Genomic DNA, 144,179 nt, shown 5'->3' with positions numbered 1-144,179 from the left:
TGCAATTTGAGTACAAGTCTGAACACAGTTAGATTTGAAAGTCCTGTATGGTTGGAGGTTGGAGCATCCGCTCTCTCGTGAGTATAGTTTTTTTTCAGGGGCGCATTTGGTGTATTCTAGGCTGGACATGTTTTTAACCGCAGGCAGGATGACTGAGTCTTATAAAACATGTGAAATTGGCAGTATATTGCTGTCGTATCATGCACATGTGACTCTGCAACTACAGCTGAGGTATGCCCTAAAGAGGAGTCCTTTCTGGAGGATGAATGTCGCCTTGCTGCATAAGGATGACGTGGTGGATGCATTGCGGAGGGAAATAGATTGTTTTGTGGACTGTAATCACACGGGTGAAGTTCGTCCTGGTATAGTTTGGGAGGCTCTGAAGTGTACTATGAGAGGGCACTTGATTGCTGTTTCTAGTGGTCTTAAAAGGCAGGTTGATGATAAGGAGGCTTTATTAGGGGAGAAGTTGAAAGTGTTGTCCAAAAGGGTTATGGCTGCTTCAGTTGGTGCTGATGTAGTGGCGGAAATGAGGAGGTCGAGAAGAGAGCTAAAGTCATTGATGGATGAACGGGCTGAACGTTGCAACTTTTTTCTTAAATGTGCTTACTATGAGAAGGGTAAGAAGTGTGATAGATGGTTGGCTTATAGGCGGAGGAATGCTGATAGAGCCATACCAGCAATTCGAGATGAGAGTGGCCATATTACTTATCATCCTGGTGAGATAAATAAGGTTTTTCAAAACTTTTATGCAAATCTATACAAAAATGAACCTGAAGTGACTGGAGGTGGCGAGGCTTTGTTGGATAGATTGGATCTATCTAAGATTGGTGTACAGGATTCGGAGTTGCTTGAGGAGGATGTTACGGTTGAGGAGATTGAGAGAGCTATTGGGAAATTGAATGTGGGGAAAGCCCCTGGTCCTGATGGGTTTCCGGTTGAATTTTTTTGGCTGCTACCGGCATCTGCGATTAGGCTCTTGAGGGACAGGTATATGGAGTCATGGGTTAATGGTGTTTTGCCAGACTCTACTAGGCATGCCATGATATCTGTCTTTCGGAAGGATGGGAAGGATGATACTCTACCGGCGAGTTATAGACCTATAAGTCTTATAAATGTTGACAACAAAATTCTGGCAAAAATACTTGCGCTTCGGATTGAAAATGTGCTCCCGACTTTGATCCATGTTGACCAGTCAGGCTTTGTGAAGGGTAGGAAGACCTCTAGTAACATTAGGAGAATCTTGAATATAATTTCCAAGAAGGAAGATGGTCAGGGAGACTGTGCCATATTGTCGTTGGATGCTGAGAAAGCTTTCGACAGAATAAATTGGGATTTTCTCTTTGCTGTTTTGTCAAAGATGGTTTTCGGCGGAAAGTTTGTTTCTTGGATCAGGCTGTTGTATGCGGTTCCGACGGCTGAGGTTAAGCATATGGTCTGCGATCTGGGAAGTTTGTCATGGAGAGAGGGACTAGACAAGGGTGTCCTTTGTCACCGATATTGTTTGTGATTGCCGTGGAGCCATTGGCTGCGGCTATAAGGGAGGCGGATGAGGTGGTGGGACTTACAAGCTGGGATTTGAAACAGAAGATCTGGATGTTCGCGGATGACATGTTGTTAGCTCTTAATGAACTAGAGAGGTCCGTGCCAGCACTTATGAAATAATGGGTGATTTTCAACGGTGCTCGGGGTTCAAAATCAATTGGACTGAATCAGAGGTTATGCCTTTAATGTATTCTGTGGACAGGAAATTTATGGTGGACCTGGGATTTCGGTGGTGTCCTGATAAAATGCAATACTTGGGGGTATGGTTGGCTCCCGAGATTAGAGATTTGATTTTGGAAAATGTGAAATCAGTATGTAGTGGGTTGAGGGTTGAGTTGGACAGGTGGAGTTTGTTGAATCTCTCACTTTGGGGCAAGGTGAACGCCCTGAAGATGATTTCTGCCCCAAGAATTAATTATGTTTTAGGTATGCTTCCTTTGGTGCTGCCGACGTCTTTTTGGAAGGATTTGGACAGGATGCTTCAAGAATTCTTGTGGGACAGAAAGCCTCCGAAGCTGAAGTTGTGGAAATTACAACTACCGCTTACTCGGGGCGGTTTGGGGGTTCCTAATTTTAGGGCCTATCATTTGGCTTTTATGTCTGCTTTTCTGGTTCCGTTTGTGGAAGAATTGCCTGATGTGTGGGTGGAGGCGGAGACTAGTTCTGCTGGGTCGTTGACTCCAAGAGCAGTCTTGACTTCCATCTGTTGATTGAGAACTTGAGGAACTCTTGGAAGAGTTTGTGTGGATTCATGGGTGTGGACGCATTTAGAGAACCGGGAGCGTCATTATGGTTTAATCCTGCGATTAGGATTGGTGGTCATGTGGTTTTTTGGGCAGATTGGTTCTTGGGTGGAGTGCGGTGGGTGGGTGATCTGTTTGAGAATGGTGTTTGGTTGACAGTGAGGGAATAGCTACTACGGTTTGACATAGACAATTTTAAGAGTTCTGACTATGTGAAGCTGAAGCAGGCAGTTGGGATTGTGGACTTTGACCGGAGGATGGACTTGAGTTTGTTTACTAGAGAGCCGGTTGGGAGGGAAGGAGGCCTGGACAGTTGAGTGTATAAGGAGATTGTAGCGCATTACAATGGTAATGATTTGCTGAGAGAGGAGTGGGGTAGGAGAATTGGTTCAGATATCTCTGATGACTCATGGCGACGGATGTGTGAAAATGTTAAGCTATGCTCGGTGGGACTTGCAGAGAGGTCGAAGGCAAATCAAGATTCTTAATCGGGTTTTTTGGACTCCGGAGAGAATGGTGAGTAGGGGGATGTCGGAAAGCTCGAATTGTTGGAGGTGTATTCATTTGGAAGGTACATTGGAGCACATGTTGTGGGACTGTTGGTTGGTGAGGTCGTTCTGGGTTGAGGTTGGTCGGGTGTGTGGTGAGGTGATTGAGGGTTTGCCTGCTTTGGATTTTAGATTGATGTTATTGGGGGATGATGAGTCTTTGGAGTATCTTACCCAGAATCAGAAGAAGTGGTTGTTCCGAGGGGCAATGATCGGTAAGAAAATTGTTTTGCGGAATTGGAAATCGGTACTGACTCTGAATATTGAGACGTGGTTGACTGAAATGCAAGACTTAGCGTCTGTGGAGAAGACACTTTACAGAAGGGAAGGGAAATTGGGTTTGTTTGAGAAAATCTGGGGTACATTTCTACGGCTATACTAGATTTATTATTGTACATGGGTGATTAGGGTTATGGTTGATAATGTAATACATTGTATATAGTTATGTTATGAAATGTTTTGATAATTTCGGATATATAACACGTCTGATGGAGTGTATTATACTGTATGAGATTTTGGAATTCTGTAAATAAAGTTTAAAAAAAATAAATAAGAAAGTCCTGTATGGTGGGAGAGAGGTCTAGGCCTGGCTATGCAATTTGAGAACAAGACTAAACACAGCTAGATCAGAGAGTCCTGTATAGCGGGAGAAAGGGAGGCAGAGGAAAGTAATCACAGTATCGTACAGGTGTAGTTAAGTTTGCTAAGTGTCCAGGCTTCCAGGGGGGAGTGATTGCTCTATTCCCCACCTGGACCTATCTTACCATCCTAGTCGCTGCTGATTGGTGGCTGGCCACTGGTTTCCCCTGTTGATGCTTAGAGCTCGGAGAGTCACAGATCAGTTAGTTAGGGCTGAGCCTGAGCCGAGCCATGGGATCTGGCCTGGCTCTTAGGGCCAGATGCGTGCCGAACCAGGAAAACGGGCATGCAAAATGGGGTGGTCTGTGTTAGGGGCTGGGGGCAGAGAAAAGGGGTGAAAAGGGGCTTGAACACAGAAAAGGGTCTAATGCAGAGGAAATAGGTCAGGGCCAAGAAATGGGATGAAAAGGACCTGGGGATGAGAACATTCGTGAAAAGGAGGTGAGGGCCGAGAAAAAAGGTGAAAATAGGCTGAGAATCGTGAAAAGGGGTTTGTAGGGGCTGAGTACCAAGAAAAGTGGTGTGAAGGGGCTGATGGCTGAGCAAAGGGGCGTGAAGGGGTTGAGGACCAAGAAAATGGGTGTGAAGGGACTGAGAGCCGAGCAGAGGGGTGTGAAGGGGTTTAGAACCAAGAAAAAAGATGATGGGGCTGAGGACCGATAAAAGGGGTGTGAAGGTGTTAGGGCAAGACAATGGGTCAAAAGGACCTGGGGAGACAAAAAAGCGTGAGAAAGTGCTAGGGGTGAGAAAAGGATCTGAATCACTGGGGTGGGGGGCGTTGCAGTAGTATTTTGTGGATGGCGGCTTAGGGAAGGGGGAGAAATTAGTTGGGAGGATCTCCTGGCGAAGTGGGGGGAATTCTGGATTGGGGTTCAGGTAAGGGGGAATAGAAAGGGCACTGGCGGCTCTGGCAAAGGGGGTCGGGATTCTGGATGGTGGATCGAGGAACATGGGAACAATACAGGATGGCAACACTGATGGAACCAGAGCAGGGGAGTGGGAAATGACAAAAAATGTACCTGCTTCAGAGTCGCCGCTCCCACGATAGCAAATGGATTGACTTGCGGTCCTGCCCCAACCAATCAATGGTTGGAGGAGGGGCGGGCCAGAAAGTCAGGCAACAGCGCACCTGTACACACAGGGACGTAAGGGAATTGTTTTACTTAACTTTATGGGTGGCTCACGGGTGCTGCTCGCAGCAGCTAGGGCTCTTGGCTGGACCCTAGTTTCGGCAGGCACTGACCTAAAAGGAGGGTCCTATTTTTGTACCTGGGCCAACCCTCGTCTCAGCGGCTCTCCCAGATCTATTGATGCCCCCAACACTTTTGGCTTGTGTACAGGCTATGACGGTTTATTGAGAGGCCACCTTCAAAACAGGGAGTTCCTTCCCTCCCCAAGTGTTACCTAACAAACAGTTAATGTCGGTTCTTTTATTCAGCCCTATCTGAACCTCATATCATGCACTTTGTACCACTCCCCCTGAGCTACCAATGAGCCAAGAACCAGGCCGGGGTACAGGAAAGATATGTGTATTTATTTCAATTATAGGTAATAGAAATCACACTAAACTACACACACCACCTTCTTTGTGGCTCACAATTAACTTCTTGTTACACAAATCAATCACACCAATGTGTTGGGAAAAACACAAATTACAATATTTTTCTTTCTACATATTTCACTTCAAGAAATAATTTGCGCTGGTCAGTGAACACAATCACTTCACAGATGTAGGGGTGTGCAATTCTGATTTTACTGCGCGCTTAAAAGGCTAGCAGTTTGGCTTACAGATTTAGACACGTACATATGGTAATTACTATTTCACCCACAGCTTTGCTCAAAATAAACACAGAGTGATTTAGCAGTGGTTTTTTCAGACCCCCGCCTCCTTACTTCGTTCTGTGTTGGGGAAGTCTGACAGAAAAATTGGGATGATTGAAGAATTTTGGATTTCAGACCCCTATCCACTGAAAGTCCTATGACAAAAATCACCCGTAGTGTTCTGCTAAAGGGAATTAATTTAATTTATCTTTTTAGTTCTGCAGGCTAAGGATCTAACACAGTTTTGCCCCCCTGCCCACTATAAAGGGAAAGGAGTCCCCCTCCTTTTGGTTTCAAATGGTGCAATCCTACTTACATTTAAAACCTCTGTTTAAAGCTTGGAAAAGCCAGCTGCATGCAGGACCCTATTGGAGGACAGGGCAAGGGTCTGGTCACTCCACTCTCAAGGTTGGCCCCCAGTTCTTCACCATAGGACCCAGTCAGCTTTTAGGCCTTCCCAGTGTAGAGGAGCAGATGGACGCATCATCCTTAGCTCCAACCCCCTCACCTCCATCCTATTGGAACAGCAGGAGAGCACTACGTGGGACACCAGGTATTGTCCCAATACCACACCGAGTGTATGAGAGACAATATGCACTTAGACAACCGTATCGAATGTGCCCTCGCACTGAGAGGGTAGAAGGATGTCTCCACACACCATTGGACATCAAAGAGCTATAGGTGAAATCGGACGAGGACAGAGTGACGTCATGGAGGAAAGACACGTAGATGAACTGAAAAGATATGCAAATACTTAAAGAATGAAGATGAAACTGAAGTAACAGGAGAAACATGGAATTGAATATGAAGAAATCATGTGCACCAAAGAAATTAGTGAGGAGAGATGAAGTGAATGTATATACACAGACATGCAAGGTAGAGACATAGAGAGGCTTGTTGCAGAAGAAAATATAACGTGATTGAAGCAGTCATGAGAAAAAGATGGACGCCAGACTCGTGTTGAAACCAATCAAGCTTCCTCAGAGACAGACCAGGGCTGCAGAGACAGGAGACGCTGAAAACCTAGCTTCGAGTGAGGAATAAAGAGGAGTCTATTGGTCTGGGATCAAGGATACCACATCGACGAATAATTGCAAGGCACAAAGGGAGTCAAGAGGATAAGCCATGTACATAAGACGTATTTCTCTTAGATTAAGCCAAGAAGAAAGCATCTGCAAGTGTCAAAAACTGGACAGTCAAGGATGCAAAAAAGCTTCTGTGAGGTAGAGCAACCGAGTCTTCAGAGGTCAAGAGGAGTAATGACACCAAGCTTAATTGAATTAAATAGCATTCAATAAAAGGCTGACATGGAAAAAATCGTGCTCCCTCATACGTGATTCACAAGTAAAAAACAAGGGCAATTCATTAAACTCTAGACAAAGATAATGGTGTACATACACTCCCTTGAAAGTCTCAGAACAGAGAACAGGCTGCAAGGTCAACTACAAAGGAGAAGCCTTGGCTTAGGGCCAGACCGATGAGAGATCATGGACTAATTGGGCAAGTGAGTAGTAGCCTAACGTTGCTCTCTGCACCTGAGTTTCATTTTGTTTAAGTGCAGCTAATGAGCCGAAAGTCCAAGGTTGCCAGAGAATTCCAACCAATCACAGGGTCTATGTAGCAACATGCTATCCAATGTTGCACAGGCCAACCCACTTCCAGTTATTCTGCTATAATCTGTTTGATACGTATTAAGAGGTGGCTGAAGGTGTGCCTACTAGATAAGGGGCATCCAGTGATATTACTAATACATATATGATATGTAGATATATATGTTCCCTTGCCAATCCCTCCCTTCAATAGGTTTTACAGTTTGCCACGTAGGATAACGTCATAGATGATGCATATCGAGGTATAAAGCCATTGTATAATCAAAACCTAAGTGTGACTGCGTCAACTACATTTTGTTGTTCGCCAGATTACCCTACTTTAATTGAGCTGATAATAAAGTAGTACTTTGCCATATTCTTTGAGTCTGTCTGGTTATTTGGGTCTGAGATCATTATTGGTAATTCCATCTGGCACATGAGAAGCTTCAAGGTGCCAGAGCACATTTTTGTAGCAGTGCGGATGGTTCTGGTCCAGTCGACCTGAGCCCAGATCTAGACGCTTGGACTATCCAATACTTTTGTCATTAGCCAGAAGATCGGCACACAATACACACATGTGAAAGGAATCGGTCACCATGGGGGATACTCTCCTTTTACATTTATGCAGGACACTGCCAAGATATACACCAAAAATACGGCAGTATCATGCGGCGTGGTTGAAGGGCACGACTAATAAAAACACTTATGCTGTGACCTCAAAAAGGCTTGTTGTCAAAAACAGCATTGCGACACATAACAACATACTTGCATGCTGTATATATTGGGAAGAAGTTACGGAAAAGGTTGGCCGTTATCTTAGCATTATGGAAAATGTATCAGAGTGAGAAAGTAGTGGATGCTTGGCATAAAGGGGAGCATAGTAAAAAGAAAGAGGATTCAACGTGGGAAACCTCCCGTCCCCTGCACACATTCAAATGTTTGGATTAATTTGAACTTGACACTGATCAGGCGCTGTTATTTACAGATTTCTAGTACCCTTCTGGGAATTGGCCGTGTCTCTAGGAACTAACTGTTATACGAAGACAGTCTGTCTACTTATTTTTCCTGCACCGTCGGATTCTTTGTTTCCGGCACTTTCCACTCACAAAGGTAACGACTTTCGCCTTACTTCCCCACTAGATCGATTGAGCTTAGGAACTACTAACTTTTTTTCCCTATATATTCACTTTAGCTCATGTTTCACCATCCACTTGACAAGTCCCATTAGAGGGATCATTCCACAGAACTGTAATATGATGTACGTTTTACTGTCTATTTTACAGGAAGGGGTGTATCAATTGACCTTCAGTTTCTCTCTCAAGCATGGACCACATAATTCACCTTATAATGTTGCATGCATTACAACGCATATTATGACATGTTACAACAAATGTTGCTAAATGTTCTAAATTGTAAAATTGGATATGTTATGAATTGTGTCTACAATATTTTCTTTACTGAATTTGTCTTTTTCCTTTTACATTAAGAGTCCAGGTTTGGCCTCATGAAGAAGAGGAGAACTTCCTCGAAACGCGTCGCTATTTAATTTGGACTCTATTTTTCCTCAATTTGAGCTTCATCTATTGATTCCATTTTGTTTCTATGCACTGTAAATAAATTGTCTCTGAACTATAATTCTTGTTGAAAATAATATAGCTTGGCTATAAATATATATTTTTTATCTCACACTTCTGTGTCTGACCATATTTGTTAGAAACATAAATATGTACAATGCCTATAACTAAATTTGAACAACTGTATTGGATTAATCCAAACATTTGAAAGTGTGCAGGGGACGGGAGGGTTCCCAAGTTGAATCCTCTTTCTTTTTACTGTTTATTGTCGGGGTCTTGTGCCATGACCCCAGTTCCTCCCCTGCACCTAAAAATTATTTAAAATAATCCTCAAATTTCTTTACTAAACTTACTTACCATAGGTGTGCACTTCTATCTAAACCCTTGGCTATAAAGGGGAGCATAACACGCTTCAGCTCCTCTTTCCCCTAAGGAAAACAAGACCGCATATACTGAGAAGCAGGGATTTTATCCTTTAAAGATATTGAAAGCAGCGGCCGGGTATGTTAATCCGACATACGAGCCCACGCCCCGCTTATAATAGTGAACACAATGTGGAATAGAGTAAAAGCCGAGAACGCAAATATATGTCAACACGCAATGAAAATAAACAGTGTGATGAGAGAAAGGACAGACAGATAGAGATAGATAAAGATGCAAAGAGAAGTGAAGGACAAGGCTAAGGAAGTGACCATAGTAGAGAATGATTGAACGGGAGGACAGATAGTCCTCAAACTGGATGACCAGGGCATTGATGGGGTTAGAGAAAGAGAAGAGAGAGAAGAGCACCACAAGAAGGAAAGAGAATGAGAAAAATCATACAAGCAAGACAAGGAAAGAGAGGAAGCACAAGGCATAACAAAGAAGACATGGGGCAACTAAAGAAAAGGAGAGCTTAAAAGAGAAGAAACGGGAGACGATAGAAGCACAGAGATCGAAAGTACGTAGGTTACAAAGAAGGCAAGAGGATGAAGAGATAAGAGAGATGAGAAGGGAGGACAGGATCGACAGGAGTAGAGGACAAAGGGATGACGAAATAGATCATCTATTCAATAAAAGCATGGTGATCTATGAAAGCCTCGTCAAAACAGGTTCACCCCTGTTCCTCCAAAACCATGAAGGACCACATTGATACCCTCGCTTATTCCCTGGCTGACTTCTGCAACCACTCCTTCGCCACTGGAGTCTTTCCTCCATCTCTGAAGCACTCTCTTGTGCACCCTCTTCTCAAGAAACCCTCAGCTGACCCCTCCTTCCTGGCTAACTATCGCCCGATCTCCATCACTCCTTTCCTGGGCAAACTCCTGGAAAAGCTACCCATCTCCCAGCTTTATCTTCACACTGAATCTATTGCTTGTCTCCATGACCATCAGTCTGGCTTCAGAGCTGCCAGAAGCACAGAAACTGCTTTTGAACATCCATGAAGACCTGCTCTCTAACTTTGATTCTAATCTCACCTCTGTCCTCATCTTACTCGATCTCTCTTCTGCCTTTGATAGGGTCAACCATACCATCCTACTCAACCGTCTACATGATAACCTGGTTATCACCGATCAGGCCCTGGCCTGGCTGACCTCTTTCCTCTCTGATCGACCCTCTCAGGTCCAACTTGGGTCCTTCCTCTCCTCTGTCTCACTCTCTACCTGTGGTGTTCCCCAGGAGTCTAACCTCTCTCCCTGTTTGTTCAACCAATACCTGGCACTTCTTGCTCACTGCATTGCTGCTCTCTGGTCCAACTTTCAATGCTATGCGGATGACAGCTCATTTTCAGGCTCCCCTCTGCCATCTCATCTCTGTATGTCTGCTATACAGGAGTGGTGTGTGCCAATGACCTCTGCCTTAATGCCAGTAAAACTGAGATTCTCCTCATCGGCACACCTGCTCCCTCCTTTCCTGTCCCTCTCTGACCAGCCTCCCTTGGCCTTCTTCCTGCTCTCACCTTTGAGGCTACGACCCTCAGGGTCATCTTCAACTCCACACTTTCCTTTTCACTGCGCATCTCTGACGTCTCAAAGAAGTCACACTACCAGCTGCACCTCCTCATAGGTATTCTTCCTTTCCTCTCCTTCCCCCAGAAGCTCATTGTCTTTAGAGCTCTGGTTCTCTCTAGGCTGGACAACTGCAACAGCCCCTTTCTAAATTCGCTTCTACTCTCTGTGCTCTGCAACTCATCCAGAACAGGACTGCAAGACTTGTCCTTGGCCTCAAGCCCAGGGATCGTTCTCTCCAGCACTAAAATCTCTGCATTGGCTCCCAGTGGCTGCGAGGATTTAGTTCAAGACCCTCTGCATTGTCCACAAGACCTTATGGGGCGTGGGGCCTCAATGCCTCCAACTCTCGCTTCCTAAATACCTTCCTATTCAAGCTCTTCGCCACCTCTAACTCCCTCAGGGTCAGTCGCTTCTCCAAGCAACGAGTTGGTGGTAGATCTCTTTCTTCGGCTGGGGTCTCCCTCTCGAACAACCTCACCGCCTCTCTGAAACTTGAGGAGACCCATCTCTGGTTCCAGAAGCACCTCAAGGCCTTCCTTTTTGCATCTGCCTTCTCTCTTCCTCTCCCCTGCTGATTTCCTGGCTGATACTGCACTGGTCACCTGGCTACCTCTGATTTCGGGTTCAGGTCCCTGCCCGCCCAGTTGCACACCTGCCTTGCCTCCCGGCAACCCTTGCACTTGGGTCTGTATCTGTAACCCTACAGTCCCACTACCTGCACTTTTGGACAGCTGCTGTCTGCATTTACCCTTGCACTTGCCACCAGCATTGTCACCTGGCCTAGTAAGATCGTTGTCTCTGTCTTCCCTATGTCCCCCCTCCCTTGCTTTGTCGCGCCTTGAAACACTTGTGTATTGGCGCGTTACAAATGCCATAGCATTTCATATCATGGTGCTGATTGAAGCACGAGAACGATGGGAAGAAGAAGGAGGCTCACAATAGCCCTGCAGGGAGCTGCAAGGGATACCTAGAATTCAGACATGGGCTGATGAGAATGAGGCAGAAGGCATAGGGTGAAGGATTGGGGATTTATATAGAGAAATAAGGGATAACGACGGATATAAAACCAAAGAGAACATCGAAGGATGTCTATCAAGGGAAACAGGAGGAGGGTCAGATAACGTAATGACAGATGAACATAGAACGCTGCCTTTAAGTAGATTAGATCTTAGTGATGTGGAAAGGGATGAAAGCCAAACAAGTTGGGGCATAATGATGTCTGACGAAGAAAGGGAAGGAAATGAGAAAGCTCGAAGAGTGGGCACATGCGGCTTTTCAAAAGACTCAAGTGTAGATAAAAGGGTAAAATGGCCAGACTTAGAGCACCCTATAGGAAAAAGACCAGAACCGACAGCATACACAACCACAAATATGATCGTGAAGTGCAGGGGATATATCCAACAGCAACTCAGACTTTCATCCTTCTGAGGCCAATAAATGAGTACCAACTTCCGTTGGGTGATGATTGAATGCATATGTGTTCTCTGTACAGCGCTTTGGCGAAAGCGCTGTATAAATAGCACATGCTTATCACAAGCCTCTGAAGACCTACCCATCTGCAAATGGACTCTTTGGGACATTTGAGTGAATCTGCAGCCCCTGGAATTAGGTGATATCAGGAGTGCTTTCTAAAAATGATGTTGCAATGCTGCAGAGTAGCATCACAGGTGCGGCCGTGGCAAGCCAAGCGCAGCCTCAAATACCCCAATAAAAGCCCGGGCTAGTCGCCATATGTAAGATAGATTTTATAATGATGCTTTTTATTGGTTAAGTGGGTTCCATTCATTAATAAAATGCATACTAATAAAATCCTTCCAACAACAACAGGCAGTGCACGTGCAGACAATAAAACCCTGCACTAGTCGCCATATGTAAGATGGGCTTTATTATTAAGCTTTTTATTGGTTAATAAAACACATACAGATAAAATCCTTCGAACGACAACAGGCAGTACACGCTGTGCAGATTTAGGCAATGACACTGGCGCACCTTGCCACACTTCTCTTTCAGAGCGACAACACAAAGGCAGCAATAAAGTGTACACCATTACATGTGATATCAATCATTAAGTACCGATACAAGGCAAATACACATGAAAAACCAACAAGGGAAAGCCAAAGAAAGCCTGGCCGCTAAAGCCTCTGACATCTGGGACTCTTTCAATGGTATGGCCAGCTGGGGCAACCAAGGGGCACACAGAATGTTCACCTTTCAGCAAATCACAATGCAAGACACATGCCAAGGAGGGAAGACAGACACTCTACTGAAGGATATATTATCTGCCACCATCCACCGCAACCACTCCAGGTGTCGCTAACGCACCAGGTGGGACCCAACGCCTAATCCCTATAGAGAGTATTCTGAGGTGACGACCGGCACTCACCCTGAAGATGGTTCATTTTATTAGCAGAAGCTTATTTTAGAGAAGCTCCCTCCTCCTGGGAATGCTGCAAGTCATTTATAGAGTTGGATTCTTTACAGGAACTGACGGGAAACCGGTGCCTTCTGGAGCAGAATGGGTCCCTCCAAGAGACTGATGAACGACTTGTAATTTCAACCAAACTGTGCAATCAGGCGACCACACCAGGTGTTTTATTGCGGCGGCATGTCATAGAGTAGATAACATGAGCCTGCATGAACCCGGCAGTGCTGCTGTCCAGGTGTATTTACATATTTCATGCCCAGTGGTTTTAGTTTAATTTTTGCCCTAACCATTAAGGTGGAGATAATGAAGTTGTTTGCTCTGCATTTCATCCTGTGCAGGCCACCAGGGGCTATAAAGTAAGACCTGCCTCCAAGTTACCCTCTTAACCTACCTCTCATCTTCCTGCTAGCTAACGTGTTTCCCTCTCCTCCAACCTTCCTCTGTCCCTCACTTCCTCTCTAGCACTTCACCCATCATGGTCACATCCCGAGCACAGCTGGCTGTACCGCCTACCTGCACTTCAAAATGTCCAATGTTGTTTCTCCTTAATCTGTGTATGTCCACTTATGTATTGTCCCCGGTGACTGTTCCATTTACTGCCCCCCACAACCTGCTCAGAATGTCCCTCAAACTCCCCCCATGGTAAGAAGCTCACTGCTTCCCGTCAACTCTGATTTCGTATCTATTGTAGTTCTTTTGATATGTGACGCAGGCACTCGACCCTCTGAGCTACCTTACAAGTCCCTGCATCCTTAGATGGTGACATGTGCGGCTGACGTACAAAGCTATTGATTAGGAGACTGTAGCATTTACCGGAAATGAGTCACTCGAACGGAGAACAATGCAGTACCCAAGGGCAGAGCACAGCGCATGACCACGCGAAACACGCGCGTCACGTGGCCCGACCTCATCACCCTGCCACCTAATTCCAATGTTCCCACGCAGGGTGCATGACAGCACTTGGCAAAGGCAGGGTACTCAGAAGCAAACATCACGGTTTACTCACGATAGTCGGGGTTTTCAAATAGCGCGTACAAGCTTCTAAGCGCTGCAATAATATCTATTATTACCCAATCGACTGGTACTCAGTTTATCAACCTAGGAGGGAGGAAGGGCTGGTTCAACCCTGCTAGGATTCAAAGCTACAACCGCAGAGCACACAAACCTACCCAAGCTAAGGATAAGTCTCGGGAGGATAGCTCAGTGGCAACGCGCTCGTCTTGCAGAGCAACACAGGTTCGATGCCTGGATCCGCAAATGAAGCGTGTTATAAATAACCAATTATATATATTATATAAGCTTTAACTCACTATCTCATATTGAGGATGCAAAACAGATGCCAAATAGCACTGTGTAACATTGCCTGGCGGGAAGACACACGCCCTCATCACAGTGGACTAACATAGCGCAGTCTTAGCGCTCTCACAGGGCCCGGCTTCAGCGCTCGTGATTGGGACCCCTCTTGCCTACAGTTAGGGGGGGGTCTTAGGGTGGATATAGTCTGTGGCACCATTGGGTTGCTTAGATAAGAATGCATACGAAGGAATGGTCTTTAATCTCATGGGGCTGGCAGCCAGAGGGGAGCTGAAACAATAAACGGCCACTGCAAAAGTAATTGCTCTGTCAGCAAGGTGCCAACTGCCATGAAACCAGAGTAAAAGGCAGAGCGTCTTTAACCTGCGGCAAAGCGCACATTTAAAGTCTTCATTTAAGGCGGCAGCGCCCCGCAAATGGTAGCCTGTAACATGCACACAAGGCAAAGTGCACATTTAATGTCATGAAAGTAAGAAATATGTTGCTGGGTAGTAGCCAACATGGGACAGCTGCTTGCTCTTGAACACGTACACAGAACAACAACATCCGTGGGACTGTTAGGCATGAAAGGCACTAATATGGCCTCCAGACCAGTCCAGCAAAAGACATGCAGAGCCCTAATGTGCAAGATATGGAGTGACATGACCGGTAGGTATATTACAGTAAATAGCATTACAAGCCGTGACATCCGTCTTCAGTGCTCTAGGAAACCAGTGGTAAAGCCATTAAAAGAGGTTCTCACGGGTAAGCCAAGAGAATAATGTGCTGTGCAATATATAAATATTCACTATTATTAATATGCAACAGCTCAATAGTTGAGTAAAGCATGAGGGTTTTTCTTCACGGCATAAATTGCACACTAAACCCCTTCTAGTGACACCCAATGTCAGCAGACCAGGCACAGTCAGATTAAATGATGTGCCCAGGGTCACACCTTTCGTGAAGGTGACGGAATCAGTATTTGGACACAGGCTGTGATTTAAACACTTGACTTAAGGTTGGGTTTCCAAAAACGAAATAATTCATTTACTATCAATGGGCCTCATTACGAGCTTGCTGGTCTGGATACAACGGTACTGGTAAGCTTGCCGGTACCGATGTATCCGGACCGGCAAACTCTGAGCTGTGCTTGCGGGTGCCTTTCATTCCGCCAGGTCTGCCCTGGCGCAATGAAAGGCACCCGCGAGCACAGCTTGCCTGTAGTACAGGCACTGTTATGAACAGTGCCGGTGCTACTGGCATCCCCATTCCCATTGAGCCCTAGGGGGCTCAAATGGGAATGGGGATCACCCGATTCAGGCACCCGCGAAAGGGCAATTACCGGGCCGCGGAACCGGGATACCCCGGTAATTGCCCATTCGCGGGTGCCAGACTTTCTTGCAAGTGTGGAGGTACCCTCCAACCTTGTAATGAGGCCCAATGCCTTGAAAAGTACACAAATCACATAAGAAACCGGCCTGACATTATATACATTGCCATATAAATAGGTCATGCAAAAAGACATATATAGCTTTATTTTCACCACCCTGAATACATGATTGCAGTAGCAGCCTGCAAAGGAATGTGGACCTAAAACCTATATCATTTGGTTTTATAAAAGGTATTCAGTGAAAGCGAATTCAATATAAGGTAATCTGCTTGAGATATTATTTTACACAGCACACATACGCTACACTCCGCTCCCATTTATTATCACCCACCAATTGCACCTTTTAAGGGACAACAGTCCTTACCCCGGCACCCCTGTGGCTGGGTCATCAACTTCTAAATGGTTTATTGAAATGAGGTTGACATAAAGCTGAACTTCGGGTACGGGGGAGCCGTGGGAACGGCGCTGTGCTTCATTGCGCTTTTAACTATCACACTAAAAGTGTGAGCTGGGTAGACTTTGGATGGCTGATCCTGCTTCAGAGGAGAAAAGTCAGGCCATATTCCTGTCCTGAGCTGGCTGTGTGTGACATGGGACATGACCCATGAAATTGGGACAGTCCCGCAAAATGCAGGAGGGTTGACCACCCTGCAAAACCCAGCCCTGTCCCTCAACCTTGGGTTTAATCTGGGCTTGTTTACCTGCCAACTTGATGTAAGGTGAACACGGAGAACTCGCACAAGGGGGATTTCCATCAGCCATGTGGATCTTTTTGTCCCATTTCAATACAACCTTATTTAAGTGACTGCATGTTAATGGTTCCCTGTTCATTCATCTATTGCAGCTGTGGCTGCCTATAGGTGGGCAGCTAAGGGCAAGCCCCTGCCCTCCTCGCATCACAAATATGTTCCCCCTTTACTCCTTTCCCCCTGCTTCCCTTTGCTCCATACAGCATTCTTTTTGCCCCCTATTTATTCCTTAACAGCAATTTCCTCTCTACTGTCCTACTCTTTCCTGCTCTTGGTGAATACTATGCCGCCCCGTACTTGCCTCATTCCCTTAATCCTCCTGCCTTTTTATTTCTCCATTTCTGCCAAAGGTTCTTTGTGATGAAGATCCCGCCCTCTTCCTCATTTTGCTGCTATGCACATACTCACCTGCCTTCCTTCACTCAATGTGTCCCTCCCTCCTTTGCCCACATCACACACCATTTGCCTTTGCACCCCCACTCGCCATTCCTCAATCACTTGCCTCCCTTCTCTCTCTTTCTCCTCCCCTCCCCCACTCTTCATTTCTCCCTGACTCTTTAGACCTCCATTATCCTCACTCACTTGCCTCCCTTCTCTCTCTTTCTCCTCCCCTCCCCCACTCTTCATTTCTCCCTGACTCTTTAGACCTCCATTATTCCCCATTCTCCTTGCACTCCTGAACCCCTGCCCTCTCCCCTCCCCCCTTTAATCTTCTTTACCCTGCATTTCCCCTCACTCTTGTGCCTCATTAACTGTTGCCCCATCCATTCTCCTGCCCTCGTTCATTCTCTGTGACCAGTCACCCTTTTACCCTCGCCTGGCTCTTCCAATCACCTTATCTCTTGCCTTCCCTCTCTCTTAGTCTCCCCCTCACGCTTCTGCCCTCCTTCCTTCTCCTCTCTCCTACCCCCTCAGTGTACATGTTCCTGCCCCTTTTCTACGTTTCTCCCTTACTATCCTGCCCTATTCCCGCTCCGTTTCCATTCACTGCCCTGCGGCAGCGCCCTGTGCAGCTGGAGGAGATATGGAGGGGGTGGGTTGGAGGTAAGGGGTCTTTCAAATGCCACAAGCAGCACCCACAAAAAAGGTAATTCCTGGTATGTTTTGAGAATAAAAGGTGAACTCTTTTAAGTCTCTGATGTTCAATGACATTTCAAGTGTGTGGGGTAAGAGGACCAGGGACACGCACAAAATGGATCTGCATGCTACTGTGATATTGCCCCCTGTAATGCCCCTTCCCATTGCCCATTGCCTTGAACCCTATCATTTCCAACATTAGCTTCAGGCTGGATCCTCCAATATTACCACCACTGGCAGCAAAACCTGGTGAGGAGGCCCAGCTGTCTCTAGCTAGAGTCAGACCCCCAACACAGAAAACTTCAAAAAAACACAACTTAAAAAATGAAGCATCCATCCCTAAAGTTCAGCAGTGTGCAACTCTGCCCACTCTAGGGTCCGCCTCCATGACCCGTGTCATTTCTGCCCACAGGACCCTCTGCCTTACATCTGCCACTGCAAGGGTCCTTAGCTTTGAGCCCAAAGCAATCAAACTCCACACATTGTTGCTTAGGAAGCCAATACTCGGGGCCGCTGTCGTGCTTCGCTGGTACCGGCTCACGCTACGCAATCACATGAACACCGACTCTCGAAAATAACCCGCGCCAAATGATAGTTGCCTTACGCAACTTAACTAGTGAACTTGTGGGGCGCGGCTGTTTGCGCTGGAACTTTTAAGTCCCTTTAGCAACATTTTTGTAATAGTCTTGTCAATGTTTCTCTGTAGGGCACAGCTATTCTTCATCTTCGTCTTATTAGTACTATTATTATTATTATGATGGTATTTATTGAGCGCAGACCTGGCTTTGAGAAGCAGCGGAGCGCTCTACAGAGGTGTACAACAGTACGGATGCATAACGGAGCGCTTTACAGAGGTGTACAACAGTACAGATGCATAACGGAGCGCTCTACAGAGGTGTAAAACAGTACAGATGCATAACGGAGCGCTTTACAGAGGTGTACAACAGTAATGATGCATAACGGAGCTCTTTACAGAGGTGTACAACAGTACAGATGCATAACGGAGCGCTTTACAGAGCTGTACAACAGTACAGATGCATAACTGAGTGCGTTACAGAGGTATACAACAGTACAGATGTATAACGGAGCGCTTTACAGAGCTATACAACAGTACAGATGCATAACGGAGCTCTTTACAGAGGTGTACAACAGTACAGATGCATAACGGAGCGCTTTACAGAGGTGTACAACAGTACAGATGCATAACGGAGCTCTTTACAGAGGTGTACAACAGTACAGATGCATAACGGAGCGCTTTACAGAGCTGTACAACAGTACAGATGCATAACTGAGTGCGTTACAGAGGTATACAACAGTACAGATGTATAACGGAGCGCTTTACAGAGCTATACAACAGTACAGATGCATAATGGAGCTCTTTACAGAGGTGTACAACAGTGCAGATGCATAACGGAGCGCTTTACAGAGCTGTACAACAGTACAGATGCATAACTGAGTGCGTTACAGAGGTATACAACAGTAAAGATGCATAACGGAGCGCTTTACAGAGCTATACAACAGTACAGATGAGATGCATAACAGAGCGTTTTACAGAGGTGTACAACAGTACAGATGCATAACGGAGCGCTTTACAGAGGTGTACAACAGTACAGATGCATAACGGAGCGCTCTACAGAGGTGTACAACAGTACAGATGCATAACGGAGCGCTTTACAGAGGTGTACAACAGTACAGATGCATAACGGAGCACTTTACAGAGCTATACAACAGTACAGATGCATAACGGAGCACTTTACAGAGCTATACAACAGTACAGATGCATAACGGAGCGCTCTACAGAGGTATCCAACAGTACAGATGCATAACGGAGCGCTATACAGAGGTGTACAACAGTACAGATGCATAACGGAGCACTTTACAGAGGTGTACAACAGTACAGATGCATAACGGAGCACTTTACAGAGCTATACAACAGTACAGATGCATAACGGAGCGCTTTACAGAGGTGTACAACAGTACAGATGCATAACGGAGCACTTTACAGAGCTATACAACAGTACAGATGCATAACGGAGCGCTTTACAGAGGTGTACAACAGTACGGATGCATAACGGAGCACTTTACAGAGCTATACAACTCTACAGATGCATAACGGAGCGCTTTACAGAGGTGTACAACAGTACAGATGCATAACGGAGCACTTTACAGAGCTATACAACAGTACAGATGCATAACGGAGCGCTTTACAGAGCTATACAACAGTACAGATGCATAACTGAGCACTTTACAGAGCTATACAACAGTACAGATGCATAACGGAGCGCTTTACAGAGCTATACAACAGTACAGATGCATAACGGAGCGCTTTACAGAGCTATACAACAGTACAGATGCATAACGGAGCGCTCTACAGAGGTATCCAACAGTACAGATGCATAACGGAGCGCTTTACAGAGGTGTACAACAGTACAGATGCATAACGGAGCGCATTACAGAGGTGTACAACAGTACAGATGCATAACGAAGCGCTTTACAAAGCTATACAACAGTGCAGAAGCATAACGGAGCGCTTTACAGAGCTATACAACAGTACAGATGCATAACGGAGCGCTTTACAGAGGTGTACAACAGTACAGATGCATAACGGAGCGCTCTACAGAGGTATACAACAGTACAAATGCATAACGGAGCGCTTTACAGAGCTGTACAACAGTACAGATGCATAACGGAACGCTTTACAGAGGTGTACAACAGTACAGATGCATAACGGAGCACTTTACAGAGCTGTACAACAGTACAGATGCATAACTGAGTGCGTTACAGAGGTATACAACAGTACAGATGCATAACGGAGCACTTTACAGAGCTATACAACAGTACAGATGCATAACGGAGCACTTTACAGAGGTGTACAACAGTACAGATGCATAACAGAGCGCTTTACAGAGCTATACAACAGTACAGATGAGATGCATAACAGAGCTTTTTACAGAGGTGTACAACAGAACAGATGAGATGCATAACAGCGTTTTACAGAGGTGTACAACAGTACAGATGAGATGCATAACAGAGTGCTTTACAGAGGTGTACAACAGTACAGATGCATAACGGAGCACTTTACAGAGGTGTACAACAGTACAGATGCATAACAGAGTGCTTTACAGAGCTATACAACAGTACAGATGAGATGCATAACAGAGCGTTTTACAGAGGTGTACAACAGAACAGATGAGATGCATAACAGCGTTTTACAGAGGTGTACAACAGTACAGATGAGATGCATAACGGAGAGCTTTACAGAGGTAACAAGAGACCAGATGTACAGCAGGGGCTAGGATATAGAGGGGCACAGAAGAGGGTACAGCTTTCCCGGGTGGTAGGGAGGAGTGGGGCGGGCAGCGCCCAGCGAGTTAGGTGGCGTGATGGCCTAGGTGTTGAAGAGGAGAGACTCCTTGAAGCTCAGCATAAAGTCATAAGAACCACAGAGGTTTCATTGTACTTTTGTTTTTTAATGCTAGATGCTGTCACATCATCAGCACACACTGGGCATGGCCTGAGGTCAAAGTCTTTGGGCACTTTCCCTGGGCATGGCAAACGACCATTCCCCAAGCCTCTCTTACCATCCATTGTGCCCACTTTCCATGGCCTGAGCACGTGACCAGCGGACACTCTGGCCATGCCCCTTCCACTTCCCAGAGGCCCAAGGTGGAAACTGGTCATGCCAGGCTCCCATGCCCAGCGGTTACAGTCTGCCGGGGCATGTCAACGTCCCAGCTCCATGGCCCCTGGGCCTGAAGGCTGACCCCTGGAAAAAGTCTGAGACCCGCAGACCAGGGCCATGGGGCTACTAGCAAAAACCATCCTCGATCCCCAATCTGGCCACTGGGCACCAGGCAGCTAAGCAGCCATGCCCGGTGGTGTGTGTGGTTACATCCGTTGCATAAAGCAAGAATACACCGTGGGCAACGTAGGGTCCAGCAGGAAACTTTATTGGAAAGAGGCAAGTCAGCTGCTTATAAATACGGTGGGGATGAGATGGGGAGTGTACATTCATGAATTAAATGAGTCCAGCAAACGTATGATAGGCAAAGGTAATATCGGCACAGCTTAATGATACACGCATGACATGCAGTTAAACATGTCGAGCAGGAGGTATCCAGGAAAAGGAGCTCCCATTGATTGCGAGATATAGAGCTGCTTGCACAGGTGGGTGGAAGGAGCAGCCAGGGCGTGAGAATGACACACCATCTGCACGTGCTGAGTCCACGTGCAAGTAGCATGTGAGTGGCCGGCTTCTTCGGATCATTCGACCGCCATCTAATGGGTGGAAGTGGGTGAAACGCCAGGATTTTTATTTTTTTTATTTTTATTTGTTTTAGTTGCATAACAACTTTTCAAATATTGTATCACCATTTATACAACAATTACACAATTCATACAACACAAACGTTTTCCTAAAACAACAAATATACAAATAACAAATGAATCCAAATTGCATAACAAATATTTAAAAAATAATAATAATAATTAAATTGGGGGTAGTGCTGGTGTGTTCACTACACATGGCCTGCATCCATGCACAGTGGCGAGTGCACATGGAGCATGGCCCAGGCACCTCCTAGATCCCCAGTGTGGCCACTAGGCATGGCCTGCATCCATGCACAGTGGCGAGTGCACATGGAGCATGGCCCAGGCACCTCCTAGATCCCCAGTGTGGCCACTAGGCATGGCCTGCATCCATGCACAGTGGCGAGTGCACATGAGGCATGGCCGGGCACCTCCTAGATCCCCAGTGTGGCCACTAGGCATGGCCTGCATCCATGCACAGTGGTGAGTGCACATGGAGCATGGCCCAGGCACCTCCTACATCCCCAGTGTGGCCGCTAGACATGGCCTGCATCCATGCACAGTGGTGAGTGCACATGAGGCATGGCCGGGCACCTCCTAGATCCCTAGTGTGGCCGCTAGACATGGCCTGCATCCATGCACAGTGGCAAGTGCACATGGAGCATGGCCCAGGCACCTCCTAGATCCCCAGTGTGGCCGCTAGGCATGGCCTGCATCCATGCACAGTGGCGAGTGCACATGAGGCATGGCCGGGCACCTCTTAGATCCCTAGTGTGGCCGCTAGACATGGCCTGCATCCATGCACAGTGGCAAGTGCACATGGAGCATGGCCCAGGCACCTCCTAGATCCCCAGTGTGGCCGCTAGGCATGGCCTGCATCCATGCACAGTGGCGAGTGCACATGAGGCATGGCCGGGCACCTCCTAGATCCCTAGTGTGGCCGCTAGACATGGCCTGCATCCATGCACAGTGGTGAGTGCACATGGAGCATGGCCAGCCACCTCCTAGATCCCCAGTGTGGCCACTAGGCATGGCCTGCATCCATGCACAGTGGTGAGTGCACATGGAGCATGGCCCAGGCACCTCCTACATCCCCAGTGTGGCCGCTAGACATGGCCTGCATCCATGTACAGTGGTGAGTGCACATGAGGCATGGCCGGGCACCTCCTAGATCCCCAGTGTGGCCACTAGGCATGGCCTGCATCCATGCACAGTGGTGAGTGCACATGGAGCATGGCCAGCCACCTCCTAGATCCCTAGTGTGGCCACTAGGCATGGCCTGCATCCGTGCACAGTGGTGAGTGCACACGAGGCATGGCCGGGCACCTCCTAGATCCCCAGTGTGGCCACTCGGCATGACCTGCATCAATGCACAGTGGCAAGTACACATGGAGCATGGCCCAGGCACCTCCTTGATCCCCAGTGTGGCCGCTAGACATGGCCTGCATCCATGCACAGTGGCGAGTGCACATGAGGCATGGCGGGGCACCTCCTAGATCCCCAGTGTGGCCGCTAGACATGGCCTGCATCCATGCACAGTGGCGAGTGCACATGGAGCATGGCCGGGCACCTCCTAGACAACCAATGTACCCACTGGGGACAGCATGCAGCCATGCACAGTAGTCAGTGTGCATGGAGCATGGCGCAGTAACCTCATAGACACACAATGTACCGACTGGGCACATCCTGCAGCCATGCACAGTGGTGATTGCACATGGAGCATGGCCGGGCACCTCCTAGACAACCAACGTACCCACTGGGGACAGCATACAGCCGTGCACAGCAGTCAGTGTGCATGGAGCATGGCACAGTAACCTCATAGACACACAATGTACCGACTGGGCACATCCTGCAGCCATGCACAGTGGTTAGTGTGTAAGGAGCATGGCACAGTCACCTCCTAAAAACTCGATGTACACACTGGGCATGTCCTGCATCCATGCATAGTGGTGAGTGCACATGGAGCATGGCCAGGCACCTCCCAGATCCCCAGTGTGGCCACTAGGCATGGCCTGTATCCATGCACAGTAATGTGTGTGCTTGGAGCATGGCCCAGGCACCTCCTAGACACCCAATGTACCCACTGTGCATGTCATGCAGCCATGCACAGTGTTTAGTGTGCATGGAGCATAGCACAGTCACCAACTAGAAACCCAATGTACCCACTGGGCATATCCTGCAGCCATGCACAGTGGTTAGTGTGCATGTAGCATGGCACAGTCACCTCCTAGTCACCCAATGTACCCACTGGGCACATCCTGCAGCCATGCACAGTGGTTAGTGTGCATGGCACATGGCACAGCCCCCTCCTAGACACCCAATGTACCCACTGTTCACATCCTGCAGCCATGCACAGTGGTTAGTGTGCATGTAGTATGGCACAGCCACCTCCTATACACACAATGTACCCACTGTTCACATCCTGCAGCCATGCACAGTGGTTAGTGTGCATGGAGCATGGCACAGCCACCTCCTAGACACCCAATGTACCGACTGGGCACATCCTGCAGCCATGCACAGTGGTGATTGCACATGGAGCATGGCCGGGCACCTCCTAGACAACCAATGTACCCACTGGGGACAGCATACAGCCATGCACAGCAGTCAGTGTGCATGGAGCATGGCACAGTAACCTCATAGACACACAATGTACCGACTGGGCACATCCTGCAGCCATGCACAGTGGTTAGTGTGTAAGGAGCATGGCACAGTCACCTCCTAAAAACTTGATGTACACACTGGGCATGTCCTGCATCCATGCATAGTGGTGAGTGCACATGGAGCATGGCCAGGCACCTCCCAGATCCCCAGTGTGGCCACTAGGCATGGCCTGTATCCATGCACAGTAATGTGTGTGCTTGGAGCATGGCCCAGGCACCTCCTAGACACCCAATGTACCCACTGTGCATGTCATGCAGCCATGCACAGTGTTTAGTGTGCATGGAGCATAGCACAGTCACCAACTAGAAACCCAGTGTACCCATTGGGCATATCCTGCAGCCATGCACAGTGGTTAGTGTGCATGTAGCATGGCACAGTCACCTCCTAGACACCCAATGTACCCACTGGGCACATCCTGCAGCCATGCACAGTGGTTAGTGTGCATGGCGCATGGCACAGCCCCCTCCTAGACACCCAATGTACCCACTGTTCACATCCTGCAGCCATGCACAGTGGTTAGTGTGCATGTAGCATGGCACAGCCACCTCCTATACACACAATGTACCCACTGTTCACATCTTGCAGCCATGCACAGTGGTTAGTGTGCATGGAGCATGGCACAGCCACCTCCTAGACACCCAATGTACCGACTGGGCACATCCTGCAGCCATGCAAAGTGGTGATTGCACATGGAGCATGGCCGGGCACCTCCTAGACAACCAACGTACCCACTGGGGACAGCATACAGCCATGCACAGCAGTCAGTGTGCATGGAGCATGGCACAGTAACCTCATAGACACACAATGTACCGACTGGGCACATCCTGCAGCCATGCACAGTGGTTAGTGTGTAAGGAGCATGGCACAGTCACCTCCTAAAAACTCGATGTACACACTGGGCATGTCCTGCATCCATGCATAGTGGTGAGTGCACCTGGAGCATGGCCAGGCACCTCCCAGATCCCCAGTGTGGCCACTAGGCAGGGCTTGTATCCATGCACAGTAATGTGTGTGCTTGGAGCATGGCCCAGGCACCTCCTAGACACCCAATGTACCCACTGTGCATGTCATGCAGCCATGCACAGTGTTTAGTGTGCATGGAGCATAGCACAGTCACCAACTAGAAACCCAGTGTACCCACTGGGCATATCCTGCAGCCATGCACAGTGGTTAGTGTGCATGTAGCATGGCACAGTCACCTCCTAGACACCCAATGTACCCACTGGGCACATCCTGCAGCCATGCACAGTGGTTAGTGTGCATGGCGCATGGCACAGCCCCCTCCTAGACACCCAATGTACCCACTGTTCACATCCTGCAGCCGTGCACAGTGGTTAGTGTGCATGTAGCATGGCACAGCCACCTCCTATACACACAATGTACCCACTGTTCACAACCTGCAGCCGTGCACAGTGGTTAGTGTGCATGGAGCATGGCACAGCCACCTCCTAGACACCCAATGTACCCACTGGGCATATCCTGCAGCCATGCACAGTGGTTAGTGTGCATGGAGCATGGCACAGTCACCTCCTAGACACCCAATGTACCCACTGGACACATCCTGCAGCCATGCACAGTGGTTAGTGTGCATGTAGCATGGCACAGCCACCTCCTATACACACAATGTACCCACTGGACACATCCTGCAGCCGTGCACAGTGGTTAGTGTGCATGTAGCATGGCACAGCCACCTCCTATACACACAATGTACCCACTGTTCACAACCTGCAGCCGTGCACAGTGGTTAGTGTGCATGGAGCATGGCACAGCCACCTCCTAGACACCCAATGTACCCACTGGGCATATCCTGCAGCCATGCACAGTGGTTAGTGTGCATGGAGCATGGCACAGTCACCTCCTAGACACCCAATGTACCCACTGGACACATCCTGCAGCCATGCACAGTGGTTAGTGTGCATGTAGCATGGCACAGCCACCTCCTATACACACAATGTACCCACTGGACACATCCTGCAGCCATGCACAGTGGTTAGTGTGCATGGAGCATGGCACAGCCACCTCCTATACACATAATGTACCCACTGTTCACATCCTGCAGCCATGCTCAGGGGTTAGTGTGCCTGGAGTACGGCACAGCCACCTCCCAGACACACAATGTACCCACTGGGCATGACCTGCATTCGTGCACAGTTGTGAGTGTGCATGGAGCATGGCTCAGGCACCTCCTTGATCCCCCGTGTGGCCACTAGGCATGACCTGCATCCATGCACAGTTGTGAGTGTGCATGGAGCATGGCACAGTCATCTCCTAGATCCCTAGTGTGGCCTCTATGCATGGCCTGCATCTATGCACAGTGCTTTGTGTGTAAGGAACATGGCACGGCCACCTCCTAGAAACTCAATGTACCCACTGGGCATGTCCTGCATCCATGCACAGTGGTGAACGCACATGGAGCATGGCCAGCCACCTCCTAGATCCCCAGTGTGGCCACTATGCATGGTCTGCATCCATGCACAGTGATATGTCTGCTTGGGGCAAGGCCCAGGCACCTACTAGACACTCAATGTACCCACTGAGCATGTCCAGCAGCCATGCACAGTGGTTAGGGTGCATGGAGCATGGCACAGTCACCTCCTGGACACCCAATGTACCCACTGGGCACATCCTGCAGCCATGCACTGTGGTTAGTGTGCATGGAGCATGGCACAGTCACCTCCTAGACACCCAATGTACCCACTGGGCACATCCTGCAGCCATGCACAGTGGTTAGTGTGCATGGAGCATGGCACAGCCACATCCTAGATACCCAATGTACCCACTGGGCACGTCCTGCAGCCATGCACAGTGGTTAGTGGGCAAGGAGAATGGCACAGTCACCTCCTACCTAAACACTAAAGGAGTTTGGGTCCCCTTTTGGGAAGCAGCTGGGCACTTGGAATACTAAATAACACAAAAAACAACAATCGCTGCAAAAGAAATGGTACTCGTCACCTTAAACATTTGTTAAATTAGTGAGATACCTTTTTGGTCGGGGCTAATGTGCCTAATCCTGCCCCAAGCAACATCATATTCATGCATGATTCCAGTAAATAAATGCCACAACAGCCATAACATTTTTAGTAAATATTACAGTAACCTCCTAGACACCGAATGTACCCACTGGGCACAGCCTCTAACCATGCACAGTGGTTAGAGTGCATGGAGAATGGCACAGCCACCTCCTAGACACCCAATGTACCCTTTGGGCATGTCCTGCAACCATGCACAGTGGTTAGAGTGCATGGAGCATGGCACAGCCACCTCCTAGACACTCAATGTACCCACTAGACATGGCTTGCATCTATGCACAGTGATTTGTGTGCATGGAGCAATGTACCCACTGGACACATCCTGCAGCCATGCACAGTGGTTAGTGAATAAGGAGCATGGCACAGTCACCTCCTAGAAACTCAATGTACCCACTGGGCATGTCCTGTATCCATGCACAGTGTTGAGTGCACATGGAACATGGCCAGGCACCTCCGAGATCCCTAGTGTAGCCACTAGGCATGGCCTGCAGCCATGCACAGTGATTTGTGTGCATGGAGCATGGCACAGTCACCTTCTAGATACCCAATGAACCCACTGGGCACATCCTGCATCCATGCACAGTGATTTGTGGGCATGGAGTATGGCCCAGGCACCTACCTCCTAGACACACAATGTGCCCACTGGGCACATCCTGCAGCCATGCACAGTGGTTAATGTGAATGGAGCATGGCACAGTCACCTCCTTGACACCCAATGTACCCACTAGGCATATCCTGCAGGCATGCACAGTGGTTAGTGAATAAGGAGCATGGCACAGTCACCTCCTAGAAACTCAATGTACCCACTGGGCATGTCCTGTATCCATGCACAGTGTTGAGTGCACATGGAACATGGCCAGGCACCTCCGAGATCCCTAGTGTAGCCACTAGGCATGGCCTGCAGCCATGCACAGTGATTTGTGTGCATGGAGCATGGCACAGTCACCTTCTAGATACCCAATGAACCCACTGGGCACATCCTGCATCCATGCACAGTGATTTGTGGGCATGGAGTATGGCCCAGGCACCTACCTCCTAGACACACAATGTGCCCACTGGGCACATCCTGCAGCCATGCACAGTGGTTAATGTGAATGGAGCATGGCACAGGCACCTCCTAGACACCCAATGTACCCACTGGGCACATCCTGCAGCCATGCACAGTGGTCAGTGTGCATGGAGCATGGCCCAGGCACCTACCTCCTAGACACCCAATGTACCCACTGGGCACATCCTGCAGCCATGCACAGTGGTGAATGTGAATGGAGCATGGCACAGCCACCTCCTAGCCACCCAATGTACCCACTAGACATGGCTTGCACAAATGCACAGTGATTTGTGTGCATGGAGGATGGCACAGTCACCTTCTAGACACCCAATGTACCCACTGGGCAGATCCTGCAGCCATGCACAGTGGTTAGTGTTCATGGAGCATGGCACTGTCACCTCCTGGACACCCAATGTACCCACTGGGCACATCCTGCAGCCATGCACAGTGGTTAGTGTGCATGGAGAATAGCACAGTCATCCTCTAGACACCCAAAATACCCACTGGGCACATCATGCAGCCATGCACAGTGGTTAGTGTGCATGGAGCATGGCACAGTCACCTCCTAAACACCCAATGTACCCACTGGGCACATCCTGCAGCCATGCATAGTGGTTAGTGTGCATGGAGCATGGTACAGTCAAATTCTAGACACTCAATGTACCCACCGGGCACACCCTGCAGCCATGCACAGTGGTTAGTGTGCATGGAGCATGGCACAATCACCTCCTAGACACCCAATGTACCCACTGGGCACATCCTGCAGCCATGGACAGTGGTTAGTGTGCATGGAGCATGGTACAGTCAAATTCTAGACACTCAATGTACCCACTGGGCACATCCTGCAGCCATGCACAGTGGTTAGTGTGCATGGAACTTGGCACAGTCACCTCCTAGACACCCATTGTACCCACTGGGCACATCATGCAGCCATGCACAGTGGTTAGTGTGAATGAAGCATGGCACAGCCACCTCCTAGCCACCCAATGTACCCACTAGACATGGCTTGCACAAATGCACAGTGATTTGTGTGCATGGAGGAATGCACAGTCACCTTCTAGACACCCAATGTACCCACTGGGCACATCCTGCAGCCATGCACAGTGGTTACTATTCATGGAGCATGGCATAGTCACCTCCTAGACACCCAATATACCCACTGGGCACATTCTGCAGCCATGCACAGTGGTTAGTGTGCATGGAGAATAGCACAGTCACCCCCTAGACACCCAATGTACCCACTGGGCACATCATGCAGCCATGTACAGTGGTTAGTGTGCATGGAGCATGGCACAGTCACCTCCTAGACACCCAATGTACCCACTGGACACATCCTGCAGCCATGCATAGTGGTTAGTGTGCATGGAGCATGGTACAGTCAAATTCTAGACACTCAATGTACCCACTGGGCAGATCCTGCAGCCATGCACAGTGGTTAGTGTGCATGGAGCTTGGCACAGTCACCTCCTAGACATCCATTGTACCCACTGGGCACATCATGCAGCCATGCACAGTGGTTAGCGTGAATGGAGCATGGCACAGCCACCTCATAGACACCGAATGTACCCACTAGACATGGCCTGCATCAATGCACAGTGATTTGTGTGCATGGAGGATGGCACAGTCACCTTCTAGACACCCAATGCACATCCTGCAGCCATGCACAGTGGTTAGTGTTCATGGAGCATGGCACAGTCAACTCCTAGACACCCAATGTACCCACTGAGCACATTCTGCAGCCATGCACAGTGGTTAGTGTGCATGGAGAATAGCACAGTCACCCCCTAGACACCCAATGTACCCACTGGGCACATCATGCAGCCATGCACAGTGGTTAGTGTGCATGGAGCATGGTACAGTCAAATTCTAGACACTCAATGTACCCACTGGGCACATCCTGCAGCCATGCACAGTGGTTAGTGTGCATGGAGCTTTGCACAGTCACCCCCTAGACACCCATTGTACCCACTGGGCACATCATGCAGCCATGCACAGTGGTTAGTGTGAATGGAGCATAGCACAGCCACCTCATAGACACCGAATGCACCCACTAGACATGGCCTGCATCAATGCACATGTGATTTGTGTGCATGGAGCATGGCACAGTAACCTCCTAGACACCCAATGTACCCATTGGGCATGTCCTGCAGCCATGCACTGTGGTTATTGTGCATGGCACAGTCACCTCCTAGACACTCAGTGTACACACTGGGCATGTCCTCCATCCATGAACAGTGGTGAGTGCACATGGAGCATGGCCCGGCACCTCCTAGATCTCTAGTGTACGCACTGGGCATGTCCTGCAGCCATGCACAGTGGTTACTGTGCATGGCTGCACCTCCTAGATCCCTAGTGTGGCCACTAGACATGGCCTGCATACATGCACGGTGGTGAGTGAGCATTGAGCATGGCTGGGCTCCTCCTAGATCCTCAGTGTGGCCACTAGACATGGCTTGCATCCATGCACAGTGATTTGTGTGGCATGGAGCATGGCTCAAGCACCTCCTAAAACCCCAGTATACCCACTGGGCACAGCCGGCAGCCATTCACAGTGGTTAGTGTGCATGGAGCATGGCACAACCACCTCCTAGACTCCCAATGTACCCACTGGGCAGGTCCTGCAGCCATGCAAAGTGGTTAATGTACAAGGAGCATGGCACAGCCCCCCCTTCCCCCTAGACACCCAATGTACCCACTGGGCACAGCCTGTAACCATGCACAGTGGTTAGTGTGCATGGAGTAATGTACCCACTGGCCACATCCTACAGCCATGCACAGTGGTTAGTGTGCATGGAGCATGGCACAGTCACATCCTTGACACCCAATGTACCCACTGGGCATATCCTGCAGCCATGCACAGTGGTTAGTGTGTAAGGAGCATGGCACAGTCACCTCCTAGAAACTCAATGTACCCACTGGGCATGTCCTGTATCCATGCACAGTGGTCAGTGTGCATGGAGCATGGCCCAGGCACCTCCTAGATCTCCAGTTTGGCCGCTAGACATGGCTTGCATCCATGCACAGTGGTGAGTGCACATGAGGCATGACCGGGCACCTCTTAGATCCCCAGTGTGGCCACTAGACATGACCTGCATCCATGCAGAGTGGTGAGTGCACATGAGGCCTGACCGGGCACCTCCTAGATCCCCAGTGTGGCCGCTAGACATGGCCTGCATCCATGCACAGTGGTGAGTGCACATGAGGCATGGCCGGGCACCTCCTAGATCCCAAGTGTGGCCGCTTGGCATGACCTGCATCCATGCACAGTGGTGAGTGCACATGGAGCATGGCCAGCCACCTCCTAGATCCCTAGTGTGGCCGCTAGACATGGCCTGCATCCATGCACAGTGGCGAGTATACATGGAGCATGGCCCAGGCACCTCCGAGATCCCCAGTGTGGCCGCTAGACATGGCCTGCAGCCTTGCACAGTGGTGAGTGCACATGGAGCATGGCCACGCACCTCCCAGATCCCCAGTGTGGCCACTAGGCATGGCCTGCATCCATGCACAGTGGCGAGTGCACATGAGGCATGGCCGGGCACCTCCCAGATCCCCAGTGTGGCCACTAGGCATGGCCTGCATCCATGCACAGTGGCGAGTGCACATGAGGCATGGCCGGGCACCTCCCAGATCCCCAGTGTGGCCACTAGGCATGGCCTGCATCCATGCACAGTGGCGAGTGCACATGAGGCATGGCCGGGCATCTCCCAGATCCCCAGAGTGGCCAGTAGGCATGGCCTACATCCATACACAGTGGTGAGTGCACATGAGGCATGGCCGGGCACCTCCTAGATCCCAAGTGTGGCCGCTTTGCAGGTCCTGCAGCCATGCAAAGTGGTTAATGTACAAGGAGCATGGCACAGCCCCCCCCCTTCCCTCTAGACACCCAATGTACCCACTGGGCACAGCCTGTAACCATGCACAGTGGTTAGTGTGCATGGAGTAATGTACCCACTGGGCACATCCTACAGCCATGCACAGTGGTTAGTGTGCATGGATCATGGCACGGTCACATCCTTGACACCCAATGTACCCACTGGGCATATCCTGCAGCCATGCACAGTGGTTAGTGTGTAAGGAGCATGGCACAGTCACCTCCTAGAAACTCAATGTACCCACTGGGCATGTCCTGTATCCATGCACAGTGGTCAGTGTGCATGGAGCATGGCCCAGGCACCTCCTAGATCTCCAGTTTGGCCGCTAGACATGGCTTGCATCCATGCACAGTGGTGAGTGCACATGAGGCATGACCGGGCATCTCTTAGATCCCCAGTGTGGCCACTAGGCATGACCTGCATCCATGCACAGTGGTGAGTGCACATGAGGCATGACCAGGCACCTCCTAGATCCCCAGTGTGGCCGCTAGACATGGCCTGCATCCATGCACAGTGGTGAGTGCACATGAGGCATGGCCGGGCACCTCCTAGATCCCAAGTGTGGCCGCTTGGCATGACCTGCATCCATGCACAGTGGTGAGTGCACATGGAGCATGGCCAGCCACCTCCTAGATCCCTAGTGTGGCCACTAGACATGGCCTGCATCCATGCACAGTGGCGAGTATACATGGAGCATGGCCCAGGCACCTCCGAGATCCCCAGTGTGGCCGCTAGACATGGCCTGCAGCCTTGCACAGTGGTGAGTGCACATGGAGCATGGCCACGCACCTCCCAGATTCCCAGTGTGGCCACTAGGCATGGCCTGCATCCATGCACAGTGGCGAGTGCACATGAGGCATGGCCGGGCACCTCCCAGATCCCCAGTGTGGCCACTAGGCATGGCCTACATCCAAGCACAGTGGTGAGTGCACATGGAGCATGGCCACGCACCTCCCAGATCCCCAGTGTGGCCACTAGGCATAGCCTGCATCCATGCACAGTGGCGAGTGCACATGAGGCATGGCCTGGCACCTCCTAGATCCCAGTGTGGCCACTAGGTATGGCCTACATCCATACAGAGTGGTGAGTGCACATGAGGCATGGCCGGGCACCTCCTAGATCCCAAGTGTGGCCGCTGGGCATGACCTGCATCCATGCACAGTGGTGAGTGCACATGGAGCATGGCCACGCACATCCCAGATCCTCAGTGTGGCCACTAGGCATGGCCTGCATCCGTGCACAGTGGTGAGTGCACACGAGGCATGGATGGGCACCTCCTAGATCCCCAGTGTGGCCACTCGGCATGACCTGCATCAATGCACAGTGGCGAGTGCATATGGAGCATGGCCCAGGCACCTCCTTGATCCCCAGTGTGGCCACTAGGCATGGCCTGCATCCATGCACAGTGGTCAGTGCACATGGAGCAAGGCCCAGGCACCTCCTAGATCCCCAGTGTGGCCGCTAGACATAGCCTGCATCCATGCACAGTGGTGAGTGCACATGGAGCATGGCTGGGCACCTCCTAGACAACCAATGTACCCACTGGGGACAGCATGCAGCCATGCACAGTAGTCAGTGTGCATGGAGCATGGCACAGTAACCTCATAGACACACAATGTACCGACTTGGCACATCCTGCAGCCATGCACAGTGGTGATTGCACATGGAGCATGGCGGGGCACCTCCTAGACAACCAACGTACCCACTGGGGACAGCATACAGCCATGCACAGCAGTCAGTGTGCATGGAGCATGGGGCAGTAACCTCATAGACACACAATGTACCGACTGGGCACATCCTGCAGCCATGCACAGTGGTTAGTGTGTAAGGAGCATGGCACAGTCACCTCCTGAAAACTCGATGTACACACTGGGCATGTCCTGCATCCATGCATAGTGGTGAGTGCACATGGCATGGAGCATGGCTAGGCACCTCCCAGATCCCCAGTGTGGCCACTAGGCATGGCCTGTAACCATGCACAGTAATGTGTGTGCTTGGAGCATGGCCCAGGCACCCCCTAGACACCCAATGTACCCACTGTGCATGTCATGGAGCCATGCACAGTGGTTAGTGTGCATGGCGCATGGCACAGTCACCTCCTAGACACCCAATGTACCTACTGGACACATCCTGCAGCCATGCACAGTGGTTAGTGTGCATGGCGCATGGCACAGCCACCTCCTAGACACCCAATGTACCCACTGTTCACATCCTGCAGCCATGCACAGTGGTTAGTGTGCATGTAGCATGGCACAGCCACCTCCTATACACACAATGTACCCACTGGACACATCCTGCAGCCATGCACAGTGGTCATTCTGCATGGAGCATGGCACAGCCACCTCCTAGACACCCAATGTACTCACTGTTCACATCCTGCAGCCATGCACAGTGGTTAGTGTGCATGGATCATGGCACAGCCACCTCCTAGACACCCATTGTACTCACTGTTCACATGCTGCAGCCATGCGCAGTGGTTAGTGTGCATGGAGCATGGCACAGCCACCTCCTAGACACCCAATGTACTCACTGTTCATATCCTGCAGCCATGCTCAGTGGTTAGTGTGCATGGAGCATGGCACAGCCACCTCCTAGACACCCAGTGTACCCACTGTTCACATCCTGCAGCCATGCACAGTGGTTAGTGTGCATGTAGCATGGCACAGCCACCTCCTATACACACAATGTACCCACTGGACACATCCTGCAGCCATGCACAGTGGTTAGTGTGCATGGAGCATGGCACAGCCACCTCCTAGACACCCAATGTACCCACTGTTCACATTCTGCAGCCATGCACAGTGGTTAGTGTGCATGGAGCTTGGCACAGCCACCTCCTAGAGACACAATGTACCCAATGGGCATGACTTGCATTCGTGCACAGTTGTGAGTGTGCATGTAGCATGGCACAGCCACCTCCTATACACACAATGTACCCACTGGACACATCCTGCAGCCATGCACAGTGGTTAGTGTGCATGGAGCATAGCACAGCCACCTCCTAGACACCCAATGTACTCAATGTTCACTTTCTGCAGCCATGCTCAGAGGTTAGTGTGCATGGAGCATGGCACAGCCACCTCCTAGACACCCAGTGTACCCACTGTTCACATCCTGCAGCCATGCTCAGGGGTTAGTGTGCATGGAGTACGGCACAGCTACCTCCTAGACACACAATGTACCCACTGGGCATGACCTGCATTCGTGCACAGTTGTGAGTGTGCATGGAGCATGGCTCAGGCACCTCCTTGATCCCCAGTGTGGCCACTAGGCATGACCTGCATCCATGCACAGTTGTGAGTGTGCATGGAGCATGGCACAGTCATCTCCTAGATCCCTAGTGTGGCCACTATGCATGGCCTGCATCTATGCACAGTGCTTTGTGTGTAAGGAACATGGCACAGCCACCTCCTACAAACTCAATGTACCCACTGGGCATGTCCTGCATCCATGCACAGTGGTAAGTGCACATGGAGCATGGCCAGCCACCTCCTAGATCCCCAGTGTGGCCACTATGCATGGTCTGCATCCATGCACAGTGATATGTCTGCTTGGGGCAAGGCCCAGGCACCTCCTAGACACTCAATGTACCCACTGAGCATGTCCTGCAGCCATGCACAGTGGTTAGGGTGCATGGCACAGTCACCTCCTGGACACCCAATGTACCCCCTGGGCACATCCTGCAGCCATGCACAGTGGTTAGTGTGCATGGAGCATGGCACAGTCACCTCCTAGACACCCAATGTACCCACTGGGCACATCCTGCAGCCATGCAAAGTGGTTAGTGTGCATGGAGCATGGCACAGCCACATCCTAGATACCCAATGTACCCACTGGGCACGTCCTGCAGCCATGCACAGTGGTTAGTGTGCATGGCACAGTCACCTCCTAGACACCCAATGTACCGACTGAGCACATTCTGCTGCCATGCACACTGGTTAGCGTGCATGGAACATGGCACAACCACCTCCTAGACACACAATGTGCCCACTGGGCACATCCTGCAGCCATGCACAGTGGTTAATGTGAATGGAGCATGGCACAGGCACCTCCTAGACACCCAATGTACCCACTGGGCACATCCTGCAGCCATGCACAGTGGTTAGTGTCATGGAGCAGGGCACGGTCACCTCCTTGACACCCAATGTACCCACTGGGCATATCCTGCAGCCATGCACAGTGGTTAGTGTGTAAGGAGCATGGCACAGCCACCTCCTAGACACTCAATGTACCCACTAGACATGGCTTGCATCAATGCACAGTGATTTGTGTGCATGGAGCAATGTACCCACTGGGCACATCCTGCAGCCATGCACAGTGGTTAGTATGCATGGAGCATGGCACGGTCACCTCCTTGACACCCAAGGTACCCACTGGGCATATCCTGCAGCCATGCACAGTGGTTAGTGTGTAAGGAGCATGGCACTGCCACCTCATAGACACTCAATGTACCCACTAGACATGGCGTGCATCAATGCACAGTGATTTGTGTGCATGGAGCAATGTACCCACTGGGCACATCCTGCAGCCATGCACAGTGGTTAGTGTGCATGGAGCATGGCACGGTCACCTCCTGGACACCCAATGTACCCACTGGGCACATTTATTTATTTATTTTTATTTATTTGGATTTGTAGAGCGCACATCTGCCCGGGGGCATCGTGGCGCTAAGAATTCTTACTTGTTACAGGCATACATGGTGAGTATACAGATATACAGATTAGCATAGACGCGTTTTTTCATACATTTGCTGTTATTTCCATAATTACAGTGGTGAGAATACAGGTGAGGCGGGGTTAGTGGAACAGCGTGGTTTTGAGTAGTCTACGGAAGGCATGGTATGATTTTTCGCTTCTTAAGGCGGTGGGGAGTGCGTTCCAATTTTTGGGTGCTAGGTGTTGGAAGCTGGACCCTCCGGCTTTGCTTCTTTTGAAAGTGGGTACATATGTTTGGTTGGTCAGGTGTGACCTGGTAGGTCTAGAGGAGGTATGGAGGGTGATCCTTTCAGAAAGATAGGGTGGGGCATTAGCAGAGAGGCATCTGTGTGTGATGGCCATGGATTTAAATAGTATGCGTTCTTTTATAGGTAGCCAATGTGCTTCTTTTCTGGCTTGGGAGATGTGCTCCCTTTTTGGAATGCTTAGGGCTGCTCTTAGAGCATTGTTTTGTGTGACTTGCATTTTTTTAATGTTTTGTGCAGATGTGCCCAGGAAGAGGGCGTTGCAGTAGTCCAATGTGGTACCTACTGTGGCTCTGGCTACATTCAGGCAGTTTTTAGGGGATAGGAAGGGTTTAATGGCGTTGATTATCTTAGTGGTTAATGCAGCAGAGGAGGCTACGGCATTGACTTGCCGTGTCATGGAGAGAGTGGAGTCGAGGTATACTCCTAGCGTTTTTACCGCAGTGGAGACTGTGATGGTGCAGTTATCGACGTTAAAGGATTTGTATAGAGGCGGGAGTTTATTTAGTGTTTCTTTGGTGCCAACTAGTAGGATCTCTGTGTTGTCCCCGTTAAGGCAGAGTCCGTTGGCTGCCATCCAGGTTTGAATGGCTGTGTATATTTTAGTTAGTGCTGCGGCGTCTTGTTCATATAAGCCAGTAAGGGGGAGCAGGACTTGGGTGTCGTCAGCATAGTTGGTGTAAGCTATGTGGTGATGGTCGAGGTCATTGAACAGAGGGAGGGTGAAAATGTTGTATAGGGTGGGTGCAGTGCAGGATCCTTGTGGGACGCCACAGTGGATGGTGGTTGGGGTAGCGTTTGCAGATTCGGAAAAGACTTTCATAAGTCGACCCTCTAGGAAGGATTTGACCCAGGAGACGGCTTCCGGCGAGAAGTGAGCTTCATTTTTAAGTTGTGTGCCTAGAATGTCATGATTGACCAAGTCGAAGGCAGCAGATAGGTCTAATAGTAGGAGGAGAGCCGGTTTGCCTTTGTCCATGATGTCATTAAGTTGAATTTTAAGGTCTAGAAGGGCAGATTCGGTCCCATGCCCCGGGCGGAAGCCCGATTGCCTTTTGCCTAAGATGTGGTTTTCTTCAAGGTAGTGCTGTATTTGTGAGTAGGCGACTTTGTCGAGGATCTTGAGCAGGAAGGGAACTGTTGTAATGGGTCTATAGTTGTTGGCGTTTTCTGGATCTAGAGTGGGTTTCTTGAGAAGGGGGCGCACCCAGGCTTCTTTTAGGCTGGTTGGGACTGAGTTAGAGTTGAAGGATGCATTAATGAAGGATTTGAGGAATGGTGCTAGTGTCTCAACACAGTCTTTGACTAGTTTGGCGGGGCAAGCGTCGCCTTTGCAGTTGGAGGGTTTGATTCTGTTAACGATATCGATTACCTCTTTTTCTGAGACTTCTCTAAATTTAAAGGGTGTGATGTGACTTATCTTTTTGTTCTCAATCACTGTTTCCTTAGGGGATGCAGCTAAGATTTGCTGAGTGAGATTTTTGTGATGGTTTAGGATTTTGGCTTGGAGGAGTTCGATTTTTTTTAGAAGGGCGGTTTGTATGGTGTTACACCAGGCTTGGTCCTTGACAATCTCTTGTGACTTAGTGGCCGGTGTGGAGAGTTCCTTGAAGATGGCGAAGAGCTCTTTGGATTCTGAGGTGGCGTTGGAGATTCTTTCATTATATGATGCAGATTTGGCTGCTATGATGCTTTTTTTGTATTGGGTGGCCAGTGATTTGTAGGACGATAGTGAGGAGGCATTGGGTGCTTTTTGCCATACGTTGAGGGCTTTGCGTTTTTTAGTTCGTAGTTCTTTTAGTTCTGTTGAGAACCACGTATTGGAGTGTTTGGAGTTTTTGGATTTTTTCTTTTGTAGGGGGGCGATGATGTCAATGGCAGTGCTAATGGTGGTTTTGTAGATATCTGCCAGTGCAGCTGGGTCAGATGAGGCAGGGAGGTTGTTCGTGAGAGGAGCTAGGTAGGGTGTGATGCTTTCTTTGGTGAGGTTCTTGGCGCTCCTGGCCATGGCTGGGGGTGCAGGTGAGAGTTTTGTTACCAAGTTGATAGGTAGGGGGATGAAGAAGTGAATGAGAAAGTGGTCTGACCATGGCATGGGCGTGGTGGAGCTGATGTCGATGCCGCAGTTGTGGTCAACTACCCAGTCAAGAGTGCGCCCTTTACTGTGGGTAGGTTGGAGAACTCTTTGTACAAAGCCCATTTCTTGGAGAGCTTGTGCTAGCTTAGTGGATGGTTTATCTTTCTGGTCGTGGAGCCCCAAGTTGAGGTCTCCTAGGAGAATGGTTTTTGTAGTGGTTTTAAGGTTTTCACCTAGCAGGTGTGTGAGGTTGTCTTGGAAATCCAGTAGAGGGCCTGGTGGGCGATATACTAGATTGAGAGTGATGGTGGTGTTGTGAGATAGTGCGATCTTGGCAGATAGAGAGTCAATGTTATCCCCTAGTTTGGAGGGAGTTTGTCTTAATTCAAGGTGGTCTTTGACTATGAGTGCCACTCCTCCACCTGTAGATAATGTTCTGTCCTGTCTGAGGATGGAGTATCCTGGTGGAATGGCTAGTGAGATGGCTGGGCCGGCGGCGTTGTGTAGCCAGGTTTCGGTGATGGCAAGAATGTCGAGGTCAAGGTTGGTGAGAAGGTCATAGATTTCGGTGGCGTGGGCGGGGAGGGATCTGGCATTATTTAATGCACACTGTAGGTCTGGGCGAGGTGTGGGAGTGGTATTAGGCTTTTTGGCTACCTTCTTGGGAGTGGACAGTTTCTTGTGTTCAGGGGATATTTTGTTTTTAGTTTTGCTTAGAGAGGTTTGCTGTGAGTGTCTGGAGCGGAGGCCTAACTTTTGATTTCTAGAGTTTGTGGTTCTGGGGTGCGTTGAGGGTTGGTTGGGTTTGTGTACTGTAGGTTTGGTGAAAAAAGATGGGAGGAAGGGCGTAGGGGCGATGAGTGCGGATGGTGGGGGTGTGGTATTGGCCATGATGGGTGAGCATAGGGTAGTAGTCATCTGTAGGTGCAGTTAGTTAAGGCACAGTGTGGAGGTCAGGTAGCAGAGGTTTGGGCCCTGTTTACTAACAGTGTGGGGCACAGGCACAATGCAGCAATTCCCTAACAGTGTGGGGCACAGGCACAATGCAGCAAATCACTAGCAGTGTGGGGCACAGGAGTTAGGCACATAGCAGCAATTCACTAGCAGTGTGGGGCACAGGCACAATGCGACAATTCACTAGCAGTGTGGGGCACAGGCACAATGCGACAATTCACTAGCAGTGTGGGGCACAGGAGTTAGGCACATAGCAGCAATTCACTAGCAGTGTGGGGCACAGGAGTTAGGCATAATGCAGCAATTCACTAATATTCCTGGGCAGCGGCTAGGAGTGGGGCCTGAACGAGACTCACGCTAAGGAGCTGCGTACATTTTAATGCGCATATGTAAGCTCTATAGAGCAGCTTAGAATGGCATAGTGTTACTTACAGCTGCTTTTGTCCATGATGAGGCAGAGTTCGGGTAGGATGTCCTGGACAACTCGCCACGCGCCGAGCACGGCGAACAGGGGCAAACAGGGCCTTAGAATGGCCTTTGGAGGTGGCCGGCTCTTCCGCCTGCCGGCGGATGTTGGGTGCTATTAAGCACGGTTGCTTAGCAACCAGGACGCTGAGCCTCGCTCTGGCGCCGCATCGCGCCCGACATTTTGTTTTCTTTTTTTTCTTTCTGTTGTCGGCGCGGCTGCAGGAGCGCGACCCGGGCCGCTTCTGGGTGAGGGATGGGCGGCAGGGCGGTGGAGAGGCGCTCTTGGAAGGGTGGGCAGCACAGGGGTGCTGGTGGGGGCTCGTGGGGGCCTGTCTGGGCGGCGATCCTCTTCGTGCCTCGTGGCACGGTGCAGCAGCTCAGATGAGCTGATCCTGGGCTGGGGAGGGTGGGGGCTCCTGCCCTCGCCACCTGGCCGATGAATACTGAGTGCAGAGGGGCAAACAGGGCCTTAGAATGGCCTTTGGAGGTGGCCGGCTCTTCCGCCTGCCGGCGGATGTTGGGTGCTATTAAGCACGGTTGCTTAGCAACCAGGACGCTGAGCCTCGCTCTGGCGCCGCATCGCGCCCGACATTTTGTTTTCTTTTTTTTCTTTCTGTTGTCGGCGCGGCTGCAGGAGCGCGACCCGGGCCGCTTCTGGGTGAGGGATGGGCGGCAGGGCGGTGGAGAGGCGCTCTTGGAAGGGTGGGCAGCACAGGGGTGCTGGTGGGGGCTCGTGGGGGCCTGTCTGGGCGGCGATCCTCTTCGTGCCTCGTGGCACGGTGCAGCAGCTCAGATGAGCTGATCCTGGGCTGGGGAGGGTGGGGGCTCCTGCCCTCGCCACCTGGCCAATGAATACTGAGTGCAGAGGGGCAAACAGGGCCTTAGAATGGCCTTTGGAGGTGGCCGGCTCTTCCGCCTGCCGGCGGATGTTGGGTGCTATTAAGCACGGTTGCTTAGCAACCAGGACGCTGAGCCTCGCTCTGGCGCCGCATCGCGCCCGACATTTTGTTTTCTTTTTTTTCTTTCTGTTGTCGGCGCGGCTGCAGGAGCGCGACCCGGGCCGCTTCTGGGTGAGGGATAGGCGGCAGGGCGGTGGAGAGGCGCTCTTGGAAGGGTGGGCAGCACAGGGGTGCTGGTGGGGGCTCGTGGGGGCCTGTCTGGGCGGCGATCCTCTTCGTGCCTCGTGGCACGGTGCAGCAGCTCAGATGAGCTGATCCTGGGCTGGGGAGGGTGGGGGCTCCTGCCCTCGCCACCTGGCCGATGAATACTGAGTGCAGAGGGGCAAACAGGGCCTTAGAATGGCCTTTGGAGGTGGCCGGCTCTTCCGCCTGCCGGCGGATGTTGGGTGCTATTAAGCACGGTTGCTTAGCAACCAGGACGCTGAGCCTCGCTCTGGCGCCGCATCGCGCCCGACATTTTGTTTTCTTTTTTTTCTTTCTGTTGTCGGCGCGGCTGCAGGAGCGCGACCCGGGCCGCTTCTGGGTGAGGGATGGGCGGCAGGGCGGTGGAGAGGCGCTCTTGGAAGGGTGGGCAGCACAGGGGTGCTGGTGGGGGCTCGTGGGGGCCTGTCTGGGCGGCGATCCTCTTCGTGCCTCGTGGCACGGTGCAGCAGCTCAGATGAGCTGATCCTGGGCTGGGGCGGGTGGGGGCTCCACATCATGCAGCCATGCACAGTGGTTAGCGTGAATGGAGCATGGCACAGCCACCTCATAGACACCGAATGTACCCACTCGACATGGCCTGCACCAATGCACAGTGATTTGTGTGCATGGAGCATGGCACAGTAACCTCCTAGACACCCAATGTACGCATTGGGCATGTCCTGCAGCCATGCACTGTGGTTATTGTGCATGGTGCATGGCACAGTCACCTCCTAGACACTCAATGTACACACTGGGCATGTCCTCCATCCATGAACAGTGGTGAGTGCACATGGAGCATGGCCCGGCACATCCTAGATCTCTAGTGTACGCACTGGGCATGTCCTGCAGCCATGCACAGTGGTTAATGTGCATGGAGTGTGGCTATGCACCTCCTAGATCCCTAGTGTGGCCACTAGACATGGCCTGCATACATGCACGGTGGTGAGTGAGCATGGCACATGGCTGGGCACCTCCTAGATCCTCAGTGTGGCCACTAGACATGACTTGCATCCATGCACAGTGATTTGGTGCATGGAGCATGGCTCAAGCACCTCCTACAACCCCAGTGTACCCACTGGGCACAGCCTGCAGCCATTCACAGTGGTTAGTGTGCATGGCACAGTCACCTCCTAGACACCCAATGTACCGACTGAGCACATCCTGCTGCCATGCACAGTGGTTAGTGTGCATGGAGCATGGCACAACCACCTCCTAGACTCCCAATAGACCTACTGGGCAGGTCTTGCAGCCATGCAAAGTGGTTAGTGTACAAGGAGCATGGCACAGCCCCCCCCCAATGTACCCAATGGACACAGCCTGTAACCATGCACAGTGGTTAGTGTGCATGGAGTAATGTACCCACTGGGCACATCCTGCAGCCATGCACAGTGGCTAGTGTGCATGGAGCATAGCACGGTCACCTCCTTGACACCCAATGTACCCACTGGGCATATCCTGCAGCCATGCACAGTGGTTAGTGTGCATGGAGAATAGCACAGTCACCCCCTAGACACCCAATGTACCCACTGGGCACATCATGCAGCCATGCACAGTGGTAAGTGTGCATGGAGCATGGCACAGTCACCTCCTAGACACCCAATGTACCCACTGGGCACATCCTGCAGCCATGGACAGTGGTTAGTGTGCATGGAGCATGGTACAGTCAAATTCTAGACACTCAATGTACCCACTGGGCACATCCTGCAGCCATGCACAGTGGTTAGTGTGCATGGAGCTTGGCACAGTCACCTCCTAGACACCCATTGTACCCACTGGGCACATCATGCAGCCATGCACAGTGGTTAGTGTGAATGGAGCATGGCACAGCCACCTCCTAGCCACCCAATGTACCCACTAGACATGGCTTGCACAAATGCACAGTGATTTGTGTGCATGGAGGAATGCACAGTCACCTTCTAGACACCCAATGTACCCACTGGGCACATCCTGCAGCCATGCACAGTGGTTAGTGTTCATGGAGCATGGCATAGTCACCTCCTAGACACCCAATATACCCACTGGGCACATTCTGCAGCCATGCACAGTGGTTAGTGTGCATGGAGAATAGCACAGTCACCCCCTAGACACCCAATGTACCCACTGGGCACATCATGCAGCCATGTACAGTGGTTAGTGTGCATGGAGCATGGCGCAGTCACCTCCTAGACACCCAATGTACCCACTGGACACATCCTGCAGCCATGCATAGTGGTTAGTGTGCATGGAGCATGGTACAGTCAAATTCTAGACACTCAATGTACCCACTGGGCAGATCCTGCAGCCATGCACAGTGGTTAGTGTGCATGGAGCTTGGCACAGTCACCTCCTAGACACCCATTGTACCCACTGGGCACATCATGCAGCCATGCACAGTGGTTAGCGTGAATGGAGCATGGCACAGCCACCTCATAGACACCGAATGTACCCACTCGACATGGCCTGCACCAATCCACAGTGGTTAGTGTGCATGGAGAATAGCACAGTCACCCCCTAGACACCCAATGTACCCACTGGGCACATCATGCAGCCATGTACAGTGGTTAGTGTGCATGGAGCATGGCACAGTCACCTCCTAGACACCCAATGTACCCACTGGACACATCCTGCAGCCATGCATAGTGGTTAGTGTGCATGGAGCATGGTACAGTCAAATTCTAGACACTCAATGTACCCACTGGGCAGATCCTGCAGCCATGCACAGTGGTTAGTGTGCCTGGAGCTTGGCACAGTCACCTCCTAGACACCCATTGTACCCACTGGGCACATCATGCAGCCATGCACAGTGGTTAGCGTGAATGGAGCATGGCACAGCCACCTCATAGACACCGAATGTACCCAATCGACATGGCCTGCACCAATGCACAGTGATTTGTGTGCATGGAGCATGGCACAGTAACCTCCTAGACACCCAATGTACCCATTGGGCATGTCCTGCAGCCATGCACTGTGGTTATTGTGCATGGTGCATGGCACAGTCACCTCCTAGACACTCAATGTACACACTGGGCATGCCCTCCATCCATGAACAGTGGTGAGTGCACATGGAGCATGGCCCGGCACATCCTAGATCTCTAGTGTACGCACTGGGCATGTCCTGCAGCCATGCACAGTGGTTAATGTGCATGGAGCGTGGCTATGCACCTCCTAGATCCCTAGTGTGGCCACTAGACATGGCCTGCATGCATGCACGGTGGTGAGTGAGCATGGCACATGGCTGGGCACCTCCTAGATCCTCAGTGTGGCCACTAGACATGGCTTGCATCCATGCACAGTGATTTGGTGCATGGAGCATGGCTCAAGCACCTCCTACAACCCCAGTGTACCCACTGGGCACAGCCTGCAGCCATTCACAGTGGTTAGTGTGCATGGCACAGTCACCTCCTAGACACCCAATGAACCGACTGAGCACATCCTGCTGCCATGCACAGTGGTTAGTGTGCATGGAGCATGGCACAATCACCTCCTAGACTCCCAATAGACCTACTGGGCAGGTCTTGCAGCCATGCAAAGTGGTTAGTGTACAAGGAGCATGGCACAGCCCCCCCCCCAATGTACCCAATGGACACAGCCAGTAACCATGCACAGTGGTTAGTGTGCATGGAGTAATGTACCCACTGGGCACATCCTGCAGCCATGCACAGTGGCTAGTGTGCATGGAGCATAGCACGGTCACCTCCTTGACACCCAATGTACCCACTGGGCATATCCTGCAGCCATGCACAGTGGTTAGTGTGCATGGAGAATAGCACAGTCACCCCCTAGACACCCAATGTACCCACTGGGCACATCATGCAGCCATGCACAGTGGTTAGTGTGCATGGAGCATGGCACAGTCACCTCCTAGACACCCAATGTACCCACTGGGCACATCCTGCAGCCATGGACAGTGGTTAGTGTGCATGGAGCATGGTACAGTCAAATTCTAGAAACTCAATGTACCCACTGGGCACATCCTGCAGCCATGCACAGTGGTTAGTGTGCATGGAGCTTGGCACAGTCACCTCCTAGACACCCATTGTACCCACTGGGCACATCATGCAGCCATGCACAGTGGTTAGTGTGAATGGAGCATGGCACAGCCACCTCCTAGCCACCCAATGTACCCACTAGACATGGCTTGCACAAATGCACAGTGATTTGTGGTTTGTGTGCATGGAGGAATGCACAGTCACCTTCTAGACACCCAATGTACCCACTGGGCACATCATGCAGCCATGCACAGTGGTTAGTGTGCATGGAGCATGGCATAGTCACCTCCTAGACACCCAATATACCCACTGGGCACATTCTGCAGCCATGCACAGTGGTTAGTGTGCATGGAGAATAGCACAGTCACCCCCTAGACACCCAATGTACCCACTGGGCACATCATGCAGCCATGTACAGTGGTTAGTGTGCATGGAGCATGGCACAGTCACCTCCTAGACACCCAATGTACCCACTGGACACATCCTGCAGCCATGCATAGTGGTTAGTGTGCATGGAGCATGGTACAGTCAAATTCTAGACACTCAATGTACCCACTGGGCAGATCCTGCAGCCATGCACAGTGGTTAGTGTGCATGGAGCTTGGCACAGTCACCTCCTAGACACCCATTGTACCCACTGGGCACATCATGCAGCCATGCACAGTGGTTAGCGTGAATGGAGCATGGCACAGCCACCTCATAGACACCGAATGTACCCACTAGACATGGCCTGCATCAATGCACAGTGATTTGTGTGCATGGAGGATGGCACAGTCACCTTCTAGACACCCAATGCACATCCTGCAGCCATGCACAGTGGTTAGTGTTCATGGAGCATGGCACAGTCACCTCCTAGACACCCAATGTACCCACTGAGCACATTCTGCAGCCATGCACAGTGGTTAGTGTGCATGGAGAATAGCACAGTCACCCCCTAGACACCCAATGTACCCACTGGGCACATCATGCAGCCATGCACAGTGGTTAGTGTGCATGGAGCATGGTACAGTCAAATTCTAGACACTCAATGTACCCACTGGGCACATCCTGCAGCCATGCACAGTGGTTAGTGTGCATGGAGCTTTGCACAGTCACCCCCTAGACACCCATTGTACCCACTGGGCACATCATGCAGCCATGCACAGTGGTTAGTTTGAATGGAGCATAGCACAGCCACCTCATAGACACCGAATGCACCCACTAGACATGGCCTGCATCAATGCACATGTGATTTGTGTGCATGGAGCATGGCACAGTAACCTCCTAGACACCCAATGTACCCATTGGGCATGTCCTGCAGCCATGCACTGTGGTTATTGTGCATGGCACAGTCACCTCCTAGACACTCAGTGTACACACTGGGCATGTCCTCCATCCATGAACAGTGGTGAGTGCACATGGAGCATGGCCCGGCACCTCCTAGATCTCTAGTGTACGCACTGGGCATGTCCTGCAGCCATGCACAGTGGTTACTGTGCATGGCTGCACCTCCTAGATCCCTAGTGTGGCCACTAGACATGGCCTGCATACATGCACGGTGGTGAGTGAGCATTGAGCATGGCTGGGCTCCTCCTAGATCCTCAGTGTGGCCACTAGACATGGCTTGCATCCATGCACAGTGATTTGTGTGGCATGGAGCATGGCTCAAGCACCTCCTAAAACCCCAGTATACCCACTGGGCACAGCCGGCAGCCATTCACAGTGGTTAGTGTGCATGGAGCATGGCACAACCACCTCCTAGACTCCCAATGTACCCACTGGGCAGGTCCTGCAGCCATGCAAAGTGGTTAATGTACAAGGAGCATGGCACAGCCCCCCTTCCCCCTAGACACCCAATGTACCCACTGGGCACAGCCTGTAACCATGCACAGTGGTTAGTGTGCATGGAGTAATGTACCCACTGGGCACATCCTACAGCCATGCACAGTGGTTAGTGTGCATGGAGCATGGCACGGTCACATCCTTGACACCCAATGTACCCACTGGGCATATCCTGCAGCCATGCACAGTGGTTAGTGTGTAAGGAGCATGGCACAGTCACCTCCTAGAAACTCAATGTACCCACTGGGCATGTCCTGTATCCATGCACAGTGGTCAGTGTGCATGGAGCATGGCCCAGGCACCTCCTAGATCTCCAGTTTGGCCGCTAGACATGGCTTGCATCCATGCACAGTGGTGAGTGCACATGAGGCATGACCGGGCACCTCTTAGATCCCCAGTGTGGCCACTAGACATGACCTGAATCCATGCAGAGTGGTGAGTGCACATGAGGCATGACCGGGCACCTCCTAGATCCCCAGTGTGGCCGCTAGACATGGCCTGCATCCATGCACAGTGGTGAGTGCACATGAGGCATGGCCGGGCACCTCCTAGATCCCAAGTGTGGCCGCTTGGCATAACCTGCATCCATGCACAGTGGTGAGTGCACATGGAGCATGGCCAGCCACCTCCTAGATCCCTAGTGTGGCCGCTAGACATGGCCTGCATCCATGCACAGTGGCGAGTATACATGGAGCATGGCCCAGGCACCTCCGAGATCCCCAGTGTGGCCGCTAGACATGGCCTGCAGCCTTGCACAGTGGTGAGTGCACATGGAGCATGGCCACGCACCTCCCAGATCCCCAGTGTGGCCACTAGGCATGGCCTGCATCCATGCACAGTGGCGAGTGCACATGAGGCATGGCCGGGCACCTCCCAGATCCCCAGTGTGGCCACTAGGCATGGCCTGCATCCATGCACAGTGGCGAGTGCACATGAGGCATGGCCGGGCACCTCCCAGATCCCCAGTGTGGCCACTAGGCATGGCCTGCATCCATGCACAGTGGCGAGTGCACATGAGGCATGGCCGGGCATCTCCCAGATCCCCAGTGTGGCCAGTAGGCATGGCCTACATCCATACACAGTGGTGAGTGCACATGAGGCATGGCCGGGCACCTCCTAGATCCCAAGTGTGGCCGCTTTGCAGGTCCTGCAGCCATGCAAAGTGGTTAATGTACAAGGAGCATGGCACAGCCCCCCCCCTTCCCCCTAGACACCCAATGTACCCACTGGGCACAGCCTGTAACCATGCACAGTGGTTAGTGTGCATGGAGTAATGTACCCACTGGGCACATCCTACAGCCATGCACAGTGGTTAGTGTGCATGGATCATGGCACGGTCACATCCTTGACACCCAATGTACCCACTGGGCATATCCTGCAGCCATGCACAGTGGTTAGTGTGTAAGGAGCATGGCACAGTCACCTCCTAGAAACTCAATGTACCCACTGGGCATGTCCTGTATCCATGCACAGTGGTCAGTGTGCATGGAGCATGGCCCAGGCACCTCCTAGATCTCCAGTTTGGCCGCTAGACATGGCTTGCATCCATGCACAGTGGTGAGTGCACATGAGGCATGACCGGGCACCTCTTAGATCCCCAGTGTGGCCACTAGGCATGACCTGCATCCATGCACAGTGGTGAGTGCACATGAGGCATGACCGGGCACCTCCTAGATCCCCAGTGTGGCCGCTAGACATGGCCTGCATCCATGCACAGTGGTGAGTGCACATGAGGCATGGCCGGGCACCTCCTAGATCCCAAGTGTGGCCGCTTGGTATGACCTGCATCCATGCACAGTGGTGAGTGCACATGGAGCATGGCCAGCCACCTCCTAGATCCCTAGTGTGGCCACTAGACATGGCCTGCATCCATGCACAGTGGCGAGTATACATGGAGCATGGCCCAGGCACCTCCGAGATCCCCAGTGTGGCCGCTAGACATGGCCTGCAGCCTTGCACAGTGGTGAGTGCACATGGAGCATGGCCACGCACCTCCCAGATTCCCAGTGTGGCCACTAGGCATGGCCTGCATCCATGCACAGTGGCGAGTGCACATGAGGCATGGCCGGGCACCTCCCAGATCCCCAGTGTGGCCACTAGGCATGGCCTACATCCAAGCACAGTGGTGAGTGCACATGGAGCATGGCCACGCACCTCCCAGATCCCCAGTGTGGCCACTAGGCATAGCCTGCATCCATGCACAGTGGCGAGTGCACATGAGGCATGGCCGGGCACCTCCTAGATCCCAGTGTGGCCACTAGGTATGGCCTACATCCATACAGAGTGGTGAGTGCACATGAGGCATGGCCGGGCACCTCCTAGATCCCAAGTGTGGCCGCTGGGCATGACCTGCATCCATGCACAGTGGTGAGTGCACATGGAGCATGGCCACGCACATCCCAGATCCTCAGTGTGGCCACTAGGCATGGCCTGCATCCGTGCACAGTGGTGAGTGCACACGAGACATGGACGGGCACCTCCTAGATCCCCAGTGTGGCCACTCGGCATGACCTGCATCAATGCACAGTGGCGAGTGCACATGGAGCATGGCCCAGGCACCTCCTTGATCCCCAGTGTGGCCACTAGGCATGGCCTGCATCCATGCACAGTGGTCAGTGCACATGGAGCAAGGCCCAGGCACCTCCTAGATCCCCAGTGTGGCCGCTAGACATAGCCTGCATCCATGCACAGTGGTGAGTGCACATGGAGCATGGCTGGGCACCTCCTAGACAACCAATGTACCCACTGGGGACAGCATGCAGCAATGCACAGTAGTCAGTGTGCATGGAGCATGGCGCAGTAACCTCATAGACACACAATGTACCGACTGGGCACATCCTGCAGCCATGCACAGTGGTGATTGCACATGGAGCATGGCGGGGCACCTCCTAGACAACCAACGTACCCACTGGGGACAGCATACAGCCATGCACAGCAGTCAGTGTGCATGGAGCATGGGGCAGTAACCTCATAGACACACAATGTACCGACTGGGCACATCCTGCAGCCATGCACAGTGGTTAGTGTGTAAGGAGCATGGCACAGTCACCTCCTGAAAACTCGATGTACACACTGGGCATGTCCTGCATCCATGCATAGTGGTGAGTGCACATGGCATGGAGCATGGCTAGGCACCTCCCAGATCCCCAGTGTGGCCACTAGGCATGGCCTGTAACCATGCACAGTAATGTGTGTGCTTGGAGCATGGCCAAGGCACCCCCTAGACACCCAATGTACCCACTGTGCATGTCATGGAGCCATGCACAGTGGTTAGTGTGCATGGCGCATGGCACAGTCACCTCCTAGACACCCAATGTACCCACTGGACACATCCTGCAGCCATGCACAGTGGTTAGTGTGCATGGCGCATGGCACAGCCACCTCCTAGACACCCAATGTACCCACTGTTCACATCCTGCAGCCATGCACAGTGGTTAGTGTGCATGTAGCATGGCACAGCCACCTCCTATACACACAATGTACCCACTGGACACATCCTGCAGCCATGCACAGTGGTCATTCTGCATGGAGCATGGCACAGCCACCTCCTAGACACCCAATGTACTCACTGTTCACATCCTGCAGCCATGCACAGTGGTTAGTGTGCATGGATCATGGCACAGCCACCTCCTAGACACCCATTGTACTCACTGTTCACATGCTGCAGCCATGCACAGTGGTTAGTGTGCATGGAGCATGGCACAGCCACCTCCTAGACACCCAATGTACTCACTGTTCATATCCTGCAGCCATGCACAGTGGTTAGTGTGCATGGAGCATGGCACAGCCACCTCCTAGACACCCAGTGTACCCACTGTTCACATCCTGCAGCCATGCGCAGTGGTTAGTGTGCATGTAGCATGGCACAGCCACCTCCTATACACACAATGTACCCACTGGACACATCCTGCAGCCATGAACAGTGGTTAGTGTGCATGGAGCATGGCACAGCCACCTCCTAGACACCCAATGTACCCACTGTTCACATTCTGCAGCCATGCACAGTGGTTAGTGTGCATGGAGCTTGGCACAGCCACCTCCTAGACACACAATGTACCCAATGGGCATGACTTGCATTCGTGCACAGTTGTGAGTGTGCATGTAGCATGGCACAGCCACCTCCTATACACACAATGTACCCACTGGACACATCCTGCAGCCATGCACAGTGGTTAGTGTGCATGGAGCATAGCACAGCCACCTCCTAGACACCCAATGTACTCAATGTTCACATTCTGCAGCCATGCTCAGAGGTTAGTGTGCATGGAGCATGGCACAGCCACCTCCTAGACACCCAGTGTACCCACTGTTCACATCCTGCAGCCATGCTCAGGGGTTAGTGTGCATGGAGTACGGCACAGCTACCTCCTAGACACACAATGTACCCACTGGGCATGACCTGCATTCGTGCACAGTTGTGAGTGTGCATGGAGCATGGCTCAGGCACCTCCTTGATCCCCAGTGTGGCCACTAGGCATGACCTGCATCCATGCACAGTTGTGAGTGTGCATGGAGCATGGCACAGTCATCTCCTAGATCCCTAGTGTGGCCACTATGCATGGCCTGCATCTATGCACAGTGCTTTGTGTGTAAGGAACATGGCACAGCCACCTCCTACAAACTCAATGTACCCACTGGGCATGTCCTGCATCCATGCACAGTGGTAAGTGCACATGGAGCATGGCCAGCCACCTCCTAGATCCCCAGTGTGGCCACTATGCATGGTCTGCATCCATGAACAGTGATATGTCTGCTTGGGGCAAGGCCCAGGCACCTCCTAGACACTCAATGTACCCACTGAGCATGTCCTGCAGCCATGCACAGTGGTTAGGGTGCATGGCACAGTCACCTCCTGGACACCCAATGTACCCCCTGGGCACATCCTGCAGCCATGCACAGTGGTTAGTGTGCATGGAGCATGGCACAGTCACCTCCTAGACACCCAATGTACCCACTGGGCACATCCTGCAGCCATGCAAAGTGGTTAGTGTGCATGGAGCATGGCACAGCCACATCCTAGATACCCAATGTACCCACTGGGCACGTCCTGCAGCCATGCACAGTGGTTAGTGTGCATGGCACAGTCACCTCCTAGACACCCAATGTACCGACTGAGCACATTCTGCTGCCATGCACACTGGTTAGCGTGCATGGAGCATGGCACAACCACCTCCTAGACACACAATGTGCCCACTGGGCACATCCTGCAGCCATGCACAGTGGTTAATGTGAATGGAGCATGGCACGGGCACCTCCTAGACACCCAATGTACCCACTGGGCACATCCTGCAGCCATGCACAGTGGTTAGTGTCATGGAGCAGGGCACGGTCACCTCCTTGACACCCAATGTACCCACTGGGCATATCCTGCAGCCATGCACAGTGGTTAGTGTGTAAGGAGCATGGCACAGCCACCTCCTAGACACTCAATGTACCCACTAGACATGGCTTGCATCAATGCACAGTGATTTGTGTGCATGGAGCAATGTACCCACTGGGCACATCCTGCAGCCATGCACAGTGGTTAGTATGCATGGAGCATGGCACGGTCACCTCCTTGACACCCAAGGTACCCACTGGGCATATCCTGCAGCCATGCACAGTGGTTAGTGTGTAAGGAGCATGGCACTGCCACCTCATAGACACTCAATGTACCCACTAGACATGGCGTGCATCAATGCACAGTGATTTGTGTGCATGGAGCAATGTACCCACTGGGCACATCCTGCAGCCATGCACAGTGGTTAGTGTGCATGGAGCATGGCACGGTCACCTCCTGGACACCCAATGTACCCACTGGGCATATCCTGCAGCCATGCACAGTGGTTAGTGTGTAAGGAGCATGGCACTGCCACCTCATAGACACTCAATGTACCCACTAGACATGGCGTGCATCAATGCACAGTGATTTGTGTGCATGGAGCAATGTACCCACTGGGCACATCCTGCAACCATGCACAGTGGTTAGTGTGCATGGAGCATGGCACGGTCACCTTTTGAAACTCAATGTACCCACTGGGCATGTCCTGTATCCATGCACAGTGTTGAGTGCACATGGAACATGGCCAGGCACCTCCGAGATCCCTAGTGTAGCCACTAGACATGGCCTGCAGCCATGCACAGTGATGTGTGTGCATGGAGCATGGCACAGTCACCTTCTAGACACCCAATGAACGAACCCACTGGGCACATCCTGCATCCATGCACAGTGATTTGTGGACATGGAATATGGCCCAGGCACCTACCTCCTAGACACCCAATGTGCCCACTGGGCATATCCTGCAGCCATGCACAGTGGTTAATGTGAATGGAGCATGGCACAGCCACCTCCTAGACACCCAATGTACCCACTGGGCACATCCTGCAGCCATGCACAGTGGTCAGTGTGCATGGAGCATGGCCCAGGCACCTACCTCCTAGACACCCAATGTGCCCACTGGGCACATCCTGCAGCCATGCACAGTGGTTAATGTGAATGGAGCATGGCACAGCCACCTCCTAGCCACCCAATGTACCCACTAGACATGGCTTGCATCAATGCACAGTGATTTGTGTGCATGGAGCAATGTACCCACTGGGCACATCCTGCAGCCATGCACAGTGGTTAGTGTGTAAGGAGCATGGCACTGCCACCTCATAGACACTCAATGTACCCACTAGACATGGCGTGCATCAATGCACAGTGATTTGTGTGCATGGAGCAATGTACCCACTGGGCACATCCTGCAGCCATGCACAGTGGTTAGTGTGCATGGAGCATGGCACGGTCACCTCCTGGACACCCAATGTACCCATTGGGCATATCCTGCAGCCATGCACAGTGGGTAGTGTGTAAGGAGCATTGCACTGCCACCTCATTGACACTCAATGTACCCACTAGACATGGCGTGCATCAATGCACAGTGATTTGTGTGCATGGAGCAATGTACCCACTGGGCACATCCCGCAACTATGTACAGTGGTTAGTGTGCATGGAGCATGGCACGGTCACCTCCTTGACACCCAATGTACCCACTGGGCATATCCTGCAGCTATGCACAGTGGTTAGTGTGTAAGGAGCATGGCACAGTCACCTCCTAGAAACTCAATGTACCCACTGGGCATGTCCTGTATCCATGCACAGTGTTGAGTGCACATGGAACATGGCCAGGCACCTCCGAGATCCCTAGTGTAGCCACTAGACATGGCCTGCAGCCATGCACAGTGATGTGTGTGTATGGAGCATGGCACAGTCACCTTCTAGACACCCAATGAACCCACTGGGCACATCCTGCATCCATGCACAGTGATTTGTGGGCATGGAGTATGGCCCAGGCACCTACCTCCTAGACACACAATGTGCCCACTGGGCACATCCTGCAGCCATGCACAGTGGTTAGTGTGCATGGCACAGTCACCTCCTAGACACCCAATGTACCGACTGAGCACATCCTGCTGCCATGCACAGTGGTTAGCGTGCATGGAGCATGGCACAACCACCTCCTAGACACACAATGTGCCCACTGGGCACATCCTGCAGCCATGCACAGTGGTTAATGTGAATGGAGCATGGCACAGGCACCTCCTAGACACCCAATGTACCCACTGGGCACATCCTGCAGCCATGCACAGTGGTCAGTGTGCATGGAGCATGGCCCAGGCACCTACCTCCTAGACACCCAATGTGCCCACTGGGCACATCCTGCAGCCATGAACAGTGGTTAATGTGAATGGAGCATGGCACAGCCACCTCCTAGCCACCCAATGTACCCACTAGACATGGCTTGCACAAATGCACAGTGATTTGTGTGCATGGAGGATGGCACAGTCACCTTCTAGACACCCAATGTACCCACTGGGCACATCCTGCAGCCATGCACAGTGGTTAGTGTTAATGGAGCATGGCACTGTCACCTCCTAGACACCCAATGTACCCACTGGGCACATCCTGCAGCCATGCACAGTGGTTAGGGTGCATGGAGAATAGCACAGTCACCCCCTAGACACCCAAAATACCCACTGGGCACATCATACAGCCATGCACAGTGGTTAGTGTGCATGGAGCATGGCACAGTCACCTCCTAGAAACTCAATGTACCCACTGGGCATGTCCTGTATCCATGCACAGTGTTGAGTGCACATGGAACATGGCCAGGCACCTCCGAGATCCCTAGTGTAGCCACTAGACATGGCCTGCAGCCATGCACAGTGATGTGTGTGTATGGAGCATGGCACAGTCACCTTCTAGACACCCAATGAACCCACTGGGCACATCCTGCATCCATGCACAGTGATTTGTGGGCATGGAGTATGGCCCAGGCACCTACCTCCTAGACACACAATGTGCCCACTGGGCACATCCTGCAGCCATGCACAGTGGTTAGTGTGCATGGCACAGTCACCTCCTAGACACCCAATGTACCGACTGAGCACATCCTGCTGCCATGCACAGTGGTTAGCGTGCATGGAGCATGGCACAACCACCTCCTAGACACACAATGTGCCCACTGGGCACATCCTGCAGCCATGCACAGTGGTTAATGTGAATGGAGCATGGCACAGGCACCTCCTAGACACCCAATGTACCCACTGGGCACATCCTGCAGCCATGCACAGTGGTCAGTGTGCATGGAGCATGGCCCAGGCACCTACCTCCTAGACACCCAATGTGCCCACTGGGCACATCCTGCAGCCATGAACAGTGGTTAATGTGAATGGGGCATGGCACAGCCACCTCCTAGCCACCCAATGTACCCACTAGACATGGCTTGCACAAATGCACAGTGATTTGTGTGCATGGAGGATGGCACAGTCACCTTCTAGACACCCAATGTACCCACTGGGCACATCCTGCAGCCATGCACAGTGGTTAGTGTTAATGGAGCATGGCACTGTCACCTCCTAGACACCCAATGTACCCACTGGGCACATCCTGCAGCCATGCACAGTGGTTAGGGTGCATGGAGAATAGCACAGTCACCCCCTAGACACCCAAAATACCCACTGGGCACATCATGCAGCCATGCACAGTGGTTAGTGTGCATGGAGCATGGCAGAGTCACCTCCTAGACACCCAATGTACCCACTGGGCACATCCTGCAGCCATGCATAGTGGTTAGTGTGCATGGAGCATGGTACAGTCAAATTCTAGACACTCAATGTACCCACTGGGCACATCCTGCAGCCAGGCACAGTGGTTAGTGTGCATGGAGCTTGGCACAGTCACCTCCTAGACACCTATTGTACCCACTGGGCACATCATGCAGCCATGCACAGTGGTTAGCGTGAATGGAGCATGGCACAGCCACCTCATAGACACCGAATGTACCTACTAGACATGGTCTGCATCAATGTACAGTGATTTGTGTGCATGGAGCATGGCACAGTAACCTCCTAGACACCCAATGTACCCATTGGGCATGTCCTGCAGCCATGCACTGTGGTTATTGTGCATGGTGCATGGCACAGTCACCTCCTAGACACTCAATATACACACTGGGCATGTCCTCCATCCATGAACAGTGGTGAGTGCACATGGAGCATGGCCCGGCATCTCCTAGATCTCTAGTGTACGCACTGGGCATGTCCTGCAGCCATGCACAGTGGTTACTGTGCATGGAGCGTGGCTATGCACCTCCTAGATCCCTAGTGTGGCCACTAGACATGGCCTGCATACATGCACAGTGGTGAGTGAGCATGGAGCATGGCTGGGCACCTCCTAGATCCTCAGTGTGGCCACTAGACATGGCTTGCATCCATGCACAGTGATTTGTGTGCATGGAGCATGGCTCAAGCACCTCCTACAACCCCAGTGTACCCACTGGGCACAGCCTGCAGCCATTCACAGTGGTTAGTGTCCATGGCACAGTCACCTCCTAGACACCCAATGTACCGACTGAGCACATCCTGCTGCCATGCACAGTGGTTAGTGTGCATGGAGCATGACACAGCCACCTCCTAGACTCCCAATAGACCTACTGGGCACATCCTGCAGCCATGCACAGTGGTTAGTGTGCATGGAGCATGGTACAGTCAAATTCTAGACACTCAATGTACCCACTGGGCACATCCTGCAGCCATGCACAGTGGTTAGTGAGCATGGAGAATAGCACAGTCACCCCTAGACACCCAATGTACCCACTGGGCACATCATGCAGCCATGCACAGTGGTTAGTATGCATGGAGCATGGCACAGTCACCTCCTAGACACCCAATGTACCCACTGGGCACATCCTGCAGCCATGCACAGTGGTTAGTGTGCATGGAGCATGGTACAGTCAAATTCTAGACACTCAATGTACCCACTGGGCACATCCTGCAGCCATGCACAGTGGTTAGTGTGCATGGAGCTTGGCACAGTCACCTCCTAGACACCCATTGTACCCACTGGGCACATCATGCAACCATGCACAGTGGTTAGTGTGAATGGAGCATGGCACAGCCACCTCCTAGCCACCCAATGTACCCACTAGACATGGCTTGCACAAATGCACAGTGATTTGTGTGCATGGAGGATGGCACAGTCACCTTCTAGACACCCAATGTACCCACTGGGCACATCCTGCAGCCATGCACAGTGGTTAGTGTTCATGGAGCATGGCACAGTCACCTCCTAGACACCCAATGTACCCACTGGGCACATTCTGCAGCCATGCACAGTGGTTAGTGTGCATGGAGCATGGTACAAGCAAATTCTAGACACTCAATGTACCCGCTGGGCACATCCTGCAGCCATGCACAGTGGTTAGTGTGCATGGAGCTTGGCACAGTCAACTCCTAGACACCCACTGTACCCACTGGGCACATCATGCAGCCATGCACAGTGGTTAGTTTGAATGGAGCATGGCACAGCCACCTCATAGACACCGAATGCACCCACTAGACATGGCCTGCATCAATGCACATGTGATTTGTGTGCATGGAGCATGGCACAGTAACCTCCTAGACACCCAATGTACACACTGGGCATGTCCTCCATCCATGAACAGTGGTGAGTGCACATGGAGCATGGCCCGGCACCTCCTAGTTCTCTAGTGTACGCACTGGGCATGTCCTGCAGCCATGCACAGTGGTTACTGTGCATGGCTGCACCTCCTAGATCCCTAGTGTGGCCACTAGACATGGCCTGCATACATGCACGGTGGTGAGTGAGCATGGAGCATGGCTGGGCACCTCCTAGATCCTCAGTGTGGCCACTAGACATGGCTTGCATCCATGCACAGTGATTTGTGTGCATGGAGCATGGCTCAAGCACCTCCTAAAACCCCAGTATACCCACTGGGCACAGCCTGCAGCCATTCACAGTGGTTAGTGTGCATGGAGCATGGCGCAACCACCTCCTAGACTCCCAATGTACCCACTGGGCAGGTCCTTCAGCCATGCAAAGTGGTTAGTGTACAAGGAGCATGGCACAGCCCCCCCTCCCCCTAGACACCCAATGTACCCACTGGGCACAGCCTGTAACCATGCACAGTGGTTAGTGTGCATGGAGTAATGTACCCACTGGGCACATCCTGCAGCCATGCACAGTGGTTAGTGTGCATGGAGCATGGCACGGTCGCCTCCTTGACACCCAATGTACCCACTGGGCATATCCGGCAGCCATGCACAGTGGTTAGTGTGCATGGAGCATGGCACGGTCACCTCCTTGACACCCAATGTACCCACTGGGCATATCCTGCAGCCATGCACAGTGGTTAGTGTGCATGGAGCATGGCACAGTCACCTCCTAGACACCCAATGTACCCACTGGGCAAATCCTGCAGCCATGCACAGTGGTTAGTGTGCATGGAGCATGGTACAGTCAAATTCTAGACACTCAATGTACCCACTGGGCACATCCTGCAGCCATGCACAGTGGTTAGTGTGCATGGAGCTTGGCACAGTCACCTCCTAGACACCCATTGTACCCACTGGGCACATCATGCAGCCATGCACAGTGGTTAGTGTGAATGGAGCATAGCACAGCCACCTCATAGACACCGAATGCACCCACTAGACATGGCCTGCATCAATGCACATGTGATTTGTGTGCATGGAGCATGGCACAGTAACCTCCTAGACACCCAATGTACCCATTGGGCATGTCCTGCAGCCATGCACTGTGGTTATTGTGCATGGCACAGTCACCTCCTAGACACTCAGGGTACACACTGGGCATGTCCTCCATCCATGAACAGTGGTGAGTGCACATGGAGCATGGCCCGGCACCTCCTAGATCTCTAGTGTACGCACTGGGCATGTCCTGCAGCCATGCACAGTGGTTACAGTGCATGGCTGCACCTCCTAGATCCCTAGTGTGGCCACTAGACATGGCCTGCATACATGCACGGTGGTGAGTGAGCATGGAGCATGGCTGGGCACCTCCTAGATCCTCAGTGTGGCCACTAGACATGGCTTGCATCCATGCACAGTGATTTGTGTGCATGGAGCATGGCTCAAGCACCTCCTAAAACCCCAGTATACCCACTGGGCACAGCCTGCAGCCATTCACAGTGGTTAGTGTGCATGGAGCATGGCACAACCACCTCCTAGACTCCCAATGTACCCACTGGGCAGGTCCTTCAGCCATGCAAAGTGGTTAGTGTACAAGGAGCATGGCACAGCCCCCCCTCCCCCTAGACACCCAATGTACCCACTGGGCACAGCCTGTAACCATGCACAGTGGTTAGTGTGCATGGAGTAATGTACCCACTGGGCACATCCTGCAGCCATGCACAGTGGTTAGTGTGCATGGAGCATGGCACGGTCGCCTCCTTGACACCCAATGTACCCACTGGGCATATCCGGCAGCCATGCACAGTGGTTAGCGTGCATGGAGCATGGCACGGTCACCTCCTTGACACCCAATGTACCCACTGGGCATATCCTGCAGCCATGCACAGTGTTTAGTGTGCATGGAGCATGGCACAGTCACCTCCTAGACACCCAATGTACCCACTGGGCAAATCCTGCAGCCATGCACAGTGGTTAGTGTGCATGGAGCATGGTACAGTCAAATTCTAGACACTCAATGTACCCACTGGGCACATCCTGCAGCCATGCACAGTGGTTAGTGTGCATGGAGCTTGGCACAGTCACCTCCTAGACACCCATTGTACCCACTGGGCACATCATGCAGCCATGCACAGTGGTTAGTGTGAATGGAGCATAGCACAGCCACCTCATAGACACCGAATGCACCCACTAGACATGGCCTGCATCAATGCACATGTGATTTGTGTGCATGGAGCATGGCACAGTAACCTCCTAGACACCCAATGTACCCATTGGGCATGTCCTGCAGCCATGCACTGTGGTTATTGTGCATGGCACAGTCACCTCCTAGACACTCAGGGTACACACTGGGCATGTCCTCCATCCATGAACAGTGGTGAGTGCACATGGAGCATGGCCCGGCACCTCCTAGATCTCTAGTGTACGCACTGGGCATGTCCTGCAGCCATGCACAGTGGTTACTGTGCATGGCTGCACCTCCTAGATCCCTAGTGTGGCCACTAGACATGGCCTGCATACATGCACGGTGGTGAGTGAGCATGGAGCATGGCTGGGCACCTCCTAGATCCTCAGTGTGGCCACTAGACAGGGCTTGCATCCATGCACAGTGATTTGTGTGCATGGAGCATGGCTCAAGCACCTCCTATACCCCCAGTATACCCACTGGGCACAGCTTGCAGCCATTCACAGTGGTTAGTGTGCAAGGAGCATGGCACAGCCCCCCCTCCCCCTAGACACCCAATGTACCCACTGGGCACAGTCTGTAACCATGCACATTGGTTAGTGTGCATGGAGTAATGTACCCACTGGGCACATCCTGCAGCCATGCACAGTGGTTAGTGTGCATGGAGCATGGCACAGTCACCTCCTAGACACCCAATGTACCCACTGGGCAAATCCTGCAGCCATGCACAGTGGTTAGTGTGCATGGAGCTTGGCACAGTCACCTCCTAGACACACATTGTACCCACTGGGCACATCATGCAGCCATGCACAGTGGTTAGTGTGAATGGAGCATAGCACAGCCACCTCATAGACACCGAATGCACCCACTAGACATGGCCTGCATCAATGCACATGTGATTTGTGTGCATGGAGCATGGCACAGTAACCTCCTAGACACCCAATGTACACACTGGGCACAGCCTGTAACCATGCACAGTGGTTAGTGTGCATGGAGTAATGTACCCACTGGGCACATCCTGCAGCCATGCACAGTGGTTAGTGTACATGGAGCATGGCACGGTCACCTCCTTGACACCCAATGTACCCACTGGGCATATCCTGCAGCCATGCACAGTGGTTAGTCTGTAAGGAGCATGGCACAGTCACCTCCTAGAAACTCAATGTACCCACTGGGCATGTCCTGTATCCATGCACAGTGGTCAGTGTGCATGGAGCATGGCCCAGGCACCTCCTAGATCCCCAGTGTGGCCGCTAGACATGGCTTGCATCCATGCACAGTGGTGAGTGCACATGAGGCATGACCGGGCACCTCCTAGATCCCCAGTGTGGCCACTAGGCATGACCTGCATCCATGCACAGTGGTGAGTGCACATGAGGCATGGCCAGCCACCTCCGAGATCCCTAGTGTGGCCACTAGACATGGCCTGCATCCATGCACAGTGGCGAGTGCACATAGAGCATTGCCCAGGCACCTCCGAGATCCCCAGTGTGGCCGCTAGACATGGTCTGCAGCCTTGCACAGTGGTGAGTGCACATGAGGCATGGCCGGGCACCTCCTAGATCCCCAGTGTGGCCACTAGGCATGGCCTGCATCCATGCACAGTGGTGAGTGCACATGGAGCATGGCCAGCCACCTCCTAGATCCCTAGTGTGGCCACAAGACATGGCCTGCATCCATGCACAGTGGTGAGTGCACATGAGGCATGGCCAGCCACCTCCTAGATCCCTAGTGTGGCCACTAGACATGGCCTGCATCCATGCACAGTGGTGAGTGCACATGAGGCATGGCCCGCCACCTCCGAGATCCCTAGTGTGGCCACTAGACATGGCCTGCATCCATGCACAGTGGTGAGTGCACATGAGGCATGGCCAGCCACCTCCGAGATCCCTAGTGTGGCCACTAGACATGGCCTGCATCCATGCACAGTGGCGAGTGAACATGGAGCATGGCCCAGGCACATCCTAGATTCCCAGTGTGGCCGCTAGACATGGCCTGCATCCATGCACAGTGGCGAGTGCACATGAGGCATGGCCAGGCACCTCCTAGATCCCTAGTGTGGCCACTAGACATGGCCTGCATCCATGCACAGTGGTGAGTGCACATGAGGCATGGCCAACCACCTCCGAGATCACTAGACATGGCCTGCATCCATGCACAGTGGCGAGTATACATGGAGCATGGCCCAGGCACCTCCGAGATCCCCAGTGTGGCCGCTAGACATGGCCTGCAGCCTTGCACAGTGGTGAGTGCACATGAGGCATGGTCAGGCACCTCCCAGATCCCCAGTGTGGCCACTAGGCATGGCCTGCATCCATGCACAGTGGCGAGTGCACATGAGGCATGGCCAGGCACCTCCCAGATCCACAGTGTGGCCACTAGGCATGGCCTACATCCAAGCACAGTGGTGAGTGCACATGGAGCAAGGCCCAGGCACCTCCTAGATCCCCAGTGTGGCCGCATGACATGGCCTGCATCCATGCACAGTGGTGAGTGCACATGGAGCATGGCCGGGCACCTCCCAGATCCCCAGTGTGGCCACTAGACATGGCCTGCATCCATGCACAGTGGCGAGTGCACATGAGGCATGGCCGGGCACCTCCTAGATCCCAAGTGTGGCCGCTGGGCATGACCTGCATCCATGCACAGTGGCGGGTGCACATGGAGCATAGACCAGGCACCTACTTGATCTCCAGTGTGGCCACTAGGCATGGCCTGCATCCATGCACAGTGGTGAGTGCACATGGAGCATGGCCACGCACCTCCCAGATCCTCAGTGTGGCCACTAGGCATGGCCTGCATCCGTGCACAGTGGTGAGTGCACACGAGGCATGGCCGGGCACCTCCTAGATCCCCAGTGTGGCCACTCCGCATGACCTGCATCAATGCACAGTGGCGAGTGCACATGGAGCATGGCCCAGGCACCTCCTTGATCCCCAGTGTGGCCACTAGGCTTGGCCTGCATCCATGCACAGTGGTGAGTGCACATGGAGCAAGGCCCAGGCACCTCCTAGATCCCCAGTGTGGCCGCTAGACATGGCCTGCATCCATGCACAGTGGTGAGTGCACATGGAGCATGGCTGGGCACCTCCTAGACAACCAATGTACCCACTGGGGACAGCATGCAGCCATGCACAGTAGTCAGTGTGCATGGAGCATGGCGCAGTAACCTCATAGACACACAATGTACCGACTGGGCACATCCTGCAGCCATGCACAGTGGTGATTGCACGTGGAGCATGGCCGGGCACCTCCTAGACAACCAACGTACCCACTGGGGACAGCATACAGCCATGCACAGCAGTCAGTGTGCATGGAGCATGGCACAGTAACCTCATAGACACACAATGTACCGACTGGGCACATCCTGCAGCCATGCACAGTGGTTAGTGTGTAAGGAGCATGGCACAGTCACCTCCTAAAAACTCGATGTACACACTGGGCATGTCCTGCATCCATGCATAGTGGTGAGTGCACATGGCATGGAGCATGGCCAGGCACCTCCCAGATCCCCAGTGTGGCCACTAGGCATGGCCTGTATCCATGCACAGTAATGTGTGTGCTTGGAGCATGGCCCAGGCACCCCCTAGACACCCATTGTACCCACTGGGCAGATCATGCAGCCATGCACAGTGGTTAGTGTGAATGGAGCATGGCACAGCCACCTCCTAGACACCCAATGTACCCACTGGGCACATCCTGCAGCCATGCACAGTGGTTAGTGTGCATGGAGCATGGCACAGCCACCTCCTAGACACCCAATGTACCCACTGGGCACATCCTGCAGCCATGCACAGTGGTTAGTGTGCATGGAGCATGGCACAGCCACCTCCTAGACACCCAGTGTACCCACTGGGAACATCCTGCAGCCATGCACAGTGGTTAGTGTGCATGTAGCATGGCACAGTCACCTCCTAGACACCCAATGTACCCACTGGACACATCCTGCAGCCATGCACAGTGGTTAGTGTGCATGGCGCATGGCACAGCCACCTCCTAGACACCCATTGTACCCACTGGGCAGATCATGCAGCCATGCACAGTGGTTAGTGTGAATGGAGCATGGCACAGCCACCTCCTAGCCACCCAATGTACCCACTAGACATGGCTTGCACAAATGCACAGTGATTTGTGTGCATGGAGGATGGCACAGTCACCTTCTAGACACCCAATGTACCCACTGGGCACATCCTGCAGACATGCACAGTGGTTAGGGTTCATGTAGCATGGCACAGCCACCTCCTATAGACACAATGTACCCACTGGACACATCCTGCAGCCATGCACAGTGGTTAGTGTGCATGGAGCATGGCACAACCACCTCCTAGACACCCAATGTACTCACTGTTCACATTCTGCAGCCATGCTCAGGGGTTAGTGTGCATGGAGCATGGCACAGCCACCTCCTAGACACCAAGTGTACCCACTGTTCACATCCTGCAGCCATGCTCAGGGGTTAGTGTGCATGGAGTACGGCACAGCTACCTCATAGACACACAATGTACCCACTGGGCATGACCTGCATTCGTGCACAGTTGTGAGTGTGCATGGAGCTTGGCTCAGGCACCTCCTTGATCCCCAGTGTGGCCAGTAGGCATGACCTGCATCCATGCACAGTTGTGAGTGTGCATGGAGCATGGCACAGTCATCTCCTAGATCCCTAGTGTGGCCACTATGCATGGCCTGCATCTATGCACAGTGCTTTGTGTGTAAGGAACATAGCACAGCCACCTCCTACAAACTCAATGTACCCACTGGGCATGTCCTGCATCCATGCACAGTGGTGACTGCACATGTAGCATGGCCAGCCACCTCCTAGATCCCCAGTGTGGCCACCATGCATGGTCTGCATCCATGCACAGTGATATGTCTGCTTGGGGCAAGGCCCAGGCACCTCCTAGACACTCAATGTACCCACTGAGCATGTCCTGCAGCCATGCACAGTGGTTAGGGTGCATGGAGCATGGCACAGTCACCTCCTGGACACCCAATGTACCCACTGGGCACATCCTGCAGCCATGCAAAGTGGTTAGTGTGCATGGCGCATGGCACAGCCACATCCTAGATACCCAATGTACCCACTGGGCACGTCCTGCAGCCATGCACAGTGGTTAGTGGGCAAGGAGAATGGCACAGTCACCTCCTACCCAAACACTAAAGGAGTTGGAGTGCCCTTTCTGGAAGCAGCTGGGCACTTGGAATACTAAATAACACAAAAAAACAACAATCGCTGCAAAAGAAATGGTACTCGTCACCTTAAACGTTTGTTAAATTAGTGAGATACCTTTTTGGTCGGGGCTAATGTGCCTAATCCTGCCCCAAGAAACATCATATTCATGCATGATTCCAGTAAATAAATGCCACAACAGCCATAACATTTTTAGTAAATACTACAGTCACCTCCTAGACACCGAATGTACCCACTGGGCACAGCCTCTAACCATGCACAGTGGTTAGAGTGCATGGAGAATGGCACAGCCACCTCCTAGACACCCAATGTACCCTTTGAGCATGTCCTGCAACCATGCACAGTGGTTAGTGTTCATGGAGAATGGCACAGCCACCTCCTAGACACTCAATGTACCCACTAGACATGGCTTGCATCAATGCACAGTGATTTGTGTGCATGGAGCAATGTACCCACTGGGCACATCCTACAGCCATGCACAGTGGTTAGTGTGCATGGAGCATGGCACGGTCACCTCCTTGACACCCAATGTACCCACTGGGCATATCCTGCAGCCATGCACAGTGGTTAGTGTGTAAGGAGCATGGCCCAGCCACCTCCTAGACACTCAATGTACCCACTAGACATGGCTTGCATCAATGCACAGTGATTTGTGTGCATGGAGCAATGTACCCACTGGGCACATCCTGCAGCCATGCACAGTGGTTAGTGTGCATGGAGCATGGCACGGTCACCTCCTTGACACCCAATGTACCCACTGGGCATATCCTGCAGCCATGCACAGTGGTTAGCGTGTAAGGAGCATGGCACAGCCACCTCCTAGACACTCAATGTACCCACTAGACATGGCTTGCATCAATGCACAGTGATTTGTGTGCATGGAGCAATGTACCCACTGGGCACATCCTGCAGCCATGCACAGTGGTTAGTGTGCATGGAGCATGGCACGGTCACCTCCTTGACACCCAATGTACACACTGGGCATATCCAGCAGCCATGCACAGTAGTTAGTGTGTAAGGAGCATGGCACTGCCACCTCATAGACACTCAATGTACCCACTAGACATGGTGTGCATCAATGCACAGTGATTTGTGTGCATGGAGCAATGTACCCACTGGGCACATCCTGCAACCATACACCGTGGTTAGTGTGCATGGAGCATGGCACGGTCACCTCCTTGACACCCAATGTACCCACTGGGCATATCCTGCAGCCATGCACAGTGGTTAGTGTGTACGGAGCATGGCACTGCCACCTCATAGACACTCAATGTACCCACTAGACATGGCGTGCATCAATGCACGGTGATTTGTGTGCATGGAGCATGGCACTGCCACCTCATAGACACTCAATGTACCCACTAGACATGGCGTGCATCAATGCACAGTGATTTGTGTGCATGGAGCAATGTACCCACTGGGCACATCCTGCAACCATGCACCGTGATTAGTGTGCATGGAGCATGGCACGGTCACCTCCTTGACACCCAAGGTACCCACTGGGCATATCCTGCAGCCATGCACAGTGGTTAGTGTGTAAGGAGCATGGCACTGCCACCTCATAGACACTCAATGTACCCACTAGACATGGCGTGCATCAATGCACAGTGATTTGTGTGCATGGAGCAATGTACCCACTGGGCACATCCTGCAGCCATGCACAGTGGTTAGTGTGCATGGAGCATGGCACGGTCACCTCCTGGACACCCAATGTACCCACTGGGCATATCCTGCAGCCATGCACAGTGGTTAGTGTGTAAGGAGCATGGCACTGCCACCTCATAGACACTCAATGTACCCACTAGACATGGCGTGCATCAATGCACAGTGATTTGTGTGCATGGAGCAATGTACCCACTGGGCACATCCTGCAACCATGCACAGTGGTTAGTGTGCATGGAGCATGGCACAGTCACCTCCTTGAAACCCAATGTACCCACTGGGCATATCCTGCAGCCATGCACAGTGGTTAGTGTGTAAGGAGCATGGCACAGTCACCTCCTAGAAACTCAATGTACCCACTGGGCATGTCCTGTATCCATGCACAGTGTTGAGTGCACATGGAACATGGCCAGGCACCTCCGAGATCCCTAGTGTAGCCACTAGACATGGCCTGCAGCCATGCACAGTGATGTGTGTGCATGGAGCATGGCACAGTCACCTTCTAGACACCCAATGAACGAACCCACTGGGCACATCCTGCATCCATGCACAGTGATTTGTGGGCATGGAGTATGGCCCAGGCACCTACCTCCTAGACACACAATGTGCCCACTGGGCATATCCTGCAGCCATGCACAGTGGTTAATGTGAATGGAGCATGGCACAGCCACCTCCTAGACACCCAATGTACCCACTGGGCACATCCTGCAGCCATGCACAGTGGTCAGTGTGCATGCAGCATGGCCCAGGCACCTACCTCCTAGACACCCAATGTGCCCACTGGGCACATCCTGCAGCCATGCACAGTGGTTAATGTGAATGGAGCATGGCACAGCCACCTCCTAGCCACCCAATGTACCCACTAGACATGGCTTGCATCAATGCACAGTGATTTTTGTGCATGGAGCAATGTACCCACTGGGCACATCCTAGAGCCATGCACAGTGGTTAGTGTGCATGGAGCATGGCACGGTCACCTCCTTGACACCCAATGTACCCACTGGGTATATCCTGCAGCCATGCACAGTGGTTAGTGTGTAAGGAGCACGGCACTGCCACCTCATAGACACTCAATGTACCCACTAGACATGGTGTGCATCAATGCACAGTGATTTGGGTGCATGGAGCAATGTACCCACTGGGCACATCCTGCAACCATGTACAGTTGTTAGTGTGCATGGAGCATGGCACAGTCACCTCCTTGACACCCAATGTACCCACTGGGCATATCCTGCAGCTATGCACAGTGGTTAGTGTGTAAGGAGCATGGCACAGTCACCTCCTAGAAACTCAATGTACCCACTGGGCATGTCCTGTATCCATGCACAGTGTTGAGTGCACATGGAACATGGCCAGGCACCTCCGAGATCCCTAGTGTAGCCACTAGACATGGCCTGCAGCCATGCACAGTGATGTGTGTGCATGGAGCATGGCACAGTCACCTTCTAGACACCCAATGAACCCACTGGGCACATGCTGCATCCATGCACAGTGATTTGTGGGCATGGAGAATGGCCCAGGCACCTACCTCCTAGACACACAATGTGCCCACTGGGCACATCCTGCAGCCATGCACAGTGGTTAGTGTGCATGGCACAGTCACCTCCTAGACACCCAATGTACCGACTGAGCACATCCTGCTGCCATGCACAGTGATGTGTGTGCATGGAGCATGGCACAGTCACCTTCTAGACACCCAATGAACCCACTGGGCACATCCTGCATCCATGCACAGTGATTTGTGGGCATGGAGCATGGCCCAGGCACCTACCTCCTAGACACCCAATGTGCCCACTGGGCACATCCTGCAGCCATGAACAGTGGTTAATGTGAATGGAGCATGGCACAGCCACCTCCTAGCCACCCAATGTACCCACTAGACATGGCTTGCACAAATGCACAGTGATTTGTGTGCATGGAGGATGGCACAGTCACCTTCTAGACACCCAATGTACCCACTGGGCACATCCTGCAGCCATGCACAGTGGTTAGTGTTAATGGAGCATGGCACTGTCACCTCCTAGACACCCAATGTACCCACTGGGCACATCCTGCAGCCATGCACAGTGGTTAGTGTGCATGGAGAATAGCACAGTCACCCCCTAGACACCCAAAATACCCACTGGGCACATCATGCAGCCATGCACAGTGGTTAGTGTGCATGGAGCATGGCACAGTCACCTCCTAGACACCCAATGTACCCACTGGGCACATCCTGCAGCCATGCATAGTGGTTAGTGTGTATGGAGCATGGTACAGTAAAATTCTAGACACTCAATGTACCCACTGGGCAAATCCTGCAGCCAGGCACAGTGGTTAGTGTGCATGGAGCTTGGCACAGTCACCTCCTAGACACCCATTGTACCCACTGGGCACATCATGCAGCCATGCACAGTGGTTAGCGTGAATGGAGCATGGCACAGCCACCTCATAGACACCGAATGTACCTACTAGACATGGCCTGCATCAATGTACAGTGATTTGTGTGCATGGAGCATGGCACAGTAACCTCCTAGACACCCAATGTACCCATTGGGCATGTCCTGCAGCCATGCACTGTGGTTATTGTGCATGGTGCATGGCACAGTCACCTCCTAGACACTCAATATACACACTGGGCATGTCCTCCATCCATGAACAGTGGTGAGTGCACATGAGCATGGCCCGGCATCTCCTAGATCTCTAGTGTACGCACTGGGCATGTCCTGCAGCCATGCACAGTGGTTACTGTGCATGGAGCGTGGCTATGCACCTCCTAGATCCCTAGTGTGGCCACTAGACATGGCCTGCATACATGCACGGTGGTGAGTGAGCATGGAGCATGGCTGGGCACCTCCTAGATCCTCAGTGTGGCCACTAGACATGGCTTGCATCCATGCACAGTGATTTGTGTGCATGGAGCATGGCACGGTCACCTCCTTGACACCCAATGTACCCACTGGGCATATCCTGCAGCCATGCACAGTGGTTAGTCTGTAAGGAGCATGGCACAGTCACCTCCTAGAAACTCAATGTATCCACTGGGCATGTCCTGTATCCATGCACAGTGGTCAGTGTGCATGGAGCATGGCCCAGGCACCTCCTAGATCCCCAGTGTGGCCGCTAGACATGGCTTGCATCCATGCACAGTGGTGAGTGCACATGAGGCATGACCGGGCACCTCCTAGATCCCCAGTGTGGCCACTAGGCATGACCTGCATCCATGCACAGTGGTGAGTGCACATGAGGCATTGCCAGCCACCTCCGAGATCCCTAGTGTGGCCACTAGACATGGCCTGCATCCATGCACAGTGGCGAGTGCACATAGAGCATTGCCCAGGCACCTCCGAGATCCCCAGTGTGGCCGCTAGACATGGCCTGCAGCCTTGCACAGTGGTGAGTGCACATGAGGCATTGCCGGGCACCTCCTAGATCCCCAGTGTGGCCACTAGGCATGGCCTGCATCCATGCACAGTGGTGAGTGCACATGGAGCATGGCCAGCCACCTCCTAGATCCCTAGTGTGGCCACTAGACATGGCCTGCATCCATGCACAGTGGTGAGTGCACATGAGGCATGGCCAGCCACCTCCTAGATCCCTAGTGTGGCCACTAGACATGGCCTGCATCCATGCACAGTGGTGAGTGCACATGAGGCATGGCCAGCCACCTCCGAGATCCCTAGTGTGGCCACTAGACATGGCCTGCATCCATGCACAGTGGTGAGTGCACATGAGGCACGGCCAGCCACCTCCGAGATCCCTAGTGTGGCCACTAGACATGGCCTGCATCCATGCACAGTGGCGAGTGTACATGGAGCATGGCCCAGGCACCTCCTAGATACCCAGTGTGGCCGCTAGACATGGCCTGCATCCATGCACAGTGGCGAGTGCACATGAGGCATGGCCAGGCACCTCCTAGATCCCTAGTGTGGCCACTAGACATGGCCTGCATCCATGCACAGTGGTGAGTGCACATGAGGCATGGCCAACCACCTCCGAGATCACTAGACATGGCCTGCATCCATGCACAGTGGCGAGTATACATGGAGCATGGCCCAGGCACCTCCGAGATCCCCAGTGTGGCCGCTAGACATGGCCTGCAGCCTGGCACAGTGGTGAGTGCACATGAGGCATGGTCAGGCACCTCCCAGATCCCCAGTGTGGCCACTAGGCATGGCCTGCATCCATGCACAGTGGCGAGTGCACATGGAGCAAGGCCCAGGCACCTCCTAGATCCCCAGTGTGGCCGCATGACATGGCCTGCATCCATGCACAGTGGTGAGTGCACATGGAGCATGGCCGGGCACCTCCCAGATCCCCAGTGTGGCCACTAGACATGGCCTGCATCCATGCACAGTGGCGAGTGCACATGAGGCATGGCCGGGCACCTCCTAGATCCCAAGTGTGGCCGCTGGGCATGACCTGCATCCATGCACAGTGGCGGGTGCACATGGAGCATAGCCCAGGCACCTCCTTGATCTCCAGTGTGGCCACTAGGCATGGCCTGCATCCATGCACAGTGGTGAGTGCACATGGAGCATGGCCACGCACCTCCCAGATCCTCAGTGTGGCCACTAGGGATGGCCTGCATCCGTGCACAGTGGTGAGTGCACACGAGGCATGGCCGGGCACCTCCTAGATCCCCAGTGTGGCCACTCGGCATGACCTGCATCAATGCACAGTGGCGAGTGCACATGGAGCATGGCCCAGGCACCTCCTTGATCCCCAGTGTGGCCACTAGGCATGGCCTGCATCTATGCACAGTGGTGAGTGCACATGGAGCAAGGCCCAGGCACCTCCTAGATCCCCAGTGTGGCCGCTAGACATGGCCTGCATCCATGCACAGTGGTGAGTGCACATGGAGCATGGCTGGGCACCTCCTAGACAACCAATGTACCCACTGGGGACAGCATGCAGCCATGCACAGTAGTCAGTGTGCATGGAGCATGGCGCAGTAACCTCATAGACACACAATGTACCGACTGGGCACATCCTGCAGCCATGCACAGTGGTGATTGCACGTGGAGCATGGCCGGGCACCTCCTAGACAACCAACGTACTCACTGGTGACAGCATACAGCCATGCACAGCAGTCAGTGTGCATGGAGCATGGCACAGTAACCTCATAGACACACAATGTACCGACTGGGCACATCCTGCAGCCATGCACAGTGGTTAGTGTGTAAGGAGCATGGCACAGTCACCTCCTAAAAACTCGATGTACACACTGGGCATGTCCTGCATCCATGCATAGTGGTGCGTGCACATGGCATGGAGCATGGCCAGGCACCTCCCAGATCCCCAGTGTGGCCACTAGGCATGGCCTGTATCCATGCACAGTAATGTGTGTGCTTGGAGCATGGCCCAGGCACCCCCTAGACACCCAATGTACCCACTGTGCATGTCATGCAGCCATGCACAGTGTTTAGTGTGCATGGAGCATAGCACAGTCACCAACTAGAAACCCAGTGTACCCACTGGGCACATCCTTCAGCCATGCACAGTGGTTAGTGTGCATGTACCATGGCACAGTCACCTCCTAGACACCCAATGTACCCACTGGGCACATCCTGCAGCCATGCACAGTGGTTAGTGTGCATGGAGCATGGCACAGCCACCTCCTTAGACACCCAATGTACCCACTGGGCACATCCTGCAGCCATGCACAGTGGTTAGTGTGCATGGAGCATGGCACAGCCACCTCCTAGACACCCAATGTACTCACTGTTCATATCCTGCAGCCATGCACAATGGTTAGTGTGCATGGAGCATGGCACAGCCACCTCCTAGACACCCAGTGTACCCACTGGGCACATCCTGCAGCCATGCACAGTGGTTAGTGTGCATGTAGAATGGCACAGTCACCTCCTAGACACCCAATGTACCCACTGGACACATCCTGCAGCCATGCACAGTGGTTAGTGTGCATGGCGCATGGCACAGCCACCTCATAGACACCCATTGTACCCACTGGGCAGATCATGCAGCCATGCACAGTGGTTAGTGTGAATGGAGCATGGCACAGCCACCTCCTAGCCACCCAATGTACCCACTAGACATGGCTTGCACAAATGCACAGTGATTTGTGTGCATGGAGGATGGCACAGTCACCTTCTAGACACCCAATGTACCCACTGGGCACATCCTGCAGACATGCACAGTGGTTAGGGTTCATGTAGCATGGCACAGCCACCTCCTATACACACAATGTACCCACTGGACACATCCTGCAGCCATGCACAGTGGTTAGTGTGCATGGAGCATGGCACAACCACCTCCTAGACACCCAATGTACTCACTGTTCACATTCTGCAGCCATGCTCAGGGGTTAGTGTGCATGGAGCATGGCACAGCCACCTCCTAGACACCAATTGTACCCACTGTTCAAATCCTGCAGCCATGCTCAGGGGTTAGTGTGCATGGAGTACGGCACAGCTACCACCTAGACACACAATGTACCCACTGGGCATGACCTGCATTCGTGCACAGTTGTGAGTGTGCATGGAGCATGGCTCAGGCACCTCCTTGATCCCCAGTGTGGCCAGTAGGCATGACCTGCATCCATGCACAGTTGTGAGTGTGCATGGAGCATGGCACAGTCATCTCCTAGATCCCTAGTGTGGCCACTATGCATGGCCTGCATCTATGCACAGTGCTTTGTGTTTAAGGAACATGGCACAGCCACCTCCTACAAACTCAATGTACCCACTGGGCATGTCCTGCATCCATGCACAGTGGTGAGTGCACATGGAGCATGGCCAGCCACCTCCTAGATCCCCAGTGGGGCCACTATGCATGGTCTGCATCCATGCACAGTGATATGTGTGCTTGGGGCAAGGCCCAGGCACCTCCTAGACACTCAATGTACCCACTGAGCATGTCCTGCAGCCATGCACAGTGGTTAGGGTGCATGGAGCATGGCACAGTCACCTCCTGGACACCCAATGTACCCACTGGGCACATCCTGCAGCCATGCAAAGTGGTTAGTGTGCATGGAGCATGGCACAGCCACATCCTAGATACCCAATGTACCCACTGGGCACGTCCTGCAGCCATGCACAGTGGTTAGTGGGCAAGGAGAATGGCACAGTCACCTCCTACCCAAACACTAAAGGAGTTGGAGTGCCCTTTCTGGAAGCAGCTGGGCACTTGGAATACTAAATAACACAAAAAAACAACAATCGCTGCAAAAGAAATGGTACTCGTCACCTTAAACGTTTGTTAAATTAGTGAGATACCTTTTTGGTCGGGGCTAATGTGCCTAATCCTGCCCCAAGAAACATCATATTCATGCATGATTCCAGTAAATAAATGCCACAACAGCCATAACATTTTTAGTAAATACTACAGTCACCTCCTAGACACCGAATGTACCCACTGGGCACAGCCTCTAACCATGCACAGTGGTTAGAGTGCATGGAGAATGGCACCGCCACCTCCTAGACACCCAATGTACCCTTTGGGCATGTCCTGCAACCATGCACAGTGGTTAGTGTGCATGGAGCATGGCACAGCCACCTCCTAGACACTCAATGTACCCACTAGACATGGCTTGCATCAATGCACAGTGATTTGTGTGCATGGAGCAATGTACCCACTGGGCACATCCTGCAGCCATGCACAGTGGTTAGTGTGCATGGAGCATGGCACGGTCACCTCCTTGACACCCAATGTAACCACTGGGCATATCCTGCAGCCATGCACAGTGGTTAGTGTGTAAGGAGCATGGCCCAGCCACCTCCTAGACACTCAATGTACCCACTAGACATGGCTTGCATCAATGCACAGTGATTTGTGTGCATGGAGCAATGTACCCACTGGGCATATCCTGCAGCCATGCACAGTGGTTAGTGTGCATGGAGCATGGCACGGTCACCTCCTTGACACCCAATGTACCCACTGGGCATATCCTGCAGCCATGCACAGTGGTTAGTGTGTAAGGAGCATGGCACAGCCACCTCCTAGACACTCAATGTACCCACTAGACATGGCTTGCATCAATGCACAGTGATTTGTGTGCATGGAGCAATGTACCCACTGGGCACATCCTGCAGCCATGAACAGTGGTGAGTGTGCATGGAGCATTCCACGGCCACCTCTTTGACACCCAATGTACCCACTGGGCATATCCTGCAGCCATGCACAGTGGTTAGTGTGTAAGGAGCATGGCACTGCCACCTCATAGACACTCAATGTACCCACTAGACATGGCGTGCATCAATGCACAGTGATTTGTGTGCATGGAGCAATGTACCCACTGGGCACATCCTGCAGCCATGCACAGTGGTTAGTGTGCATGGAGCATGGAACTGTCACCTCCTGGACACCCAATGTACCCACTGGGCATATCCTGCAGCCATGCACAGTGGTTAGTGTGTAAGGAGCATGGCACTGCCACCTCATAGACACTCAATGTACCCACTAGACATGGCGTGCATCAATGCACAGTGATTTGTGTGCATGGAGCAATGTACCCACTGGGCACATCCTGCAACCATGCACCGTGGTTAGTGTGCATGGAGCATGGCACGGTCACCTCCTTGACACCCAATGTACCCACTGGGCATATCCTGCAGCCATGCACAGTGGTTAGTGTGTACGGAGCATGGCACAGTCACCTCCTAGAAACTCAATGTACCCACTGGGCATGTCCTGTATCCATGCACAGTGTTGAGTGCACATGGAACATGGCCAGGCACCTCCGAGATCCCCAGTGTAGCCACTAGACATGGCCTGCAGCCATGCACAGTGATGTGTGTGCATGGAGCATGGCACAGTCACCTTCTAGACACCCAATGAACCCACTGGGCACATCCTGCATCCATGCACAGTGATTTGTGGGCATGGAGTATAGCCCAGGCACCTACCTCCTAGACACCCAATGTGCCCAGTGGGCACATCCTGCAGCCATGCGCAGTGGTTAATGTGAATGGAGCATGGCACAGCCACCTCCTAGCCACCCAATGTACCCACTAGACATGGCTTGCATCAATGCACAGTGATTTGTGTGCATGGAGCAATGTACCCACTGGGCACATCCTGCAGCCATGCACAGTGGTTAGTGTGCATGGAGCATGGCACGGTCACCTCCTTGACACCCACTGTACCCACTGGGCATATCCTGCAGCCATGCACAGTGGTTAGTGTGTAAGGAGCATGGCACTGCCACCTCATAGACACTCAATGTACCCACTAGACATGGCGTGCATCAATGCACAGTGATTTGTGTGCATGGAGCAATGTACCCACTGGGCACATCCTGCAGCCATGCACAGTGGTTAGTGTGCATGGAGCATGGCACGGTCACCTCCTGGACACCCAATGTACCCACTGGGCATATCCTGCAGCCATGCACAGTGGTTAGTGTGTAAGGAGCATGGCACTGCCACCTCATAGACACTCAATGTACCCACTAGACATGGCGTGCATCAATGCACAGTGATTTGTGTGCATGGAGCAATGTACCCACTGGGCACATCCTGCAACCATGCACAGTGGTTAGTGTGCATGGAGCATGGCACGGTCACCTCCTTGACACCCAATGTACCCACTGGGCATATCCTGCAGCCATGCACAGTGGGTCAATTGGTGTGCCATGCTCCTTAGTGTGTAAGGAGCATGGCACAGTCACCTCCTAGAAACTCAATGTACCCACTGGGCATGTCCTGTATCCATGCACAGTGTTGAGTGCACATGGAACATGGCCAGACACCTCCGAGATCCCTAGTGTAGCCACTAGACATGGCCTGCAGCCATGCACAGTGATGTGTGTGCATGGAGCATGGCACAGTCACCTTCTAGACACCCAATGAACCCACTGGGCACATCCTGCATCCATGCATAGTGATTTGTGGGCATGGAGTATGGCCCAGGCACCTACCTCCTAGACACACAATGTGCCCACTGGGCACATCCTGCAGCCATGCACAGTGGTTAATGTGAATGGAGCATGGCACAGCCACCTCCTAGACACCCAATGTACCCACTGGGCACATCCTGCAGCCATGCACAGTGGTCAGTGTGCATGGAGCATGGCCCAGGCACCTACCTCCTAGACACCCAATGTGCCCACTGGGCACATCCTGCAGCCATGCGCAGTGGTTAATGTGAATGGAGCATGGCACAGCCACCTCCTAGCCACCCAATGTACCCACTAGACATGGCTTGCACATATGCACAGTGATTTGTGTGCATGGAGCATGGCACAGTCACCTTCTAGACACCCAATGTACCCACTGGGCACTTCCTGCAGCTATGCACAGTGGTTAGTGTTCATGGAGCATGGCACAGTCACCTCCTAGACACCCATTGTACCCACTGGGCACATCCTGCACCCATGCATAGTGGTTAGTGTGCATGGAGCATGGTACAGTCAAATTCTAGACACTCAATGTACCCACTGGGCACATCCTGCAGCCATGCACAGTGGTTAGTGTGCATGGAGCTTGGCACAGTCACCTCCTAGACACCCATTGTACCCACTGGGCACATCATGCAGCCATGCACAGTGGTTAGCGTGAATGGAGCAGGGCACAGCCACCTCATAGACACCGAATGTACCCACTAGACATGGCCTGCATTAACACAGTGATTTGTGTGCATTTAGCATGGCACAGTAACCTTCTCGACACCCAATGTACCCATTGGGCATGTCCTGCAGCCATGCACTGTGGTTATTGTGCATGGTGCATGGCACAGTCACCTCCTAGACACTCAATGTACACACTGGGCATGTCCTCCATCCATGAACAGTGGTGAGCGCACATGGAGCATGGCCCGGCACCTCCTAGATCTCTAGTGTACGCACTGGGCATGTCCTGCAGCCATGCACAGTGGTTACTCTGCATGGCTGCACCTCCTAGACCCCTAGTGTGGCCACTAGACATGGCCTGCATACATGCACGGTGGTGAGTGAGCATGGACCATGGCTGGGCACCTCCTAGATCCTCAGTGTGGCCACTAGACATGGCTTGCATCCATGCACAGTGATTTGTGTGCATGGAGCATGGCTCAAGCACCTCCTACAACCCCAGTGTACCCACTGGGCACAGCCTGCAGCCATTCACAGTGGTTAGTGTGCATGGAGCATGGCACAGTCACCTCCTAGACACCCAATGTACCGACTGAGCACATCCTGCTGCCATGCACAGTGGTTAGTGTGCATGGAGCATGGCACAACCACCTCCTGGACTCCCAATGGACCCACTGGGCAGGTCTTGCAGCCATGCAAAGTGGTTAGTGTACAAGGAGCATGGCACAGCCCCCCCTCCCTAGACACCCAATGTACCCACTGGGCACAGCCTGTAACCATGCACAGTGGTTAGTGTGTAAGCAGCATGGCACAGTCACCTCCTAGAAACTCAAAGTACCCACTGGGCATGTCCTGTATCCATGCACAGTGTTGAGTGCACATGGAACATGGCCAGGCACCTCCGAGATCCCTAGTGTAGCCATTAGACATGGCCTGCAGCCATGCACAGTGATTTGTGTGCATGGAGCATGGCACAGTCACCTTCTAGACACCCAATGAACCCACTGGGCACATCCTGCATCCATGCACAGTGATTTGTGTGCATGGAGTATGGCCCAGGCACCTACCTCCTAGACACCCAATGTACCCACTAGACATGGCTTGCACAAATGCACAGTGATTTGTGTGCATGGAGCATGGCACAGTCACCTTCTAGACACCCAATGTACCCACTGGGCACATCTGCAGCCATGCACAGTGGTTAGTGTGCATGGAGAATAGCACAGTCACCTCCTAGACACCCAAAGTATCCACTGGGCACATCATGCAGCCATGCACAGTGGTTAGTGTGCATGGCACAGTCACCTCCTAGACACCCAATGTACCGACTGAGCACATTCTGCTGCCATGCACACTGGTTAGCGTGCATGGAGCATGGCACAACCACCTCCTAGACACACAATGTGCCCACTGGGCACATCCTGCAGCCATGCACAGTGGTTAATGTGAATGGAGCATGGCACAGGCACCTCCTAGACACCCAATGTACCGACTGGGCACATCCTGCAGCCATGCACAGTGGTCAGTGTGCATGGAGCATGGCACAGTCACCTCCTAGACACCCAATGTACCCACTGGGCACATCCTGCAGCCATGCATAGTGGTTAGTTCGATGGAGCATGGTACAGTCAAATTCTAGACACTCAATGTACCCACTGGGCACATCCTGCAGCCAGGCACAGTGGTTAGTGTGCATGGAGCTTGGCACAGTCACCTCCTAGACACCCATTGTACCCACTGGGCACATCATGCAGCCATGCACAGTGGTTAGCGTGAATGGAGCATGGCACAGCCACCTCATAGACACCGAATGTACACACTAGACATGGCCTGCATCAATGTACAGTGATTTGTGTGCATGGAGCATGGCACAGTAACCTCCTAGACACCCAATGTACCCATTGGGCATGTCCTGCAGCCATGCACTGTGGTTATTGTGCATGGCACAGTCACCTCCTAGACACTCAATGTACACACTGGGCATGTCCTCCATCCATGAACAGTGGTGAGTGCACATGGAGCATGGCCCGGCATCTCCTAGATCTCTAGTGTACGCACTGGGCATGTCCTGCAGCCATGCACAGTGGTTACTGTGCATGGAGCGTGGCTATGCACCTCCTAGATCCCTAGTGTGGCCACTAGACATGGCCTGCATACATGCACGGTGGTGAGTGAGCATGGAGCATGGCTGGGCACCTCCTAGCTCCTCAGTGTGGCCACTAGACATGGCTTGCATCCATGCACAGTGATTTGTGTGCATGGAGCATGGCTCAAGCACCTCCTACAACCCCAGTGTACCCACTGGGCACAGCCTGCAGCCATTCACAGTGGTTAGTGTGCATGGCACAGTCACCTCCTAGACACCCAATGTACCGACTGAGCACATCCTGCTGCCATGCACAGTGGTTAGTGTGCATGGAGCATGACACAGCCACCTCCTAGACTCCCAATAGACCTACTGGGCAGGTCTTGCAGCCATGCAAAGTGGTTAGTGTGCAAGGAGCATGGCACAGCCCAACCCCCCAATGTACCCAATGGACACAGCCTGTAACCATGCACAGTGGTTAGTGTGCATGGAGTAATGTATCCACTGGGCACAACCTGCAGCCATGCACAGTAGTTAGTGTGCATGGAGCATAGCACGGTCACCTCCTTGACACCCAATGTACCCACTGGGCATATCCTGCAGCCATGCACAGTGGTTAGTGTGCATGGAGAATAGCACAGTCACCCCCTAGACACCCAATGTACCCATTGGGCACATCATGCAGCCATGCACAGTGGTTAGTGTGCATGGAGCATGGCACAGTCACCTCCTAGACACCCAATGTACCCACTGGGCACATCCTGCAGCCATGCACAGTGGTTAGTGTGCATGGAGCATGGTACAGCCAAATTCTAGACACTCAATGTACCCACTGGGCACATCCTGCAGCCATGCACAGTGGTTAGTGTGCATGGAGCTTGGCACAGTCACCTCCTAGACACCCATTGTACCCACTGGGCACATCATGCAGCCATGCACAGTGGTTAGTGTGAATGGAGCATGGCACAGCCACCTCCTAGCCACCCAATGTACCCACTAGACATGGCTTGCACAAATGCACAGTGATTTGTGTGCATGGAGGATGGCACAGTCACCTTCTAGACACCCAATGTACCCACTGGGCACATCCTGCAGCCATGCACAGTGGTTAGTGTTCATGGAGCATGGCACAGTCACCTCCTAGACACCCAATGTATCCACTGGGCACATTCTGCAGCCATGCACAGTGGTTAGTGTGCATGGAGAATAGCACAGTCACCCCCTAGACACCTAATGTACCCACTGGGCACATCCTGCAGCCATGCACAGTGGTTAGTGTGCATGGAGCATGGTACAGTCAAATTCTAGACACTCAATGTACCCACTGGGCACATCCTGCAGCCATGCACAGTGGTTAGTGTGCATGGGAGCTTGGCACAGTCAACTCCTAGACACCCACTGTACCCACTGGGCACATCATGCAGCCATGCACAGTGGTTAGTGTGAATGGAGCATGGCACAGCCACCTCATAGACACCGAATGCACCCACTAGACATGGCCTGCATCAATGCACATGTGATTTGTGTGCATGGAGCATGGCACAGTAAACTCCAGGACACCCACTGTACACACTGGGCATGTCCTCCATTCATGAAAAGTGGTGAGTGCACATGGAGCATGGCCCGGCACCTCCTAGTTCTCTAGTGTATGCACTGGGCATGTCCTGCAGACATGCACAGTGGTTACTGTGCATGGCTGCACCTCCTAGATCCCTAGTGTGGCCACTAGACATGGCCTGCATACATGCAGGGTGGTGAGTGAGCATGGAGCATGGCTGGGCACCTCCTAGATCCTCAGTGTGGCCACTAGACATGGCTTGCATCCATGCACAGTGATTTGTGTGCATAGAGCATGGCTCAAGCACCTCCTAGACTCCCATTGTACCCACTGGGCAGGTCCTTCAGCCATGCAAAATGGTTAGTGTCCAAGGAGCATGGCACAGCCCCCCCCTCCCCCTAGACACCCAATGTACCCACTGGGCACAGCCTGTAACCATGCACAGTGGTTAGTGTGCATGGAGTAATGTATCCACTGGGCACATCCTGCAGCCATGCACAGTAGTTAGTGTGCATGGAGCATAGCACGGTCACCTCCTTGACACCCAATGTACCCACTGGGCATATCCTGCAGCCATGCACAGTGGTTAGTGTGCATGGAGAATAGCACAGTCACCCCCTAGACACCCAATGTACCCATTGGGCACATCATGCATCCATGCACAGTGGTTAGTGTGCATGGAGCATGGCACAGTCACCTCCTAGACACCCAATGTACCCACTGGGCACATCCTGCAGCCATGCACAGTGGTTAGTGTGCATGGAGCATGGTACAGCCAAATTCTAGACACTCAATGTACCCACTGGGCACATCCTGCAGCCATGCACAGTGGTTAGTGTGCATGGAGCTTGGCACAGTCACCTCCTAGACACCCATTGTACCCACTGGGCACATCATGCAGCCATGCACAGTGGTTAGTGTGAATGGAGCATGTCACAGCCACCTCCTAGCCACCCAATGTACCCACTAGACATGGCTTGCACAAATGCACAGTGATTTGTGTGCATGGAGGATGGCACAGTCACCTTCTAGACACCCAATGTACCCACTGGGCACATCCTGCAGCCATGCACAGTGGTTAGTGTTCATGGAGCATGGCACAGTCACCTCCTAGACACCCAATGTATCCACTGGGCACATTCTGCAGCCATGCACAGTGGTTAGTGTGCATGGAGAATAGCACAGTCACCCCCTAGACACCTAATGTACCCACTGGGCACATCCTGCAGCCATGCACAGTGGTTAGTGTGCATGGAGCATGGTACAGTCAAATTCTAGACACTCAATGTACCCACTGGGCACATCCTGCAGCCATGCACAGTGGTTAGTGTGCATGGGAGCTTGGCACAGTCAACTCCTAGACACCCACTGTACCCACTGGGCACATCATGCAGCCATGCACAGTGGTTAGTGTGAATGGAGCATGGCGCAGCCACCTCATAGACACCGAATGCACCCACTAGACATGGCCTGCATCAATGCACATGTGATTTGTGTGCATGGAGCATGGCACAGTAAACTCCTAGACACCCAATGTACACACTGGGCATGTCCTCCATCCATGAACAGTGGTGAGTGCACATGGAGCATGGCCCGGCACCTCCTAGTTCTCTAGTGTATGCACTGGGCATGTCCTGCAGCCATGCACAGTGGTTACTGTGCATGGCTGCACCTCCTAGATCCCTAGTGTGGCCACTAGACATGGCCTGCATACATGCAGGGTGGTGAGTGAGCATGGAGCATGGCTGGGCACCTCCTAGATCCTCAGTGTGGCCACTAGACATGGCTTGCATCCATGCACAGTGATTTGTGTGCATGGAGCATGGCTCAAGCACCTCCTAAAACCCCAGTATACCCACTGGGCACAGCCTGCAGCCATTCACAGTGGTTAGTGTGCATGGAGCATGGCACAACCACCTCCTAGACTCCCATTGTACCCACTGGGCAGGTCCTTCAGCCATGCAAAGTGGTTAGTGTCCAAGGAGCATGGCACAGCCCCCCCCTCCCCCTAGACACCCAATGTACCCACTGGGCACAGCCTGTAACCATGCACAGTGGTTAGTGTGCATGGAGTAATGTACCCACTGGGCACATCCTGCAGCCATGCACAGTGGTTAGTGTGCTTGGAGCATGGCACGGTCACCTCCTTGACACCCAATGTACCCACTGGGCATATCCTACAGCCATGCACAGTGGTTAGTGTGCATGGAGCATGGCACGGTCACCTCCTTGACACCCAATGTACCCACTGGGCATATCCTGCAGCCATGCACAGTGGTTAGTGTGCATGGAGCATGGCACAGTCACCTCCTAGACACCCAATGTACCCACTGGGCAAATCCTGCAGCCATGCACAGTGGTTAGTGTGCATGGAGCATGGCACAGTCACCTCCTAGACACCCAATGTACCCACTAGACATGGCTTGCACAAATGCACAGTGATTTGTGTGCATGGAGCATGGCACAGTCACCTTCTAGACACCCAATGTACCCACTGGGCACTTCCTGCAGCCATGCACAGTGGTTAGTGTTCATGGAGCATGGCACAGTCACCTCCTAGACACCCAATGTACCCACTGGGCACATCCTGCACCCATGCATAGTGGTTAGTGTGCATGGAGCATGGTACAGTCAAATTCTAGACACTCAATGTACCCACTGGGCACATCCTGCAGCCATGCACAGTGGTTAGTGTGCATGGAGCTTGGCACAGTCACCTCCTAGACACCCATTGTACCCACTGGGCACATCATGCAGCCATGCACAGTGGTTAGCGTGAATGGAGCAGGGCACAGCCACCTCATAGACACCGAATGTACCCACTAGACATGGTCTGCATCAATGCACAGTGATTTGTGTGCATTTAGCATGGCACAGTAACCTCCTAGACACCCAATGTACCCATTGGGCATGTCCTGCAGCCATGCACTGTGGTCATTGTGCATGGTGCATGGCACAGTCACCTCCTAGACACTCAATGTACACACTGGGCATGTCCTCCATCCATGAACAGTGGTGAGTGCACATGGAGCATGGCCCGGCACCTCCTAGATCTCTAGTGTACGCACTGGGCATGTCCTGCAGCCATGCACAGTGGTTACTCTGCATGGCTGCACCTCCTAGATCCCTAGTGTGGCCACTAGACATGGCCTGCATACATGCACGGTGGTGAGTGAGCATGGACCATGGCTGGGCACCTCCTAGATCCTCAGTGTGGCCACTAGACATGGCTTGCATCCATGCACAGTGATTTGTGTGCATGGAGCATGGCTCAAGCACCTCCTACACCCCCAGTGTACCCACTGGGCACAGCCTGCAGCCATTCACAGTGGTTAGTGTGCATGGAGCATGGCACAGTCACCTCCTAGACACCCAATGTACCGACTGAGCACATCCTGCTGCCATGCACAGTGGTTAGTGTGCATGGAGCATGGCACAACCACCTCCTGGACTCCCAATGGACCCACTGGGCAGGTCTTGCAGCCATGCAAAGTGGTTAGTGTACAAGGAGCATGGCACAGCCCCCCCCTAGACACCCAATGTACCCACTGGGCACAGCCTGTAACCATGCACAGTGGTAAGTGTGTAAGCAGCATGGCACAGTCACCTCCTAGAAACTCAAAGTACCCACTGGGCATGTCCTGTATCCATGCACAGTGTTGAGTGCACATGGAACATGGCCAGGCACCTCCGAGATCCCTAGTGTAGCCATTAGACATGGCCTGCAGCCATGCACAGTGATTTGTGTGCATGGAGCATGGCACAGTCACCTTCTAGACACCCAATGAACCCACTGGGCACATCCTGCATCCATGCACAGTGATTTGTGGGCATGGAGTGTGGCCCAGGCACCTACCTCCTAGACACACAATGTGCCCACTGGGCACATCCTGCAGCCATGCACAGTGGTTAATGTGAATGGAGCATGGCACAGCCACCTCCTAGACACCCAATGTACCCACTAGACATGGCTTGCACAAATGCACAGTGATTTGTGTGCATGGAGCATGGCACAGTCACCTCCTAGACACCCAAAGTACCCACTGGGCACATCATGCAGCCATGCACAGTGGTTAGTGTGCATGGCACAGTCACCTCCTAGACACCCAATGTACCGACTGAGCACATCCTGCTGCCATGCACAGTGGTTAGCGTGCATGGAGCATGGCACAACCACCTCCTAGACACACAATGTGCCCACTGGGCACATCCTGCAGCCATGCACAGTGGTTAATGTGAATGGAGCATGGCACAGGCACCTCCTAGACACCCAATGTACCCACTGGACACATCCTGCAGCCATGCACAGTGGTCAGTGTGCATGGAGCATGGCACAGTCACCTCCTAGACACCCAATGTACCCACTGGGCACATCCTGCAGCCATGCATAGTGGTTAGTGTGCATGGAGCATGGGACAGTCAAATTCTAGACACTCAATGTACCCACTGGGCACATCCTGCAGCCAGGCACAGTGGTTAGTGTGCATGGAGCTTGGCACAGTCACCTCCTAGACACCCATGGTACCCACTGGGCACATCATGCAGCCATGCACAGTGGTCAGCGTGAATGGAGCATGGCACAGCCACCTCATAGACACCGAATGTACCGACTAGACATGGCCTGCATCAATGTAAAGTGATTTGTGTGCATGGAGCATGGCACAGTAACCTCCTAGACACCCAATGTACCCATTGGGCATGTCCTGCAGCCATGCACTGTGGTTATTGTGCATGGTGCATGGCACAGTCACCTCCTAGACACTCAATGTACACACTGGGCATGTCCTCCATCCGTCCTCCATCCATGAACAGTGGTGAGTGCACATGGAGCATGGCCCGGCATCTCCTAGATCTCTAGTGTACGCACTGGGCATGTCCTGCAGCCATGCACAGTGGTTACTGTGCATGGAGCGTGGCTATGCACCTCCTAGATCCCTAGTGTGGCCACTAGACATGGCCTGCATACATGCACGGTGGTGAGTGAGCATGGAGCATGGCTGGGCACCTCCTAGATCCTCAGTGTGGCCACTAGACAGGGCTTGCATCCATGCACAGTGATTTGTGTGCATGGAGCATGGCTCAAGCACCTCCTACAACCCCAGTGTACCCACTGGGCACGGCCTGCAGCCATTCACAGTGGTTAGTGTGCATGGCACAGTCACCTCCTAGACTCCCAATAGACCTACTGGGCAGGTCTTGCAGCCATGCAAAGTGGTTAGTGTACAAGGAGCATGGCACAGCCCCCCCCCCAATGTACCCGATGGACACAGCCTGTAACCATGTACAGTGGTTAATGTGCATGGAGTAATGTATCCACTGGGCACATCCTGCAGCCATGCACAGTAGTTAGTGTGCATGGAGCATAGCACGGTCACCTCCTTGACACCCAATGTACCCACTGGGCATATCCTGCAGCCATGCACAGTGGTTAGTGTGCATGGAGAATAGCACAGTCACCCCCTAGACACCCAATGTACCCATTGGGCACATCATGCAGCCATGCACAGTGGTTAGTGTGCATGGAGCATGGCACAGTCACCTCCTAGACACCCAATGTACCCACTGGGCACATCCTGCAGCCATGCACAGTGGTTAGTGTGCATGGAGCATGGTACAGCCAAATTCTAGACACTCAATGTACCCACTGGGCACATCCTGCAGCCATGCACAGTGGTTAGTGTGCATGGAGCTTGGCACAGTCACCTCCTAGACACCCATTGTACCCACTGGGCACATCATGCAGCCATGCACAGTGGTTAGTGTGAATGGAGCATGGCACAGCCACCTCCTAGCCACCCAATGTACCCACTAGACATGGCTTGCACAAATGCACAGTGATTTGTGTGCATGGAGGATGGCACAGTCACCTTCTAGACACCCAATGTACCCACTGGGCACATCCTGCAGCCATGCACAGTGGTTAGTGTTCATGGAGCATGGCACAGTCACCTCCTAGACACCCAATGTACCCACTGGGCACATTCTGCAGCCATGCACAGTGGTTAGTGTGCATGGAGAATAGCACAGTCACCCCCTAGACACCTAATGTACCCACTGGGCACATCCTGCAGCCATGCACAGTGGTTAGTGTGCATGGAGCATGGTACAGTCAAATTCTAGACACTCAATGTACCCACTGGGCACATCCTGCAGCCATGCACAGTGGTTAGTGTGCATGGGAGCTTGGCACAGTCAACTCCTAGACACCCACTGTACCCACTGGGCACATCATGCAGCCATGCACAGTGGTTAGTGTGAATGGAGCATGGCACAGCCACCTCATAGACACCGAATGCACCCACTAGACATGGACTGCATCAATGCACATGCGATTTGTGTGCATGGAGCATGGCACAGTCACCTCCTAGACACTCAGTGTACACACTGGGCATGTCCTCCATCCATGAACAGTGGTGAGTGCACATGGAGCATGGCCCAGCATCTCCTAGTTCTCTAGTGTACACACTGGGCATGTCCTGCAGCCATGCACAGTGGTTACTGTGCATGGCTGCACCTCCTAGATCCCTAGTGTGGCCACTAGACATGGCCTGCATACAGGCACGGTGGTGAGTGAGCATGGAGCATGGCTGGGCACCTCCTAGATCCTCAGTGTGGCCACTAGACATGGCTTGCATCCATGCACAGTGATTTGTGTGAATGGAGCATGGCTCAAGCACCTCCTAAAACCCCAGTATACCCACTGGGCACAGCCTGCAGCCATTCACAGTGGTTAGTGTGCATGGAGCATGGCACAACCACCTCCTAGACTCCCAATGTACCCACTGGGCAGGTCCTTCAGCCATGCAAAGTGGTTAGTGTACAAGGAGCATGGCACAGCCCCCCCCCCTCCCCCTAGACACCCAATGTACCCACTGGGCAGAGCCTGTAACCATGCACAGTGGTTAGTGTGCATGGAGTAATGTACCCACTGGGCACATCCTGCAGCCATGCACAGTGGTTAGTGTGCTTGGAGCATGGCACGGTCACCTCCTTGACACCCAATGTACCCACTGGGCATATCCTGCAGCCATGCACAGTGGTTAGTGTGCATGGAGCATGGCACGGTCACCTCCTTGACACACAATGTACCCACTGGGCATATCCTGCAGCCATGCAAAGTGGTTAGTGTGCATGGAGCATGGCACAGTCACCTCCTAGACACCCAATGTACACACTGGGCAAATCCTGCAGCCATGCACAGTGGTTGGTGTGCATGGAGCATGGTACAGTCAAATTCTAGACACTCAATGTACCCACTGGGCACATCCTGCAGCCATGCACAGTGGTTAGTGTGCATGGAGCTTGGCACAGTCACCTCCTAGACACCCATTGTACCCACTGGGCACATCATGCAGCCATGCACAGTGGTTAGTGTGCATGGAGCATGGTACAGTCAAATTCTAGACACTCAATGTACCCACTGGGCACATCCTGCAGCCATGCACAGTGGTTAGTGTGAATGGAGCATAGCACAGCCACCTCATAGACACCAAATGCACCCACTAGACATGGCCTGCATCAATGCACATGTGAGTTGTGTGCATGGAGCATGGCACAGTAACCTCCTAGACACCCAATGTACCCATTGGGCATGTCCTGCAGCCATGCACTGTGGTTATTGTGCATGGAGCATGGCACAACCACCTCCTAGACTCCCAATGTACCCACTGGGCAGGTCCTCCAGCCATACAAAGTGGTTAGTGTACAAGGAGCATGGCACAGCCCCCCCCCTCCCACTAGACACCCAATGTACCCACTGGGCACAGCCTGTAACCATGCTCAGTGGTTAGTGTGCATGGAGTAATGTACCCACTGGGCACATCCTACAGCTATGCACAGTGGTTAGTGTGCATGGAGCATGGCACGGTCACCTCCTTGACACCCAATGTACCCACTGGGCATATCCTGCAGCCATGCACAGTGGTCAGTGTGTAAGGAGCATGGCACAGTCACCTCCTAGAAACTCAATGTACCCACTGGGCATGTCCTGTATCCATGCACAGTGGTCAGTGTGCATGGAGCATGGCCCAGGCACCTCCTAGATCCCCAGTGTGGCCGCTAGACATGGCTTGCATCCATGCACAGTGGTGAGTGCACATGAGGCATGGCCAGCCACCTCCGAGATCCCTAGTGTGGCCACTAGACATGGCCTGCATCCATGCACAGTGGCGAGTGCACATAGAGCATTGCCCAGGCACCTCCTAGATCCCCAGTGTGGCCGCTAGACATGGCCTGCAGCCTTGCACAGTGGTGAGTGCACATGAGGCATGGCCGGGCACCTCCTAGATCCCCAGTGTGGCCACTAGGCATGGCCTGCATCCATGCACAGTGGTGAGTGCACATGGAGCATGGCCAGCCACCTCCTAGATCCCTAGTGTGGCCACAAGACATGGCCTGCATCCATGCACAGTGGCGAGTGCACATGAGGCATGGCCAGCCACCTCCTAGATCCCTAGTGTGGCCACTAGACATGGCCTGCATCCATGCACAGTGGTGAGTGCACCTGAGGCATGGCAAGCCACCTCCGAGATCCCTAGTGTGGCCATTAGACATGGCCTGCATCCATGCACAGTGGTGAGTGCACATGAGGCATGGCCAGCCACCTCCGAGATCCCTAGTGTGGCCACTAGACATGGCCTGGATCCATGCACAGTGGCGAGTGTACATGGAGCATGGCCCAGGCACCTCCTAGATTCCCAGTGTGGCCGCTAGACATGGCCTGCATCCATGCACAGTGGCGAGTGCACATGAGGCATGGCCAGGCACCTCCTAGATCCCTAGTGTGGCCACTAGACATGGCCTGCATCCATGCACAGTGGTGAGTGCACATGAGGCATGGCCAACCACCTCCGAGATCATTAGACATGGCCTGCATCCATGCACAGTGGCGAGTATACATGGAACATGGCCCAGGCACCTCCGAGATCCCCAGTGTGGCCGCTAGACATGGCCTGCAGCCTTGCACAGTGGTGAGTGCACATGAGGCATGGTCAGGCACCTCCCAGATCCCCAGTGTGGCCACTAGGCATGGCCTGCATCCATGCACAGTGGCGAGTGCACATGAGGCATGGCCGGGCACCTCCCAGATCCCCAGTGTGGCCACTAGGCATGGCCTACATCCAAGCATAGTGGTGAGTGCACATGGAGCAAGGCCCAGGCACCTCCTAGATCCCCAGTGTGGCCGCAAGACATGGCCTGCATCCATGCACAGTGGTGAGTGCATATGGAGCATGGCCGGGCACCTCCCAGATCCCCAGTGTGGCCACTAGACATGGCCTGCATCCATGCACAGTGGCGAGTGCACATGAGGCATGGCCGGGCACCTCCTAGATCCCAAGTGTGGCCGCTGGGCATGACCTGCATCCATGCACAGTGGCGGGTGCACATGGAGCATGGCCCAGGCACCTCCTTGATCCCCAGTGTGGCCACTAGGCATGGCCTGCATCCATGCACAGTGGTGAGTGCACATGGAGCAAGGTCCAGGCACCTCCTAGATCCCCAGTGTGGCCGCTAGACATGGCCTAGATCCATGCACAGTGGTGAGTGCACATGGAGCATGGCTGGGCACCTCCTAGACAACCAATGTACCCACTGGGGACAGCATGCAGCCATGCACAGTAGTCAGTGTGCATGGAGCATGGCGCAGTAACCTCATAGACACACAATGTACCGACTGGGCACATCCTGCAGCCATGCACAGTGGTGATTGCACATGGAGCATGGCCAGGCACCTCCTAGACAACCAACGTACCCACTGGGGACAGCATACAGCCATGCACAGCAGTCAGTGTGCATGGAGCATGGCACAGTAACCTCATAGACACAAAATGTACCGACTGGGCACATCCTGCAGCCATGCACAGTGGTTAGTGTGTAAGGAGCATGGCACAGTCACCTCCTAAAAACTCGATGTACACACTGGGCATGTCCTGCATCCATGCATAGTGGTGAGTGCACATTGCATGGAGCATGGCCAGGCACCTCCCAGATCCCCAGTGTGGCCACTAGGCATGGCCTGTATCCATGCACAGTAATGTGTGTGCTTGGAGCATGGCCCAGGCACCCCCTAGACACCCAATGTACCCACTGTGCATGTCATGCAGCCATGCACAGTGTTTAGTGTGCATGGAGCATAGCACAGTCACCAACTAGAAACCCAGTGTACCCACTGGGCACATCCTTCAGCCCTGCACAGTGGTTAGTGTGCATGTAGCATGGCACAGTCACCTCCTAGACACCCAATGTACCCACTGGGCACATCCTGCAGCCATGCACAGTGGTTAGTGTGCATGGAGCATGGCACAGCCACCTCCTAGACACCCAATGTACCCACTGGGCACATCCTGCAGCCATGCACAGTGGTTAGTGTGCATGGAGCATGGCACAGCCACCTCCTAGACACCCAATGTACTCACTGTTCATATCCTGCAGCCATGCACAATGGTTAGTGTGCATGGAGCATGGCACAGCCACCTCCTAGACACCCAGTGTACCCACTGGGCACATCCTGCAGCCATGCACAGTGGTTAGTCTGCATGTAGCATGGCACAGTCACATCCTAGACACCCAATGTACCCACTGGACACATCCTGCAGCCATGCACAGTGGTTAGTGTGCATGGCGCATGGCACAGCCACCTCCTAGACACCCATTGTACCCACTGGGCAGATCATGCAGCCATGCACAGTGGTTAGTGTGAATGGAGCATGGCACAGCCACCTCCTAGCCACCCAATGTACCCACTAGACATGGCTTGCACAAATGCACAGTGATTTGTGTGCATGGAGGATGGCACAGTCACCTTCTAGACACCCCATGTACCCACTGGGCACATCCTGCAGACATGCACAGTGGTTAGGGTTCATGTAGCATTGCACAGCCACCTCCTATACACACAATGTACCCACTGGACACATCCTGCAGCCATGCACAGTGGTTAGTGTGCATGGAGCATGGCACAACCACCTCCTAGACACCCAATGTACTCACTGTTCACATTCTGCAGCCATGCTCAGGGGTTAGTGTGCATGGAGCATGGCACAGCCACCTCCTAGACACCCAGTGTACCCACTGTTCACATCCTGCAGCCATGCTCAGGGGTTAGTGTGCATGGAGTACGGCACAGCTACCTCCTAGACACACAATGTACCCGCTGGGCATGACCTGCATTCGTGCACAGTTGTGAGTGTGCATGGAGCATGGATCAGGCACCTCCTTGATCCCCAGTGTGGCCAGTAGGCATGACCTGCATCCATGCACAGTTGTGAGTGTGCATGGAGCATGGCACAGTCATCTCCTAGATCCCTAGTGTGGCCACTATGCATGGCCTGCATCTATGCACAGTGCTTTGTGTGTAAGGAACATGGCACAGCCACCTCCTACAAACTCAATGTACCCACTGGGCATGTCCTGCATCCATGCACAGTGGTGAGTGCACATGGAGCATGGCCAGCCACCTCCTAGATCCCCAGTGTGGCCACTATGCATGATCTGCATCCATGTACAGTGATATGTCTGCTTGGGGCAAGGCCCAGGCACCTCCTAGACACTCAATGTACCCACTGAGCATGTCCTGCAGCCATGCACAGTGGTTAGGGTGCATGGAGCATGGCACAGTCACCTCCTGGACACCCAATGTACCCACTGGGCACATCCTGCAGCCATGCAAAGTGGTTAGTGTGCATGGAGCATGGCACAGCCACATCCTAGATACCCAATGTACCCACTGGGCACGTCCTGCAGCCATGCACAGTGGTTAGTGGGCAAGGAGAATGGCACAGTCACCTCCTACCCAAACACTAAAGAAGTTGGGGTGCCCTTTTGGGAAGCAGCTGGGCACTTGGAATACTAAATAACACAAAAAAACAACAATCGCTGCAAAAGAAATGGTACTCGTCACCTTAAACGTTTGTTAAATTAGTGAGATACCTTTTTGGTCGGGGCTAATGTGCCTAATCCTGCCCCAAGCAACATCATATTCATGCATGATTCCAGTAAATAAATGCCACATCAGCCATAACATTTTTAGTAAATACTACAGTCACCTCCTAGACACCGAATGTACCCACTGGGCACAGCCTCTAACCATGCACAGTGGTTAGAGTGCATGGAGAATGGCACAGCCACCTCCTAGACACCCAATGTACCCTTTGGGTATGTCCTGCAACCATGCACAGTGGTTAGTGTGCATGGAGCATGGCACAGCCACCTCCTAGACACTCAATGTACCCACTAGACATGGCTTGCATCAATGCACAGTGATTTGTGTGCATGGAGCAATGTACCCACTGGGCACATCCTGCAGCCATGCACAGTGGTTAGTGTGCATGGAGCATGGTACGGTCACCTCCTTGACACCCAATGTACCCACTGGGCATATCCTGCAGCCATGCACAGTGGTTAGTGTGTAAGGAGCATGGCCCAGCCACCTCCTAGACACTCAATGTACCCACTAGACATGGCTTGCATCAATGCACAGTGATTTGTGTTCATGGAGAAATGTACCCACTGGGCACATCCTGCAGCCATGCACAGTGGTTAGTATGCATGGAGCATGGCACGGTCACCTCCTTGACACCCAATGTACCCACTGGGCATATCCTGCAGCCATGCACAGTGGTTAGTGTGTAAGGAGCATGGCACTGCCACCTCATAGACACTCAATGTACCCACTAGACATGGCGTGCATCAATGCACAGTGATTTGTGTGCATGGAGCAATGTACCCACTGGGCACATCCTGCAGCTATGCACAGTGGTTAGTGTGCATGGAGCATGGAACGGTCACCTCCTGGACACCCAATGTACCCACTGGGCATATCCTGCAGCCATGCACAGTGGTTAGTGTGTAAGGAGCATGGCACTGCCACCTCATAGCCACTCAATGTACCCACTAGACATGGCGTGCATCAATGCACAGTGATTTGTGTGCATGGAGCAATGTACCCACTGGGCACATCCTGCAACCATGCACCTTGGTTAGTGTGTATGGAGCATGGCACGGTCACCTCCTTGACACCCAATGTACCCACTGGGCATATCCTGCAGCCATGCACAGTGGTTAGTGTGTACGGAGCATGGCACAGTCACCTCCTAGAAACTCAATGTACCCACTGGGCATGTCCTGTATCCATGCACAGTGTTGAGTGCACATGGAACATGGCCAGGCACCTCCGAGATCCCTAGTGTAGCCACTAGACATGGCCTGCAGCCATGCACAGTGATGTGTGTGCATGGAGCATGGCACAGTCACCTTCTAGACACCCAATGAACCCACTGGGCACATCCTGCATCCATGCACAGTGATTTGTGGGCATGGAGTATGGCCCAGGCACCTACCTCCTAGACACCCAATGTGCCCACTGGGCACATCCTGCAGCCATGCGCAGTGGTTAATGTGAATGGAGCATGGCACAGCCACCTCCTAGCCACCCAATGTACCCACTAGACATGGCTTGCATCAATGCACAGTGATTTGTGTGCATGGAGCAATGTACCCACTGGGCACATCCTGCAGCCATGCACAGTGGGTAGTGTGCATGGAGCATGGCACAGTCACCTCCTTGACACCCAATGTACCCACTGGGCATATCCTGCAGCCATGCACAGTGGTTAGTGTGCATGGAGAATAGCACAGTCACCCCCTAGTCACCCAATGTACCCATTGGGCACATCATGCAGCCATGCACAGTGGTTAGTGTGCATGGAGCATGGCACAGTCACCTCCTAGACACCCAATGTACCCACTGGGCACATCCTGCAGCCATGCACAGTGGTTAGTGTGCATGGAGCATGGTACAGCCAAATTCTAGACACTCAATGTACCCACTGGGCACATCCTGCAGCCATGCACAGTGGTTAGTGTGCATGGAGCTTGGCACAGTCACCTCCTAGACACCCATTGTACCCACTGGGCACATCATGCAACCATGCACAGTGGTTAGTGTGAATGGAGCATGGCACAGCCACCTCCTAGCCACCCAATGTACCCACTAGACATGGCTTGCACAAATGCACAGTGATTTGTGTGCATGGAGGATGGCACAGTCACCTTCTAGACACCCAATGTACCCACTGGGCACATCCTGCAGCCATGCACAGTGGTTAGTGTTCATGGAGCATGGCACAGTCACCTCCTAGACACCCAATGTACCCACTGGGCACATTCTGCAGCCATGCACAGTGGTTAGTGTGCATGGAGAATAGCACAGTCACCCCCTAGACACCTAATGTACCCACTGGGCACATCCTGCAGCCATGCACAGTGGTTAGTGTGCATGGAGCATGGTACAGTCAAATTCTAGACACTCAATGTACCCACTGGGCACATCCTGCAGCCATGCACAGTGGTTAGTGTGCATGGGAGCTTGGCACAGTCAACTCCTAGACACCCACTGTACCCACTGGGCACATCATGCAGCCATGCACAGTGGTTAGTGTGAATGGAGCATGGCACAGCCACCTCATAGACACCGAATGCACCCACTAGACATGGACTGCATCAATGCACATGTGATTTGTGTGCATGGAGCATGGCACAGTCACCTCCTAGACACTCAGTGTACACACTGGGCATGTCCTCCATCCATGAACAGTGGTGAGTGCACATGGAGCATGGCCCGGCGTCTCCTAGTTCTCTAGTGTCCACACTGGGCATGTCCTGCAGCCATGCACAGTGGTTACTGTGCATGGCTGCACCTCCTAGATCCCTAGTGTGGCCACTAGACATGGCCTGCATACAGGCACGGTGGTGAGTGAGCATGGAGCATGGCTGGGCACCTCCTAGATCCTCAGTGTAGCCACTAGACATGGCTTGCATCCATGCACAGTGATTTGTGTGAATGGAGCATGGCTCAAGCACCTCCTAAAACCCCAGTATACCCACTGGGCACAGCCTGCAGCCATTCACAGTGGTTAGTGTGCATGGAGCATGGCACAACCACCTCCTAGACTCCCAATGTACCCACTGGGCAGGTCCTTCAGCCATGCAAAGTGGTTAGTGTACAAGGAGCATGGCACAGCCCCCCCCCCTCCCCCTAGACACCCAATGTACCCACTGGGCACAGCCTGTAACCATGCACATTGGTTAGTGTGCATGGAGTAATGTACCCACTGGGCACATCCTGCAGCCATGCACAGTGGTTAGTGTGCTTGGAGCATGGCACGGTCACCTCCTTGACACCCAATGTACCCACTGGGCATATCCTGCAGCCATGCACAGTGGTTAGTGTGCATGGAGCATGGCACGGTCACCTCCTTGACACCCAATGTACCCACTGGGCATATCCTGCAGCCATGCACAGTGGTTAGTGTGCATGGAGCATGGCACAGTCACCTCCTAGACACCCAATGTACACACTGGGCAAATCCTGCAGCCATGCACAGTGGTTAGTGTGCATGGAGCATGGTACAGTCAAATTCTAGACACTCAATGTACCCACTGGGCACATCCTGCAGCCATGCACAGTGGTTAGTGTGCATGGAGCTTGGCACAGTCACCTCCTAGACATCCATTGTACCCACTGGGCACATCATGCAGCCATGCACAGTGGTTAGTGTGCATGGAGCATGGTACAGTCAAATTCTAGACACTCAATGTACCCACTGGGCACATCCTGCAGCCATGCACAGTGGTTAGTGTGAATGGAGCATAGCACAGCCACCTCATAGACACCAAATGCACCCACTAGACATGGCCTGCATCAATGCACATGTGAGTTGTGTGCATGGAGCATGGCACAGTAACCTCCTAGACACCCAATGTACCCATTGGGCATGTCCTGCAGCCATGCACTGTGGTTATTGTGCATGGAGCATGGCACAACCACCTTCTAGACTCCCAATGTACCCACTGGGCAGGTCCTCCAGCCATACAAAGTGGTTAGTGTACAAGGAGCATGGCACAGCCCCCCCCCTCCCACTAGACACCCAATGTACCCACTGGGCACAGCCTGTAACCATGCTCAGTGGTTAGTGTGCATGGAGTAATGTACCCACTGGGCACATCCTACAGCTATGCACAGTGGTTAGTGTGCATGGAGCATGGCACGGTCACCTCCTTGACACCCAATGTACCCACTGGGCATATCCTGCAGCCATGCACAGTGGTCACTGTGTAAGGAACATGGCACAGTCACCTCCTAGAAACTCAATGTACCCACTGGGCATGTCATGTATCCATGCACAGTGGTCAGTGTGCATGGAGCATGGCCCAGGCACCTCCTAGATCCCCAGTGTGGCCGCTAGACATGGCTTGCATCCATGCACAGTGGTGAGTGCACATGAGGCATGACCGGGCACCTCCTAGATCCCCAGTGTGGCCACTAGGCATGACCTGCATCCATGCACAGTGGTGAGTGCACATGAGGCATGGCCAGCCACCTCCGAGATCCCTAGTGTGGCCACTAGACATGGCCTGCATCCATGCACAGTGGCGAGTGCACATAGAGCATTGCCCAGGCACCTCCTAGATCCCCAGTGTGGCCGCTAGACATGGCCTGCAGCCTTGCACAGTGGTGAGTGCACATGAGGCATGGCCGGGCACCTCCTAGATCCCCAGTGTGGCCACTAGGCATGGCCTGCATCCATGCACAGTGGTGAGTGCACATGGATCATGGCCAGCCACCTCCTAGATCCCTAGTGTGGCCACAAGACATGGCCTGCATCCATGCACAGTGGCGAGTGCACATGAGGCATGGCCAGCCACCTCCTAGATCCCTAGTGTGGCCACTAGACATGGCCTGCATCCATGCACAGTTGTGAGTGCACATGAGGCATGGCAAGCCACCTCCGAGATCCCTAGTGTGGCCACTAGACATGGCCTGCATCCATGCACAGTGGTGAGTGCACATGAGGCATGGCCAGCCACCTCCGAGATCCCTAGTGTGGCCACTAGACATGGCCTGGATCCATGCACAGTGGCGAGTGTACATGGAGCATGGCCCAGGCACCTCCTAGATTCCCAGTGTGGCCGCTAGACATGGCCTGCATCCATGCACAGTGGCGAGTGCACATGAGGCATGGCCAGGCACCTCCTAGATCCCTAGTGTGGCCACTAGACATGGCCTGCATCCATGCACAGTGGTGAGTGCACATGAGGCATGGCCAACCACCTCCGAGATCACTAGACATGGCCTGCATCCATGCACAGAGCGAGTATACATGGAACATGGCCCAGGCACCTCCGAGATCCCCAGTGTGGCCGCTAGACATGGCCTGCAGCCTTGCACAGTGGTGAGTGCACATGAGGCATGGTCAGGCACCTCCCAGATCCCCAGTGTGGCCACTAGGCATGGCCTGCATCCATGCACAGTGGCGAGTGCACATGAGGCATGGCCGGGCACCTCCCAGATCCCCAGTGTGGCCACTAGGCATGGCCTACATCCAAGCACAGTGGTGAGTGCACATGGAGCAAGGCCCAGGCACCTCCTAGATCCCCAGTGTGGCCGCAAGACATGGCCTGCATCCATGCACAGTGGTGAGTGCATATGGAGCATGGCCGGGCACCTCCCAGATCCCCAGTGTGGCCACTAGACATGGCCTGCATCCATGCACAGTGGCGAGTGCACATGAGGCATGGCCGGGCACCCCCTAGATCCCAAGTGTGGCCGCTGGGAATGACCTGCATCCATGCACAGTGGCGGGTGCACATGGAGCATGGCCCAGGCACCTCCTTGATCCCCAGTGTGGCCACTAGGCATGGCTTGCATCCATGCACAGTGGTGAGTGCACATGGAGCAAGGTCCAGGCACCTCCTAGATCCCCAGTGTGGCCGCTAGACATGGCCTAGATCCATGCACAGTGGTGAGTGCACATGGAGCATGGCTGGGCACCTCCTAGACAACCAATGTACCCTCTGGGGACAGCATGCAGCCATGCACAGTAGTCAGTGTGCATGGAGCATGGCGCAGTAACCTCATAGACACACAATGTACCGACTGGGCACATCCTGCAGCCATGCACAGTGGTGATTGCACATGGAGCATGGCCAGGCACCTCCTAGACAACCAACGTACCCACTGGGGACAGCATACAGCCATGCACAGCAGTCAGTGTGCATGGAGCATGGCACAGTAACCTCATAGACACACAATGTACCGACTGGGCACATCCTGCAGCCATGCACAGTGGTTAGTGTGTAAGGAGCATGGCACAGTCACCTCCTAAAAACTCGATGTACACACTGGGCATGTCCTGCATCCATGCATAGTGGTGAGTGCACATGGCATGGAGCATGGCCAGGCACCTCCCAGATCCCCAGTGTGGCCACTAGGCATGGCCTGTATCCATGCACAGTAATGTGTGTGCTTGGAGCATGGCCCAGGCACCCCCTAGACACCCAATGTACCCACTGTGCATGTCATGCAGCCATGCACAGTGTTTAGTGTGCATGGAGCATAGCACAGTCACCAACTAGAAACCCAGTGTACCCACTGGGCACATCCTTCAGCCCTGCACAGTGGTTAGTGTGCATGTAGCATGGCACAGTCACCTCCTAGACACCCAATGTACCCACTGGGCACATCCTGCAGCCATGCACAGTGGTTAGTGTGCATGGAGCATGGCACAGCCACCTCCTAGACACCCAATGTACCCACTGGGCACATCCTGCAGCCATGCACAGTGGTTAGTGTGCATGGAGCATGGCACAGCCACCTCCTAGACACCCAATGTACCCACTGGGCACATCCTGCAGCCATGCACAGTGGTTAGTGTGCATGGAGCATGGCACAGCCACCTCCTAGACACCCAATGTACTCACTGTTCATATCCTGCAGCCATGCCCAATGGTTAGTGTGCATGGAGCATGGCACAGCCACCTCCTAGACACCCAGTGTACCCACTGGGCACATCCTGCAGCCATGCACAGTGGTTAGTCTGCATGTAGCATGGCACAGTCACCTCCTAGACACCCAATGTACCCACTGGACACATCCTGCAGCCATGCACAGTGGTTAGTGTGCATGGCGCATGGCACAGCCACCTCCTAGACACCCATTGTACCCACTGGGCAGATCATGCAGCCATGCACAGTGGTTAGTGTGAATGGAGCCTGGCACAGCCACCTCCTAGCCACCCAATGTACCCACTAGACATGGCTTGCACAAATGCACAGTGATTTGTGTGCATGGAGGATGGCACAGTCACCTTCTAGACACCCCATGTACCCACTGGGCACATCCTGCAGACATGCACAGTGGTTAGGGTTCATGTAGCATTGCACAGCCACCTCCTATACACACAATGTACCCACTGGACACATCCTGCAGCCATGCACAGTGGTTAGTGTGCATGGAGCATGGCACAACCACCTCCTAGACACCCAATGTACTCACTGTTCACATTCTGCAGCCATGCTCAGGGGTTAGTGTGCATGGAGCATGGCACAGCCACCTCCTAGACACCCAGTGTACCCACTGTTCACATCCTGCAGCCATGCTCAGGGGTAAGTGTGCATGGAGTACGGCACAGCTACCTCCTAGACACACAATGTACCCACTGGGCATGACCTGCATTCGTGCACAGTTGTGAGTGTGCATGGAGCATGGCTCAGGCACCTCCTTGATCCCCAGTGTGGCCAGTAGGCATGACCTGCATCCATGCACAGTTGTGAGTGTGCATGGAGCATGGCACAGTCATCTCCTAGATCCCTAGTGTGGCCACTATGCATGGCCTGCATCTATGCACAGTGCTTTGTGTGTAAGGAACATGGCACATCCACCTCCTACAAACTCACTTGTACCCACTGGGCATGTCCTGCATCCATGCACAGTGGTGAGTGCACATGGAGCATGGCCAGCCACCTCCTAGATCCCCAGTCGGGCCACTATGCATGATCTGCATCCATGCACAGTGATATGTCTGCTTGGGGCAAGGCCCAGGCACCTCCTAGACACTCAATGTACCCACTGAGCATGTCCTGCAGCCATGCACAGTGGTTAGGGTGCATGGAGCATGGCACAGTCACCTCCTGGACACCCAATGTACCCACTGGGCACATCCTGCAGCCATGCAAAGTGGTTAGTGTGCATGGAGCATGGCACAGCCACATCCTAGATACCCAATGTACCCACTGGGCACGTCCTGCAGCCATGCACAGTGGTTAGTGGGCAAGGAGAATGGCACAGTCACCTCCTACCCAAACACTAAAGAAGTTGGGGTGCCCTTTTGGGAAGCAGCTGGGCACTTGGAATACTAAATAACACAAAAAAACAACAATCGCTGCAAAAGAAATGGTACTCGTCACCTTAAACGTTTGTTAAATTAGTGAGATACCTTTTTGGTCGGGGCTAATGTGCCTAATCCTGCCCCAAGCAACATCATATTCATGCATGATTCCAGTAAATAAATGCCACATCAGCCATAACATTTTTAGTAAATACTACAGTCACCTCCTAGACACCGAATGTACCCACTGGGCACAGCCTCTAACCATGCACAGTGGTTAGAGTGCATGGAGAATGGCACAGCCACCTCCTAGACACCCAATGTACCCTTTGGGCATGTCCTGCAACCATGCACAGTGGTTAGTGTGCATGGAGCATGGCACAGCCACCTCCTAGACACTCAATGTACCCACTAGACATGGCTTGCATCAATGCACAGTGATTTGTGTGCATGGAGCAATGTACCCACTGGGCACATCCTGCAGCCATGCACAGTGGTTAGTGTGCATGGAGCATGGCACGGTCACCTCCTTGACACCCAATGTACCCACTGGGCATATCCTGCAGCCATGCACAGTGGTTAGTGTGTAAGGAGCATGGCCCAGCCACCTCCTAGACACTCAATGTACCCACTAGACATGGCTTGCATCAATGCACAGTGATTTGTGTTCATGGAGAAATGTACCCACTGGGCACATCCTGCAGCCATGCACAGTGGTTAGTGTGCATGGAGCATGGCACGGTCACCTCCTTGACACCCAATGTACCCACTGGGCATATCCTGCAGCCATGCACAGTGGTTAGTGTGTAAGGAGCATGGCACAGCCACCTCCTAGACACTCAATGTACCCACTAGACATGGCTTGCATCAATGCACAGTGATTTGTGTGCATGGAGCAATGTACCCACTGGGCACATCCTGCAGCCATGCACAGTGGTTAGTATGCATGGAGCATGGCACGGTCACCTCCTTGACACCCAATGTACCCACTGGGCATATCCTGCAGCCATGCACAGTGGTTAGTGTGTAAGGAGCATGGCACTGCCACCTCATAGACACTCAATGTACCCACTAGACATGGCGTGCATCAATGCACAGTGATTTGTGTGTATGGAGCAATGTACCCACTGGGCACATCCTGCAGCTATGCACAGTGGTTAGTGTGCATGGAGCATGGAACGGTCACCTCCTGGACACCCAATGTACCCACTGGGCATATCCTGCAGCCATGCACAGTGGTTAGTGTGTAAGGAGCATGGCACTGCCACCTCATAGACACTCAATGTACCCACTAGACATGGCGTGCATCAATGCACAGTGATTTGTGTGCATGGAGCAATGTAACCACTGGGCACATCCTGCAACCATGCACCGTGGTTAGTGTGTATGGAGCATGGCACGGTCACCTCCTTGACACCCAATGTACCCACTGGGCATATCCTGCAGCCATGCACAGTGGTTAGTGTGTACGGAGCATGGCACAGTCACCTCCTAGAAACTCAATGTACCCACTGGGCATGTCCTGTATCCATGCACAGTGTTGAGTGCACATGGAACATGGCCAGGCACCTCCGAGATCCCTAGTGTAGCCACTAGACATGGCCTGCAGCCATGCACAGTGATGTGTGTGCATGGAGCATGGCACAGTCACCTTCTAGACACCCAATGAACCCACTGGGCACATCCTGCATCCATGCACAGTGATTTGTGGGCATGGAGTATGGCCCAGGCACCTACCTCCTAGACACCCAATGTGCCCACTGGGCACATCCTGCAGCCATGCTCAGTGGTTAATGTGAATGGAGCATGGCACAGCCACCTCCTAGCCACCCAATGTACCCACTAGACATGGCTTGCATCAATGCACAGTGATTTGTGTGCATGGAGCAATGTACCCACTGGGCACATCCTGCAGCCATGCACAGTGGGTAGTGTGCATGGAGCATGGCACAGTCACCTCCTTGACACCCAATGTACCCACTGGGCATATCCTGCAGCCATGCACAGTGGTTAGTGTGTAAGGAGCATGGCACTGCCACCTCATAGACACTCAATGTACCCACTAGACATGGCGTGCATCAATGCACAGTGATTTGTGTGCATGGAGCAATGTACCCACTGGGCACATCCTGCAACCATGCACAGTGGTTAGTGTGCATGGAGCATGGCACGGTCACCTCCTTGACACCCAATGTACCCACTGGGCATATCCTGCAGCCATGCACAGTGGTTAGTGTGTAAGGAGCATGGCACAGTCACCTCCTAGAAACTCAATGTACCCACTGGGCATGTCCTGTATCCATGCACAGTGTTGAGTGCACATGGAACATGGCCAGGCACCTCCGAGATCCCTAGTGTAGCCACTAGACATGGCCTGCAGCCATGCACAGTGATGTGTGTGCATGGAGCATGGCACAGTCACCTTCTAGACACCCAATGAACCCACTGGGCACATCCTGCATCCATGCACAGTGATTTGTGGGCATGGAGTATGGCCCAGGCACCTACCTCCTAGACACACAATGTGCCCACTGGGCACATCCTGCAGCCATGCACAGTGGTTAATGTGAATGGAGCATGGCACAGCCACCTCCTAGACACCCAATGTACCCACTGGGCACATCCTGCAGCCATGCACAGTGGTCGGTGTGCATGGAGCATGGCCCAGGCACCTACCTCCTAGACACCCAATGTGCCCACTGGGCACATCCTGCAGCCATGCACAGTGGTTAATGTGAATGGAGCATGGTACAGCCACCTCCTAGCCACCCAATGGACCCACTAGACATGGCTTGCACAAATGCACAGTGATTTGTGTGCATGGAGCATGGCACAGTCACCTTCTAGATACCCAATGTACCCACTGGGCACTTCCTGCAGCCATGCACAGTGGTTAGTGTTCATGGAGCATGGCCCAGTCACCTCCTAGACACCCAATGTACCCACTGGGCACATCCTGCAGCCATGCACAGTGGTTAGTGTGCATGGAGCTTGGCACAGTCACCTCCTAGACACCCATTGTACCCACTGGGCACATCATGCAGCCATGCACAGTGGTTAGCGTGAATGGAGCAGGGCACAGCCACCTCATAGACACCGAATGTACCCACTAGACATGGCCTGCATCAATGCACAGTGATTTGTGTGCATTTAGCATGGCACAGTAACCTCCTAGACACCCAATGTACCCATTGGGCATGTCCTGCAGCCATGCACTGTGGTTATTGTGCATGGTGCATGGCACAGTCACCTCCAAGACACTCAATGTACACACTGGGCATGTCCTCCATCCATGAACAGTGGTGAGTGCACATGGAGCATGGCCCGGCACCGCCTAGATCTCTAGTGTACGCACTGGGCATGTCCTGCAGCCATGCACAGTGGTTACTGTGCATGGCTGCACCTCCTAGATCCCTAGTGTGGCCACTAAACATGGCCTGCATACATGCACGGTGGTGAGTGAGCATGGACCATGGCTGGGCACCTCCTAGATCCTCAGTGTGGCCACTAGACATGGCTTGTATCCATGCACAGTGATGTGTGTGCATGGAGCATGGCTCAAGCACCTCCTACAACCCCAGTGCACCCACTGGGCACAGCCTGCAGCCATACACAGTGGTTAGTGTGCATGGAGCATGGCACAGTCACCTCCTAGACACCCAATGTACCGACTGAGCACATCCTGCTGCCATGCACAGTGGTTAGTGTGCATGGAGCATGGCACAACCACCTCCTGGACTCCCAATGGATCCACTGGGCAGGTCTTGCAGCCATGCAAAGTGGTTAGTGTACAAGGAGCAGGGCACAGCCCCCCCCCTAGACACCCAATGTACCCACTGGGCACAGCCTGTAACCATGCACAGTGGTTAGTGTGTAAGGAGCATGGCACAGTCACCTCCTAGAAACTCAAAGTACCTGTCATGATGCCTACCTCCAAGGAGCCAGGCCGGGCCCAGCAACCCCAGAGGCAGACATCATTTTCCCCAGGGAAGTCTCAGCGGGCCCAAGTCGGGGCCCTTTGGACTCAGTCCTGGCGCCTTAGGCGCCAGGCTCATAGCGGACCCCAGTCCTGGCGCCTTAGGCGCCAGGCTCATAGAAGAGGATATGTGTTTAAGTGCTTGGGTGCACACTTACCTGATGCAGACCTTTCTGCTTCATCCAGGACCTCTTGAGGCCTGAATGGGACTACTTTACCTGTAGGACTACTTCACCACCCGGGTGTGGTCGGGGAAGGATACATACCTGATTGGTGGAAGGATACATACCAGGAACTTCTTCCAAGGCTATTTAAACCCCACCCGAACAGCCACACATGCTTCGCGTTGTTCTGCACCTAGCAGCTGGACGCTCACCGTGTCAGCTCCTGCATCCTGACTTCAGCCACGCCTGCCAGCACCCTGGAACACCTGCAAGGGGAGAAAGGAAGAGAATAGGAGAAGAAAAGCCCTTACCTGCTAAATCTGCATCCCGGAGTCATTTCTCCAACGTCCCTGAAAAGGAAAACATCATTTTAAAGGCATTTCGTTTCGATCGCTGCAGCGCTGCATTTTACTCACCTTTGCAAGGCGCTTCCATCTTCAGCAGCGATCTTCCGGATTCAGCTACGCCCCGGCGCCTAGAGGAAAAAAGACAAGAACAAAGGTGAGAGGGAGAAAAGGAATAAGGAAAGCTCAGTTTCCTTTTAAGTCTTACCTGTTGGATTATTCCCACTGCATTTCGGGTCCTGCCGCTTCCTGGCATCTCCGGACCCCGGCCCCTATGGGGAAAAAAGACAAAGACATTGAATGAGCGAATGCAAAGACATTACCTGAGCGCTCATCCAGAACTGTTTCACTTCGGGTCGGCGCCATACCTCCGGCACTCCGAACCCCGGCCCCTAAGGGGAAAAAGACATAAGCATTAGCGCTTGCTGCAATTAGACAACGAACATTATTATTAAGCTTGAACTTTTGAACAGAACTTTTACAGCGCCTTACCTGAACAGTCAAGCTTACCTGAACTCCCATCAATCCTCAAACCAGTGAAGTAACTGGGTTTCAACGCCCCCCTGCATCAGAAGCAGGATGGAGAGCTCATCCTTCCAAACCCTAAGGTGAGGCTTCACGGGGAATCGTGGAGGAGGTATCGTGGAGGGTTGGAAGGGAGTGGGAGGCTTGAGCATTGTTCCACAGTTGGTAATACTCCCTTTTCACGCACAGGAGGGTATCCAACGAGCCAGGGAAGCCAGAATAGAGGGGCCCTTCCTGTCCATCTTCAGAGTTCTGCGCCTTCGACGCCGCGCCTCCGTGGGAACCAGGTGAGCGTTACAGAACGCGAAGCCTTACCACAATTTCCCACCTGGGCGCTATGGAGACTTCCGAGATAGATCAGCTGGCCCATCTTTTAGGGGAATTACGGGCAGAAGTGCACTCAGCCCGCCAGGAGACTAATGCTCTCAGAAGGGAACTAATCCTATCCAAGGAAAGAACTGATGATCTGGCCAAAAGGTTATTGCAGGGCCAGGCAGAGCACACTTCTTTACCTGTTTCCGGAGATATTTCTACAACAATGGGTTCGAATAACCCGGTACAAATCAATCTACCTGGACACATGCCTTTGGCCCCGCCGGAACGTTTTGCGGGGCATCCCAAGAAATATGCCGTTTTTATGAACCAATGCCGTTTACACTTTTTATGCAGGCCCGGGGCCTTCCCCAACGACCAGACCAAAGTAGCCTTTGTACTATCTTACCTCAGTGGCTGTGCTGCCGATTGGTCTATTCCATTGGTAAATCAGGATGATCCCATTCTCCGGGATTTCCAGGGCTTCCAGGCCAGCAGGGAAAGATTGTTCGCTCGACACTCGCAGGGACAGGCCCTTGACAACGAACTGCTATCCTTACGACAAGGTAATCAGGATCTTTTGTCCTATATCGCCACCTTTAATAGACTAGTTGTGGAAACCGGATGGCCTGAAAATAAAAGGATCACATTGTTTCATCGAGGCCTGCGCGGAGAGCTTAAAGATGTTATAGCTCAGATAGTAGATCCACCCCAGGCCTGCGCAGACTACATAGACTTAGTGGTTCAACTTGATCACAGACTTCAAAATAGAAAATCAGATCGGCTCAAGTATGAAACCAGAGTACCTATCAAGACCCAAGTTAACTCCAAGAGTACTGACGTTTCCGAACCTATGCAAATTGGCAGTGTTAAAGGACCATTAACGCAGAAGGAACGAAAGAGAAGGCGACAAATGCAACTTTGTCTGTATTGCGGAACTTCCGGTCACTTTCTTCAAAGTTGTCCAGTTAAACCACCCAAGAAGGTGGTTGGAGCCACTGATAACGAGTTATTGACACCTGGTTCGGGAAACGACCTAGCCCGACAAGCGTCGGGGTCCGCTTGCCGAGCTTGAAAACAAACTCTTTGACCTCGCATTTTGTCATGCCAATGGTGCTTGTGAACCCAAAACAGCCTCAGCAGTTGCATGCTATAAAAGCATACATAGACAGTGGAGCTATTGGAAATTACATAGACCGTGAATTGGCTTCCAGGATTAAGCTTCCTCTCCGCCCGAAAGTAACCCAAGATGTAATTACTACAGTTGATGGAACCGAAATAGCCTCAGGGCCTGTAACGCATTCCACAGTTGAAATCACTCTGGTGGGTCAGGACGGACATCGGGAAGCAATCGTGTTTGATGTGATCAAGGCCCCACAATTTCAAGTACTTCTTGGTATCCCTTGGATAGAAACACATAATCCGAGAATAGACTGGCGAGCAAAGAAGATAACTTTTCCTGATTGTGAACCAACCTGTTACCCAAGGAATCCAGCTATGGGTCTAGCCTCTGTAACTTCCACCCCTGTACAGCTACCATCTGAATACCAAGAATTCCAAGAAGTTTTTCAGAAAGAGCAGGCTAACACCTTACCTCCCCATCGATCTTACGATTGCCAAATCGACTTGGTACCCAATGCACAACTACCTTGTAGTAGGATTTATGCTCTTACTGAACCTGAGAACCTGCATTTGCGCCAGTATTTGGATCAATACCTGGCCAATGGCTTCATTCGCCCATCAAAGTCACCAGTCTCTTCCGCTTTGTTCTTCGTACCTAAAAAGGAAGGAGACCTTAGGGCCTGTATTGACTACCGTGCCCTAAATCAGATAGCGATTAAGAATCGTTACCCTTTGCCCCTGATACCTGAGCTTATCGTCCAAGTAAAAGATGCTCGTGTGTACACCAAGCTAGATCTCCGAGGAGCTTACCACCTGGTACGTATAAAAGAGGGCGACGAGTGGAAGACTGCATTCCGCACCAAATTTGGGCTCTTCGAATATCAAGTAATGCCCTTCGGTTTGTGCAACGCACCTGCCGCCTTTCAGTACTTCATGAATGATGTTCTTCGGGAACTTATCGATGTTTGTGTCATCGTTTATATTGACGACATCCTGGTGTATTCCTCCTCAGAATCTGATCACAGAAACCATGTTAGGGCAGTTCTTGAGAAATTGCGCCAGCACAAATTATTTGCCAAGCTCGAAAAATGCGTTTTTCATACCACAGAAGTGGAGTTTCTCGGATTCATCCTGACACCTCAAGGAATCCGAATGGACTCGCGGAAAGTGGACGCCATTCTCAAATGGCCATCTCCTAGCTCTGTGAAGGGAGTGCAAAGCATGCTTGGCTTTGACAATTTCTATCGAAGGTTCATCCCGGAATTTTCTCGAACTGTTCAACCCATCACAGCTCTCCTAAAGAAAAATAAACGCTTTGAATGGACTCTTGAGGCTGAACAAGCCTTTCAGGACCTGAAAACCAAATTCACCTCTGCACCTGTATTGAAGCACCCGCGCCCAGATCTCCCTTACATCGTGGAAACCGATGCATCCAGTTCGGCCATGGGAGCTGTCCTGTCGCAAAGAGACCCAGAAACTAACCAACTACACCCTGTAGCCTTTTGGTCCAGAAAATTCTCTCCACCTGAACTCAATTACGCAATTACCGACAAAGAACTACCGGCTATTAAATCAGCTTTCAAGACTTGGCGTCACTATCTTCTCGGTGCAAGACACACCATCACCGTAATTACGGACCACAGAAATTTGCAGTATTTAAAGACGGCCAAAGCTCAATCTTCGCGACAACTCCGATGGGCTTTATTCTTTGCGGAATTTGATTTTGTAATTACCTATCGCCCTGGCTGCAAGAATGGTAAGGCAGATGCCTTATCCCGGATAGGCATGGAAGAACCCAATTCGAGTTTAGAACCTGTGCCAATCATACCGGAACAAAGAATTCTGGGCTTGACTTCATTGCAAACCATTGAGGACATCCAAGCTCAAGTAAAACAGCTTTTTGACTCTTCTGCCTTACTGGAATGGAGTCAAAAGGGTCCTCACTACACCGTTAAGGATGATTTACCCTACTTCCAAGAGCGGTTATTTCTGCCAAGTAAAGAATTGCAGGAACTTGTCATTACCCGTCATCATGAATCATTAATGGAAGGACACCCCGGTATCGCGAAAACAGAAGAAAAGATCAAACGCCACTTCTGGTGGCCTTCTTGGAGAAAAGACATAAAGTCATTTGTGTTGTCTTGCGGAATCTGTGCCCAAAATAAGAGTCAAAAGAAAAGGCCAGCCGGCCTACTTCAACCTTTGGACATTCCACCAGCACGTTGGCACACCTTGTCAATGGACTTTATAACTGACCTGCCTCCTTGTGGTGGTTACAACACGATTCTCGTAATAGTGGATCTATTCTCCAAAATGGCCCATTTTATCCCTTTAAATGGATTGCCGTCAGCTTCCACCTTGGCCAAGGAATTTATGGAAAATATAGTGCGGTTACATGGTTTCCCTTCCATATTAGTCTCAGACCGTGGAAGTCAATTTATCTCCCACTTTTGGAAGAAATGTTGCCAACTAGCACAAATAGACGTGCGGTTATCCACCAGCCACCACCCCCAGACCAACGGACAAACCGAGAGAACCAATCAGACTCTCGAGCAATATCTGCGGTGCATGTTACACCAATCCGAGTTAAATTGGAAAGACATCCTTTGGATTGCAGAATATGCATACAACAATTCAGTGCATTCTGGAACCGGACAGACTCCTTTTTATACCCTGTATGGTCACCATCCTCGGACCTCTGACCTAGATCCACCTCTGACCCTGGAGATGCCTGCAGTAAATCACCTACATTCCACAATAACCCAAGCCTTCAAAGAAGCTACAACCCACTTACAGCAAGCCAAGAAAAAGTATAAAGAAAACGCTGATTTGCACCGAAGTAAAACTCCTCCTTACCAAGTAGGAGATCAGGTATGGCTAGCAACTAAACATCTACCCCTCAAGGGTCAGCAAACTTTTAATCCCAGATTCATTGGGCCTTACCCCATCAAAGCTATTATCAACCCAGTGGCCTTTAAACTCGATTTACCATCCAACATGCGGATTCATCCCGTTTTTCACGCATCTCTTCTAAAACCAGTACAACCTGGAGCCAGACTGTCTGAGCCCCCAGGCCCTGTCCAAATTGATGGAGAATTAGAATTCGAAGTGAAAGACATTTTAGATTCCAAGATAGTTAAGTCGAAACTCTTCTATCTTGTTGATTGGAAAGGATATGGACCTCAGGAAAGATCTTGGGAACCCAGTAACTATGTTCACGCACCACGATTAATTCAACGATTCCATCGAAGATTCCCGCACAAACCAAAACCCCCGGAGGAAAAGACCTTGGGAGGGACCTTGAGGGGGGGTACTGTCATGATGCCTACCTCCAAGGAGCCAGGCCGGGCCCAGCAACCCCAGAGGCAGACATCATTTTCCCCAGGAAAGTCTCAGCGGGCCCAAGTCGGGGCCCTTTGGACTCAGTCCTGGCGCCTTAGGCGCCAGGCTCATAGCGGACCCCAGTCCTGGCGCCTTAGGCGCCAGGCTCATAGAAGAGGATATGTGTTTAAGTGCTTGGGTGCACACTTACCTGATCCAGACCTTGCTGCTTCATCCAGGCCCTCTTGAGGCCTGAATGGGACTACTTTACCTGTAGGACTACTTCACCACCCGGGTGTGGTCGGGGAAGGATACATACCTGATTGGTGGAAGGATACATACCAGGAACTTCTTCCAAGGCTATTTAAACCCCACCCGAACAGCCACACGTGCTTCGCGTTGTTCTGCACCTAGCAGCTGGACGCTCACCGTGTCAGCTCCTGCATCCTGACTTCAGCCACGCCTGCCAGCACCCTGGAACACCTGCAAGGGGAGAAAGGAAGAGAATAGGAGAAGAAAAGCCCTTACCTGCTAAATCTGCATCCCGGAGTCATTTCTCCAACGGCCCTGAAAAGGAAGACATCATTTTAAAGGCATTTTGTTTCGATCGCTGCAGCGCTGCATTTTACTCACCTTTGCAAGGCGCTTCCTTCTTCAGCAGCGATCTTCCGGATTCAGCTACGCCCCGGCGCCTAGAGGAAAAAAGACAAGAACAAAGGTGAGAGGGAGAAAAGGAATAAGGAAAGCTCAGTTTCCTTTTAAGTCTTACCTGTTGGATTATTCCCACTGCATTTCGGGTCCTGCCGCTTCCTGGCATCTCCGGACCCCGGCCCCTATGGGGAAAAAAGACAAAGACATTGAATGAGCGAATGCAAAGACATTACCTGAGCGCTCATCCAGAACTGTTTCACTTCGGGTCGGCGCCATATCTCCGGCACTCCGAACCCCGGCCCCTAAGGGGAAAAAGACATAAGCATTAGCGCTTGCTGCAATTAGACAACGAACATTATTATTAAGCTTGAACTTTTGAACAGAACTTTTACAGCGCCTTACCTGAACAGTCAAGCTTACCTGAACTCCCATCAATCCTCAAACCATTGAAGTAACTGGGTTTCAACGCGCCCCTGCATCAGAAGCAGGATGGAGAGCTCATCCTTCCAAACCCTAAGGTGAGGCTTCACGGGGAATCGTGGAGGAGGTATCGTGGAGGTTTGGAAGGGAGTGGGAGGCTTGAGCATTGTTCCACAGTTGGTAATACTCCCTTTTCACGCACAGGAGGGTATCCAACGAGCCAGGGAAGCCAGAATAGAGGGGCCCTTCCTGTCCATCTTCAGAGTTCTGCGCCTTCGACGCCGCGCCTCTGTGGGAACCAGGTGAGCGTTACAGTACCCACTGGGCATGTCCTGTATCCATGCACAGTGTTGAGTGCACATGGAACATGGCCAGGCACCTCCGAGATCCCTAGTGTAGCCATTAGACATGGCCTGCAGCCATGCACAGTGATTTGTGTGCATGGAGCATGGCACAGTCACCTTCTAGACACCCAATGAACCCACTGGGCACATCCTGCATCCATGCACAGTGATTTGTGGGCATGGAGTATGGCCCAGGCACCTACCTCCTAGACACACAATGTGCCCACTGGGCACATCCTGCAGCCATGCACAGTGGTTAATGTGAATAGAGCATGGCACAGCCACCTCCTAGACACCCAATGTACCCACTGGGCACATCCTGCAGCCATGCACAGTGGTCAGTGTGCATGGAGCATGGCCCAGGCACCTACCTCCTAGACACCCAATGTGCCCACTGGGCACATCCTGCAGCCATGCACAGTGGTTAATGTGAATGGAGCATGGCACAGCCACCTCCTAGACACCCAATGTACCCACTAGACATGGCTTGCACAAATACACAGTGGTTAGTGTTCATGGAGCATGGCACAGACACCTCCTAGACACCCAGACACCCAATGTACCCACTGGGCACATCCTGCAGCCATGCACAGTGGTTAGTGTGCATGGAGAATAGCACAGTCACCTCCTAGACACCCAATGTACCGACTGAGCACATCCTGCTGCCATGCACAGTGGTTAGCGTGCATGGAGCATGGCACAACCACCTCCTAGACACACAATGTGCCCACTGGGCACATCCTGCAGCCATGCACAGTGGTTAATGTGAATGGAGCATGGCACAGGCACCTCCTAGACACCCAATGTACCCACTGGGCACATCCTGCAGCCATGCACAGTGGTCAGTGTGCATGGAGCATGGCCCAGGCACCTACCTCCTAGACACCCAATGTGCCCACTGGGCACATCCTGCAGTCATGAACAGTGGTTAATGTGAATGGAGCATGGCACAGCCACCTCCTAGCCACCCAATGTACCCACTAGACATGGCTTGCACAAATGCACAGTGATTTGTGTGCATGGAGGATGGCACAGTCACCATCTAGACACCCAATGTACCCACTGGGGACATCCTGCAGCCATGCACAGTGGTTAGTGTTCATGGAGCATGGCACTGTCACCTCCTAGACACCCAATGTACCCACTGGGCACATCCTGCAGCCCTGCACAGTGGTTAGTGTGCATGGAGAATAGCACAGTCACCCCCTAGACACCCAAAATACCCACTGGGCACATCATGCAGCCATGCACAGTGGTTAGTGTGCATGGAGCATGGCACAGTCACCTCCTAGACACCCAATGTACCCACTGGGCACATCCTGCAGCCATGCATAGTGGTTAGTGTGCATGGAGCATGGTACAGTCAAATTCTAGACACTCAATGTACCCACTGGGCACATCCTGCAGCCAGGCACAGTGGTTAGTGTGCATGGAGCTTGGCACAGTCACCTCCTAGACACCCATTGTACCCACTGGGCACATCATGCAGCCATGCACAGTGGTTAGCGTGAATGGAGCATGGCACAGCCACCTCATAGACACCGAATGTACCCACTAGACATGGCCTGCATCAATGTACAGTGATTTGTGTGCATGGAGCATGGCACAGTAACCTCCTAGACACCAAATGTACCCATTGGGCATGTCCTGCAGCCATGCACTGTGGTTATTGTGCATGGTGCATGGCACAGTCACCTCCTAGACACTCAATGTACACACTGAGCATGTCCTCCATCCATGAACAGTGGTGAGTGCACATGGAGCATGGCCCGGCACCTCCTAGATCTCTAGTGTACGCACTGGGCATGTCCTTCAGCCATGCACAGTGGTTACTGTGCATGGAGCGTGGCTATGCACCTCCTAGATCCCTAGTGTGGCCACTAGACATGGCCTGCATACATGCACGGTGGTGAGTGAGCATGGAGCATGGCTGGGCACCTCCTAGATCCTCAGTGTGGCCACTAGACATGGCTTGCATCCATGCACAGTGATTTGTGTGCATGGAGCATGGCTCAAGCACCTCCTACAACCCCAGTGTACCCACTGGGCACAGCCTGCAGCCATTCACAGTGGTTAGTGTGCATGGCACAGTCACCTCCTAGACACCCAATGTACCGACTGAGCACATCCTGCTGCCATGCACAGTGGTTAGTGTGCATGGAGCATGGCACAACCACCTCCTAGACTCCCAATAGACCTACTGGGCAGGTCTTGCAGCCATGCAAAGTGGTTAGTGTACAAGGAGCATGGCACAGCCCCCCCCCCCCCAATGTACCCAATGGACACAGCCTGTAACCATGCACAGTGGTTAGTGTGCATGGAGTAATGTACCCACTGGGCACATCCTGCAGCCATGCACAGTGGTTAGTGTGCATGGAGAATAGCACAGTCACCCACTAGACACCCAATGTACCCACTGGGCACATCATGCAGCCATGCACAGTGGTTAGTGTGCATGGAGCATGGCACAGTCACCTCCTAGACACCCAATGTACCCACTGGGCACATCCTGCAGCCATGCACAGTGGTTAGTGTGCATGGAGCATGGTACAGTCAAATTCTAGACACTCAATGTACCCACTGGTCACATCCTGCAGCCATGCACAGTGGTTAGTGTGCATGGAGCTTGGCACAGTCACCTCCTAGACACCCATTTTACCCACTGGGCACATCATGCAGCCATGCACAGTGGTTAGTGTGAATGGAGCATGGCACAGCCACCTCCTAGCCACCCAATGTACCCACTAGACATGGCTTGCACAAATGCACAGTGATTTGTGTGCATGGAGGATGGCACAGTCACCTTCTAGACACCCAATGTACCCACTGGGCACATCCTGCAGCCATGCACAGTGGTTAGTGTTCATGGAGCATGGCACAGTCACCTCCTAGACACCCAATGTACCCACTGGGCACATTCTGCAGCCATGCACAGTGGTTAGTGTGCATGGAGAATAGCACAGTCAGCCCCTAGACACCCAATGTACCCACTGGGCACATCCTGCAGCCATGCACAGTGGTTAGTGTGCATGGAGCATGGTACAGTCAAATTCTAGACACTCAATGTACCCACTGGGCACATCCTGCAGCCATGCACAGTGGTTAGTGTGCATGGAGCTTGGCACAGTCACCTCCTAGACACCCATTGTACCCATTGTACCCACTGGGCACATCATGCAGCCATGTACAGTGGTTAGTGTGAATGGAGCATGTCACAGCCACCTCATAGACACAGAATGCACCCACTAGACATGGCCTGCATCAATGCACATGTGATTTGTGTGAATGGAGCATGGCACAGTAACCTCCTAGACACCCAATGTACCCATTGGGCATGTCCTGCAGCCATGCACTGTGGTTATTGTGCATGGCACAGTCACCTCCTAGACACTCAGTGTACACACTGGGCATGTCCTCCATCCATGAACAGTGGTGAGTGCACATGGAGCATGGCCCGGCACCTCCTAGTTCTCTAGTGTACGCACTGGGCATGTCCTGCAGCCATGCACAGTGGTTACTGTGCATGGAGCGTGGCTATGCACCTCCTAGATCCCTAGTGTGGCCACTAGACATGGCCTGCATACATGCACGGTGGTGAGTGAGCATGGAGCATGGCTGGGCACCTCCTAGATCCTCAGTGTGGCCACTAGACATGGCTTGCATCCATGCACAGTGATTTGTGTGCATGGAGCATGGCTCAAGCACCTCCTAAAACCCCAGTATACCCACTGGGCACAGCCTGCAGCCATTCACAGTGGTTAGTGTGCATGGAGCATGGCACAACCACCTCCTAGATTCCCAATGTACCCACTGGGCAGGTCCTTCAGCCATGCAAAGTGGTTAGTGTACAAGGAGCATGGCACAGCCCCCCCTCCCCCTAGACACCCAATGTACCCACTGGGCACAGCCTGTAACCATGCACAGTGGTTAGTGTGCATGGAGTAATGTACCCACTGGGCACATCCTGCAGCCATGCACAGTGGTTAGTGTGCATGGAGCATGGCACAGTCACCTCCTTGACACCCAATGTACCCACTGGGCATATCCTGCAGCCATGCACAGTGGTTAGTTTGCATGGAGCATGGCACGGTCACCTCCTTGACACCCAATGTACCCACTGGGCATATCCTGCAGCCATGCACAGTGGTTAGTGTGCATGGAGCATGGCACAGTCACCTCCTAGACACCCAATGTACCCACTGGGCAAATCCTGCAGCCATGCACAGTGGTTAGTGTGCATGGAGCATGGTACAGTCAAATTCTAGACACTCAATGTACCCACTGGGCACATCCTGCAGCCATGCACAGTGGTTGGTGTGCATGGAGCTTGGCACAGTCACCTTATAGACACCCATTGTACCCACTGGGCACATCATGCAGCCATGCACAGTGGTTAGTGTTCATGGAGCATGGCACAGACACCTCCTAGACACCCAGACACCCAATGTACCCACTGGACACATCCTGCAGCCATGCACAGTGGTTAGTGTGCATGGAGAATAGCACAGTCACCTCCTAGACACCCAATGTACCGACTGAGCACATCCTGCTGCCATGCACAGTGGTTAGCGTGCATGGAGCATGGCACAACCACCTCCTAGACACACAATGTGCCCACTGGGCACATCCTGTAGCCATGCACAGTGGTTAATGTGAATGGAGCATGGCACAGGCACCTCCTAGACACCCAATGTACCCACTGGGCACATCCTGCAGCCATGCACAGTGGTCAGTGTGCATGGAGCATGGCCCAGGCACCTACCTCCTAGACACCCAATGTGCCCACTGGGCACATCCTGCAGTCATGAACAGTGGTTAATGTGAATGGAGCATGGCACAGCCACCTCCTAGCCACCCAATGTACCCACTAGACATGGCTTGCACAAATGCACAGTGATTTGTGTGCATGGAGGATGGCACAGTCACCATCTAGACACCCAATGTACCCACTGGGGACATCCTGCAGCCATGCACAGTGGTTAGTGTTCATGGAGCATGGCACTGTCACCTCCTAGACACCCAATGTACCCACTGGGCACATCCTGCAGCCCTGCACAGTGGTTAGTGTGCATGGAGAATAGCACAGTCACCCCCTAGACACCCAAAATACCCACTGGGCACATCATGAAGCCATGCACAGTGGTTAGTGTGCATGGAGCATGGCACAGTCACCTCCTAGACACCCAATGTACCCACTGGGCACATCCTGCAGCCATGCATAGTGGTTAGTGTGCATGGAGCATGGTACAGTCAAATTCTAGACACTCAATGTACCCACTGGGCACATCCTGCAGCCAGGCACAGTGGTTAGTGTGCATGGAGCTTGGCACAGTCACCTCCTAGACACCCATTGTACCCACTGGGCACATCATGCAGCCATGCACAGTGGTTAGCGTGAATGGAGCATGGCACAGCCACCTCATAGACACCGAATGTACCCACTAGACATGGCCTGCATCAATGTACAGTGATTTGTGTGCATGGAGCATGGCACAGTAACCTCCTAGACACCAAATGTACCCATTGGGCATGTCCTGCAGCCATGCACTGTGGTTATTGTGCATGGTGCATGGCACAGTCACCTCCTAGACACTCAATGTACACACTGAGCATGTCCTCCATCCATGAACAGTGGTGAGTGCACATGGAGCATGGCCCGGCACCTCCTAGATCTCTAGTGTACGCACTGGGCATGTCCTTCAGCCATGCACAGTGGTTACTGTGCATGGAGCGTGGCTATGCACCTCCTAGATCCCTAGTGTGGCCACTAGACATGGCCTGCATACATGCACGGTGGTGAGTGAGCATGGAGCATGGCTGGGCACCTCCTAGATCCTCAGTGTGGCCACTAGACATGGCTTGCATCCATGCACAGTGATTTGTGTGCATGGAGCATGGCTCAAGCACCTCCTACAACCCCAGTGTACCCACTGGGCACAGCCTGCAGCCATTCACAGTGGTTAGTGTGCATGCCACAGTCGCCTAGACACCCAATGTACCGACTGAGCACATCCTGCTGCCATGCACAGTGGTTAGTGTGCATGGAGCATGGCACAACCACCTCCTAGACTCCCAATAGACCTACTGGGCAGGTCTTGCAGCCATGCAAAGTGGTTAGTGTACAAGGAGCATGGCACAGCCCCCCCCCAATGTACCCAATGGACACAGCCTGTAACCATGCACAGTGGTTAGTGTGCATGGAGTAATGTACCCACTGGGCACATCCTGCAGCCATGCACAGTGGTTAGTGTGCATGGAGAATAGCACAGTCACCCACTAGACACCCAATGTACCCACTGGGCACATCATGCAGCCATGCACAGTGGTTAGTGTGCATGGAGCATGGCACAGTCACCTCCTAGACACCCAATGTACCCACTGGGCACATCCTGCAGCCATGCACAGTGGTTAGTGTGCATGGAGCATGGTACAGTCAAATTCTAGACACTCAATGTACCCACTGGTCACATCCTGCAGCCATGCACAGTGGTTAGTGTGCATGGAGCTTGGCACAGTCACCTCCTAGACACCCATTTTACCCACTGGGCACATCATGCAGCCATGCACAGTGGTTAGTGTGAATGGAGCATGGCACAGCCACCTCCTAGCCACCCAATGTACCCACTAGACATGGCTTGCACAAATGCACAGTGATTTGTGTGCATGGAGGATGGCACAGTCACCTTCTAGACACCCAATGTACCCACTGGGCACATCCTGCAGCCATGCACAGTGGTTAGTGTTCATGGAGCATGGCACAGTCACCTCCTAGACACCCAATGTACCCACTGGGCACATTCTGCAGCCATGCACAGTGGTTAGTGTGCATGGAGAATAGCACAGTCAGCCCCTAGACACCCAATGTACCCACTGGGCACACCCTGCAGCCATGCACAGTGGTTAGTGTGCATGGAGCATGGTACAGTCAAATTCTAGACACTCAATGTACCCACTGGGCACATCCTGCAGCCATGCACAGTGGTTAGTGTGCATGGAGCTTGGCACAGTCACCTCCTAGACACCCATTGTACCCATTGTACCCACTGGGCACATCATGCAGCCATGCACAGTGGTTAGTGTGAATGGAGCATGTCACAGCCACCTCATAGACACCGAATGCACCCACTAGACATGGCCTGCATCAATGCACATGTGATTTGTGTGAATGGAGCATGGCACAGTAACCTCCTAGACACCCAATGTACCCATTGGGCATGTCCTGCAGCCATGCACTGTGGTTATTGTGCATGGCACAGTCACCTCCTAGACACTCAGTGTACACACTGGGCATGTCCTCCATCCATGAACAGTGGTGAGTGCACATGGAGCATGGCCCGGCACCTCCTAGTTCTCTAGTGTACGCACTGGGCATGTCCTGCAGCCATGCACAGTGGTTACTGTGCATGGCTGCACCTACTAGATCCCTGGTGTGGCCACTAGACATGGCCTGCATACATGCACGGTGGTGAGTGAGCATGGAGCATGGCTGGGCACCTCCTAGATCCTCAGTGTGGCCACTAGACATGGCTTGCATCCATGCACAGTGATTTGTGTGCATGGAGCATGGCTCAAGCACCTCCTAAAACCCCAGTATACCCACTGGGCACAGCCTGCAGCCATTCACAGTGGTTAGTGTGCATGGAGCATGGCACAACCACCTCCTAGATTCCCAATGTACCCACTGGGCAGGTCCTTCAGCCATGCAAAGTGGTTAGTGTACAAGGAGCATGGCACAGCCCCCCCTCCCCCTAGACACCCAATGTACCCACTGGGCACAGCCTGTAACCATGCACAGTGGTTAGTGTGCATGGAGTAATGTACCCACTGGGCACATCCTGCAGCCATGCACAGTGGTTAGTGTGCATGGAGCATGGCACGGTCACCTCCTTGACACCCAATGTACCCACTGGGCATATCCTGCAGCCATGCACAGTGGTTAGTTTGCATGGAGCATGGCACGGTCACCTCCTTGACACCCAATGTACCCACTGGGCATATCCTGCAGCCATGCACAGTGGTTAGTGTGCATGGAGCATGGCACAGTCACCTCCTAGACACCCAATGTACCCACTGGGCAAATCCTGCAGCCATGCACAGTGGTTAGTGTGCATGGAGCATGGTACAGTCAAATTCTAGACACTCAATGTACCCACTGGGCACATCCTGCAGCCATGCACAGTGGTTGGTGTGCATGGAGCTTGGCACAGTCACCTTATAGACACCCATTGTACCCACTGGGCACATCATGCAGCCATGCACAGTGGTTAGTGTGAATGGAGCATAGCACAGCCACCTCATAGACACCAAATGCACCCACTAGACATGGCCTGCATCAATGCACATGTGATTTGTGTGCATGGAGCATGGCACAGTAACCTCCTAGACACCCAATGTACCCATTGGGCATGTCCTGCAGCCATGCACTGTGGTTATTGTGCATGGCACAGTCACCTCCTAGACACTCAGTGTACACACTGGGCATGTCCTCCATCCATGAACAGTGGTGAGTGCACATGGAGCATGGCCCGGCACCTCCTAGATCTCTAGTGTACGCACTGGGCATGTCCTGCAGCCATGCACAGTGGTTACTGTGCATAGCTGCACCTCCTAGATCCCTAGTGTGGCCACTAGACATGGCCTGCATACATGCACGGTGGTGAGTGAGCATGGAGCATGGCTGGGCACCTCCTAGATCCTCAGTGTGGCCACTAGACATGGCTTGCATCCATGCACAGTGATTTGTGTGCATGGAGCATGGCTCAAGCACCTCCTAAACCCCCAGTATACCCACTGGGCACAGCCTGCAGCCATTCACAGTGGTTAGTGTGCATGGAGCATGGCACAACCACCTCCTAGACTCCCAATGTACCCACTGGGCAGGTCCTGCAGCCATGCAAAGTGGTTAGTGTACAAGGAGCATGGCACAGCCCCCCCTCCCCCTAGACACCCAACGTACCCACTGGGCACAGCCTGTAACCATGCACAGTGGTTAGTGTGCATGGAGTAATGTACCCACTGGGCACATCCTGCAGCCATGCACAGTGGTTAGTGTGCATGGAGCATGGCACGGTCACCTCCTTGACACCCAATTTACCCACTGGGCATATCCTGCAGCCATGCACAGTGGTTAGTGTGTAAGGAGCATGGCACATTCACCTCCTAGAAACTCAATGTACCCACTGGGCATGTCCTGTATCCATGCACAGTGGTCAGAGTGCATGGAGCATGGCCCAGGCACCTCTTAGATCCCCAGTGTGGCCGCTAGACATGGCTTGTATCCATGCACAGTGGTGAGTGCACATGAGGCATGACCGGGCACCTCTTAGATCCCCAGTGTGGCCACTAGGCATGACCTGCATCCATGCACAGTGGTGAGTGCACATGAGGCATGGCCAGCCACCTCTGAGATCCCTAGTGTGGCCACTAGACATGGCCTACATCCATGCACAGTGGCGAGTGCACATGGAGCATGGCCCAGGCACCTCCTAGATCCCCAGTGTGGCCGCTAGACATGGCCTGCAACCTCGCACAGTGGTGAGTGCACATGAGGCATGGCCGGGCACCTCCTAGATCCCCAGTGTGGCCACTAGGCATGGCCTGCATCCATGCACAGTGGTGAGTGCACATGGAGCATGGCCAGCCACCTCCTAGATCCCTAGTGTGGCCACTAGACATGGCCTGCATCCATGCACAGTGGCGAGTGCACATGAGGCATGGCCAGCCACCTCCTAGATCCCTAGTGTGGCCACTAGACATGGCCTGCATCCATGCACAGTGGTGAGTGCACATGAGGCATGGCCAGCCACCTCCGAGATCCCTAGTGTTGCCACTAGACATGGCCTGCATCCATGCACAGTGGTGAGTGCACATGAGGCATGGCCAGCCACCTCCGAGATCCCTAGTGTGGCCACTAGACATGGCCTCCATCCATGCACAGTGGCGAGTGTACATGGAGCATGGCCCAGGCACCTCCTAGATTACCAGTGTGGCCGCTAGACATGGCCTGCATCCATGCACAGTGGTGAGTGCACATGAGGCATGGCCAGGCACCTCCTAGATCCCTAGTGTGGCGACTAGACATGGCCTGCATCCATGCACAGTGGTGAGTGCACATGAGGCATGGCCAGCCACCTCCGAGATCCCTAGTGTGGCCACTAGACATGGCCTGCATCCATGCACAGTGGCGAGTATGCATGGAGCATGGCCCAGGCACCTCCGAGATCCCCAGTGTGGCCGCAAGACATGGCCTGCAGCCTTGCACAGTGGTGAGTGCACATGGGGCATGGTCAGGCACCTCCCAGATCCCCAGTGTGGCCACTAGGCATGGCCTGCATCCATGCACAGTGGCGAGTGCACATGAGGCATGGCCGGGCACCTCCCAGATCCCCAGTGTGGCCACTAGGCATGGCCTACATCCAAGCACAGTGGTGAGTGCACATGGAGCAAGGCCCAGGCACCTCCTAGATCCCCAGTGTGGCCGCAAGACATGGCCTGCATCCATGCGCAGTGGTGAGTGCACATGGAGCATGGCCGGGCACCTCCCAGATCCCCAGTGTGGCCACTAGATATGGCCTGCATCCATGCACAGTGGCGAGTGCACATGAGGCATGGCCGGGCACCTCCTACATCCCAAGTGTGGCCGCTGGGCATGACCTGCATCCATGCACAGTGGCGGGTGCACATGGAGCATGGCCTAGGCACCTCCTTGATCCCCAGTGTGGCCACTAGGCATGGCCTGCATCCATGCACAGTGGTGAGTGCACATGGAGCATGGGCACGCACCTCCCAGATCCTCAGTGTGGCCACTAGGCATGGCCTGCATCCGTGCACAGTGGTGAGTGCACACGAGGCATGGCCGGGCACCTCCTAGATCCCCAGTGTGGCCACTCGGCATGACCTGCATCAATGCACAGTGGCGAGTGCACATGGAGCATGGCCCAGGAACCTCCTTGATCCCCAGTGTGGCCACTAGGCATGGCCTGCATCCATGCACAGTGGTGAGTGCACATGGAGCATGGCTGGGCACCTCCTAGACAACCAATGTACCCACTGGGGACAGCATGCAGCCATGCAGAGTAGTCAGTGTGCATGGAGCATGGCGCAGTAACCTCATAGACACACAATGTACCGACTGGGCACATCCTGCAGCCATGCACAGTGGTGATTGCACATGGAGCATGGCCGGGCACCTCCTAGACAACCAACGTACCCACTGGGGACAGCATACAGCCATGCACAGCAGTCAGTGTGCATGGAGCATGGCGCAGTAACCTCATAGGCACACAATGTACCGACTGGGCACATCCTGCAGCCATGCACAGTGGTTAGTGTGTAAGGAGCATGGCACAGTCACCTCCTAAAAACTCGATGTACACACTGGGCATGTCCTGCATCCATGCATAGTGGTGAGTACACATGGCATGGAGCATGGCCAGGCACCTCCCAGATCCCCAGTGTGGCCACTAGGCATGGCCTGTATCCATGCACAGTAATGTGTGTGCTTGGAGCATGGCCCAGGCACCCCCTAGACACCCAATGTACCCACTGTGCATGTCATGCAGTCATGCACAGTGTTTAGTGGGCATGGAGCATAGCACAGTCACCAACTAGAAACCCAGTGTACCCACTGGGCACATCCTTCAGCCATGCACAGTGGTTAGTGTGCATGTAGCATGGCACAATCACCTCCTAGACACCCAATGTACCCACTGGGCACATCCTGCCGCCATGCACAGTGGTTAGTGTGCAAGGAGCATGGCACAGCCACCTCCTAGACACCCAATGTACCCACTGGGCACATCCTGCAGCCATGCACAGTGGTTAGTGTGCATGGAGCATGGCACAGCCACCTCCTAGACACCCAGTGTACCCACTGGGCACATCCTGCAGCCATGCACAGTGGTTAGTGTGCATGTAGCATGGCACAGTCACCTCCTAGACACCCAATGTACCCACTGGACACATCCTGCAGCCATGCACAGTGGGCAGTGTGCATGTAGCATGGCACAGTCACCTCGTGGACACCCAATGTACCCACTGGACACATCCTGCAGCCATGCACAGTGGGCAGTGTGCATGTAGCATGGCACAGTCACCTCGTGGATACCCAATGTACCCACTGGACACATCCTGCAGCCATGCACAGTGGTTAGTGTGCATGTAGCATGGCACAGTCACCTCCTAGACACCCAATGTATCCACTGGACACATTCTGCAGCCATGCACAGTGGTTAGTGTGCATGGCGCATGGCACAGCCACCTCCTAGACACCCATTGTACCCACTGGGCACATCATGCAGCCATGCACAGTGGTTAGTTTGAATGGAGCATGGCACAGCCACCTCCTAGCCACCCAATGTACCCACTAGACATGGCTTGCACAAATGCACAGTGATTTGTGTGCATGGAGGATGGCACAGTCACCTTCTAGACACCCAATGTACCCACTGGGCACATCCTGCAGCCATGCACAGTGGTTAGTGTTCATGGAGCATGGCACAGTCACCCCCTAGACACCCAATGTACCCCCTGGGCACATTCTGCAGCCATGCACAGTGGTTAGTGTGCATGGAGAATAGCACAGTCACCCCCTAGACACCCAATGTACCCACTGGGCACATCATGCAGCCATGCACAGTGGTTAGTGTGCATGGAGCATGGCACAGTCACCTCCTAGACACCCAATGTACCCACTGGGCAAATCCTGCAGCCATGCACAGTGGTTAGTGTGCATGGAGCATGGCACAGTCACCTCCTAGACACCCATTGTACCCACTGGGCACATCATGCAGCCATGCACAGTGGTTAGTGTGAATGGAGCATGGCACAGCCACCTCATAGACACCGAATGCACCCACTAGACATGGCCTGCATCAATGCACATGTGATTTGTGTGCATGGAGCATGGCACAGTAACCTCCTAGACACCCAATGTACCCATTGGGCATGTCCTGCAGCCATGCACTGTGGTTATTGTGCATGGCACAGTCACCTCCTAGACACTCAGTGTACACACTGGGCATGTCCTCCATCCATGAACAGTGGTGAGTGCACATGGAGCATGGCCCGGCACCTCCTAGATCTCTAGTGTACGCACTGGGCATGTCCTGCAGCCATGCACAGTGGTTATTGTGCATGGCTGCACCTCCTAGATCCCTAGTGTGGCCACTAGACATGGCCTGCATACATGCACGGTGGTGGGTGAGCATGGAGCATGGCTGGGCTCCTCCTAGATCCTCAGTGTGGCCACTAGACATGGCTTGCATCCATGCACAGTGATTTGTGTGCATGGAGCATGGCTCAAGCACCTCCTAAAACCCCAGTATACCCACTGGGCACAGCCTGCAGCCATTCACAGTGGTTAGTGTGCATGGAGCATGGCACAACCACCTCCTAGACTCCCAATGTAGCCACTGGGCAGGTCCTTCAGCCATGCAAAGTGGTTAGTGTACAAGGAGCATGGCACTGCCCCCCCCTCCCCCTTGACACCCAATGTACATACTGGGCACAGCCTGTAACCATGCACAGTGGTTAGTGTGCATGGAGTAATGTACCCACTGGGCACATCCTGCAGCCATGCACAGTGGTTAGTGTGCATGGAGCATGGCACGGTCACCTCCTTGACACCCAATGTACCCACTGGGCATATCCTGCAACCATGCACAGTGGTTAGTTTGCATGGAGCATGGCACGGTCACCTCCTAGAAACTCAATGTACCCACTGAGCATGTCCTGTATCCATGCACAGTGTTGAGTGCACATGGAACATGGCCAGGCACCTCCGAGATCCCTAGTGTAGCCACAAGACATGGTCTGCAGCCATGCACAGTGATTTGTGTGCATGGAGCATGGCACAGTCACCTTCTAGACACCCAATGAACCCACTGGGCACATCCTGCATCCATGCACAGTGATTTGTGGGCATGGAGTATGGCCCAGGCACCTACCTCCTAGACACACAATGTGCCCACTGGGCACATCCTGCAGCCATGCACAGTGGTTAATGTGAATGGAGCATGGCACAGCCACCTCCTAGACACCCAATGTACCCACTGGCACATCCTGCAGCCATGCACAGTGGTCAGTGTGCATGGAGCATGGCCCAGGCACCTACCTCCTAGACACCCAATGTGCCCACTGGGCACATCCTGCAGCCATGCACAGTGGTTAATGTGAATGGAGCATGACACAGCCACCTCCTAGCCACCCAATGTACCCACTAGACATGGCTTGCACAAATGCACAGTGATTTGTGTGCATGGAGCATGGCACAGTCACCTTCTAGACACCCAATGTGCCCACTGGGCACATCCTGCAGCCATGCACAGTGGTTAGTGTTCATGGAGCATGGCACAGTCACCTCCTAGACACGCAATGTACCCACTGGGCACATCCTGCACCCATGCATAGTGGTTAGTGTGCATGGAGCATGGTAGAGTCAAATTCTAGACACTCAATGTACCCACTGGGCACATCCTGCAGCCATGCACAGTGGTTAGTGTGCATGGAGCATGGCACAGTCACCTCCTAGACACCCATTGTACCCACTGGGCACATCATGCAGCCATGCACAGTGGTTAGCGTGAATGGAGCAGGGCACAGCCACCTCATAGACAACGAATGTACCCACTAGACATGGCCTGCATCAATGCACAGTGGTTTGTGTGCATGGAGCATGGCACAGTAACCTCCTAGACACCCAATGTACCCATTGGGCATGTCCTGCAGCCATGAACTGTGGTTATTGTGCATGGTGCATGGCACAGTCACCTCCTAGACACTCAATGTACACACTGGGCATGTCCTCCATCCATGAACAGTGGTGAGTGCACATGGAGCATGGCCCGGCACCTCCTAGATCTCTAATGTACGCACTGGGCATGTCCTGCAGCCATGCACAGTGGTTACTGTGCATGGCTGCACCTCCTATATCCCTAGTGTGGCCACTAGACATGGCCTGCATCCATGCACAGTGATTTGTGTGCATGGAGCATGGCACAGTCACCTCCTAGACACCCAATGTACCGACTGAGCACATCCTGCTGCCATGCACAGTGGTTAGTGTGCATGGAGCTTGGCACAAACACCTCCTAGACTCCCAATGGACCCACTGGGCAGGTCTTGCAGCCATGCAAAGTGGTTAGCGTACAAGGAGCATGGCACAGCCCCCCCCCCCCTAGACACCCAATGTACCCACTGGGCACAGCCTGTAACCATGCACAGTGGTTAGTGTGTAAGGAGCATGGCACAGTCACCTCCTAGAAACTCAGAGTACCCACTGGGCATGTCCTGTATCCATGCACAGTGTTGAGTGCACATGGAACATGGCCAGGCACCTCCGAGATCCCTAGTTTAGCCATTAGACATGGCCTGCAGCCATGCACAGTGATTTATGTGCATGGAGCATGGCACAGTCACCTTCTAGACACCCATTGAACCCACTGAGCACATCCTGCATCCATGCACAGTGATTTGTGGGCATGGAGTATGGCCCAGGCACCTACCTCCTAGACACACAATGTGCCCACTGGGCACATCCTGCAGCCATGCACAGTGGTTAATGTGAATGGAGCATGGCACAGCCACCTCCTAGACACCCAATGTACCCACTGGGCACATCCTGCAGCCATGCACAGTGGTCAGTGTGCATGGAACATGGCCCAGGCACCTACCTCCTAGACACCCAATGTGCCCACTGGGCACATCCTGCTGCCATGCACAGTGGTTAATGTGAATGGAGCATGGCACAGCCACCTCCTAGACACCCAATGTACCCACTAGACATGGCTTGCACAAATGCACAGCGATTTGTGTGCATGGAGCATGGCACAGTCACCTTCTAGACACCCAATGTACCCACTGGCCACATCCTGCAGCCATGCACAGTGGTTAGTGTTCATGGAGCATGGCACAGACACCTCATAGACACCCAATGTACCCACTGGGCACATCCTGCAGCCATGGACAGTGGTTAATGTGCATGAAGAATAGCACAGTCACCTCCTAGACACCCAAAGTACCCACTGGGCACATCATGCAATCATGCACAGTGGTTAGTGTGCATGGAGCATGGCACAGTCACCTCCGAGACACCCAATGTACCGACTGAGCACATCCTGCTGCCATGCACAGTGGTTAGTGTGCATGGAGCATGGCACAACCACCTCCTAGACTCCCAAAGTACCCACTGGGCACATCCTGCAGCCATGCACAGTGGTTAGTGTGCATGGAGCATGGTACAGTCAAATTCTAGACACTCAATGTACCCACTGGGCACATCCTGCAGCCATGCACAGTGGTTAGTGTGCATGGAGCTTGGCACAGTCACCTCCTAGACACCCATTGTACCCACTGGGCACATCATGCAGCCATGCACAGTGGTTAGCGTGAATGGAGCATGGCACAGCCACCTCATAGACACCGAATGTACCCACTAGACATGGCCTGCATCAATGCACAGTGATTTGTGCGCATGGAGCATGGCACAGTAACCTCCTAGACGCCCAATGTACCCATTGGGCATGTCCTGCAGCCATGCACTGTGGTTATTGTGCATGGAGCATGGCACAGTCACCTCCTAGGCACTCAATGTACACACTGGGCATGTCCTCCATCCATGAACAGTGGTGAGTGCACATGGAATATTGCCCGGCACCTCCTAGATCTCTAGTGTACGCACTGGGCATGTCCTGCAGCCATGCACAGTGGTTACTGTGCATGGAGCGTGGCTATGCACCTCCTAGATCCCTAGTGTGGCCACTAGACATGGCCTGCATACATGCACGGTGGTGAGTGAGCATGAAACATGGCTGGGCACCTCCTAGATCCTCAGTGTGGCCACTAGACATTGCTTGCATCCATGCAAAGTGATGTGTGTGCATGGAGCATGGCTCAAGCACCTCCTACAACCCCAGTGTACCCACTGGGCACAGCCTACAGCCATTCACAGTGGTTAGTGTGCATGGAGCATGGCACAGTCACCTCCTAGACACCCAATGTACCCACTGGGCACAGCCTGTAACCATGCACAGTGGTTAGTGTGCATGGAGTAATGTACAGCCACCTCCTAGACACCCAATGTACCCACTGGGCATGTCCTGCAGCCATGGACAGTGGTTAGTGTGTAAGGAGCATGGCACAGTCATCTCCTAGAAACTCAATGTACCCTCTGGGAATGTCCTGCATCCATGCACAGTGATGTGTGTGCATGGAGCATGGCCCAGGCACCTTCTAGACACCCAATGTACCCACTGGGCACATCCTGCAGCCATGCACAATGGTTAGTGTGCATGGAGTATGGCACAACCACCTCCTAGACACCCAATGTACCCACTAGACATGGCTTGCATCAATGCACAGTGATTTGTGTGCATGGAGCATGACACAGTCCCCTCCTAGACACCCAATGTACCCACTGGGCACATCCTGCAGCCATGCACAGTGGTTAGTGTGCATGGAGCATGGCACAGTCACCTCCTAGACACCCAATGTACCCACTGGGCACATCCTGCAGCCATGCACAGTGGTAAGTGTGTAAGGAGCATGGCACAGTCACCTCCTAGACACCCAATGTACCCACTGGGCACATCCTGCAGCCATGCACAGTGGTTAGTGTGTAAGGAGCATGGCCAGGCACCACCTAGATCCCTAGTGTGGCCACTAGACATGGCCTGCACCCATGCATAGTGATGTTTTTGCATGGAGAATGGCTGGGCACCTCCTAGATCCCCAGTGTGGCCACTAGACATGGCCTGCATCCATGCATTGTGATGTGTGTGCATGGAGAATGGCTGGGCACCTCCTAGATTTCTAGTGTGGCCACCAGACATGTCCTGCAGCCTTGCAGAGTGGTGAGTGTGCAAGGAGCATGGCTGGCCATCTCCTAGATCCCCAGTGTGGCCACTAGTCATGGCCTGCATCCATGCATAGTGATTTGTGTGCATGGAGAATGGCTGGGCACCTCCTAGATCCCCAGTGTGGCCACTAGACATGTCCTGCAGCCTTGCAGAGTGGTGAGTGTGCAAAGAACATGGCTGGCCACCTCCTAGATTCCTAGTGTGCCACTAGACATGTCCTGCAGTCTTGCAGAGTGGTGAGTGCATTTCGAGCATTGTCGGGCACATCCTAGATTCTTAGTGTGGCCACTAGACATGGCCTGTACTCCCCATCTACCCCCTGGGCATGTCCTGCAGCCATGCACAGTGGATCATTAGTCACTTGACGCCAACAGCATTTGAAAGTTGCACATTTAGTCGGTGGCAGAAAAGGGTCCGAGTGGAAAATAAAGAAAGATATCAGGAAATTATTCGACCATAGAAGAGGGCAAAAAAAAGGGACAGAAATAAGAGACTTAGGACAACAGATGAAATCCAAAATATTACCTAACTGATGGGTAGGTTCAAGAATCAGGTGCGGCAGGTCAAGGCCAGTCATACGCGAGAGATCATTGGTGACCCGGCCTGTGAAAGTTGAATTAACAGGAAGGTTAAAATCACCAACAACCCACAGATTGGGGTGCTTAATCTGTAGCTCAGATACAAAACGCAGCAACCGCTCCAGGAGGGCGGTTCATCACTAAGACAGTATGCGTGGAAGTGGGTGAAAGAAAAATCCGGGCCAAGAAACACTCCATCTATAGGAGAGCCTACAGGCACAGGGCACCCTATTTTAACAGTGGCATTGTGAATAATAGCCAGCCCCCACCTGGATGAGCGGAGACACGATCAACATGAACAGATCATAGTTAGGGGTAGGACCTGTACAATAGTAGGACCCGAAGTCTCCCTCATCCGGGTCTCTGTTAAAAACAGGAGATCCAGTCGCGAGTTAGTCACCAGATCGTGACAATCGCGGGCATGTGCCACCAGAGAGCGGGTATTAAGAAGTCCACATTGAACTTCCACTAAGGTAGCCAGGTAATACTACATTTCACCAAAATGCCAGGGGTCGCGGAAGTGACATCACAATGTCAGGAAGTGATGTCATTTGCCCACACCCCTGCGTGCCATCACAGGAAGTGGCATCAGATAGCATTGTTTCTATGTACACTGCGAATAATATGGTCAAGATAACCCTGTAAATTGATGTACATTTCATACAAGAATGGATCACCATATGTATCATTAATATCAGTGCGTATCGGCCCATATCACCAAATCACTGTGAATGCAAGCAGACGTGCAAGGCCAAACGATAATGATGTTTTAATATATAGCACTTAAGCACTTCATTTAGAACAACTAACTATACAATATGACACAACCTGTGTTGGTACTCATTTATCAACAGAAGCAGGATGAGAGGCTGAGTTGACCCAGAGTCCAGTCACTTAACCTACAGCGACAAGTAAACATCAGGTTAGGGTGCTTCTGAAATTGCTTGCTATGAAAGAAATCTGCCTAAAATATGGAGCTACAATAGGCTGCCCTTTACTATGAAGCAAGTGGTAAAACTAATGGTGGGGCTCAAACCCCTGCCCTAAAACCTCTACACTGGCTGCCAGTGGAAGCCAGCACCACTCTGCGTGCGACCCAGTTCCCCAGCGCCAATGGAAGGAGTCTTACATTCCTAAAAGAGTGAGTGGACCACCCACCTACCATGGCACAGGCAGCCAGGGGCAACACCACACTGCATACATCCCCTGGACTACACAGCCTGCTCCTTCCCGTCAGTTTAGGAGGCAAGTGAATAGGGTGCAAAGAAATAAGCTCTGCGACTCCACTGGCAGGGGCGGGTGAGCTCCAGCCTACCCGTGAAGAGCGGGTGAGCTCCAGCCTACCCGTGAAGAGCGGGTGAGCTCCACCCTACCCGTGTTAGCCTTGGTCAAGCCCGGTCAAGCTGCAGGCGATAAAGACCCGCCCCATGCAGGTATCAGTGCCGATTTACTGCTTACTGTTCCCGGTATATGATCCCTTTCACAGGTCCTGTGCGACCCACTCCCGCTTGGAACTACCCCCCACATGCCATGGTACCCCTCCCCACCCCAAGCACTCTAAAGGGAGCCATTGTGCAGGCAGGAGAAGCAAACACGACCAATAGCATAAACAATAAAAAGACATCAAATTAACAAAAAAGCATGTGCCACATAGCTCAGTGGGTGTGAGCAAATGCTGCTGAAATCCCGGTCAGATGTCCAAGTCCAGGCGAGGGTGGCTGCTTCATACTTTATCCTTGTGGCATTGATATTGTGAAACCAATTAAACTGTATAACTGTAATACCTGTCATGTACAGTGCTAGCAAGCTGCATCACTAAGCACTGAGTAAAAGAAAAGGCCGGCACGTGGGTTCCTGGTGAGATATTAACTGCATGTTCCACAGTTGCTCATTTCATCAGGGCCGCATAGCGCACTGAGGAGAGAAAAAGTGCTCCAGGCCGCCCCCTCGAGAGGTAAGCCCCCTAGGAAGCTTCACTCCTTCCTCATCAGGGACCGTGTTGTATGATTTGGTCCTCAAAACAGTTTACTTTTCTTTATGATAATAACTACCCATTCCGGTGTTCTTCAATTTTCATTTACATGTATGTAAATTTACAATTTTCATGTATTCGTAGGCTGATGGGCAGATGCATGAATGTACAAATTAATTATCTGATATAGTTCGACTCCACGAACTGAACGCTTTGTGGCGCTTCTTGGTAGAAGGAGCATGTGTGTGGTGGAGTGTAATAGTTTTTAGGGACTGTAACGTCTTAAATTGCACATTCTGCAAAGTCAATGAATGGCCTGTCTGTGCTTGAACTACTCTGCGGCCAATTAAAGAGCTGGGGGTATTTTGGACAAGAAGTGGTATTTTCATACTAAAAGGGCAGCTCTTAAATTAGAAAGGATATCATTCTCGCGTGTGGTGCTGTATCTCGCTTGGTGGGATGTGGGGGAGAGTTTCGTGTCATATCAATAATATTTTACTATCGTTTGGAAAAGGCGATGAGAATGGCTGTCGAGCCCTGGTGGCCCGATGCTGCTCTGATGCTGTACACCTCATACAAGTGCCTAGAGGTAATCAACTCACGCGGTCTACATTGGAACACGAAGACATTGGGTTGTACTTCTCACTCACCCATGGCTATTATCCTCGGCAAATTGCATTACTTTCCCGTCCCAGTCCCACAATCCGCAAACATTTGAAGCGCTTAGAAATGAGCTCACGCCACACAATAAGCGCTGTACAAGAAAGTGAAACATTTTGGTCTTCTGGAAGAGTCAAGAGTCAGTAGTTCGAGAGAGGCGCTATGCAAAGTCCCTCACGCACGTAACACAACAGGCAACCTGCAGACTCTAGAATGCTTGCCTGCCTGTGTGGTTGTGTGTTTGGGTGTCCCCCTGTTATTTTGGGGTACAGTCCTTGGGGCCGCAAGACTGGCAGGTCGCTGTGACCCTCACTGACTGGACTCCTGAGCAACACGTGCTGCCTGCACTCTTAATACTGGGTGTGCCTGTGTGGGCGTGTGTTTAGAGTGGGTTGAAAGAACTCCAATCACTTGCCAATTACATCACATGGCGTGATTCAAGAGATGACAGGTATAGTTTAAACCTTACCTGCACCATTCCTGCCGCACTATCCTACGTTGCCTGCGCAAGCCGCACAGTATTTAGTGTGGATGGCTGGCTGGCCTGCTGCTGCACTCATCGCTCTGCTCTTCTGCTCTGCTTCCCTGCCTCGGCCCGGACGAGGTTTGGTTGCTAAGCAACCATAGCTCGAGTAATAGAGCTGAAGGCACTGGCGCGCCGCACCAGTGCCTTCAGTTCTACTACACGAGCTGGTTGCTTAGCAACCAAACCTCATCCGGGCCTTCCGCACGGCTCTCTGCTTCCTCTGGCCAGGCCTGGGGTCGGTGGCATCAGGAGCTTGCTCATTTTTTTTATAAATAGTTTTTAGCCAACTATTTGTAAAAAAATGCAAGCTCCAGGCCAGGCCAGAGGTCGCAGAATTATGCCAGAGGTCGCTGGGAAAAAGGCAGAGGTCGCTCTTGCGACCTCTGGCGACCCCCAATTGACGTCCCTGAAGGTAGCCAATGTGGGAGATTTAGCCAGTGAAGGAGATTTAGCAAAACCATGTGGCCATTTCGCCTCCCCTGGAGCTAATGATATCAATACATTGCGTTCCAAGGGAATATATGTACCAGAGCAGATAATATCAGCCTGTACGCTTTGCCCTTCCCTTGCACGGACGGGCACAGATGGGCTTACCTTAAGCGTGCCTTTGGGGCACTGACGGCGTGTCTGCTGCGCCCGTCGGCCGCGCGGGCGACTAATGCGGCACATAAATACCATGCACGCCCCAATGAAAGGAGAGGAGCTGCCGATCGGGCACCACAGAATGAGGACTGGGAGCTTAGTGGTGTCTTCAGTTCACATACAATTTAAAAGAACACACAACAAAAGTGCATCATAAAAGTATACTGGCAGCAAAGTAGCAGCAACAATTAGGGTAAAATAGCACCAGTAATCTTATATTTTCACAGACACACACACACACACAGACTTGATTACACAGAGTTCTTATACCTCGATATGCATATTGGTTAGGGGAACATATCTACTTAATGAAAGTATACAGGTTGGTACTTCATTGGCAGTCTCAAATATGTATATAGTGGTAGTTCCAGGTGTGTTTTACAGATAACACTGATTGTAGTGGACACAATGGCAGTGGATTGGTCTATGCAACATTGTATAGCAGATTGCCCCATAGACCCTCTGATTGGTTGGCATTTCCACCCAACCTTGGACTTTCGGCTCGTTAGCAGCACATAAGGAAATCAAAACCCAGGTGCTTGAGTCACGTCAGATTACTCCCCACTCTTCCATTTAGTCCATCATCTCTCATCAGTCTGACCATAAGCCAATGTTTCTCTTCTGTAGTTGACCTTGCCATTGCTCTCTGCTCTAGGACATTTAAGGGAGTACAAGCACCTCATTTATTTTCAACCGCAGCTTAATGAATCGCCCTTGTTTTCACCTTCTGCATCACGTGTGAGGAGAATAAAAATGCGTCCTTTTCAACCTCCTATTTACTTCTTTTTGGTTCCATGATGCGGGGTGTTATTGCTCCTTCTGGCTCTAGAGACTTGCTCACTCCACCTTGTATGAGATTTATTCACTGTTAATTGTCCAATACTTGGCTCTTGCACATGTTTTCATCCTCATTATTCTAAGAGAAATATGTCTCACACTCATGATGTTATCCATCTGCCTCCCTTTGTGTTTTGCAGCTATTTCTTGAAATAGCATCCTTGTTCCCAGGCAAACAGAGACTCCTCTTGCTTCCACACAAAGTTGTTTTCCAGCGTCTCCTGACTCTTCCACCCTGATCTGTTTCTGAGGCAGATAGAATGAATCTTTGCATGAGACGGCGTCCATTTTCCAATTCCAGCTGCCCTTGCCACATTATATATTCCTCCATAGCAAGCTTCTATATGGCTCATCTACCTCGCGCTGCTGCGTATTTACACTTATTGATCCACAAGTTACTTTATCTTCTTTCTGCATAAATGATTACTCAATCATTTCATACATGTTTTTCTTATAGCTTCTGCTACATCGTCATTCTTGAGTATTTTCATATCATTTCAGTACATCCTTGTATATCTTCTTCGTGACATCACTGTGCTCTTTTCAGTTGTCACTCAGCGCTCCATGATGTCTAATGGTGCGTGCAGACATCCATCCACTCTCTCTACGTGAGGGGACATTTGGTACGGTTGTCTGAGTGCATAGCATCTCTCATACACTTGATGCGGTATAGGGACAACACAGGGGGTCCCACATGCAGTTCTTTTCCTGCTGGTCCCGTATGACAGCGGTGAGGGGGGAGCTAGGGTATATGCGTCTTCCTGCTCCTCTACATAAGAGTGGGCCCACTGGGGAAAGTGGAGGGGAAGAGTGGGCTCACAGTGGGAAGCAGCGGCTAAGAGCAGGCGCACAGGGGGAAGCAAAGGGAAAGAGTGGGCACATAGTGGGAAGCAGAGGGGAAGAGTGGCCACAGGGGGAAGTAGAGGGGAAAAGTGGGAGCACAGGTGGAAGCGGTGGGGACGAGTGGGTGCACAGGGGGAAGCAGAGGGGAAGCGTGAGTACACAGGGGATAGAAGAGGGGAATAGTGGGAGTACACAGGGAAGCGGAGGAGAAGAATGGACATGCAGGGGGACGAGGAGGGGAAGAGTGGGAGCACAGGGGGAAGAGGAGGGGAAAAGTAGGAGCACAGGGGGAAGCAGAGGGGAAGCATGAGTACACAGGGGATAGCAGAGGGGAATAGTGGGAGTACACAGGGAAGCGGAGAAGAATGGACGTGCAGGGGGACGAGGAGGGGAAGAGTGGAGCACAGGGGGAAGAGGAGGGGAAAAGTAGGAGCACAGGGGGAAGCAGTGAAAGAGTGGGTGCACAGGGGGAAGCAGATGGGAAGAGTGGGCACACTGTGGAAAGCGGATGGGAAGAGTGGGTGCACAGGGGGAAGTGGAGGGGAAGAGTGGGTGCAAAGGCGGAAGCGGAGGGGAAGAGAGGCGCACAGGGTATAGCAGCGGGGAAAAGTGGGAGTACACAGGGAATCGGAGGAGATAAATGGCCACACAGGGGGACGAGGAGGGGAAGAGTGGGAGCACAGGGGGAAGTGGAGGGGAAAAGTGGGAGCACAGGTGGAAGAGAAGGAAGGCCCTGATAGTGGGAAAGACGGGTCAAGAAGGGGGGGGGCACTGCAACAAGGGTATGCCACTCACTATTGCGAGTACAGAAGGGCCGAAGCAGACAGGACGAAGAGAGAGGCGCCTGGGAAGATGCTGTCAGGACCTCGGTATTATCACCACGCACCTAATACTCGACCCCTACTCTATCCTGGAATAACCAATCCGACCTCCGAAAGGTGTCTATCTGATCTGACCATCAAGATGTTTGCCTGGCATCCCCAGGTGCCCATGCCCTGTCTGCTCTGATGCTACTTGCCCCCTTTCCATTTGCCCCAGTTTCCAGGGTCTTCTTGGGTCTTTCAGAGGAGCACTGTCTTTCCTTTTCACATTGTTTTTCTCTAAATCTACTTCCTGGCAGCGCCGTCCTAGATTTCACACCAGCGCTGCTTTGTCTTGCTGTGTCTTACTCCCTAGATTTCACACCAGTGCTGCTTTGTCTGGCTGTGTCTTATTCCCTAGATTTCATGCCAGTGCTGCTTTGTCTTTCTATGTGTCTTACTCCCAAGATTTCACACCAATGCTGCTTTATCTTGCTGTGTCTTACTCCCTAGATTTCACACCAGTGCTGCTTTATCTTGCTGTGTCTTTCTCCCTAGATTTCACGCCAGTGCTGCTTTGTCTTGCTGTGTCTTACTCCCTAGATTTCACACCAGTGCTGCTTTGTCTTGCTATGTGTCTTACTCCCAAGATTTCACACCAATGCTGCTTTATCTTGCTGTGTCTTACTCCCTAGATTTCACACCAGTGCTGCTTTATCTTGCTGTGTCTTTCTCCCTAGATTTCACACCAATGCTGCTTTATCTTGCTGTGTCTTACTCCCTAGATTTCACACCAGTGCTGCTTTGTCTTGCTATGTGTCTTACTCCCAAGATTTCACACCAATGCTGCTTTATCTTGCTGTGTCTTACTCCCTAGATTTCACACCAGTGCTGCTTTATCTTGCTGTGTCTTTCTCCCTAGATTTCACACCAATGCTGCTTTATCTTGCTGTGTCTTTCTCCCTAGATTTCACACCAGTGCTGATTTATCTTGCTGTGTCTTACTCCCTAGATTTCACACCAGTGCTGCTTTGTGTTGCTGTGTCTTATTCCCTAGACCTCACGCCAGTGCTGCTTTGTCTTGCTATGTGTCTTACTCCCAAGATTTCACACCAATGCTGCTTTATCTTGCTGTGTCTTACTCCCTAGATTTCACACCAGTGCTGCTTTATCTTGCTGTGTCTTTCTCCCTAGATTTCACGCCAGTGCTGCTTTGTCTTGCTGTGTCTTACTCCCAAGATTTCACACCAATGCTGCTTTATCTTGCTGTGTCTTACTCCCTAGATTTCACACCAGTGCTGCTTTATCTTGCTGTGTCTTTCTCCCTAGATTTCACACCAGTGCTGCTTTGTGTTGCTGTGTCTTTCTCCCTACATTTCACACCAGTGCTGCTTTGTGTTGCTGTGTCTTACTCCCTAGATTTCACGCCAGTGCTGCTTTGTGTTGCTGTGTCCTACTCCCAAGATTTCACACCAGTGCTGCTTTGTGTTGCTGTGTTTTACTCCCTAGATTTCACGCCAGTGCTGCTTTGTGTTGCTGTGTCTTACTCCCTAGATTTCACACCAGTGCTGCTTTGTGTTGCTGTGTCTTACTCCCTAGATTTCACACCAGTGCTGCTTTGTCTGGCTGTGTCTTATTCCCTAGATTTCATGCCAGTGCTGCTTTGTCTTGCTATGTGTCTTACTCCCAAGATTTCACACCAGTGCTGCTTTATCTTGCTGTGTCTTACTCCCAAGATTTCACACCAGTGCTGCTTTATCTTGCTGTGTCTTACTCCTTAGATTTCACACCAGTGCTGCTTTGTGTTGCTGTGTCTTATTCCCTAGACCTCACGCCAGTGCTGCTTTGTCTTGCTGTTTCTTACTCCCTAGATTTCACGCCAGTGCTGCTTTATCTTGCTGTGTCTTACTCCCTAGATTTCACACCAGTGCTGCTTTGTCTTGCTGTGTCTTACTCCCTAGATTTCACACCAGTGCTGCTTTGTCTTGCTGTGTCTTACTCCCTTGATTTCACGCCAGTGCTGCTTTGTGTTGCTGTGTCTTACTCCCTAGATTTCACACCAGTGCTGCTTTGTGTTGCTGTGTCTTACTCCCTAGATTTCACGCCAGTGCTGCTTTGTCTGGCTGTGTCTTATTCCCTAGATTTCATGCCAGTGCTGCTTTGTCTTGCTATGTGTCTTACTCCCAAGATTTCACACCAGTGCTGCTTTATCTTGCTGTGTCTTACTCCCAAGATTTCACACCAGTGCTGCTTTATCTTGCTGTGTCTTACTCCCTAGATTTCACACCAGTGCTGCTTTGTGTTGCTGTGTCTTACTCCCTAGATTTCACACCAGTGCTGCTTTGTGTTGTTGTGTCTTACTCCCTAGATTTCACACCAGTGCTGTTTTGTCTTACTCCCTATACTGAACACCAGTGCTGCTTTCTCTTGCTGTGTCTTACTCCCTAGATTTCACGCCAGTGCTGCTTTATCTTGCTGTGTCTTACTCCCAAGATTTCACACCAGTGCTGATTTATCTTGCTGTGTCTTACTCCCTAGATTTCACACCAGTGCTGCTTTGTCTTGCTGTGTCTTACTCCCTAGATTTCACACCAGTGCTTCTTTGTCTTGTTGTGTCTTACTCCCCAGATTTCACACAAGTGCTGCTTTGTCTTGCTGTGTGTCTTATACCCTAGATTTCACACCAGTGCTGCTTTGTGTTGCTGTGTCTTATTCCCTAGATTCCACACCAGTGCTGCTTTGTGTTGCTGTGTGTCTAACTCCCAATATTTCTCACCAGTGCTGATTTATCTTGCTGTGTCTTACTCCCTAGTTTCTCTCTCTCTCTCCCTCTCACTGTCTCTCTCTCACTCTCTGTTGCCCTCTTTCTCTCAAATGCCCTCTCATTCTCAGTCTCTTGCCCTCTTTCTCTTGCCCTCTAACTCTCTCCCTCTCTCGCCCCCTCACTCTTGCCCTCTGTTTCCCTCCCTCACTCTCCCTCACTGTCTCTCACTCTCTCTCTTTTGTCCCCCATCTCTCATTCTCTCTCACTCTCTTGCCCCCACTTTTTCTCTCTCTCTTGCCCTCTCTTTCTCAGTCACTTGCCCTCTCTCTCTTGCCCTCTCTCTCTTTTCCTCTCTCACTCACTTTCCCTCTCTGTAACTCTGTCTGTCTCTCTCTTCCTCACTCTTGTCTTCTGTTTCTCTCTCTCTCTCTCTCACCCTCTGTCTCTCTTGCTCTCTCTATCCCTATCATAGAAAGTGATGTAAGTTGACCCCATCCCAAACTGACATCAGAGGAAGTGATGGAACATGACCTTTCACCCTTTCACAAAACAGGAAGTGGCATCACATAGCATTGTTCCTAAGTACACAATATCACTTTAATTTGATATACATTTCATACAAGAATGGATTACCATATGTTTCATTAATATCAGAGTGTATAGGCCGATGTTACGAAATTACTGTGAATGCAAGCAGGCATCCAAGGCCAAATGAAAATGATGTGTTATTATATAGGACTTACGCCTTACATAGAGCACATGAATACAATATCACCCACACTGTGTTGGTACTCATTTATCAACATAAGAAGGATGAAGGCTAAGTTGGCCTTGCCGGGATTCGAACCTGCAGATCACACACACATCATAGCAGCAAGCTCTCGACCCACTGAGCTATCCTACTGACTAGAACTATCTGACCGGCTATGGAAAAATTAGCAATTACACGTCTGAATGGCCTTAAAGTCAGAAAACAAATTACACTCTGTAGTGGATACCATTAAACTGGTAACTGAGATTTACTAGCAGGCCAGTTCATCTGCAGGTCCGGTGCAAAGTTGGCCACATGTCAAGCCTGTGTGGATCTACTTTTCAAGGTTCGGAGGTTGGCAAAATTCATACCATTGGGAGGCTTCATAACTGTGCATTAAAGAATTTAGAGTAGCGCAGGGAAAGCAGCAAACTCACGGCATCCCGTACTCTGGGCACTCTTGACCTCATACATGCAAATAAACATCCTGAACAGCATGCCAGGGAGATAGGAAAGATAGACACATTACAACAAAGCATTAATTGTGGCACAATGAAATCAAAGGCCTGAACAAGAAACCCAGCCCCTCTAGAAACAAAGAGCCACATGGCGCTGGCCACAGTCCAGAAGGTTCCATTTAAAAAAAAATAATTAAAAAAAGTGTTTTAGGAGTAGCAACGGAGACCACAGGGATAGCAAGGGAGACCTCAGGGGTCACAAGGGAGACCCATGGTGACCCCAAATGACGTCCCTGACCCATCTCTCTCTTTCTCTCTCACTTGCCCTCTCTCTTTTTTCCCCATCTCTCTCTCTCTTTCTCTCTCGCCCTATTTCTCTCTCCCTCTTCCTTTCTATGGCAATCTCTCTCATGCTCTCTCTCTCTCTCTCTCTCTCTCTCTCTCGTCCCTCTCTCTCACACTCTCTCCTGCACTCTCTCGCTTTTCTCTCTTGCCCCGTCTTTCTTTCTCTTTCCCTCTCGCTCCCGCTCTGACCCTCGCCCTCTCGCTTTCTTGCCTTCTCACTCTCTCTTTCACTCAATATCTCGATCTCTCACCCCCCTCTCTCACTTTCTCTTGCCCTCTCTCTTGCCCTCTCCTTGCGCTCTGTCTCGCGCTCTCTCTCTCTCTCTGCCTCTTTCTCTCTCTCTCTTGCCATCTTCCGCTCTCCCACTCTTGCCCTTTCTCTCTCTATTGCCCTCTCACTCTCTCTTTCTCCCAATCTCTCTATCCCTCATCCCCCCTCTCTCGCCTTCTCTCTATACCTTGCTCTATCTCTCTCTTTTACCCCCTCCCTCTCTCTATTGCCCTCTCACTCTCTCTTTCTCTCAATCTCTCTATCTCTCACCCCCTCTCTGGCTTTCTCTCGCCCTCTCTCTCTCTCTTGCCCTCTAGCGCTCTCTCTCGTTCGCTCTCTCCCTTCATGTTTTTTTGGGCCCTGTCTTATTGTTTTGGGGGTTACACCAGGTTAGTAATTTCCCTGTCTTGTGACTTGCAGGATGAGTCCTGCGGAGGATTTGTGCCCCAAGTGCGCTCAGAGAAGCACCTTCCAGCCAGTTCTGTAATGGGGTTCGGGGGGTAGGGGCATCTTGACGTTTGGGCCAGTTCTGTATGCTCAGGACCTTCTCCAAAGGCTGCTATCTAATTGCACAGTGGTCTCATCAACCCTACAGGCAGGGGGGGGGGTGAATAGGAGTGGACGGGAGGACCTGCTCTCCAATGCCTGCAGCTGACAGGCCCATTACACACGTGGTGTTGACTTCACTGCCAAGAAAGATGATCCTAATGGGTTTCCCCATGCACCTCGTCCTTGGCACTTAAGGGGTTAAGAGTTACTACGGTAGACTACAGTGGCAACCAGCTCTGTGTCTTGTAGAGCACACAGCCTGTGACAGGGGGCCACCTGCCTGCCCTAAATTCCAACACCAGAACCGAATCAGCCGGACATTCTCTCGAGAACAGCACATTTGTATTTATTTATTTATTTTTACATTTGTATAGCGCATATACATACTATTTCAGTTTGGGGCACTTTGGTGCGCTACAGGTGAGAGTAGTGTATAAGCTAGGATTATTTGAAGAGCATGGTCTTCACTGCTTTTCAGAATGCTAGGTGAGAGACTTCTGCTCGCAGGGGTGGGGGTGGGGCATTCCAGTGTAGTGCTGCTAGGTATGGGAAGCTGGCCCCACCTGCTCTGGCTCTCTTGACTCTGGGGGTCATGAGCATGTTTGTGTATGGGGTTCTGGAAGGCCTGGTAGATCTGGTAAGGTGCATCCTACCGGAGAGATAAGGTGGAGCAGTGAGATGGATGCACTTGTGGGTGATGGCAAGTGCTTTAAATACGACCTTCTCTTACTGGAAGCCAGTGTGCCTGTTTTCTAGCCTCAGTGATGTGCTCTTTCTGGGGTATTCCAGTAGCTGCTCAGAGAGCGCTGTTTTGTATCGTTTGAAGTTTAGATATGTTCTTGGAGGAAGTGCCCAGGAACAGAGCATTACAGTAGTCAATTCTTGACCCTGTTATGGCTCTGGCAATTGTAATGCAATTATCCTCCGATAGAAAGGGTCTGGCTGCTGTGAGCAGTTTGGCATGATAGGCTGCTGTTGAGGAGATGCCATTCACTTGCCTGGTCATTGTTAGATTTGAGCCTAGATCGACAACTAGTGTCTTTGCTGAGTTTGCAACTTGGATTTTTATGCTGTCAATTGTTAAGTGAGTAAATTGGGAATCAAGGTTCTTGAGTGTCTCTTTAGA

This window comes from Ambystoma mexicanum, chromosome 4q, assembly GCF_040938575.1.
Source record: "Ambystoma mexicanum isolate Mex_15411 chromosome 4q, UKY_AmexF1_1, whole genome shotgun sequence".
Lineage (NCBI taxonomy): Eukaryota > Metazoa > Chordata > Amphibia > Caudata > Ambystomatidae > Ambystoma > Ambystoma mexicanum.
Note: the sequence above shows the minus strand (reverse complement) of the source record.